Raw genomic sequence first — 129,332 nt, 5'->3', positions numbered from 1 at the left:
TTCATAACATACAGAGGGAACCACAACATCTCCCATTTTCTGTCTAAATAAAAAGGAAGGTTTTACCTTTAACATAGTAAAATTACATATAACAAAACAGGTATCAAGCAAGAATTACATTTACATTATTTAGTCTATTTGAATCTGGAAAGTTTCATATCTAATTTATCTTTTATCATAACTAATGAAAATTATAACTATCTTCAGCTCTTCAAAGACCCCAGAAAGATATATTGTCTAAGTAAACAGAAAGTGCATTGTAAACAACTTCCAAAGTTCTAGAATTGACAGAGACATCTTGCTGCCTGTACAGTCACCTAAAGTTCTTCTGTAACATTGGGATACCCATCTTCAACCTACAGGCCCATAGTATCCGGCAGACTTTTTCATGAAGCAGGAAATTTGAAGCTCTGTTCTGCCTTGTAATGGCAAAGTTCATCAGTTGCTTTCATCTATGTTCTGCAAAATGTCTGACAGTTTCTTCTGTGAAGCAGGAACCCTGAAGGACCATCCTGTCTTTTGGAAAGTTCAGCAGTCACTTTTCTGTGGGTCCTGCATGTCCAGTTCATACAGCATACCAAAAAGCAGTCCACACAAGAGCAGTTTCTTGCCCAAATGGCTAGCCTTGCCACATTGAAGGCAAATTCCGTAACAAGTTTTACAATGACCATCAACCTTTCTGAAGTAATTGGTGATGCCAGAAGCAGATATGTCTCACTGTGAAAAAAAAGTCTAAGTTCTTAAAACATTTTGAATGCCATATTCCATAAGTCTTTGAAGTGTTGAAGATATCTATCTAACTGAAATATATCTTTGTATATCTAGAAGACTTAACATAATTAAAAGTTTAAATATTATAGATGACTATTAATCTATATTTCTTAACTATATATTACATTTTTTAATGAGCTGCACAAACAATACCTTAAACAAGAGCAGAAATACATATACACAGTGTAACAAAATTGACCTTATATTATGTCAATAGACCAAGATCCATACCATTGCAAAGTATTCATCTCTATATCGTATCTCCCACCCCTTTTTAAGAAAGAGATTTACTGTGACCATTTAACCATTTATAATTAACCCTCTTTAAAAAAAACAAACATTTATAAACAATTATTTTGGGAATTTGGGCATAGTTTTCTCTAAACTACTTAGAATTTTTTTTTTAAAAAAAGGGGTGCTCCTAGTCAGAAAATAATTACAGATATGCAATAAAGACAGATTCAGACAGAAATAAACTTCTGAATGTGCCATAGTATATTTTAAAAATGTACATAGTCTTGGGAGAGAGAACAAAGAGAGTATAGACAGTTATAATATAAATGAGTACAGACAGTTGGTCATAGATTAAAGTAGTAAAGAGTAAAAAATAAGCCACGCAAAGATGGAAAGGGGTTCCCTTTTCCAAAGTAACATATCCTTAGACTCAAATTTTGAAGTCAAGATACCTTTAAATTATGTGTTAGTTTTGCTTAGTGGCCCATACAACAAAATGTCTCTCTGTACTTAGCTCATTCATAGCCAAAAAATTCAAAGAAAACACAATAATATGCATAATCCAAATTCTTTGTGTATTTTCCATCTTTGCTTTTGCTGCTAATGCTGAATTAGGAAGCCTTCTCTGAAAGGAGCTGCACCTCTGCTCACCACCAGCAAACAGTGCCTATCTGAAAAAAATGTGACTACCAGAAACTCCAATTGACTCCCAATTTTGTGGGTCTAGAAGTGCTTTTTGTTCCTTAAGCTTTTTTTTAAGGTCTTATGTGGATCCATGCCCCAGCTGGTGGGCACTATTTTGTAAGCCACCCATTTCCTGGCCACCCAGACCCAAATAATCACACAGAAACTATATTAATTACAACACTATTTGACCTATTAGCTCAGGATTCTTACTAACTAACTCTTAAGTCTTAAATCAACCAATTTCTATTAATCTATGCATCACCATGAGACTGTGGCCTACTGATAAGGTTCTGGTATTCTGGCATTTTTCTCTTTCAGCAGCTATATGGCATCTCCCTGACTCTGCCTACTCTCTATATATATCTCTGTTCAGATTTCTGCCTGGCTTTATTCTGCTAAGTCATTGGTCAAAGCAACTTCTTTATTAACTAATGGTAATAAAATATATTCACAGCATATAGAGGGGAATCCCACATCACCAATGTAAAATATTCTGAGACTAATAGATGATTTTGGATTAAAGTAGACTCAATAATCTATCCTTTTATCTATATCCCCTTTTTTTCTTTTTATAATTAGATCCCTGAATCTAATCTCCTGTGTTCAGCTTTTTTCCTGACCATTACCAAAACCAGCTTGTAACCAACCCCTCTAAACAATGACAGACATTTATAACCAGAATTTTGGGAATGTGGGTTTAGTTCTCTAGACTACTTTCTGTTGATTAAGGGTGTTAGTAATCCTTGTGGGATCCTAAATAAACTCAGGATTATGGTTAAGTCCTGGCTAGAGAATTCTGTGAAGCTGGATCATCTCAGCCAGCAGCCTAAAAGCTGTGCTGGATGTAGAACCCAGAGGAAGCTATAACAAAGGCATTCTGAGCTGTTAGATCATCTGGCCCACTTCTCTTCACTGATGCATGGTCTCCTTGTTCTGAAAAGACATAAACATTTAAACATTGATGTTGGGGAATATTATTTTCAGGTGTGTGACTTTTGTTTAAGCTTCATTTGTTAATTCTATGAAGCCATGTTACTGTGCCTGTCTAAAATACCTGATGGTCCTAATAAAGAGATGACCACCCAGTAGCGAGGCAGGAGCAGGGATAGGCGGGGCTGGAGACAGAGAGAATAAACAGGAGAAACAAAGACGAGAGAGCAACGAGAGAACTAGGAGAGGAGGGTGTCAGGGGCCAGTCCCCCAGCTACACAGCAAGCCACAGAAAAAGAAGGAAAGAAAGGTATACAGAAATAGCGGAAGATAAAAGCCCAGAGGCAAAAGGTGGTTGGGATAACATAAGAAAAGTTGGCTAGAAACAAGCCAAGCTAAGGCCGGGCATTCATAACTAAGAATAAGCCTCCGTGAGTGATTTATTTGGGATCTGAGTGGAGAGGCCCCCCAAAAGTAAAAAGAATAAATATCATATAACATTTTGGCATTCCAACGTGAGGCTCAAATAACCATCTAGAGCTTGAGAAAGCTGGCGGGGGGGGGGGGGGGAGTATATGGCTCCTTTTAGAGGCAGTGCTCAATGGAAACTAGAAACCACAAGTTCAGTAAAAACCGCTTGTGGCAGTGCAAGTGCCAGCTTCCACAGCTAGAAATGTTTAACGCAGTTCTCAGTCATGAGCCTCTGACAGGCTGCAAGCGTTGGACCTGGCTTTTACCAAACAACCCGAGTGGGCAGAACCAGCTGCTGGAGAAGGCGGAGGAGTCAGGTGTCTCTTAACAGGCTAGTGTTGGCTTGTGCAGTCAAAAAAGGCTAAAAGATATGCAGTAAAAGACGTCCAGATGGAATAAAAACCTCTAAACAGGTTCCAGAGTGCTTTATAATGTGCATAGGCTTAAGAAAGAAAGAAAATGAGGTGGGTGTTGGTGGCGCACGCCTTTAATCCCAGCACTCGGGAGGCAGAGGCAGGCGGATCTCTTTGAGTTCGAGACCAGCCTGGTCTACAAGAGCTAGTTCCAGGACAGGCTCCAAAGCTACAGAGAAACCCTGTCTCGAAAAACCAAAAATACAAAAACAAGAAAGAAAGAAAGAAAGAAAGAAAGAAAGAAAGGAAGGAAGGAAGGAAGGAAGGAAGGAAGGAAGGAAGGAAGGAAGGAAGGAAGGAAGGAAGGAAGGAAGGAAGGAAGGAAGGAAGACAATATAGGAAGTCATAGAAAGAAAGAAATAGATTAAAAAATTAAAGTCTTTACAGAGACACTAAAAGTAACATAAAAGAAAAAAATCCACGTAAAGGTGGGAAACACACAGAGTCTGGATCCTGTACAGTATTGTGTTGATTCTAAATATTTTGATTGCTGATGAACAAAGGACAGCTGCTAAGTGGCCCGGAATTGATACAGGGACTATTGAAATAAACCAACATAGATACTTTAAGAATGTCTTAACTTTAAAAAAGTAAAAAAAAAAATGTACTTGTCAAATGGAAATTAAAAATGCTTTAGAGAAGTGGTTTTCTTTTGTTTCCAGAGGAAACAAGAGGCTGTGGATTCATTCCAGGTTGATTTGGATCTGGTATGATCAGGGGGGACCTCCTGAAACTTGACAGGTGATATCTATCCACAAAGGTTATAACTGGTCTTCCCAGGACTTGGCCATTATCTCAAATTTTCTCTCCGGGACTTTAAAAATACTTCACCTACATTCAGCAGGAAGCAGTCTAGAGAAAACAATGTCCACATTCCCAAGAATGGGTTATGGGTGACTTTTGGTTATTTTGTTGGTCATAAATGTTTGTTATAATTTAGAGGAATATAGGATAAAAAGACAACTATTAATCTCAGATATTTAGCATTAACACATGGATTTTCGTATATGGGTACAAATTCAAAGTCACTTATGCTACACTGTATATATGTTTTCACTCTTGTTTAAAGGATTTTTGTATATTGATACAAATTTAAGGTAATTTTTGTTACAACACACTGTATATATGTTTCTTTTCTTGTTTAAATGATTTTGTATTATTGATACCAATTTAAGGTTATTTTTGTTACAACATATTCTATATATGTTTTTGCTCTTGTTTAATGTATTGTACCTATGCAGTTCATTTTAAAATGTAAAGTAAAATTCTAGTTTTGAAAGCTATTATTATAAACTATATAGGGCAATCAAGAAACACAGGCCAGAAGTTAGTCTTCTATAACAATCAAATTTGTAGATATGCTAGGTATGTTTTCCATATCATATGGAGATATATTTTAGATAGATAGATAGTATTTAAACCATTTAAAGACCAACAGAATATGATATTTAAAATGTTTTGCTAATTGAGGGGTTTTTATGACAGTGAGACACATCTGCTCCTGGCAGCACCAATTTACTTCAGAGGTAAAGGGCATTGAGTCTTTCTATGTTAAAGTTAAAACTTTTCACTTTTGTTTAAAAAAGAGAATGTTGGGAAATATTATTTTCAGGTGTGTGACTTTGTTTACGCTGCATTTGTTTAACTCTGTGAAGCTGTCTTACTGTGCCTGTCTAAACACCTGATGGTCTAATAAAGAGATGAATAGCCAATAGCAAGACAGGAGCAAGGATAGGCGGGACTAGCAGGCAGAGAATATAAATAGAAAGAGAAATGAGGAAAAGAGAGGACCCAGAGAACAAGGAAAGGAGGACATCAGGGGCCACCCAGCTACACAGCAAGCCCCAGAGAAAGAAGGAAAGAAAGGTGTACAGAAATAAAGAGAAAAGCCCAGAGGCTAAAGATAGTTGGGATAATTTAAGATAAGGAAAGCTGTCAAGAAATTAGCCAAGCTAAGGTCAGGCATTCCTAACTAAGAATAAACCTCCATGTGTGATTTATTTGGGATCTGGGTGGCAAGCCCCCCAAAAGTCAAAAGAGTAAAACATCACACAATACATTGGGCACCATATGTAGACAATATTTTCCTTGTCCTGCTGCTGCTTCCAAATAACCACTCTGAGGTTTATAGTAATTATAAATGTTCAGCCAATAGCTCACATTTATTACTAATGCACTCATATTTTGAGTTAACCCATATTCCTTATTTACATTCTGCCATGTGAAAGTACCATTATTAGCATAGCACGTTCATCCCCTTGTGTCTGGCTTGTGACCCCTGACTCTGCCCTTCTCCTTCCCATCATCCTTAGTTTGTTCTTCCCTTCTATGCTTCCTTCCTGGCTACTGGCCAATAAGTGTCTCGTTAAACCAATTCAAATAATAAGTTGTTACGGTATACAAGAAGATTATTTCACAGCACCTCCCCTTGCCACCCTCTGGACAGTACACAGGAGGGACCTCACAGCTCTGCTCCATTCCACCCATCCTAGAAATACTCAGCTGGCATCCGAGCCAGCTGCTAAACAAGCCTTTGAGGCCAACACCAGTCATCTCGGGGATCTGGCAGGCAATGGGGTGTACATCTAGAACAAAAGACAAAGGGTCGGAGAGGAGTTTGAGGGCTGCCTTGCAAGAACTGTCCAACCTAGATCCTAAGAGGGTCCCACCTCCCAGTGTGGAAGGTCATAAGTGAGCATGGGTCCCAGACTCCCTGGAGAGGTCTTAATAACAATGGCATCTCTGGGGTGCCTACCTTTCACCTTCTCCTTTCTCCTGCTGCCCTCAAATTCACCAAGTCTCCTACCCAGTCTCCTCTCACATTCTGTCTCTACCCAAGTCCACCCTTTCCCGACTGATTCTTCACGCCCTCTGAGCTCTGCCCATCCAAGCCTGTATGTTCCTCTTTCACTCTCTAGCCATAGAAGACCATGCCTGCTTGGGCTTCTGACACACAGTGTGTTCTTGGCGTTGTTGTTTAAATTTCATGGGTCTTAGTTTCTCTAAAAGATGGAAAGATTTAATGTCACAGTAGGTGTGAAAATACTAAGCACAAAGTAGGTGCTCAATTAGTACTACATCTTCCCTAAGGGCTAAGACGTTGAGAGGAGATTTTCTGACCTTTGCTTTCTCTCTTCAGCCTTCAAAAGAACCAGCCAATGGCACCTGGAGTCCCAGAACTTGTCAGGCAGAGACAGGTCAACCAGAGCTATACCCTACAACAAAAAAAAGAAAGGAAGGAAGGAAGGAAGGAAAGAAAGAAAGAAAGAAAGAAAGAAAGAAAGAAAGAAAGAAAGAAAGAAAGAAAGAAAAACAAAAAATCCTCCTACAGGGATTCACCCAAACAGAATTCCCACAGGAGGGGAAAGTGTCTTAGATCTCCTATCAGATGCAGCGGTCTTAGCTGAGAGGTGCCTAAACTACCCCAGGGAGAGGGAAGATTGTTCAGTTGCTAGGAGCACTCTGCTTTTCTAGAGGGCTAACCCTTGGTTTGAAACCCATGTCAGGTGGTTCCCAACCACCTGTAATTCAAGCTCCTGGGAATCTGATGCACTCTTTTGGCCTCCACAGGCACCTGTATGCATGTACACAAACATACACTCATAAATAAATAAAAATATATCTTTTAAAAATCACCTGTGCATTTGCATTTTGTTACACATTCACACATACAATGCAGGCATTCATAAGATCCCTATTCCCCACTTCCTATACTAAGACATAAACAACAGCCGCGAGCTTCATTGTCAGTAGAAGTGTTGAGTGATTAAAAACCGGAGAAACACTGAGATGGATCACATACAAGCCAAAGCCTCTAGATTCACAGCTTGGCTTCAGTCTCCGTTGGGGACATCCCTGCTTAGGTGCCCTCTCTGTCACTGTACACCTTCATGGCTTACAATCACCTGGATCCAGGTCCCTCCTTACTCTTTTAACTTTCTTTTCAATCCAAGCCAATCTCATTTAACTCATTTCAGCCCATCTCAGCCTCCTGTTATGATTTATGGCGTGGGTGACCCTGTCAGGTCCCATGGCAGGTGGGAGACAGAAAGATATGCTATGCAGAGAGAGCTTGGGTATGAAGAGTTTATTTTGTGGGTATTGGGAGGGTATAGAAGGGTAGGGGGTATGGGGGAGGAGAGAGAGAGAGAGGGAAGAGGAAGGGAGGAGGAGGCAGAGGCTGCCTCTTGAGAAGAAGAAAGGAAGAGAGAATGCAGATCAGCTTGCCTCTCAGAGCAGGGAGAGTGGGAGTTAGCAGAATCTGTCTCTTAAAGGGACAGGGTACCCAGGCGATAGTGCAGGCCAGCACAGTTATAACACTAACTCCATCTCAAGTCCATCTGTTCAAGTTTATTTCCACCTAATCACTGTAGTTGGATGTTCTTTTGAGACCACCGGCTGCCAAATAATGACACAGAGACTTCTTATTAATTATTAAATCTTGGCCTTTAGCTTAGGCTAGAAGTGTGCATGAGCTAATAAGACAAGCAGTGTTTTAATTGATATAGTTTCTGTGTGGTTACTTTGGGTCTGCGAGGCTGGGAAACGAACAAGTGGCCTCTGCCTGTAGGGGAATATGGTGCAGTAATTGTTCTGGGATATATGGACTGATGGGAAGCCAGGATATACTTAGAGCGCAATAGGACAGCTGGGGGCCGGGGGTAGAGCCACAATAGGACGGCTCTGGGGCTGGAGCTGGGAGGGGAGCCAGGCTACCTGAAGCTGGGGTACAGTGGGGGTTGGTGTCCCTGCAAGATATAGGGATCCTGCTCCCCTCCTGGAGAGCCGCTACAGCTGAATTCTGCTCTGTACCCAACGTCCTAGCAGAGCTATCTGCTTCTTCTCCAGCCTAAGATGTTTCTTCTGCTAACACTCTGCTAGAGGAAGCCCCTGCAGAGATGTAACAATCTCCTCTGAAGGGGTGGAGAGGCTTATATAGGGCTTCCTAGGGGCGGAGTTTTCCCAGGGAGAAGGGGGATTGGTTAGTTTTTGCCTGCTCAGGAATTGGTCAGTTTAGCTGGTCAGGGGCAGAGATGACTCTGACCTCATGGTCAAATTGTGTGTCTTTTACTGGTTCTTTTTAGCTTTTAGACTCTAATCTCAGGACCAGGGCACATTTCTTCCATTGATTCTGATTCTAGGGGCAAAGTGTGTTTCTTTGACGCTAGTTTCGGAGCCAGGGCACACGTCTTTAGTCCTGAGTTCAGGGATAAAGATGTTTCTTTCCTGACCCAGGTCTCAAATACAGGGTGTGTTTCACTGGCTCTGGGTTCAGAGACAGGGTGCTCAGTGATTGTTGGTTTTCTGCTCCAGTTGTCCCTTTTACCCTACACCGCCAACATTTATGTATATGTGAATAGGTGGATATGAATGGATGTATGAATCTATATATGCCCATGTGTTTGCGTATGTGGCTGTTTCTGTGTACACATGTGTATGTGAATGTGCACTTTTATGTGTATGCAAGTATATACACAAGCTTTTGAAGGTACATATGTGAATAGGCCCATGCACAAAACATGTGTGTATGTGGGGGGTTGCATATATACATATATGTGTGATTATATATACATGTGTGTATGAGTATTTGTGCATATATATGTATATGCTTGCCTATATGCATGTTACTGTGTGAATTTATTCTTGTGTATATGTACCCAATTATGTGTACATACATTTGTGGGTTTTGCACATGTGTAGGTGAATGTATACACATGTACACAAATATATATTCATATCTTTGTGTGTGATCTGTGTGCATATGTATGTTTATGTCTGTACAAGGTGTTGTGTGTATGTTTCAGGTTTGTGTGTGGACATGCATAAGTGTGTCCAAACATGTGCAGATCCATATATGTTTATGTACGTATCTGCTTACATGTGTGTGTTCATGTGTATTTGTATGTTCTCTGTGTATATGTGCTGGGTATGTGCTCATGTCTATTTACATTTAGTATGTCCCCATGTGTATGTAGGTGAGCATGTATTCACAAATGTGTGCACATGCCAATTTGCACACACCCACAAGTGTGAGCCTATATGTGTGCTTATGCATTTGCATTTGTAAGCACACATGAATTTATCTGTGTGCCTGTGTGTTTGTGTGCTCATGCGTGTTTTTAGGTATTTATATGTGTGTCCATGTGACTTTACCTGTGTGCACATGTGTTATTCTATCTGTATGCATGTGCATGTGTGATGTGGGACTCCCCTCTGTATGCTGTGAATATCGTTGGTTAATGAATAAAGCTACATTGGGCCTATTGCAGCCCTAAGGCAAGGCAGGAATTCCAAGCAGATAGAGGAGGAGAGAGTAGGTGGAGCCAGAGAGAAGCCATGTAGCCGCAGCAGGAGATAGATGCTGAACTCTGGACAGAACCTTACCAGTAGCCCACAACCATGTGGCAATACACAGATTAATAGAAATGGATTAATTTAAAATCTAAGAGCTAGTTAGCAATACGCTTAAGCTATTGGTCAAACAGTATTGCAAATAATCTAGTTTCTGTGTAATTATTTCGGATCTGTGTGGCCGGGAACAAAAGAGCAGCCTCCACCAACACCTGTGTGTGCAAACATGTGTCCCCATGTGTACACATGTGAGTATGTGCATGTGTATATGTGAGCTGCACAAATCCTGGCAGGAGTGTTTTCAGTTCATATGCCACCTAAGAATTCAGGTCTGGAATCTTCACTGCTCCTTAGAGGAATTCTATTGGGGCAAATCACTGGCTAGGGAGAGTGACAGCAAAGGCCAGAGAAGATGGGGTCATTCCTCCCCAAGGAGGCCTCCTGGAGAGCAGAGGGAAACAGCCCAGTCCTGGAACCTTGCAGGGCATAGTCTGCCTCCAACCGCCCGCCCGAGTCACCTGCTCTGTCCCTGTCTTGTTGGCCACACGCACGCACGCGCACGCACCTTGTTCCCCATCCCGTCCCTCTTCCCCCTTTTCTTGCCATTCTCTCCACTCTGTGCTCTCCCTCCCTCCCTCTACCTGTGGGTAGGCCTACCTCTGCACCTCTGCCCTGGACCCTTCCTCCTTGCTGTCTCTGTGTTCTCTCGTGTTCCGTGTCTTCCGCTCCTGCCTGTGTCTGTTTATGGCAGGAGTTGTTCCATGTTGCCCACTTCCCTGGGAAGTATTCTGAGCAGAGAATACTTCAACCCCCTCCCCGCTCCACCTCGCCACCTCCTCCCCTTCAGCATTCCCCTGCCAGAGAACCAGTCTGAGAAGTCCTTAGAGGCTGCTGCCCTACGCATGAAGTGTACTGAACCCTGGAGCTAAAGCTTCGCCCCTGGCCAGGTGACCAGCACACACAGCGCTGGGAGAGACTAGGAGGGGCTGCCCGCTGCCTTCCGCAGTCAGTGCAATGAGAAGGAAGAAGCATGGTGTTGAAGACCTCAGACCTGAGGAAGGAGACGTGGGAGCCGGAGAAGAAGCATAGTGGTCACCCCAAAAGCCACGGCAGAGCGTACAGAGATTGTGAGTCCCGCTGTGGCTTTCAGAGCGATTCTGCTCTACTCTCTCTAATGCCTTCCCTGGACAGTGGGAGGTGAGGACACAGGAAAGAAGACCTGTACCCTGAGGCAGAGAAGAAAGTCAAGCTGAGGACTTTCCCCAGGCTAGGGCAGAGTTTAGCGTGGTGAATTTCAGAGTCCTTAGTCAAGGCTCCCGTCCAGTCCAGCCAGGTACAAGGCCGTTCCAGGCAGAGCAAGCTTCTGGCTGAGGGCCAGAGCTGCATTCCTTCTGCCCCACCCACAGCCAGCCTCTCACGCCAGCCAGGTTCCAACAAGAAACTTTATTCCCCAGGACAAGGACAAGGACGGGGCCAGGACAGGGAAATGACCCTTTGTGCTTCCCCCTCCAGAGGCATTTGGGCCTAACCTCCCTGTTGTCTTCCTGAGCCCAGGCCACTCCGCACATGGCACCACACCACTGCTCTGGAGAAGCCTCCACAGCAACTGAGTTCTGGGTTTCCCCGCCAGCCTGTGCCTTCCTCAGAGCTCTAGGATATCTGAAAATAGAAAAGGAGAAGACAAAGATATGGTCTGTGAAGAGAAGTTGGGTGGGGGTGGGGTGAGCAAGGCCCAAGTCTGTGGACAGAGGCTGGAGGGACCCATTCAATTTGCCCTCCAGGCTCCTCCCCACCTGCTCTGCACCCCCTGAGTGTGCAGAAACGGCCTCCAGTTACCCACCTACACTTCTAGTCAACATATTAGGAGACTGAGAGTGTGCAAGCATACACACACACACACACACACACACACACACATACACACACACACACACACACACACACACACACACACACACGAGGAGTTAGCCCGGACACATTGCAGAGCTAAGCCCAGAATTTCTAGTCCCCAGAACTTTTCCTGCAGGCTCTCAGAATGGAGTCTGTTTGAGGCCTTGATTTCTGCTCCACCTGTCCTGGGGACCAAATTCAGGGCCCACTCCGGACCCTGGAGAGCCTTTTATCTCAGAGCCAGAGATCAGCCTGTGCCTGGTAACCCTGAGCCATGGCTCCTTCCCAGGGGCTCTCTCACTCCTCCCTCTGCTCTCAAGATGACCTCTACCCAGGGTGATCTTCCTTCCCCTTTTCCAAGCCCTCTCTTCCCACACAACGCTGGGTCCCAGCTCCAGCCTCCCTAACTGCAATGCCTGAACCTCAAAACACCCTAGGTCCCTACCCTGGGCAGATGGGTGGGGTTACTCTGTGGTAACCCCTCAGCACAAGCGTCTATCTTAGGAAGGCCGTGGGTTACATGAAACTAGAGTCTAATTTTCTAATCTTCAGAACCCACGGACCATCACTTCCTCTGCCCCACAGCCCGTTAGAGACAGGCAGGCTGCCACCAAGTTCCTTTCAAGAGGCCATAAGTCGGGTGTGGTGGTACAAGTCTTTAACCCCAGTACAAGAGAGGCAGAAGGACCTCTGTGAGTTCAAGGCCAGCCTTGACACCCCCCCACACACACCCTGCACTCAGCTACTCGCTGAGTTTCTGTACTTTTATAAGTAACAGGCTCTGTATTAGACTCATGCCTCCTGCATTCAGATCCTTTCTCCGGGTCTCATTTGATTTTTAAGAATGGTGGAGAATTTAAAAATTAATGTAATAACTGGCTGCCTAACGCTTACTCTGTGCAGAGTACCTGGGATAGGAAAGACCAGGACAAATGCCCTCTTGCCCCAGGGGAGATGGGCACAGACAACTGACAAGACCATAGCAATGGCACAATAAGCAAAAACAAAACAAAAACATATACACCAAGGGCACCTACCTCAACCCTAATGCTGCTTCCTGAGAGACTAGCACGCACAAAGGCCCAGAGGCAGGGGGACCTATGAGAAGCAGAGGGTAACTGCGTAACAATGGGAAAGCAGACACACCTGTGTACTTAGGAAGCTGACCTCACCCTGGGGCAAACTGGATATTCTCACAGGTGTGCTGTAGGGTGGGATGACCATACTTGCATTGTCTTGGGGTGGGGCTGGCCATGAAACCAGACAGACTGAATGAGGGCCAGCTGTGCCTTATTATGTCAGCTTGAACATGGAGGCACAACTGAACTTGACGTCCTGGCCACACTGCGTTAACAATGCCAAAGCCATGCTGAGGAATACCACATCCAGACAGACGGCTCCCCTCCCCGAGCTCCGTCTTTTCCTATGGCCAACTTCACATGCATACTCCCTGGAGCCAACCATAACCTGAGTACATCAGCTCCAAGGGGAGTTCTGTGAGTCTTTCTAGAAAAGTCTCAAACCTGAGAATGGCTGGAGGAGCCCCCCAGCTTACAGCTGGGGTGTCATGTGAAGTTGGTCTTGCTTAGCACAGTGCCTCCAATCTTGTAGACAGCCCCAACTCAGCACAACTTCTTATATAGCATCTTTAATTTTTTTATATGGCACCCTAAAAATAGCCCCCTGAAGAAGGCACAATTTTCATTTCCAGCTTGCTTTCCAGTTTGGGACACTGTCAAGCAACCTGACTGAGGTCACAAGGATGTCCAAAGACTAAAGTAAGCTCTGAAAGTAGGAACCAAGCAGTGGAATACAGCATGAGCCATTGTGGGGCGCTGCCCGGCCAGGGCTGGCTGCAAGGAGCAGGGAGAAGTGGGGGTGGAGCTGAGCTGGCCTTGAGATGGACTGCAAGGGACACATTCTGTATCTGTCTAATGGGTCTGGGGTACCAAGAAAACAGTCACACAATCCAGAGTAAGCAAGTTCGACTCTGCAGAGGGTGCGCAGCCTCATCTAACCGACTCTGCAGAGGGTGCGCAGCCTCATCTAACCGTCTCTGCAGAGGGTGCGCAGCCTCATCTAACTGACTCTGCAAAGGGTACACAGCCTCATCTAACCGACTCTGCAGAGACTGCGCAGCCTCATCTAACCGACTCTGCAGAGACTGCGCAGCCTCATCTAACCGACTCTGCAGAGACTGCGCAGCCTCATCTAACCGACTCTGCAGAGACTGCGCAGCCTCATCTAACCAAGCGGAGACCACCTGTTATGTGGTTTGGGCTGGGTTTTCATTCCCAGTACAGAGGGTGGAGAATATGAGCTCCGCCTCATATTCTTCCGTGACTGGCTAATTTAAAGTGCCACCGTTAATAATCAGAAAGCAACTGTGAGCACCGGTGCACTTTGATAGGACCCAGATTTGACTTCCAGAACCCACATAGTGAGGCACAACCACCTCCAATTCTAAGGAATCCGACGCCCTCTTTTGGTCTGTCTGGGCACTGGAAGCACTGCTCTACAGGCAACACACACTCACTAACAAACAAAAATTCAAATCGAGAAAAGAAATGCTGACCTTGAAGGAATTTGAGTTTCTGCCTAGCAGCTTCTTTACATTTTTTTAAAATGAAATTTGTCTTGTTTAACCCTTGGATAGAAAAGATACTGTGTTTCTTTTACATTTCCCACAGGGACAGCCTGGATTTGCGATGCAGAGAGAGGGAGGAATCAAGAATAAACTCTATGCTGCTGCATAGACAGTCAGGGTGCCCTGTACCCAGGCTTAGGAAACGCAGAAAGCAAACCACGTGACAAGATCCTTCCGCAGTAAAGGTCTCCAGAGTCTCTAAGGGCAGGACTGCGCAAAATCCCCTGCACAGAACATTGCTCAGGAGTGACCACCAGGTGGCAGCATAGGCCACCTTTTTTAGGTATGCTCGCTCAAGGCAAGCTGGAGAAGGGCTTCCTAGGGGCCAAGCTTTGGGCGGTCTGTCTATTCCGACCACAGAGGAACTAGGATGGGACCTCCACCAGCTCCCCTCGGGAGGCACAGGGTCCAAAGGACCCGGTGGAGAAGGCAGGCGACTTAGGGGCTCCTTACTGTCTACACAGTAGGTGTTCTACTCTGTGAAGCTCCTTAGGGAATTTACGTGTTCATCTCCAAGAGCTGTGGCCTCGAAACAGATTTTGAGGCAAAGTTTTTGTTTTAAACAAAGTAGCCAATACCCCAACTCGAGCCACAGTGTAAAGCTGAGACCAGATTTACGCTGACCTACTATTGTTGGATCGGAATCCTCTTGAGAAGCTTGAAAACCCCTCACCTGCCATTGAGACCTCTCACGGGTAGCTCGGGCCCACTCACTCCATCACCACGGGGTCATCTGTGTACAGCCTTAATGTTACCGTGGGAAACCCCACCAGCAGCAGCAGCAGCGTCCTCGGGAAGGCTTCCCCAAAAGCCTCTGAGGAAAGTGGCACCCCTTCCCACATTGTCACTCACACCTTGGCCCTCCAACAGATGCCAAGCACTTGGAGCAAGCAGATCCCGAGCGTGTCTAGGGTGAGGGATTATGCTTGCCTGCCTGGTAGCAGCATGCCAGGCCTCCCCCACGTGGAAAGGTAGCGGGGCGCTCACAGAGACCTGAGCAAACGGAATGTACGCTTTCTGTGCAGGGATCGCTGTCAGTGCTGATGTGGTGGCTGAGGACTGTTAAACTCATCACAGGTCAGATGCAGGAAACTGCCCTGACTGTCACTGAGCAGTTACTAGCCACAGGACACAGTTCCAGGGCCTGGGATCAGCAGTGAGGAAGATGTGGGGGTGGGGGCCAAATTCCAGACAACACGCATCCAGGAACAAGGCTTTAGCGGCCAGAAAGACGTCCCTTTTTCAGTGGAGGACCCTTTCTCTTCACAGGAGCCGCAGCGAGGCAGAGCTCTGTGCTCTCACTGGGGGACACAGGCACATGAAGTGCTCCGCTGCCAGGCACCCTGCCTGTACCCCTGCAGCTTGCCAGGCTGCTAGCAGATGGAGAGGAGAAGCTAGAGGCCAGGGATTAGCACCAAGACCAGTCCACACACTCAGAAAAGGCCTTGCAGCAACATTGCCCAAAACAACAGTGAGAAAGACAAGGGCTGGTGAGGTGGATCGGCCTGTAGAGGTGTTTGCTGCCAAGCCTGACACTTGAGTTCAATCCTCCAGACCCACATAGTGGAAGGAGAAAAGCTACTCCTGCAAACTGTTCTCTTCTCTCTCTCTCTCTCTTCTCTCTCTCTCTCTCTCTCTCTCTCTCTCTCTCTCTCTCTCTCTCTCTCTCTCTCTCTCACACACACACACACACACACACACACGGGTGGGGGTAAATTATTTTGAAAAAAAAAAACGGAATGTACGCTTTCAACAAGGAATTGGGTTTTCAAGCTATGTCCTTCAAAGCTAGGGATCTGCAGGGGTGTCCTGGGGGCAGCAGGAGGGGACAAGGCAGGAGGGGACAAGGCAGGTGACAATCATACACATGACTGGGAGCCTGGAGCTCCCCAGTGGGACCAGCGAAAGTGGACAGCTGGTACAACAGGAAGCCACAGAGACTGGAGTTTAGAACCAAAAAAGGGTGGAGTTGTGCTGAGCTGGGGTCCGGAGGTCAGAAATGGAGCTTCAAGGTCATGTTCGTCTATCAGAGGTCAGAGTCACTCTTGCAGAGGCCCCATCATTTAGTTGGTGTTTGCTGGGCACCCACTATGTGTGGGCACAGCACTAGGACCCCTGATTGTGAGCAAAGCAAAGCTCCTGCCCACCCTTAAGGTAAACACAGCCCGCATAGTTGAATAAAGGACTGCCCGTAGGTGGGCTGGTTCCTAGGGGGTGGTCAGGGAGGGCCTCCCTGTGGAGGTGACATTTGAGCCTGTCTGACTGAACTTGGGCCAGCTGCTCAGCTCCTACCCCGAGAGCTTGCAGATCCACTCTGGAAAGAGAGGCTGCCAGAGGGGCAGGAAGTCTGGCCCCCTGTAACAGTATCCCCAGGAAGCAGGAAGCCTGGACGGCGCTTTCAGCAACCCTATTCATCAGGGCCCAGCTCTAACCCCAGGCAGTACCCGAGGCTCCGCCTGGGGAGGGGAGGGGGGTAGAAAGAGGGAGGGAGGGGGAGGGCAGCAGGGAGAGAGACCTGGATTCCCTTGCAGACAATAAATGCTTCCAGGTTCCCGGGAGCATTCCTCGGGTCACAACCACATCTGATCTCAATTACCCCCGGTGTAGGGTTGCCGGGTGGGGGCAGGGGTGGAAAGGAGGTAGTTCCTCCATAATCAGAATCTCTAGGCCCAGCCAGCCAAGGAGCTTCAGGGCAGGTCCCCAACATCTCAATAGGCAGGAGGAAGGATGTATCCAGAAAGGACGTCCAGGTACAAAGGCACGAGTGGAGGTCAGGGCCTTACTTCACAACCTTTTGGCTGTGATTCACTTGACCTCTCTGGGCCTCGGACTCTCCGGGCCTCACAGCGGAAGGTATTCAGGGAGTTGCGGTGTGCAGCGGGCTCACACTCACGGGGCTAGTGTTAATTCGACCCACTACAACCTGCAACGACAAAGGTGCCTGTCCAGGGCACACATACCAAGAGAGAAGGTCCCTAGGGTTGTCAAACTTTTCAGCTAGCAAGACTTTGTGGTAGGCGACTTAAAGCCAGTATTGTCTTCCCCAGGCCTCAGTTTCCCCATCTCAAGCAAAATCCTACCCAGACGAGGCTCTTTTAGGCTCCAGTGTGAGAAGCCTCTTTTGCACCAAGAGACCTCAATAGATCTGTGTTACTGCTAGTTTCTCTCCGACTGCTAAAATTCCACTTAGCGAGTGGGCTGAGGAACAAGTGGGCTGGAGGAAGCTTGCAACCGGCCGCTGGAGTTAAGGGCATCACAGGGGAAATTAAGGGAAACTTCAGACAGGGATTCGAACCTAGACCCCCTGGTTTCGGGGCAGAAAGTGAGCCAGGGTCAGCGGGATGCAGGTCGCAGCGGGCACAGCTTTTACCCTTTCTGTGTGCGGCCGGGAACTCCCCTCTGGCCTCGGCCAGGGAACAATGCACAGCTTCCTGCCTGCCCCGCGGCCGCCGGGAAACGCGCAGGCCACGGGTCCCCGCGCGGGTACACGAGGTCGCGTCCTTGGAGACCGCGGGGAGGAGGCTCCACTGACCGCCAGGCAGCGCGCAGGAGTGACCCCCCCTCCCCCGCTGCTACGCTGCGCCTGTCACGTGAGCTTGCCGCACCCGCCCTATGCCTGGCGCGGGAAGAGGTCTGCTGTGCAGCACCCGAAGCCCCTGCTGCTGCTTCAGCAAACACAGTTCGGGCTTCTGCAGCAAGCCCAGGCCCTTTGCAAGACACTGGGAACCGAGGCTAGTGAGGAAGAGAGTAAACCGCTGTGCAATGGCGAGGGTCTTACTTCGAATCCCCAGCATCTACATAGTGTCATCTAGGTGCCTGGGCCTCTGCAACTTGGGTTGGAAAACAGAGACAGGCAGCTCCTAGAAGTTCACCAAACGTGTTCCCCTCTGACCTCTACACAGCTGCGTGGTCACACATCACTGCACCATAAAAACATATACAATACACTCAGAACGAATGATGCCTCACATTAAATTATGTTATATTTTATAGAACCCAATAAGGAGGGGATTGGCATGGAGATGGGGCTGTCTTAGATACAGAGGTTGTTAACAATTTACCTTCGAGGTGACATGTGGCTATGAAGAACAGAGCATGAATCACTAATAAACAGATGCATCTCAAAAGTAGATACAACATGCCAACATATCCAGACACTGTGCCATTGTATGTATGCATACAGCCACATACATGTAAGCACTACACATGTACATGTGTGCCAACTCTGACTACAGCAGCCAGGACCATGCCTGCTCCTTGGGTGACCTGCGAAGGTTCATCTGTGTCATAGATGTTGAATATGTGTTTGTCCATGACAGACATCTCGGGACATCATTCTACATGAATTTGCACATCTTGTAATCTTCCTGTGAAATGTATGTGCATATATTATGGATCATAAGCGCTTTAAAAACATAATCGACACACATTTCTGTGTTGAGCATAGATGAGCTTTCTGCCTGTTTTTCACACATTCTCAAAGCTGCTTGGTCCACCCATGTGCACATATCACATACCCATGACTTTTACTGGGTTCTGGCTGTGTAGTGAACTGGGAACTTAGGATGCATCTGCATCGTAGGTGCAATGTGGAGCCTGGCGGTGCAACACTGCGCTGCCTGCAGTCGGAACGCTGGGTTTGCCTGCTTCACTGTTACCTAGGCAGCCCAGGGCTTCTGTCCCCCACCTGTGACATGTAATGAGCACACGGCACAACACGTAACTGAGAGATTCTAGCTCGGAGTGGTGGAGTGGCACACCTACCCTGCTGGCTGATGTTGTTGATTTGATGCTGTCTAGAATTACCATGGAGACCAGTCTCTGGGCTTGTCTGTGAGGAGCTGGTGGATGGGGTTAACTGAGGTGGGTTAGTTGGGAAGGACTGTGGAAAAGCAGCAACGGCATCACTCCCTGCTTCCTGACTGGAGACCACGCCTGTTGACCATGGTTGACTGTTCCTCCAAACTGTGAGATAAAATAATATAAAACAATAACAAGCAAAAGAAGAGGAAAGGGGTATTTTTACATTTATCTGTATATATGAGGGGGAGCATGCAATATGTCCATGGGGATCAGAGGCCAGCCCATGGGCTCTGCTCTAGCTACCTACCATGCTGGTTCCAGGGATCAGATCCAAGTCAGCACGGAGCTACCTCACTGGTCGCAACCCTTCTGCTAAGTTACTTCTATCAAGTGTCTTAGTCAGAAACAGTGAAAGTAAAAATACACCAGTGCTCCAGAACCAGTCAGTGATGATCCCAAATCTGCATCACAGGACAGGGCAGGCTTCTGAAGTACGCCAGGTACTGATGCACAGTTCATGATCCTGATGACACAGTAGGAGAGCACACACTCACACCACCACACTCATACATGCACACATTTTCTCTCACACGCACCCACTCTCTCTCTCACACACACACACACACTCACACACTCACACTCCAGGAAGTCTATGCTCACAGCTTTGACATGCACCACAGAGCTCTCAGGTGCCTTTTATATAAACTCATCCAGCAGCTATAGCTTCCACCTCCAGGCACCCCACTGGAGCAGAGGTATTTGACCCATGTTTCACGGCATTTAAAGCCCAGCACATTGCACTGTGAACACACACCTCGTATAACCTATGTACACATGGCTCATATATGTACTATATCTGATATCCAGACAACACGAATATTGTGCACAAGTTTGTGACCCCCTCCACATGGGCCGAATGGATGGATTAGCTACACACAGCTCACCAGAAAACGTCTGTGTCACTTACAGCTACCTCACACCTGCGTTCCATGTGCCCCACATACAGTGTGCATACACAGGCCCTCCACTGTGCCATCGTGGACACTCTGGACACAGTCCTAGCAATCTATAAACCACGGGCTGACAACACACATAGCCGGCACGGGTGATTTGTGTGCCAGTTTCCCTGTCCTTATTGATGCTCAGACCGGTTCTTCTGGGTGGGTCTGGCATGGAAACGGGGCTCAGCAAAGCAGACCCCCATTGCAGGAGAAAGAAGGTGGCCACTGGCTTCACGCCTGATGACCAGGAAATTATAGTCGACACAAAACCAAAGCAGCGTCTTCGCAGTCCAGGTAATCAGGCCTCTCCCAGATTCGGCCTGACAGTTTAAATGTTCTAATTCCGCTGCCAGGACGGACTCCCCCCTCCAGTCTCAGCCTGGCCCTGGCCGGCTGATGTAATTAGACCCACGTTTTCATTACACTGAGATTAGGCAGGTCCCCTCCGGCTGGCCAGAGGACGCCCACAGCTGCGGGGGAACCATCCTTTGCATGCATGCATTTACCTGATTATGGAGTTTACTTTATAGCAATTGCCCCAGAGCCCTGAGGCCTCCTTTGCCCCACTGCAGCCCCCCCAGGCCCTAGAGGCCTCAACCAAACCTGGACTAGTGGATTCTGCTTGACATACCGATACTACAGCACCGATCCTGCAGGCTCTGTGCAGACATGGTCTCCTTTATAAAATGCACTTAAAGAATTCCGGGAGGGAAAAAAAGCATGTCAGGAATCTCGAGGTACACAGGGGGTCTCTAAAGGGGATCCTCCTCCCAAAGCTGTGTTCCAGTTATTCATTCAAGAAACACATACTCAGTTCCTGCATTGAAATATCGTTGCTAGATGAGGGAATCTGTCCCTTGCACACCAGCTGCGTGTCAGGAGAGACTACACACGGGACCACTGCCCTTTGGGAGACCCATCTGAAGGGGAGACTTCCGGGCTTTCACGGCCCTTGCTATGTGTTATGGTAGAGCCATTCAACCTACAGGGTCACATAGAGTTAGGAGGGATGGGGTGGGGAGGTCCACTCCAGATGGAAGACACAACCATTGTAGTAGTCTGCAGAAAAAAGACCCCATGTGTAGGAGGAATAGTAAGATGATTGAAGATAGACTTTGGGGTGCCAGGACAAAGTGACACCTAAGACAGGGCCCAGGCCCTGGCAGTGCTTTATCCTGAGGACACTGGAGCCAACGGAGAGTCTTAAACAAGCAAAGGACTCACCCACTGTGTGCCAGGCCTGGGTCCAAACACCCTGCTATAGTGACTCAGCTGTCCCTCACATCAGCCCCACAAGCCCATCTCCTCCACAGTGTTGACACTCAGAAGCCTCAGTGGTCTTCATGCATCTGTTAAAACTGACCCAGCGTGAGGGGGCTGTTGGAATATTTCCTCTTGCGACCTGGTGCACGTGTTTGTGTTTAGTGTGAGCTTGCTCAGAGAGCCGCCCAAGCCCCAGAGGGTTTGGGAGCTGGTCTATTTGACTGAAAACCAGGATCTCAGGTAGCACAGACTGGCCCTGAACTTGCTGTGTAGCCAGGAAAGACCTTGGACCGCTGGTTTTCTCCTTCCTCCTCCCAAGTGCTGGGGATTACAGATGTGGGCCACTGTACCCAGTTTTATTAGTGCTGGGAATCAAACCCAGGGCCTCATATGTGCTGTGTAAGCACTCTCCCAAGTGAGCCCTTCCCAGGCCTCTCCTAGACTACCTGCTGAAGGATTCAAAGGGAGGCATTGTAAATGGGCAATCCTCGTCTAGAGCTGAGGAGCCATCACAGGCTAGATTCAATGAGGGAACACAGGAACAGAGACAGCAGTTTTTCCTTTCAATATTCTGATATGGACTCTGGGCCTGGTCCAGGGGTGCAGCTCCTCTGCCCAGCGCCTGCTCTGTGCCCCACCTCACAGCGGAAGCACACAGGGGTCAGAACATGCTACAGTCTACTTGGTCAACGTCCTCCAGCAAAGGGCAGAAGCACTGAGGCAGGCAGTGTGATGTCACTGGGACTTTTCTGGGGGACCAAGATAGAGGCATTAACTACACCAAATAGGGAGGGAAAATGGACCTCCTTAAACACAGGTCAGGGTCAGAAGCCCCAGAGCCAGCATAGCCACTCTCCTCAGGCCCTGGTGACGGTCCACCCATCACCCTATCAGATTCCTTCAAGCCAGGCTCCCTCCGGTCTATTCATCCAGAGCTTCCGGTGAGGCCCTCTTTACTCCCCTCACTCCGTGCCTACAGCTTCTCCTCCCTAGAGATGCAGGGCCCTATCTTCGGACGACAGTGTCATAAGAGCACCCAGTTCTGAAGCCAGCTAAACTAGGGTTTGGATCCCAGATACGACACTGCCCAGCTGTGTGGCCCGTGACAGGTCCTCCCTTTCTGGGCCTCAGTTCGCCCTTCTGAAAGCAGAGCTAATGGGCCAGTGTGAGCGACAGGTAAGGCCTCTACCTGGGGCAGCTGGTCTGCTGTGGGCACTGCCTGGAGTACTATTGACACCCAGTAAGGTCCTCGATCATTCCCTGACACAGAGTGCCCAACTTAAAACAAGCCCAGCCCTCCAGCCTGCTCCCCATACTGCAAGATGCAGCCGGTGCCATCTGCTATCTGACTTCCTTGGGATCCCTGGCTGCAGCTGCACTGGGCATTTATGCCCCTGTTTCAGGGCTTCCTTTGTCCACACACTGTCTCTCATGCCCCTCCTGACGTTCACCCCTCTCCATGCCCAGGTCCACATGCTTAGGTTCCACAACTCACTACTGAGTGGGCCACTTATTCCTAGCAAGTGCTTTATTGAATGCCTACTCTGTGCTCAGGTCGGGACCACGTACTGTCACAGCTAATCGGATGACAACCGCAAGGAAGAACTGCTACCTGCATCTTACAGAGGAAGAGATGGGCTCAGAGAAGTTGCTGGCCTGTGGCAGACCGCTAGCTGTACCAGACAGAGTCCTTCCTTGTCAGGCTGTCACAGGGTTAGTTGTAAAGGTACTCACATATACCACAGTTCAAGGGGTGGGGGGAGGGTGCAGCGCAGTAGCACAGTTCAAGGTGGGGGTGTGTGCAGAGTTCAAGGTGGGGGAGTGTGCAGCGGGTGGGGGGGAGGGACGAGGTGCAGCGCAGCACAGTTCAAGGTGGGGGGAGGGTGCAGCGGGTGCAGCGCAGCACAGTTCAAGGTGGGGGGAGGGAGGAGGTGCAGCGCAGCACAGTTCAAGGTGGGGGGGAGGGAGGAGGTGCAGCGCAGCACAGTTCAAGGTGGGGGGAGGGAGGAGGTGCAGCGCAGCACAGTTCAAGGTGGGGGGGAGTGTGCAGCGGGTGGGGGGAGGAGGTGCTGCGCAGTACAGTTCAAGGTGGGGGGAGGGAGGAGGTGCAGCTCAGTACAGTTCAAGGTGGGGGGAGGGTGCAGCGCAGCACAGTTCAAGGTGGGGGGAAGGAGGAGGTGCAGCTCAGTACAGTTCAAGGTGGGGGGAGGGAGGAGGTGCAGCTCAGTACAGTTCAAGGTGGGGGGAGGGTGCGGCCCCTCTGCGCTGGAGTTGGAGTGCGTGTGTATCAGAAGTTGGCAAAGCTGCTCAGACCTGAAGGTGGAGAGACACCATCACCCTAATCCGAGTGCTGAGTGGTGGGGGCCTTGAGCTCTCCTAGCCCCACCCTTCGGACAAGAGAGCAGTCAGCCATGGTTCTGGCCTCTTTATGTGCCCTAGCGGGTTCCTTCGTGATCATGTCGCCGATGAATACAGGACAGCTTGAATGTCCACATGGCTCTTTTTGGGTCTCAGACTCTTCCTCCATCACAAAAGGACTGAAGAAATCCAGGAAGAGTCGCTGAGCACAACTATGAGACAGCTTCCAAACTCTGCCTATGCCTTAGGCTGGCTTTTTCCATTTGCTGATTGCTTTCAGAAGCACAGCATAAGCTGCCCACAGAAATGATGCTATAATAACAACATCACCGTGGGCTCTTATCTGGTCAGAGACACCATGTAGCAGGAATGTACCGGGCAACCCATCAGCTAGTTAGGACACTAAAACACGTGTTGTTAAAGAGCCTCCACCGAGTCACCTCCAGCATCGCGCCTCGAGCCCAGGTGCGGAGGTCAAGTGCTCCACTGTCCATTTGGGGCCCAGGCAGAGAATCTCCACTCTGAGCATGCCTGTGCCTCAGGTCACTTGGAGAACTTCGTGCAGACTGGGAGTCCTGTACCAGCGAAAGGCTAGCTACAAGCCTCCAACCACCCTCCTGCTCCTCGAAACCCCTTTCCCTAAGCCTGAGCAATCAAGACTGCTGCCTTGCGGGCTAGAGCTAGTGCCCGCCTCCTCTCAGCCCCTCCCCTCGGCTGCAAACCCAGCTCATTTGCATGTGGATCGCGCCTGCCACCATGGGTGCTGGGGTCAATTGAAACTCAAGAAAAGAGAAGAAATTTATGCAAAACTGTTGATTGCATTTGTATGTAATGAAATCATCCAATATTCATCTGACTATAGAATCTAATCTGAGAAGAGAACTGAAGGACATGAGTGTCACTGCAAAAGCGTAATGAGCCACTGTAGTGATTAAAAAAGCTCTTGAGCCTTCTGAAAAATCCAGGCAGAAATAGCGTCTAATCAACTCTGAATATAGGAGGCGAGATTGGGCTGGCGCGCTGCGCACGGCCCGCCCCGGTGCTGGGGGTGCGTGGTAAACCCTGGCGGTCGTGGTCTGTGGGTGCCAAGCGCCGGCCACAATCAGCTGAGGCCTCGGTGCACAAAGCAACCGACTCTCGCCACGCAGAAAGAACCCAATCACAGCTGTTGCGAAGAGCAGCTTGAGCTGCACCCACGGCACAGAGGCCCCCTCCTGAGTCTTTGCTCCAGAGGGAAGGGCTGGAGAATCTGGGTCTGCTACACCTGGCTGCCCCTTGGTCCAGCCATCCCCGAGCAGGGGAGAGCGGTGTCTCTCAGAAGCCCGGACTCATCCCACTGAGACGCCACCTCAGAAAGATGTTCCCTGACAAAAATCTCTCTATTTTCCAGCTCCAGGCTTTGTCTTCCTGTCCTTGTTATTGTCTTATGACTACTTAGTGAATGTCGGTCTCCTCCATCAGACTGTGAGGTCAGCAACCTTGTGGTGACTGGTTCACCTCTGGAACCTGTGGAAGCCGCCTCCAAAGATCCTCACCAAGCACGGACAAAACGCTGAAGAGTCTGCTGAATGGATAAGCTGATCCCATCCAGCAGCCAAATGTGTTAAATCCGTTTGTTCATTCATTGATCCCTGACGAATGGACAGTGTGCATGAGGCTTGGTTCCTGGCACAGTGCAGGCTGGGCAGGTTAAAAAGGATCCTGCCCTCTCAGCGCTCAAAGTCGGAGCAGAAGGGTTAAAGACTACACACAATCAGATCAGTCATGGGGGTTGGGGAGCAGTAGAACAGAGCTGCCAATGGCACTGAGGTGTCAGGCTGGGACCTGAGTCTGTAGATGAGGCACCGGGGTTCCCAGGTTCGGTGCCTCCTTACAATGAACTGTAAAGGAGACACACGGATGACAGGAGCGGAAATGGAGGGGATGGGGATCAGAGGGGAGACTCGGAGGGAGTTGTCGCTGGACCTTTCCTCCCCGGTGGTCTGACTCCAAGGAGGCAAGAAAGGAGAGCAGTGAAGCTGGTCCTCAGATATGAGTCATTCACGTAGGACCCGCCTCTCCCGATCAGGCGACCTGGGCTTTCCAGGGTCTGCTCTGGGCTGATGGTGCTCAGGTAACTTCCGGCTCCCAGTAGACCCCGCGCGCCTTTGTGTGCCCATCTCTGGAATTTTCTCCTTTATTCTCTATCTTCCTGCCCCACTAACTCTTCTAGGGGAATCACTGATGGTTACTCCGAGCAGATGTGGTCGCTTAAGTCTGCCGCTTTCTGGGCAGAAGGAAGAGAATGTGCAGTCTCTGTATGGCAGGGAGGGCAGAGCAAGGGGGACCCAGCTGGAAGGAGGAGAGCCCAGTTTACCTATCCTTCCTGCTCAGTCCCTGGGGCCAAATTTCTTATTCTCGGGGAGTCGTAGAATCTCTGCCAGGGAGGACATGGTTTGCATTTTGAAGAATTGGTCAAATAGAGAAAGACCAACTAGTGGTGCTTAGGTTCTGCTGGAATGGAGATGGGCCGAGTCACTGGAGACTTTGAAGAGGGCCACCTCACCTCAAAGGCTATCCCAGGAGGGTTGACCAGATGGTAAGGGAGTGGAAGGAAAGAAAGCAGGTCAGAGGCAGGGCCGCTGCAGCCACCCACAGTTCAGTATTGCATCCCCGTGGGAAGCTGCCCTTTTTCTCACACTAACGTATGCCCAAGGCACCAAGTTGCTTATTATAAGTTGGAATCTATTGGTTCTGAGAATCCAAGAGAAATTATGATGAAACTACCTTTTTTTTATTAACCCCAAGCAGGGAACCCCAATTTTTTATTAACCCCAAGCAGGGAACCCCAAATCAAAGGGTCTTTGTGAGTCACTTGCGTATTTCAAGCCTTAAATTCACTAAAAACAGGGAGTCTAAGGATGACTTTGGGAACATTCCGTTTCCCATCCCCTGTGATTTTAATGCCTGACGAAGACATAAGGGACATCTCTGAACTCAGGGCCTTAAAAGTCCCCATGTGGCATCTGACAGACTGAGGATGAGACTACCAGGGTGTGGGGACAGGGAGCAGTCTCAAAATGTGGGCTCAAGTCTCAGTTCTGCCACTCACTTTTGCTTTTGATGGACAACTCACCCATGTGTACACACACACACACACACACACACACACACACACACCTATGCCTCACCATCACCTTCGGTACACCAGGGGAGGTCCTAGAAGTGGTGAGAGGTAAGTGCTCAGTTCCCAAACCTACCCTCACACAGTCCCATGAGTTACTGTCAGCTACGGCTTTATATGAGGCAGCCAGCCAGCCTTTCTGTCTCACCTGGCTAGCTTTTGGCCAGCATGCTCTGGCTGAGGTGGGGGAGGGTAGGGTAGGGGAGGCAAGACTCATTTCTTCTCCCCCCACCTCCACAGATGCCTCAGTCAGCAGCTGTGATTCTCTGGGAGCTGGTAGAGTCTGGAGGTTGAAGACCACAGATCTTTGGTTGTGTGGTTTGGTTTGGTTTGGTTTGGTTTGGCTTTTTTCAAGACAAGGTTTCTCTGTGTAGCCCTGGCTGTCCTGGAACTTACTCTATAGACCAGGCTGTCCTCAAACTCATAGAGATTTGCCTGCTTCTGCCTCTAAGTGCTGGGATTAAAGGCGTGTGTCACCACCAGCTGACAAGACTGAAGGTCTTAAGAAACATTCCAAGTGTGTGTGTACATGTGTGAATGCATGCACAGTACAGCACATGCAGTGCACAGCACAGCACATGCAGTGCACAGCATAGCACATGCAGAGATCAGTTCTCTCCTTCCACCATATGGATTCAGGGGGTGGAACTCAGTCTCCAGGCCTGGTGGTACATGCTTTTACTCACTAAGCTCTTTCAATATGCCCCAACGCTGTAGGTCTTGCTAGCAATATTGCTACAACCAACAAGCTAAAATACAATGGTACAGTACCCTGGACATTGTGTCCAGTACTTTCTTATTCCTCCCAACATCGTTACAGCAGCTGCCCCTGACCCCACTCCCATTCTAGAAACACTGTTTGGGACTACAGGAGTCTACACCCCCACCTCCCCACCCCCAGCTGATTGTGTGTTGGACCTGAGATATGATGAGAGCTTTGCTGGTAACGTCACAGGAGGAAGAGGCTGCCTTAGGGGGAGACACGGGGGAAAGTTCTTAAAGCCCTCAGAGCTGCAAAGGGAGACCACAGGGAATCATGGGAATGAGGATTTCCTGCATGTGGAGCCATTTCGGTTGGACCTAAAGGAGAGTGAGGTGATCTCTCTCTCTCTCTCTCTCTCTCTCTCTCTCTCTCTCTCTCTCTCTCCTTTCCTCCCTCCTTTTTCTTTTCTGAGAAAAAAATTTCGAAGTCTAGCTTGACAGAAAGAGTGATGGCTCAGCACATGACTGTTGCCAAGCCTGACACCCTGAGCTCCCTGCCCAAGACCCGCGTGGGGGGAGGAGAGAATGAACCTGCAGAGGTTGTTTCATGGCTTCCACACATGCACAAGACATGTGCACACATGCACACAATAAACAGAAGAACAAATAAACAAAACATTAAAAAAGATGGGAAAAAATAAAACTGGAACTGATGCTGCCTGGACTACAGAGGGGGTCTATCTCAAAACAAACAGAATTCCTTGGGACCAGGCATGGTGGCATACACCTCTTATCCCACCACTCAGGAAGCAAAGGCAGACAGATCTCTGTGAGTTCAAGGTCAGCATGTCTACATAGTGAGTCCCAGGGTAGCCAGGATTACACAGAAAAACCCTGTCTTGAAAAATAAGTGACACCCTGACTCAAAAATAAGACAAGAAAAGCCAGAACTGCAGCTGAGGAGAGACATGGCTCATCCATTAAGAGTACTGGGTGCTCTGCCTGGAGACCTAGGTTCGATTCCCAGCACCTACAAGGAGGCTTTTGCCCTCTGTAAATCTAGTCCAAGGGGATCTGATGCCCTCTGCTGGCCTCCATGGACACTGCTCATACACGGTACACCAGCATATATGCAGCCAAAATGCCCACTAAACAATAAATAGATAAACAAATAAGTAAAGTAACACGAGAAAACAAAGCCCAGGATATATAGTAACAACCATTCCTGTCTTTGCAGCATGTATACGCACACACAAATGTTGACAGAGGTTTCTGTCCCACCCTGTCCTTCAGTGGTTCAGTCCCAAAGGAATCACACAGAGGTCTACATTAGTTATAAGCTGATTGGCCTAGTGTCTCAGGATTCTTATCAATTAATTCTTACATCTTAAATTGGTCCGTTAGTCTTGTCTATGTTAGCCATGTGGCCAACATAGACAAGAATTATGGGTTAATATAAGTTTAAAGAATTAGTTAATAAGAAGAGCCTGAGGTACTGGGCCAATCGGTTTAGTTCTTTGGGACTGAATGACTGTAGGACCGGGCAGGACAGAAACCTCAGACAACACACAACTATGTACACATGAATATGCGATGTCAGGGTGCCACTACCTCAGTGACAATCACCATTATAATTTAGTAAGTATCCTTCACAACCCACTCTCCTTTTAAATTTTCTAATGTAAAAAAAAAAATCAGGAGGAGTTGCTATGTGAGACTGGTTTGTGTGTGATGCTGTGTTTATGACAAGGGCTTGCTTTCTCTACTGCCTCTCCTGCTTAGAAGCTCCACTGTAGCTAAAACCCACCACCCTGGCTACCTACAGATACACCATATTTATTCATTCCTACAAAGGGTAATCACTACCAACCTTCCGGGTAGAGGGAGGACCACAGAAAAACTGGGGGACTTGAACCCCAGGCCAGGAACATTCCGTGGTACATTGGGCCGGTGGGAGTGTGGGGACAGGCCCTCAATAATCCCGCTTCTTTGCTCTCCCTGGGGACGCCTCTGCTGCTCTTTGTATTCATTGTCTCTTTAATGACCTGCTGAAGTCAAGTACCCATTGTTCTCTGGACAGGGGCAGCTTCCCAGGCTTTCCTTCCCTGCCTTCCTTTGGCAGGCAGCCTTATCTAGTCCTGCAGCCTGCTAGCCCCAGCTGAGGCAGCTTCCTCCACCCACATCCCTCCTGAGGCGGCTGCTGCACAAGGTCCCAAGGCCTCCACCCACCCTCTCCCCCACTTTTCTATTTAAGAAGCTGACTCCTCCTCTCTGTCACCTCTCCTCTATCTCCACGTGTCTCAGTCTGTGGCTATGTAAGTGCCTCCCATGGTAACACACGATGTCTCTGTCTCCATCTTGCTGCCTGTCTCTACCTGGAAACATCTGAGCTGGCATGTGTGCAAGCCTGTGCCTGCACATCTCCATGACTGCCTCTGCCCCCTTCCTGTGTGCAGCACTCCTTTCTATCCCCGCTCCTGACTCACCTCCTCGCTGGCCCCAGCTAAACCTCCTGATTGACTATTATCCTGTTGCCAACCCCAGCCTCACTACTGCTGCGCATTCACCCACGGGGTCCCTGGCACACCACATGGGTCAGCCCGCCTCCATCTGCGCCTTTTCTCCCTAGTTACGGCTCCAGCGCCCCTTGGATGTCAGCCTCAGAGACATTAGCACCAGGAGTGGGTGTGAGGTCCCATAGCGCCCAGACTCTGAGATTCGGGCATCTGCAGAGTTAAAAATAGACAAACAAATGGGAACCAGCAAAAGTTAAAAAGAAATAAATAAAGGCCAGAGAGATGGCTCAGCAGGCAAAGGCACCCGCAGATCCCACAAAGCAGAGGAGAGATGGACTCCTGAAAGTTGTCCTCCAACCTTCACATGTGTGCCATGCATGTACACATAAAACAATGCAATTCAACATAAATAATAAGAAAGCATCAACTTATTGCACAATAGAATGCTTACTATCAAAAACAAGAGAAGGAGAAGAATCCGGAATATACAACCATCATTAATTAAATTTTTAAACTAAATTTAGACCAAGTCCACGAATGTAATTTTATGGGATTGTTTGCTGTATTGCCTTTATTTTACTTATTTTACCTTAGTCAGGATCCCTGACACCCACAAAAAAAAGCAGTGATCTTTATTAATAGTAGAAAGTGCAAACTGGACCAGGTCCTAGAAGCTCTTGTTGGCCACTCAGCACCTCACAGGACCATTTCCAGTTGCACTGGTCTCTCAATTAACTGGGGGGGGGGGCAGGTGCCTAGCTGAGAGTCAGGCACCAGACTGCCTGGGGTCCTTGTGCCCTGTATCCTCGGCCCTGTGCATTGTGCTGGAATGAGCTTCTAGCCTCGTTCACATACTAACCTAGCCTCCAGGTTGCCAGGTTATCTGCCACTCTTATCTGGAAGGAAGGAGAGGTGGGCAGCTATTTTCATTAAGACCAGAGCCTGGAAAGAAGACATCTTTGACCAGCACTGCCAGTGGGCAATCAGGGAGCCCCACAACAGAGAATGAGTCAGTTTGGAGAGGTGCTAGTATACTGGAAAACTTAGACAGGGGCTTGGGATCCCACCCAGGATGCCTTGAAATGCAGAGGTCAAGAGGCAGGCACAGGATTAGGGCAAAGATATCTCTAGCACATTGTACCCCAAGCCTAGGAACTAGTACTCTTGTCAGGGACGAGGGCACTCCCAGGGGGAGCAAAGTGAAGCCTGCCAATGGGCATTGCAGCGACAGTGGCCAGACACCGAAGCCGGCACAGGGAGCACTGTGGTAGATGCCAGCATTGGGATCCACACAGTGGTTCACCACACAGTGCCTTTCAGAGCAGCTTAGAAACCCTTGTGGCAGGCTTAGCCAAGGAGACCGAAGGCCTTGGATGAACAAGTTCAAAGGCTTATTAGAGACTAGGTGATTGAAGGAAATGGGACTTATTTGTCTCCAAGGCCTAGCAGATTCTTGGAAGCAGACAGATGTTTCCTCCAGACCTGCTCTGCACCAAACACAGTACTGGGCAGCTATGCAAACCCTAAAAGAAACACAGAGATTTCTTGTAAGACACTTGCATGAGGCTTCCTCAGGGTTAGGCACAACTGCCTCACAGGTGGAGCCAAGAGCTCAGAGCCCCTGTGGAGGCCTGCTTGGGACTTCTGACAGACCTTGCCCTGGTAAGAACCTCCCAAGGATATGCCCTGAATGGAGAATCACTTTGAAGAGAGAAGCGACAGGAGGTGACTTACTGGATAGAGAATAGAGGGTGTTAAAAATGGTTCAAAATGGAGGGTGTGGCACCTGGGTGAGGGTGGTACCTGTTGTTAGGTGAGGATACACAGAGGTGGGGTCTGCTGAGTGTGAGGTGTAAGATGCTGAAGAGGCAGCTCCAAGTTGGGAAAGCAGAGGAAGAAGATAAATGAATGGACGCACTGTGCTGGAAGGAATGTGGGCCAAAGAGGGTCACGAGGTCTAGGTAAGGCTTGCCCGTTAGCTGGGGCAGGTATTAAGGTAGCTAGGCAGAGAAAATGAGCAGCTGAAGGCCAGGCTGACAAGGTCACGTGAGCAGCGGTTGTACCAGAGTGGTTGTGAGTCTCACCCTAGAGAGACCCACAGCCAGAAGCCAATAGGCACAAGGCAGAAGATTGTAGAACTTGCTAGGTGGTGGGGTGGGGACATATTAAAAGGGTCTGGGGAAATTTGGGCCCTTTCCTCGGTTTGATTTTACTTAACAGCACAGGAGGACCTAAGTGGCCCAGAGACAATGGCCATGACTTTTTGCTCAGTCAGTCAGCGCTCACCTTTTTCGGAGCAGAAGACTTAACACTCAGTAGTAATATTACAGAGCAAACGGGTTCTCTGAACACATCAGGGTTACCAACCAAAGCAAAATAATTGTAAAGAGTTTTGTAAATACCGGAGTATAACTTGTAAAAGAATACTTTTTTAGTTTGTTTTTTGAGACAGGATTTCTCTGTGTAACAGTCCTAGATGTCCTGGAACTAGTTCTTGTAGACCAGGCTGGCCTAGAACTCACAAGTGCCTCTGCTTCCCAAGTGCTGGGATTAGAGGTGTGTACCACTACTGCCCTGCAGAAGAATATTCTTTATTCTTGAAAATGAAAAATTCTGACACATGATGTAATATGGATATTAAGGACCCTAACCCAAGTGAAGTAAACCAGTCACAGACAGGTTCTGTGTCCGTCTCTGTAGGAGGAGCCCAGAGAGTTCCAACTCAGAAAAGGGACAGTAGTGGCCCCAGGGGCTGGGAAGGGGGAATGGGAATGTTTATTTGGTGGGTGTAGGGTTTTGGTTTTTTGAGGTGAGGAGTCCCAGAGATCAGTTAGAAAATAATGCAAATATACTCAACACCACTGTGCACTTAGAAATAGCTGAGAGGCTAACACTGTGAGCTTCTCGTCACAACTCAAAAGAAAGGGGAAGGTGCAAGCTTCAGGATGGCTCAGGATAAGGAAAGAGCAGCGCTAAAAGGAAGCACATTGCAAACTGGGACTCTGAAATGCTTTCTAAAAATGGAAAAACAGAGAGTGAAAGCACTACAAAGTACAGCAAAACAAAGAAACAAACCAAAGCACATACTCCACGGGGGTGACCCAAAACATGAAGTGATGTTGGCCTGGACGCCAGCTCAGCCTCAGCACCAGACAGAGCAGCTGCAATGGAGACAAAGAAATGCTGTTAACAAGGCTGACAGACCACTCCGGTCTAAGACTCACTAAAAGGCCAAAAATTCAGACTCCAGAAATAAACACCATTTCTTCTTCTCTTTTCGCCAAGACAGTTTCTCTGTGTAGTATGCTCTGCAGACCAGGCTGGTCTCAAACTCAGAGAGATCTGCCTGCCTTTGCCTCCTGAGTGATGGGATTAAAGGCGTGTGCCTCCACACTCAGCTTAAAAACACCATTTCTAAACTCCATTTCCTGTGTGTAAATCAATGTTGTCTTCAATGTGGAGTCTGCTCCTAAGCTGTGCACCATGGAAGCTAAGCTCCAATAGAGCAGAGAGAGCATTAGATGGGGCTTCAGGAGCATGAGCCTTCATGGCAAGTCTCTTTCCTAAGAGCAGAGCGGGGCTTCATGGCTCGCAGAGGGTAAAGATGCAATGCAGATACACTCTGCAAACCAAATGGCTCCCTGCGAGCCTGGCACCTGCTGCCGCCACTACTACTATACTGCTATTGACTGTGTGCTTGTCATCTTGCTCACCCCAGGTTCTCCAAATGTTCTAGAGAAGATGCCAACATATGGGGTGTAGATTTGAGATCCTACCATTTTCTTGGGTGTTGCCTACAGATGCTATCTTAGATGGTCTTTCATCAGGGTTGACTAGCTGCTTTATTCAGCAAGGTGCTTCTTCCCATCAGTCTATGCCAATGGTAGCACCTCACACATTGGGAATAATTGTCCATGAGGCACATGGATTAAAGACCTGCTTCGGAGTTTTATCTGGGACTGACACTTCACTCCAGCCCTTGCTGGGCTGTATGACCGTGGGTGGTCTCTCCTCTCTCTCTCTCTCTCTCTCTCTCTCTCTCTCTCACACACACACACACACACACACACACACACACACACACACACACAGAACAGCAGAGCCTACATCAACAAGGGTCAGTGGAATGATGCAGGCTAAGGTCTATCATGTTGCCTAGTTCACAGTGGACATTCAACAAACATATCAGTAGCTACAAGATAAGGAGCAAAATGTACCAGTTCATCTGAGGATAGGGGTCCTTTTTTAAAACAAAAGTTTAATACTTCTTTACTGTGTGCATCAAGGCATACATACGGAGGTCAGAGAACAAGCAGAGGGAGTCCGTTCTCTGCTTCCACTGTGTAGGTCCCTAGGATCAGACTCAGGGCTTTTACTTGCTGAGCCATTGCACCCACTCTTTCTAAAAGATGGGACTGTAGACCAGGCTGGCCTGAAATCCAAGGTGATCTTCTTGTCTCAGCCTCTCGAGAGTCAGGTTACACTCATAAGCCTTCAAATCTGGTGAATAGTGATCTTTAATCAACAAAAAGGAAAAAAAAACTTTAAGTAAAAACCTCCAATGTACTGGATAATTAAAAAATATATCATGGGTTAATAGCCAAATAAATAACAGTAGTGCAGGGGGGAAGGGGCTGTCGGTATGCCCACACTGACAGATGCCTGCGGCAGTCTTAGGGTTAAGAAGAGTGAACTGCAGAAAATGAACACAACAGAACACAACAGCTCTTTTCACACTTCCCTTCAAGTGGAGCTAAGACCGGAGAGTTGTGAGAAGTTATTTTTAAAATGTCTGTATGTGGTGGTGGTGGGTGCACGCAGACAAGTGTGCACACGCACAAGGCAGAACAGGGTGTCCAGAGTCACCCCATCTCTTGTCTGATTCTCCCGGGACAGGTTGTCTCACTATTTTGGCTTTAGTGGCGCTGGAGTGAGAGCCTGGAGCCACCTATCTCTCTGGGGTCCACCTGCCTGTCCACCCAATGCACAGACTTCCATAACTGGCCTTTTCTGTGGGTGCTGAGGAGTCAGAGCAAAGCTCTCTTACCGCCAAACCATCTCCCCAGTCCTGAGAAATGCCATTTTCAAATTTTTATGCTTCTTTTATGAATTTTATGTATTTGTGTGCACACACATACACCAAACGGGAGATTTTTTAAAAAATATTTATTTGTTTATTATGTATACAGTATTCTTTCTGCAGGCCTCATTACAGATGGTTGTGAGCCACCATGTGGTTGCTGGGAATTGAACTCAGGACCTTTGGAAGAGCAGGCAATGCTCTTAACTGCTGAGCCATCTCTCCAGCCCCCAAATGGGAGATTTTTAAGCAGATTAAAACCAAGCCTTTCATGGGACTTTGGGAGTCACCAAACTGAACATAGAAGGTGGCTAATTCTGCTAGCATGAGAATTTCCATGCCCAGTTGGCTCTTGAGGTAGACTGTCACAGGAGAAGGGGACAAGTTACCAGCTCCTACATGCTGGTATCTCAGCATACCCAATCAGGTCCTTGCCACCAACACATTCCTAACACACAGGACAGCAGAGCTTCTTTGATAAATGTCAACTGAAATAGAGCAATCAGCTGAAAGCCATTTGCTGAGCTGTCTCACCGCCCTGGGCTCAGGCTTTCCTTTATTCATTTATCATGATATATGGCTTTGGCCAACATACACACAGGAGAGAAATTGTTGACATGTGGAACCCAAGTACTGAAAATCTTTCATCCCCCCTACCCCCGTCTGTTCACCAAATAAGTTTTGTTTATTTAAAGACTACAGAGGATTTGGCTGTTAAGAACCAAATGCCTTTGGAGTGGAGTTACAACATAATTTATCATTTCCTCTGTTTATTAAAAAATCCTGCATCTTTGAGCAGCACATTTGCAGTGAGAACTCTGCCATTAACGGAGCTAGAGCTCTGCAAGCTGCAGCCTCTGCATGGCCTGCCCTGCTCCCCTGGCTAACTTCCCACTCATCTCTGGCTTTGAGTAGGGAGGCCAGGTAGGAGGCCACGTTGGCTCCTTCCATCCTTGGCCCAATCCTAACCTTAAATTCTCACCGGCTGTTTCACAGCAGGTCCCACCAATGTGGGCAGAGGCAGCAGCAGGAAGCTCATTACTAGCATAGGCTGTTATGATTTTTGCTGCTGGTCTCGAGCAGCGGGTCCCAAAAGCTGCCAGTCCCGGGCAGGGCCCAGCCATGCTGCGGAGGGCTGGTCCCGCTGAGCCTGGCCATGTGAGCAGGCAGTGGGTAGGAGGCACGGACACACTATACAGAATAGAATTGGATATTTATTAGTTGAGTTATGGAATGGGAAGGAAAAAGGGGAGAAGGCGGGGGAAGAGAGGAGAGAGAGAGAAAGGGAAGACAGAAAAGAGGACAGAGAGAGGGGGAAGAAGAAGAGGGCAGAGAGACAGAGAAGGGGGGAGCAGAGAAGTGGGGAGAGAGGCAGAAGCAAAGCTGCCTCTCCGAGAGGAAGATGGAAAAGAGAGCGAGCTCAGGCTGGAAGCTGAAGATCAGCCTGCCTCAGCGGATGGGGGAGGGAGTGGGTGCGGCTTGTCTCCCAAAGTGACAAACAATCATAACATAGGCCAGTCTGGCCAGGTCACAACCACCTAGAACTAAAACAAACCTTCCTGCTTGAGGCACAGTGAGAGCAACCAGCTCAGCACAGCTGTACCCAACAAACTGCCGGTGCCCACTAGACCCTTACGAGACGGCCGGTGCCCACTAGACCCTTACGAGACGGCCGGTGCCCACTAGACCCTTACGAGACGGCCGGTGCCCACTAGACCCTTACGAGACGGCCGGTGCCCACTAGACCCTTACAAGACGGCCGGTGCCCACTAGACCCTTACAAGACAGCCGGTGGCAGTGGAGTCACACTTGGCAGCATCTTGCCCCATCCTCCTCACCTGTACCCTTCATAGCATGCTTTCAAAGAAGACAGTAAACCACAACATCCCGGCTCACTACCCAGATCACAGAAGGGGCTGGGAGCTAGGTTCATGTGGTCCCAACTTGTGACTATCACCAGGAATGGGGCTTTTTCTGGGCTGAGTGCAGAACCTGTCTACAGTAGTCACATCTCAGAACTGAGTCAGTACAAGACACCTGGTTGGTATGTGGGGAAAGCTGCACACGTGTTACAGGAGTGTTCATGACGAGCATGTGAGGACAGCAGGAAAATGGTAAGGTTTTACCTGACATCACTGGTGGGAATAGACTTTGGAATCAGAGAAGAAACTTTTTATCCGTGCTTTGTTGCTTGCTACCTGTGTGACACTGCTTGAGAAACTTTACAACTTGTGGAATGAGGCTGATAATGAAAATGAAAAAGCTCCTTAGCCAAACGTAGAGGCCCGTGTCTTTAATCCAAGCACTTGGGAGGCAAAGGCAGGAGGATATCTGTGAGTTGGGAATAAAAAGGAGAAGAGGGGAAGGGAGGGAGGAAAGGGAGGAGAGGGGAGGGGAGGGGAGAGGAGAGAAAAAGAAAAAGCCCCACTACTTCCTACGCCACTGTCTGGGGGGATTCCTTACCTTAACATAGGCATGTTTGCTTCTCTATCTGTAAGTGTAGGTGGTACATATATGTTTCATTTCCTTGGAAGAATGCCTTAAAATAGCTTAGCTCATGGTGGCCTTATTATAACTGAATAAATAAAAACTGGTTGTAGGCGAGGAAAAAGAGACTAACTTGACCCTCAAAGCCATGCTAAGGGGAGCTAGCTTAGTAGAAAAGTCATCTGGTGCCAAGCCTGAGAGTCTGAGTTCTAGTCTTAGGTCCCACAAGGTGAAAGGAGAACTGACTCATGGGAGCTGTCTGACCTCTACATGAGCACTATGGCATGTGCCTTTATGTGTGCACATGTGTGCACGTATGCATGTGTATGTGTACAGAAACACAAAAAAGAGGTGGGTCACAGCAAAGCACCTGTCTATCAGGAAGACAGGCCCTGGCCAAACGGAGCTCATTACCAAAGAAATGTTGGCAGAGGGAGTGGAATGACAGAAAGAAAAGCAAAGCATTGGGTGGGCAGCTACCAGTTTACTCACAACATAAATACACGGACAACTTCAAGCGTTATTCTGTGTCATTCTCTTCAGTAAATTTGTCATTACAGACGGTTTATATGTGAGGAGCCCGTGAGCTCAAAATGGGGCCGAGAGCAGGGGCAGGGATACTGCCCAAGGGTGGGACCGATGCCACACTGAACTCAGTCCTCGTGGAGCGGCAGTGGGACGACAACCCAGAGGCAAACACACTGCTCTTTCCTCTGTGGCTGTTATTTTCCCAATTTATTTAGTTTTGCTCATTAGCAGTCAGAGTGAGGCCCACATAGTCCAAAGGAGTTGGAAATGAGGGCAGGGTCTGATTCCCGTCTGGAAGGAAACGGTCCTGTGGTGACCTCAGAGCCAAGGTTCCAAGGAAACAAGAGATTCGGTGAGTCTGAGCCCCCGTGGTGGAACAGCAGTGACAGCCTCCTATGGATGAGCAGGAGAGTGACAGGTGTCAGCTTGTCACCTAAGGGGTGACCAGATTCATCCAAGGAGTTCTTTGGTCTTTGCTGCCAGGTGCCTGTCCAGCTCTGCGACTGTGTCGTCGGCCATCTGGCTGATCTGCGAGAACAAAAGCAAAGTCTGGTGACTGAAACATGCAAACTTCACTGAGAAATAATGATGGACACAAAGTTCCTATGAACTGAGTGCCACCCGGACACTAAGAAATGTGTTCTCAACAACAGTCAGGCAAGGGAGACGAGACTATTCCCTTTTCAGATAAGAAAAACAAGGCAGACCATTTATTCAGGGTGCACAGTCAGAAAGCCGTAATATCAAACTTTAATACATAGTAACCTGATGCTAAGCCAACATTTAGAACTGTTATACAATACAGAAAAGTCAGCCAAGCTGTGGCCTAATAAACCCCTAGGGCAGTGGTTCTGACACTTCCCAGCGCTGCTCCTCATGTGACTGTGACCCCCAACCATAAAGTTATTTCGTTGCTAAGTCGTAACTGTAACTTTGCTATAGTAGGAGTTGTGATACAAGTATCTGCTATGTGACCCCGTGAGAGAGTTGCTGAAGTCCCTGTGTGCCACAGCCCAAAGGTTGAGAACCTCTGCTCTAGAATGCCTTACACTTCAGCTACTCCATTTCAGAAAGTCTTAGATGAACTGATAGAAAGAATGTAAGACCCAGAGCTAGAAAATCCAATAGACACAAAAATGCAAATTACAAGCTACACCTTCAGCTGTTATTGTTAACAAAACTTGCTGCTCTAGTTGCTAATTACAACATTCAGAAACTGCACGCCACAGTGAATGAATGAGCTCCCATATCACGGGTAGAATTCAAATTGATGCAAATGCTCATACTATGTAACCCCCAAATATCTCAACTGGGAAAATACCCAGCGAACATGACCCAATCATAAAATTCTTCTCTTATTCTAATTATTTATGTATGCGTGCTCAGGCTATGTGTACGTTTGTGCACCATGTGTGTAACTGGTGCCTGAGAGGCCAGAAGAGCATGTAAAATCCTCACCATGTGAGGGCTGGGAATCTAACCTGGGTCCTCTGCAAGAACACTCAATACTCTTAACCACATAGCCATTTCTTTAGCCCCAAGTTGTTGTTTTTAAGTTTTTTATTTTATTTATATGAATGTCTGTCTACATGTATGTGCCTGATACCTGGTTGTCAGATTCCCTGAAACTAGAGTAGGAACCGCCCTGAACATGAACCACCATGTGGGAGCTAGGAACCAGACCTGGGGAGAACAATGAGTGCTCTTCATCAATGGACAACTTTCCAGCTCCTAGCCTCCAAGTTCTTAAGTTCTAGGTATAAAGATGTCTATATGGGCTTAAACACTTTTTTTCTAATTATGTGTATATGTGTGTGCCTGCATGAATTTATGTGCACTGCATCGTAAGTGTAGGTACTGAGGAGGTGATAAAGCTGGTCAGATTAAGAACTGGAGTTACAGGGGTGACGAGCTGCCTGAAGTGGGTGATGGGAACTGAACCTGGGTCCTCTGTAAGAGCAGAAAGCACTCTGAATTGTGGGACGAACTCTCCAGGGCCCCCTCCGTGCCAACTTAATTTTGAATAATGAAAACAAGGAGAAAATCTAAAGTTTCAGTATGGGGGAGCAAATGAACACATACAGGCATCACAATGGTTGTGTCAAATTCTAGGAAGAGAAAAAACATTTGATTAAGACCCTAGCATGGGTTACATTTGTAATAATAAAAGGCATGGTTTTTGTTTTTTTGTTGTTGTTGTTTTGGATTTTCGAGACAGGGTTTCTCTGTGGTTTTGGAGCATGTCCTGGAACTAGCTCTTGTAGACCAGGCTGGCCTCGAGCTCACAGAGATCCACCTGCCTCTGCCTCCCGAGTGCTGGGATTAAAGGCGTGCGCCACCACCACCCGGCTAAAAAGCATGTTTGAATAATGCTTCAAGATATTCTTACATCTTGGAGACATGTTCATGCTATCTTTCAATTAAAAAAATAATTCAATATAGAAACTTCATATATATATACATATGTATGTATATATATATATGAACTAATCTATAAAACATCTAAACAAAAATTACAGACTTTAAAAAACTAAGCTGGGCATGGTGGCACACGCCTTTAATCTCATCACTTGGGAGCCAGAGGCAGGTGGATCTCTGTGAGTTCAACGCCAGCCTGGTCTATCTACAAAGAGAGTTCCAGGACAGCCAGGGATATACAGAGAAATCCTGTCTCAAAACAAAACAAGCAAACAAAAACGCCACTACCAAGAAACTAAGACACTTGCCATTTTATTAACTTTTATTAAACATTTTTCATAATATCTTCCTTCCCCTACCCACCAAACTTCATGTTCTTTCTCTCTCCCTTTACCACTCTCTCAAAAAGGAAAAAACAAAAAAATCAAAACAAACTAAAAAAAGACAGAGAAGAATAAAAAGAAAAGAAAACCAATAAGACAAAAAACAAAAAGAAAAAGTGCACCCCTCCACTCCAATTTCGTGCTGCCTGGCCAATCACTCCTGGACATGGGGCATCCCCTACAGTGTGGCTGATATACCCAGTGATACTCCATTGGAGAAAACAATTTTCCCTTATCAATTGCTTCTTGGTGGTGGTGGTGGTGGTGGGGGCTCTGTGCTCACTCCCTCTTCTTGGCACTGGACTCTGTGTGGTTTGGCCCTGTGCAGGTCTCATGCATGCTGTCAGTCTCTGTGACTCACATGCCTGCTGTGCTCCTTGGAGTCACTCACCACCTCTGTCTCTTAGTCTTTCTGCCCTCCTCGTCTGATAAAGACAACCCTCCAAGGACTGAGCGCCCACTCTCTGCACTAACCAGTGTGGCTCTCTGCGGTAACTATCATCTACTGCAAGACACTTCTTAGATGGGGGCTGAGCAATGCTCTGTTCTGTGGGTATTGCAAGCAAATATGTCAGTAGGAGCAATTTTACTGCTAGGATCCTTTAGCAGAATAGTAACAGTAGGTTTCACCCAGGCCCATGGCCTATCTAGTCTCAGTTTCTCGGCCACTTTATCAGTGTCACGGATGAGTTTTCAGCACATGAAATGGGCCTTGAATCAAAAGCAAACAAAAACCAAACAAGGGGAATAGTTTAGTTACTCCTTCAGTGTGGTCACTACGGCATGAGTAATTCTTGCAGGCAGCCTCTGCTGTAGGTCACAGGGTTTGTAGTTTGATGAAAGTGATAATTTTTCTCTTCAGGGACAATGCAAAGTACTTTCCTGCACCATGGAGACTAGTGGCAGGGGTGAAGCTTCTAGCTGGACACCACCTCAATTTACATCAGGGTATAGAGAGTAATCAACAGTCTGAACAATAACCTGTGAATTTTTTTGGGGGGTGGGGATGGGAGACTGGTCTATGGGACCTTTTTGGCCAATGACTCAACAAGATGTAACCCACTCCTGACCGGCATAAAATGTCTTTTACTTGGTGGCATATGATGTCTAGTTGGAGCACTGTCTCCCTCATTATACGGTGATTTCATTTAAATTTCTTTCATATATATATTTCATATATATCATGCCAAAAATCTTAATATTCTTTTAGTGATGGGAAGATAAAAGGTTATTTAGGTTTGTACTGGTCATATCCCACCTAAGACACAGCACATATCAAGTTGTCAGGAAGTATTTATTAACGGAAAAATTATTAAAGGTCTTTGAATTTTTCTGCAGCAAGTATGCATGCCTTCCTAAGAATAAAAAGATGATTTAGTAGGTGCTGCAGTCTCCCTTCTAAGTCTAAATGAGGTTGAGATGAAGGCAGGCAGCACTGGCAGGCAGCTCTGAGGGGAGCAGTGTGCAGATCTGTGTGCTCAGCAGCATGGCAGCTGCTGGACATCTTTATTCGCCGACCACAGGCCTTAGCCAGGAATTAGGAACTAAATACATGGCTTGAAAGAGCAGGAACTAAACAGGGCTTGCAGCAATTGGTCCCAGGCAGGAAAGCTCTCACCATAGCAAAAACTACACATTTTTTAAGCTGGAAAAGCACAACTCCTGGGACAGCTGGATATTCTACAAGAATGGCAGTTGCTCCCTCTTCTGTAGTCAGTCACAAATGTCTGAGACGCTTCTGGTCCCTGGAGCTGCCCTTCATAGGCCAGTAGTAGTGGTCAGCAAACACCAGCACAGCCAAGGGTGAAGGTTATCAGGGTAGAAGGACTGAGAAACGGAGGGGAATACCCAGGCTCACAATCTGATAACATGGGAGAATATGAGCCAGGGGCATTTCATCTCTAAGTCTCTTTCCTCACCCATCAAGGTGCTAGAGAGGTGCTGGTCCCTTCCTCGACTAACAGTTAAGTAAAAACAGGGCTATACAAGCTTGCCATAAGCATATTATTTTATGCAAATGCTGGCTATGTTACTGTGGCTTTTATCACCACTTTCTGACTTCAAGCTAATCCATCAACGAAAGTATTTACTAGCGTTCTAGCAGCTGGTGAGTACAAAAGGCCCTGGCACAGGTCACCTACAGGCTCACCATGTTCATCTTTATCAGGCTCTAGAACACTGATGATTAATGGTACCACCAGCAGCAGCAGCAACTCCTGCTGTTGAGTACTCACCACATACAGACACTGGTTAACGATCCACATGGCACATGAAATGCTGCTGTCTCCTTTAGCATGTTTTCACCTAGCAGCTACACAGGAGTTTCTACTGTATAAAATCTTTCTGTTTCTGTTAACTCATTATTGAAATTCGACCATCCCACAGAACCCCTATAAAGTGGACAGTTATTGTACCCATTCTACAGAAAACTAAACCAAGGTAATCTTGGGCAAGATTTCTCAGCCCAGTCTGCTCTACCCACTAACTTACTAACTTCTTATGTGATGTGGTCTCCTGGCTGAGAGTCCCACTCCACAGCACCTGGCCTATTCCTTCCTCACCCTAGCCATGGTGTGCTAGGGTCACTGAGAGGGTTAATTCCATTTCCTTTACAATCACAAGGCCAGGCACCACAGTGCACAAACCGAGTGAAGGTTATCAAGGACCATCAACATTGTTCATGTTTAAGCACATGTGTCTTCTGATCCTCCGATCACTCTTGTGAGATGGGCACGGACCATTCCACTTCACAGATGAGCAAAGAGACTCACAGGCGGGTGAAGCCTGTGCTCACTTTCGCAGCTGACTCCAAAGCAAGAAGCATTTCCACTCTTACACCGCACCTTATAAAATTATACACTATCACCAACAACACCAGGACCTCCGCCACCACTGTGTTTCCTGGTTACCAGTTAAGGAGCAGCATGGGGTGACAGGAGCACGCCTGCACAAGTCATCCTTCATGAAGACCAACTCAGCCAGTGTAGCCCCCAGCCTGCCGCCTGCCCGAAGGAGCCCTCCCCTCCCTGAGCTCCACTCATTCCAGAGAGAGCTGCTTCTCAGAGAAAGACGGCAGTGAAAGGATCTTGGCCAGAGCCACTGGCAGCTTCTGCCAAACGCTTTAATGTTCAGCACGCCCATTTATGGCAAACTAAAATGAAGGTACCACAGCAGGCTGGCAGATGTCAGGAGTCCTGAGCAGGAACATCCCTAGTCCTGCATCAGAGCTGGCCTGGGTTAGGGGCTGAGGGAGTCAGGGATCAGATTCAATGACTGAGACAGAATCTATAGCTCAATCATTTCAATCTTACACACCAAAGATGAAAGAAATATTGTTATAAAAATATTTCAAAAGATTCTGACCACCAAAGAATTTTGAAAATGATTTTATAAGAAAAGGTTAATTCCATACAATTAAAAGGCTGTTCACAATCCTATCACTGAAATAACTTCTGATATTTTGATAACTACAAGCTACCCATCTTTGTATGCCTGTGTATCTTCAAAACTTCTTTATTAGACTTACTCAATTTATGTGTGCATGGTTTTCTGTTGTTCGTTTTTTTTTTTCAGACAAGGTTTCTTTATGTAATAGCTTCAGTTGTCCTGGAAATCACTATGTAGATCAGGCTTGCCCAAACTCATTGTCCCAAGTACTGGGATTAAAGGCAGGCACCACCACTGCTCAGCATGTGTATGTGTTTATATGCATGTATGTATGTACACCACATATATGCTTGGTGCCCACAGAGGTCAGGACCCCTGGAACTGGAGTTACAGATGGTTGGGAGCCACCATATGAGTGCTAGGAAATGAATCTGGGTCCTCTGTAAGAGCAATCAGTATCTTAACCACTGAGCCCTCTCTCTAGCTACAGCTTGTCTTTATAAAAATGTAACTGTAATACTGCTGTATAGTACACTATTTTAAAAAATAATACATTTACCAGTGTAGTGGCACACACCTTTAATCCCAGAACTTGGGAAGCAGAAGCAGGTGGATCTGAGTTCTTGGTCTACAGAGTGAGTTCCAGAACAGTCAGGGCTACAGAGAAACCCCGTTTTAAAAAAAGTAAATTAATTCTAAAAAAATTTTCATGTCAATGAAATCTTTTCATAACTCTAATATAGATTCCAATAACTGGAATTCCAATGGACACAAACAATGACTTTCAGGAACTTGGTTCCTAGTTTTCTATCATTAGACATAACACACCAATGACACATACAGCCCCGTAGATCAAGGCTGACAATTTCTCTTAGATATGTTCCTAAGTTATAAATCAGAAATAAATGGTTGGGGCATCTGTCGTACTATCATTTAGGAAGGCTATAAAGATTTATAAGAACAAACAAACTATGAAAGAGGATATAAAGCTAATGGTTTTTCTAGTTATAATCTCTCATGGCGGTCAATAAATGCATAAAAACAAATTCAACAGTAAAAATGTAAAATACAACATAAAGGTGTGGATGGCCTTAGAAAAAAACAAAACAAAAACAACTGCAGGTGTTTTGTCTGTATGTTTGTGCACACGTGTGTGCTCGGTACCCAGGGAGGCCAGAAGCAAAAGCAAAACTAATAGCAGAAACTCCTTTGGTGCCATCCAAATAGAGACGGGAACACACTGCAGAGTGCACAGGGCCGCTTCCATTGCTTCCCCACCCAAACTTCAACCACACAACTGTAAGGGAAGGTAACAAGAGGGTAAGAATAACACGGAAATGATATCTCTTCAGCCAGACCCTGACACTGGAGAGACAGCGGTACAGTGCACAACCTCAGGAGCCCACGGAGACACTGGTCACTGTACAATTCACTGTATTGCCAGTGAATGTCTCCATTCTGTCCCACGGTAATCAGACATCAGTTCGATATCAAAGAATAAAGAATTTCAGTTAGAAAGAATAATCGAGTAGGAAGCAGTGGAAAGAAGGTAGAATCTGAAAAGGGTGGGAAGCCAGTGGTTGAGGGAAAACTTCTGTCAAGTTCTCCGTCAAGTGTGATTGAACAAGAGCACTGATTCTCTGCTTGTTCTTCCTCTTCAAGGAGCAAGGTCTCTGCACTGAATGAGGAGTCTGATAGCTTGACAAGTTCACAGCCAGGATGCAGCACAAGGGCCAATGTCCACTGCAGAGATGGAATCCCCTAGGATACGGAGGAGGATCAGGCTCTGAGTCCTGGTCGGTGCTCAGAGGACAGCTTGATCAGTGACTGTCCCTCTGAGCCAACACAGGAGGGCAGGAAGAAAACGAGAGGAGATATTGGGGATTAAAATGCGAGGCATCCTAATGGCACCTTCTAGCATTGTAGGAGCCCTTTCGAGGGAGAAATTTACCAAACTCCTTTTACAGAAAAAACAGACCCCAAGGGTCAAGTAATTTCTCCAAGGTCAGAGAACATTTGCTGCAGAATGACTTTTCCCTTTGGATTGCAAGCTTCTGGTTCTTCCCAGGATGCTGTTGTAGAATTAGCAGAGAAACACTTTAAAATACATGTTTCAAAGCTGGAGAGGTGACTTAGTAGTTAAGAGCACTTACTGCTCTTTCAGAGGATTCAAGCTCAATTCCCAACACCCACATAAGTTGCTTTAGCTACCTGTAACTCCACTCCAGGGAATCTATATCTTCTGGATTTTATGGGCACTTGCACTCACTTGTATATCCCCCACAAAAACACACATATACATAATATAAAAAAATCTTTTAAAAACACCATTTCTAGGAAATACACTAAATCAGAAGATGTAGGAAAGATGCCCAGGAACCAAAATTCCCCTAGGTGATTGCTGGCTGACCTACAACCAGAATGCTAACTGCTGGTTCAAAATGAGGAGAGTGATTCACTCCACACCTCCCCCAGGCCCCTAACAGTGCTTCTGCTCTGCTTGCATCTTCTTTATGCCCCAGTCATACCCCATCTTTTTCCAGCTTTCCTAGAATGATGCTTTCATTGTGAACACAGCAGCTCTGAGGCCTATCAAACACTTTGTATGGCATTACTCATTTCCTTTCCTAAGTCCTGATAAATTCCCCGTCTTGCCTCTGATATTGCCTCTTGCAGTATTCTCTACCTGGCCACCATGGTTACTTTTCCTAGGTACACATGTGATCTCATTGTTTGAAAAATGAGACCTTTCAAGAAAGTTACTGGATAAGAGCTGCCTGGGAAGCACTAAAAAATTCCCGGCACCACTCCAGATTCACCAACTTAGTATCTGGGAGCAGGCCTCAGATACTTGCCTGGGGGTGGGGACAAGTGCACATGTATGTGCTCAAGTGTAAAAACCATGTTCTCATCAGTCACTCCCCACCTTGGGTTTTGGGTCAGGGTCTCTCACTAAACCTAGAGCTCACCTTCAGCTATGATGTCTGGCCAGTGAGCCCCAGAGTTCCTCCATCTCCACGCTCCCACCCCTCTGCTGGGATTACAGGCAAGCACCTCCATGATCAGTTCTGCATGTGGGTTCAGAGGGAGCTAACTCAAGTCCTTGTTCTTGCATAGCAAACGTGTCACCGGCTGAGTCATCTCCCTAATTCCTAGACCTCTTCATTTTTCCTAAGGATAAAATATTATTCATCAAATGTTCATATACACCCTTCACACTCTAGGAAGTGGGGAGATACTTCTCAGCAGCAATACTATCTGGCTTAGCCAATGGGAAGGGACTAGAGCAGTCCCTGAAATGAACTTAGGTGGTTGGATTTATAGTCCTGGCACCTACTGTTGCCAAGAAAGGATGTTCTGGGCACTTGTTGACACTGGAAGCTTGTGATATATAAAGCAAACTTGAGCCCTATCTGTGGTCTGAAGCTGAGCTCACAAGTCCAACCTAGAACTATCTGGCCCCAGCTGGCCCACAGAAAGGAGAGTAAGAAATGAAATCATCCAGTTTTAGGTAGCTGGTTATGCATCATTATTGTGGCTCCTGGTTACTGACACAGCATAGCCAATGTGGAAATGCTCTCGACATTGTTCACATTCAAATTCCTCACCTGGTATATAAGACCTTTTAGGATGTGGTCACTCTGTTTTCTTACTCATTGCCTTGACTAGGATTAAGCCCTGCTTGTCCAAGTGGAAAATGTTCTTTTCCATCACCACACTCTGCTCTTGCTGGTCTACATGGGGCCCTGACCTTTTACTACTGCACTCCAGGGCACAAAGAGAACACAGCAACTCACTCCTCCACACTCAGAAAGCTAGACAGCAAGGCAGGCAGCCCTAGGTCTGGATCCCATCTCTACCACTATCAGCAAGAGCTTGAACAAGTTCCCAAACTTCCCCAACCAGGTCTCCTCACTCTCCTCTTACAATCCTGCTGCTGTTTCAGCGGTGGGGACTGAATGCAAGGCCTTGTAGATGCTAGGCACTTGGCTGTTCTTCCAGCCTCTAACTCGGTTTTGTAGTGATGGGGGAAATGAAGTAAAGTGTCCAGCACAGAGCCTAGCACACATCCTAGGATCAACAGCCTCTTCTCCTCTCCTGTGGATCCTTCCGGGGTCTACAAGGCTAGACTTAGAACAGGGACTTAGTGTTGATCGTGTAAATGAAATGACCAGAGGCATTCTGTTTTGTTGTCCCTGCCTCAGATAGGAGTACACAGATTCCCTGGGTCAGACACAGAAACACTACATCTGTTGGCAACAGTACCTGTTTCTCTACGAGCCTGATGGTGTCCTCCGAGGCTTTGTCCTTTGATTTCTTCAGCTTATTCATTGCATTAGTGCGAACCTTCCGTAAATTTTCTTTGGCCTTGTTGGTGCTCTGTTTGGCCAGTTTTACCAGCATTTCTCTGTGTTCTCTGGTTACTCTGAAAAAAAGTACACACACACAAAAATTGAACAAAACTATTTTTTCTGTAAGATGCTGACCACCAGTTAAGAATTTAACACCATTCTGTTCACTAGCTCAACAGTCTACAGCTTTGATCTGTTAGCTGACAATCTTCACACTCCTGACAGATGCCAATGCACATGCTTAGTTCCCATTGAGTTATCTGGTAAATCCAAGTAAGAGACATTACGGAACCAGACAGGTGAGGTGGACCCAGAGTCAACACTCAGCCAAGCTACTTACAAGATGCAGACATGTCTTCTCAAAACCTCAGCTGTCTACCAGGAACCCAACAGGTGGGATGGATTAAATGAGCATTTACCATTGACCCTGACACATTTGAAATGTTCAATAAAAGGAACCAATTAGCCACAATTAGCTTTCCCTTCCTCTAAAATGTTCTTTTCCATTCCACAGCAATGCAAATGAGGGACACTAAAGAAATAATGCTATTGCTAAACCTCTACATCACTCAACTTTCAGCTCCTGATTAATATAACACTCAGGAATCACCTCAAAACTAACCTTTACCATCCTGATTACTATGACTAAATAGTTAAGAATCACCTCAAACCCAAGATAGAGCATGAGTCTCCTGAAACACATAACAACCACAGCACCAGTTGACTCAAGAAACACCTTTGAAAGTATTCAGCAACCTATCAGGGCTTGGTGAATGCTATCAGTCTGGTTTTGTTTTGCTTGCGTGTGCTTGCATGCGTGGTTCTGGCTGCCACTGCATCCTGAGTCCACCTGCCACTGCGTCCGGAGCGCTGGGATTAAAGGCGTGCACCATTCAGATAAATGTCGGTTTTTATTGTCAGCATCTTCATCATCACAACAATGAGCGTGAACCATTAAGAAAGGCATTTTACCACACACAGTCATTACTATTTCACATTTAATCATCATAACAACCTAGCAACACAGCCCAGCATTAATGTCCTGTCTTCCTTTCTCCATCTTGTAAACACTGAGTGCTAAGAACGGAAATAATGAATTTGGAAGAAGCTATTGCTCTTCATCCCACTCCTACAGAATTTAGCTAAAGAGAAAGGCAAGAAGACATTGATCAGAGTGTGAGAAGTGCTGTCGTGATCAAAGTAAAAAAGAAAGGGGAGCACAGAGGAGCAGCTCAACAGACCTGGCCTAGAGAAATGACATCTAAATAAATGTGTCAGGTCACTAGGTCAACTCACCACTGCTCTGGGTGTCTTGCTCATAGGCACAAGCAGGAATGCATGTTCCAACCCTAAAATTACACTACACAACTTGCATGATTTAAGAAAATGTGTGTAAAAATGTTGGGCATCAGCTCAGGGCAGAAGCTTCCAGGTCACATTTGTTTCTCTGTACAAGCTGAGATAGAGTGTCCATCAGTCCAAGATGATTATAAAGAAGAGTACCTAATATGTAGTTTGAGAAATACATGTCTATTGTTATCATCCATGGTGAAGTGTTCTAAACCATAGAGATAGGAGACTGCTTGTCACTGCAGCATAATTTACACTATCCTAACTAGATCTGAAGATTAAGTTCAAGTTTCTAGTGCTGGCAGGGCAAACAGGATTTCCAAGAAAAAGCATGTGTAAAAGCTTTGAGGTGTTTCATTTGAGGAACCAGAAGAGCAGATAACAATAAAAGGAGTAACAAGAGATGAAGGCTTGAAAGCTATATCCTGGATGGTCTTACTAGATCATGAACCTGTCCTAGTGAGGTTACTATTGCTGTGATGAAACACCACAACCAAAAGTAACTTGGGAGGAAAGGGCTTATTTGGCTTATACTTCATCATCACTATTCATCACTGAAGGAAGTCAGGACAGGAACTCAAACCATAGGAACCTGTAGGCAGGAGCTAATAAAGACACTATGGAGGGGTGCTGCTTACTGGCTTCCTCAGCCTGCCTTCTTATGGAACCCAGGACCACAAGTTCAAGGATAGAGCCATCCCCAATGGGCTGGGCCCTCCTCTATCAATGTCCCAGGCTTGCCTATAGTCTGATCTTCCGGAGGCATTTTTTCAATTGAGGCTCTCTCCTCTCTGATGATTCTGTGTCAAGTCAAATAACACTAGCCACCACAAACCCCATTTTTATAGGTGAAGAAAATCAGGTCCAACCAAATGTGGCATCTTTGTTGCTATTTGGAGATCTTTGAGACAGGGTGTCACTATGTCGCCCACAATCTCCCGAGTGCTACGATTACAGACATATGCTGCCAGGCCCAGCCTAAATTTGGAATATTATTTGAAGTCAAACCCAGAATGGCCTGTCTCAAAAGTCATTGACTGATTTTATAACAAACTCCTCTGCCCCTGAGATCAACAATCCTGGATGAGCTGAGCAAGCACAGTCCCAAGTTCGAGGCACGGTAGTACTGATTCAATGGCAGAACCCTCCCAAGTTCTGGGTACATGCTCAGTGTGCTGGCGAGGGAGGACACATGGTAAATATTTCGTGGCATCTACATATTGTTTTCTTCCATGACCAAAAGAATTTAAATAAAGGCAGTCTCTAAAGACAAAGCAGACAGACAAATTATGTGATCACTAAGCACCTCCAAACCCCTCCTCAAATTAAGAGTCCCATTTTTCCTAAGCAAAAAACTGAGTCTCAGCGATGTTAAGTGACCAGCCCACAGGTTTGAGTGACAAGACTGGGATTCAAACCTAGATTTCTCTGGCCTGTATCCTTGTAATCTATTTCAAATAAATCATGAACTTTTGCTTCCAGGCAGAAAGCTTTCAAAGTCGTAATACGAAGCTTGGGACTGAAAAGGACAAAACCACCATGTCAGGAGTTTAGGGATTTGGATCTGATCTTGTTACTTTTATGGTTTTTAATTCACTGAATGAAAATCATGCTGACATGTTTAGGTCCCTTTTTTGTTTTGCCAAAGCATATGTCAGTATAAAGAAGGAACAGGAAAATTAAAACTTGATCCACTGATTCAAAAAACCTAATCCTGCTGAAATACTAGGAGGAGCAGAAAAGAAATGAAGCTAAGGCTGGAAGAAACCTTTTAAACCTCTCCAAAAAGACCTTCTTAAAGTACTTCAATCTTGTGTTTCATACAGAATTTGCAGTAGGTATCCCACCGTTGAAAAACCTTTAATAAAGAAAGTTAACCAGCTTCTCACTGCTTTGTTTATATTTCAAATGGAAAAAAACCCACACATTTTATAGAAGCATAAATTGGGACTCGAAAAGCCTCAAGAATAAAAGGTTATATAAAAAATGAAATCATTACATGTAAGGTAGCCTTAATACAATGTATTATTTTACATAAATGTTATTACCACAAACAGCAGTTTCTAAGTGTAACAGTGTATAACTATTACTGACATTTTCAAAAAAAAAACATGCTTTAGGATTGACAGTCACAGCCAATTGTCAAAAAATATATTAGGAAAAGAAGAGGGAAATGCAGTAAGAATGGGGAAAGGTGAGAAAAGCTGGATATTGGGCACAGGAAGGGCCAACAGGAAGAAGGGCAGCTGCACTGGTGGATACGGAGTTGTACTGCACAGTAAATACAAGAGCAAACACCTAGGGCAGCAGTACCCTGAAGACAGACATCCATGAGAAAGCTACTTCATCAAAGAGGACAAAAAATGACATCGCAGAGACTGGTTCAGAGAAGCAGATACTACAGAGAGAAAGTACTGAGAGAGACGGCAGCATAAAGTAGCCTCAAATACATGAGAGTGTTTATGGATGTCTTAATCAAACACATTTAATTGCTTCCTCATGAAGCAACAAGAGCACATCTGTTTTAGAAAAGAAACATACCACATTATATTATGGAAATATCTTAATCCCTTTCCAGTCCAGTGATTAATACATCAGATCATCTGCAGCTCACAGTCATGAGGCTCTGGGAGTGGACTCAAGGTTGTGTTCCAGGCGCCTGACTGTCCACTCTACACTGTGCCCATTTGCTTCTCAAGCAACGGCTGACCCCCTTCTGCTGCATGCCACCAGATCCTGTGCTAGCTGACACACACTACAGAGAAGCATGCCTAGTCATTCCCCAGACACTGAAAAATAGGTATTATGACTAGAGTGGAGAGAGCAGGAGGTAAGGACACCCAAAGTGAGGAGGTTGGCAGGGCTGACAGGTGCAAAACCACACAGTGTCATACTAAGTCATATGCAATGGATTGTTAGCCAGCCTTCAAGAGGAATGTAATTCTGATACATGCATACATTGATAAACCCAAGTGAAATAAAATCAGCTCAGACAGACACACACTGCATGACTCCATCTCTATAAGATTCCTAAAAAGTAGTCAGAGGCTGAAAGCAGAATGGTTTCCAGGGATCTCGTGTGTGTGTGTGTGTGTGTGTGTGTGTGTGTGTGTGTGTGTGTAACTCTTTGATATACACAGTTTCAGCTTCATAAGATGAAAAGCATTGACACAAACTGACAATTTTTAATGTGTATTTTATCAATTTGGTTTTTTTTGTTTGTTTGTTTTTCAAGACAGGGTTTCTCTGTGGCTTTGGAGCCTGTCCTGGAACTAGCTCTGTAGACCAGGCTGGTCTCGAACTCACAGAGATCCGCCTGCCTCTGCCTCCCGAGTGCTGGGATTAAAGGCGTGCGCCACCATCGCCCGGCAATTTGTTTGTTTTTTGATTTTGTTTTTGAGACAGGGTTTCTTCGTACAGCCCTGGCTGTCCTGGAACTTGCTCTGTAGACCATGCTGGCCTCGAACTCAGAGATCCACCAGTCTCCATTCCTCTGGGATTAAAGGTGTGTGCCACCACCACTGCTTGGCTCATAATAATTTTTAAGGGAGGAATTCTAGCAAATTATTTTACAATGTGAAACACCACAAAAGAGCTCAAAAGCTAAAGGAGATATGACTGGGCCTGTATTTTGTATAGACAGCAATGTGCACACCATATCTAAGCAGAGGGAGACTATGCGGAAACCCCTGGGCAGAGAGAGGGAAGCTGGAGACCCACCCCGTAGCAGCTTCTTGGCTGGGTGATGAAGACAGCAGTCTTTTCCACTAGGGTCAAACAGCCCTCCCAGCATGATGCAGGAGTTTTGGCTGAGCTGGCAGGGTCATACTTTGTTTGTACAAATTCCGCCAAGCAGGTCTTCCAGTAACATCCTGGATGGGGGCCTTCCTGCAGAATTCCTTGAGCATGTTCCCATGAACAATAAGCAGAGGGCATGCCCTGCTGGTAACCAACACACAGAAAAACCCACTGGCTGAAATGATATTTCTCATTGTTTCTACCAAACAGGACATATGTATAATGCTATACACCAGCCAGGGAAATCCCTGCTAAGTTGGGTCATTACAGCAAAACCCACCATGATGTCTTTGGTTACTTAAAAGGTGGCATTAAACATAGAAAAATGATTTGAGACCAGCCTGGTCTACAAGAGCTAGTTCCAGGACAGGCTCCAAAACCACAGAGAAACCCTGTCTCGGGGGAAAAAAAAAAAAAAACAACCACACACACACAGAAAAATGAGCTCATCCTAGAGCTCTGCCACTTGTTGGCTCTAGAACTCTGCATGTAGACTCAACCTTTCCAAACTTGGTTCTTCATGTTCAGCGTGAGTGTGGCTACTACTAAGAGGAGGATGCGAGGATGGAATGAAGTGATGGGTAGCAAGGCCCGGGCACACTGCCAGCACATATGCACTGCAGGAGCGCTACACGGGGTGGCTACACTAATTATTCTAACCACAGAACCTCCAAGACCTAGGGACAATAGGATGTGAGTGGTGAGGGAAAAAACACTTGAAAAGGATTTGGTTCCTTGAAGCTTTTGTTCACAGAATCAACGGAAAGCAGTGAAGGAAGGTAGGACAGAGGCCAAGCCTGGTGGCATAGCCTATAATCTTGATTCCTTGGGAGGCTAACAGGAGAGGGCTGCCATGTTTAAGATCTTCCTGGACTATACAGAGTAAGTTTAAGGCTTGTCTGGGCAACTTTGTGAGAGCCTGCCTCAAAGCAAAAACTAAGGGCTCAATGGAGGGAAGTCCTAGGTTCAGGACTCAAGTACTACCAAGAAAGGAAATGAACAGAGAGGGCAGCAGCAGGCAACGGGCCATAGAGGCCAGGACTTCTCTCCAATAGCAAGGGGCAGAAAGCGAAGAAGGCGGTTGCATTCCACGGAACAGCACATCAAAACACATCTCTGATAATTCCAGAGAGAAAGCTTGCCACCCCGTCACTGGGCAGCTAGGAGCCTCCCTCACAGTCAGCAGTAGACACATGCCCTGCTTCATTGTTTGCTGCAAGGAGCTGCTCAATGCTTTGGGGCTATGAGACCTGAAGGAAATGTTTTTGTTTATGCAGCCCAGCCAGATTTCCTGTTTCTAAGTATCCCCCCATTAACCTATCTTGCATACATTAATGTCTTATAAAGACAACAGTCTAAAGAGAATCATACATTTGAGAAGGCTTTCTACCACCTATGCTAATTTTTAGTCTTCCTAGGGGCACAACTGGCTACATGCGTTCAAAGGACTGTACACTGACTGAAGTACAGGTAAGCATAACAGAAAGAAAAAGGATGAGTCCTAACTCCAGCTGCCTGCTGCACGGTCTCCATTATATCACCCATTTCCTTCTCACTCAGCTAGAAGGACCAGAACCCAATCCCTGGACTAAGTGGACAGAACCCTTGCTGAGGCTCCCACAAACATGAATGAGTACAGGTTTAGTGGACAAGTGACAGCTGACCTCTAACCTCTGCTCTGCCACCAGTAGTCAGAGTGACCATGGACATTGGCTTTTGCTCTCTGAACTGCAGCTGTCATCTGGAGAAGTACTTGAGGAAGGTCTGAAGACACTGGTGGGATTTGAGGACCAGATCTTCCATGTCTAAGTTTGTCTTGGTTTCCCTGTCTGTCAAACATGTCTAATTGTACTTGAGAGAATTAAGTAAGTCAGTAACTGTGACGGTACACAGTGATGGTTCATAAACATTATTGCTACTACTTTCTCATCTATTGAACACAGAACTAGGAGTGGGTTAGGTTAAAAATGTCGCCTCTTGGTCCATTAAGATGGCTCAGCTGGTAAATGCACTTACTACCAAGCCTGACAACCTGAGTGTGATTCCTAGAACCACATGACAGCAGGAGAGAACCAACTCCTTCACACATGTGCTGTGGCACATACCCCACAAGCAATGAAAAGTAAGTGTCCTTAAAATACTGTCTTCCACAAAGAACAAATGGTAGACGCTGGTTAAGGAAAAGAATATGTAGGTACTAAACTATTTTAAGTTGTCAATAACACAGAAAATAAATAATGGAGGTCTAGGGTATAAATCAGTAGTAAGCACTTGTCAAGCACGTGCAAAGTTCGTTTCCACACCCAGCACCAAAAAGGGGAAAGAAACTAAAAGGGGCCATCATCTACTGAGGAAGATAGCACATCAGCTATAAGCTTAGGCTCTAGGGAAAAGTGACCTTCACTTACTGACTGTGCGATAGTAGGCACAGAGAACCAAAGAATGTCCTTGCTCTATGACAAAACAGGGATAATAACCTAGGACCCCTGCGGCGGACTTCTTGACCGGTGACGGAAGAACGACCACCACACCAGGATTCCACTCAGATCACGCTTTACTGGAGTGCCCTTGATTGATGGGGGCAAGGAACGAGGGGGCAGGAAAACGAGGGACAGGGAGCGAAAGGGCAGGGAGGCCAGGGGAGAGGCAGCAGGAAGCGAAGGGGAGCAGGAAGCGAAGGGAAGGGGGTGCACTTAGGCAGCCGCTTAAATAGGGAATTGGCACACGGGTCGCCCTGTGATTGGCTGCCACCAACAGCTGACACCAGACCGCATCGGGATAGGCCCAAGAATCCACATCCACCGCGCATGCGGGAAGCGGGGACACGCAGCTCTCAGTGAATAGCCAAATATGGAGTTGTTTGTAACAAACAAGACAGGGTGTCGGCGCCATCTTGTAATGGCGATCCTGTCCGGCTCACTACAGTTCCCCCTTATTGTTTGTAAGCAATGAGCGCAGGACTAACTCATCCAATCTGACCCCCACCTCATGATGTGTTGGTCGATCGAGGATGGAAGATATTTTCCATGGACACACCTTCCCCTGTGCAATGGGTATTCGAGGAACCCCGGGGGTGCAAAGGCTGTGTCGCAGGAACCTACAACCACACACCTTCCCAAGTGCAATGGATGGACAGATCCCATGGGGTGCAAAGGCTGTGCAGAAGGAGCCTACATCCGCACACCTACCCAAGTGCAATGGATCAACAGATCCCATGGGGTGCCAAGGCTGTGCAGGATGGAAACCCTAAGCGTCTCTTAGTGCTGACAACCATATCTGGGGGAAGGAGCCACACTCCAGAGTAGCTAATGCCTGAGAGATTATAACTTTATCCCAATATAGCCTTATCCCTATTGGTCTGGGCTCGAAGGCAGCAAACCAACCACAGGCACAACACACGGCCACCCAGGCAGCTTGCCAAAAACATGCCCACGCAACTGAAAGCATAGGGACCCTTTCTCTGTAAAGTTACGTGCTTCTCCTATAAGGTAAAAATCTGGGGAGAACCGTGGCATCATGCCCAACAGGCATCGCCTTTGGGAAGGCTGACAGGATTCCCTTTCAGTGCTCCGCCTTCCACTGGATCCACGTCATCAGGGATGTCTGCAGGAACTTTCTCCAGAGACTCAGCCTCATCCTTAGGAACTTCCTTGATCATGCGTGTCAGCCGGCTCGGAACCCAAAGCGGAGCCTCTTGGCCCTGTGGAAAAACACATACAGCTCCCCTGGATCTTGCCAACACAAGATCCGGTCCATACCATTTGTTATCCAATACATCTTTCCACTTCACATATTCCTTTTGTTTCATAGGGCCTGCTGCATGCTTTTCAGCTGCTGCAGCACCCGACTCATTCAGGTTTAAAAAGTTAAGTGTGAAGAGAGCAAGGGAGATTCTTTCCCTGGGGGAAGCGGATTCAGCTATTCCCCCTTTTTGTTTTTGTAGAATTTTTTTAATATTTCTGTTGGCTCTCTCCACAATACCTTGTCCTTGTGGATTGTATGGAAGACCCGTAATGTGGGTCACTTGGAGCTGTGCACAAAAGGCACGAAATCCATGGGAGGTATATGCCGGGCCATTGTCTGTCTTCAGGCGTAGGGGTTTTCCCCAGGCGGCCCAGGCCTCCAGGCAATGTGTTTTTACATGAGTTACCTTTTCTCCCGCTAGGGGCGTGGCATGAATAATGCCCGAAAAGGTATCCACTGATACATGTAAATATTTTAATTTGCCAAAATCAGGCAGATGGGTAACATCCATTTGCCACAACGCGTTAGGTTGCAGCCCTCTAGGGTTGACCCCAACATTAGGGGGGTATAAAAAAGTCACACATGAAGAACAGGCTTTAACTATTTCTCTGGCTATCTGTCTGGAAATATGAATGGCAGGCACATGCCAAAGCTTATGAAAATCTCGTGCTAATTTTACAGGGTCCGAGACGACCAAAGCTATGGACCGGGTAAGGCAGTCAGCCAAATCATTGGCCTCAGACATGGGTCCTGGAAGCAAAGTATGAGCCCGAATATGTCCAATGAAAAAAGGATTATCTCTTTGTAAAATGTATGCTTGAATTTGACACAAAATATTGGAAACTGTACTTGAATTTCTAACAAAGGCAGCCACCTCCAATGAGGCAACAGCATTCACCACATATTTAGAATCTGAAAATAAATTGAAGGGTTCTGAAAATCTTTTAAAAACTTCCAGCACAGTCATACATTCCGTGACTTGTGGGGAATCAGGTCGAAAGTCAAGTAAAATGGGATCCCTACCTTGAATTACTATGGCACCTTTGCCAGTTTTGGAGCCATCAGTAAAAACAGTCAAGGCCACATTAATGGGCTTTTTAAAGGTAACCTTAGGAAAATACACTAAGTTCCTTTCCACAAAATTTAATAGGGGATGTCTTGGATAATGATTATCAATAAGGTTAGGAAAAGCGCAAACCAAAACAGCCCATTCATTTACTGTAGCTGCCAATGTCTCCACCTGTCCTTTGGTATAGGGAATAATCAATTTATCCGGCATGGTAGCAAAAGATGTTAAACAATGTTTTATCCCCAATACCGCTTGAGAAGCAACCAACTCGGGATAATATTGAATGGTTTTGGTACCTGAAGAATTACCATGGATCCACCATAAGGAGCCATCTTGCCATAGCATCCCAGTAGGGTAATGTGCAGTTTTTAAGATGCATAAGAATATAGGCAAATCAGGATCGACTTGGCACAATTGTGCCTTAGTCATTGCTTTCTCCACCTGTTTTAAAGCCTTTTTAGCCAAGGGGGTCAAAGTTCTGTTCGAATTAACATTTGGATCACCTTCCAAAATAGAAAACAAGGGCAACAACTTTGCCCGGGGGATGTTTAAATACCCCCTAATCCAATTAATATCCCCCAATAATTGTTGAAAATCATTAAGTGTCCTCAAATGATGGGTGCGAATGGAAATCTTTTGAGGGATCACTGTCAAAGGGGATATAACTGCCCCCAGAAATTTTATAGCAGTAGTCTGTTGGATCTTATCTGGTGCCAAGACCAGGCCCCAACATGTAGAAAAATGAAAATAGACCTATATCCATCTTTATGTACAAAACTTAAGTTTAAATGAGCCAAAGGCCTCAGCATATAAAAATTATGTTGAATCTCACAGAGAAAAATTTTTGAAGCACACTTTGCCACATCTCAAACACAGCCTCAGTGGCACAAACATTTGGAGAAACCATAAATTACATCTCCTGAATTGAGAACCTTTTGTATAACAAGGCTATATAGTGGGAAAAGATCTTTACTTATCATAAATCCATTCCAAAAATATATGAAGAACTCAGGAAATTAGTTATTAAAAATTTTAATCTAAAAAATATTTGTTATAGACCTAAACTGAAAACTCTCAACAGACGAGCTAAAAATGACTGAGAGACATTTAAAATATGTTTGAACATAACATCCTTTAGCCATCAGAGAAATGCAAACCAAAACTCCGAGATTTTATCTTATCCTTGTAAAAATGACCAAGATTAAAAATTACTGCTAACAACTTATGCCTAAGAAAATGTAGGTAAAGTAAAAACCTTATTGCTGGAAGTGTAAACCGACACAGTCATCTTTGGATCATACATCGTATTGAAAAACCTGAACAAACCAGACTCTCCCAGCAGGAAGAGAAGAACCAAAAATCCAGGGCTAGCAGCTTCAGCGACCCTGCCCTAGTAACCAGCTGAAGACAAAGCCTGACCTGTAATCCTGACAACAATCCTGAGAAACAGTGAGTTTCCTCCTTGTGATTATCAGCTTGCTGTGTTTTAGGAACTAACAGATTCCGACCTTGGGAGTGGTCCCAAGGCAACCACCTGTGGATTTTTTGGAATTTATGACCCTTTTGGACCACTGGGCTGTGGCCTCCTTTTTTTAAAATTTGTTTTTTCTCGTGGTACTCGGGGTTGAACTCCTCCCCCGCCAACCAAGGCCACATGTGTGACCTCAGCAAGGTTGGTCTCCGGCGAGCCATGGGGGGGGGGAGGCGCGCCATCACAAGACCCGAGTGAGAGTTTCCCCAACATTGGGAGTCTCCCACTATGTCTATTTTTTAAAATTAGGCAAATATCTACCTCAAAACTTAGCAATACCCCTTTTTGGGCCTAAATACAAAGTTGTTTAACCACAAGAACATGTGCTCAGCTGCTCAGCCTTGCTTGGAGGCTTGGCTGAGCAGAGCGGCTGGGCCCGACCGTTTAAGCTGGTGAGCCTTACCACAGTCGGGCTGAGCTTCTATGCCCTGAGGGCCACGCTGGGAGTGGCCTAGCATTCTAGCCTTGTCGGTCCTCAAGGCAGGTCCTGTGTTTGTAGCTTTGCATCTTAGAGGCGCAGCTGTTCATATTCTACAAAATCTGGAGGCCTCGGTAACTCGAACCAGAAGAATATAATTCCCTTCCTTAGCATATCTTGTTTAGCGGCCAGATCTCTACCAAGCCTATCATAGGATGACACATTAAGATTACCAGAGGTGGCTTTCTCCAGCTCTTCCTCCTCCTGAGGGTCTAACTCCTCCTCAGACCGATCCAGGCCCGCAAATTCCTCGAGCGCTGGATAGAGGGGACCTCCCCTCTTCTCATTAGCCTCTCTTTTAGAGAGGATTGTATCAGGATCCTTTTCTTTTACTTTTTTTCTTTCAGGCCTTTCCAAGTTTCCTCCCTTTGAATCTGAAAAACCGTTCTTGTGTTTAATTCGGGCCTTTCGCCCCTCTCTCGGAACGTCCACGTTGTTCCCCGCTCTGAGGTTGTGGCCAGATTTACGGCAGTGAAACCAGAGAAAGCAGGCTAGTACTAACACCACAAACGCCACGAACACGAGACCAAACACCCAAGAACCCACTCCCGCAAACAGCATACTTGGGGAGACTGAAACCAGCATACTGGGAGAAACTTACCGACGTCGCCACTCCGCGTGTTGAGTTCAGAATCCTCTTCGGCCCTTCGCCTGGCGACCGAAGTTCCCGGGATTTCGGCACCAGTTGCGGCGGACTTCTTGACCGGTGACGGAAGAACGACCACCACACCAGGATTCCACTCAGATCACGCTTTACTGGAGTGCCCTTGATTGATGGGGGCAAGGAACGAGGGGGCAGGAAAACGAGGGACAGGGAGCGAAAGGGCAGGGAGGCCAGGGGAGAGGCAGCAGGAAGCGAAGGGGAGCAGGAAGCGAAGGGAAGGGGGTGCACTTAGGCAGCCGCTTAAATAGGGAATTGGCACACGGGTCGCCCTGTGATTGGCTGCCACCAACAGCTGACACCAGACCGCATCGGGATAGGCCCAAGAATCCACATCCACCGCGCATGCGGGAAGCGGGGACACGCAGCTCTCAGTGAATAGCCAAATATGGAGTTGTTTGTAACAAACAAGACAGGGTGTCGGCGCCATCTTGTAATGGCGATCCTGTCCGGCTCACTACAGACCCCAAAGGATTATATGAACATATTAGATGATACACAATAGCACCAGGAAGAGCAGGGTGCATATAGCAGATGCTCATACTCATTTATACCGCAAACACTGGTCCTATATTACATACTTACTACATGCTAAGCCCTGTTCCTGGGGCTAGGGATATATAGATGAATAAAATAGACAAAGTTTTCCCTCTATCTTCCCAAAGCACTCACATTCTAGCAAAGGGAAAACAGACAGTAAATAAATGTACAAGATCGCATAAGTGTATGAAGAAAATAAAGCAAGACGAAGATATATGGAGGACCTTGTTATCCATGGTATAGTGATATGCTGCTCAACTGTATCTACCTTATCATCTGATGCTAACATCTTTTCTGCTTCAGAAATAATAACAGCTTCGGAGCTCCTTCCGAGTGCCAGGCTCTAAGCTGATGCATGCTGTTGTGCATTAACTTGGTGAATGTCACAACACTCCAGTGGCCTTAGTGTTATTACCTGGGTTTTATAGATTATAAAGCAGAGACTCAGACAAATGAAGCAGTAGGCCTGCTAGACCTGGAATCTGAGGCCAATGTGGCCTCGGTCCTGAATTTCAGACCTTGTGCTAAAGCCTCATTGTTGGTTAGTCAAATCCAGCAGCTGGACTTACAAGTGCACTCTACACTATGATATGCTTACATATGTAACAAGAAGAGACGGTTTGCTGAATTTGCCTGAACAATAAATGGTACTACAAGAAATGGTAGCTAGAGGACAATGGCACAAGGGCAGGAGGAGAACCAGCCATTGCTAAAGTACAGTTTGAAGATTACCAGCAATCTATATACATGTGGGCTGTGTAATGAAATGGCTTTACCAGTACTTCCTGGAATGTGCCAATCATGCACACTACCCCATAACAAGATCTATAAAGCAAGGCCAGAACCAAATGGAACAATAGATAATACAGTTAGAACATGGGCTCCGGAAGCAGATGGGTTCAAGTCTGAAAAGCGGCTCTTCCACTTACTAATCTGTGACCTTGGGCAAGTTATTTAAACTTCCCAAGCCCAGTTTCCTCGTTTATACTACAGTTACTTCAAAAGGATATTTCTAGGTAGCTGAAAAAAAACGAGACAACTATGAAAAGATATGTGCAAAAAAAATAAAGCAGCCTGTGGTACTAAAGACATTTCATCCTATTTCCATAAACTAAGGACAAATGTTCCTCGGTTTATGATGGGGACATGTCCTGATGAGCTGATTATAAACTAACAATAACCTAATGAAGCCACTACTTCACACACCTCGTCCTCCAGGCCATCAGGCAGCGGGCAGGGGCTCACTATCCCCATAGGAGCACTGTAAAGCTGCTGTCCACTTCTCATTTATTACATTCTTTCCCTTTCCCCTGCTGTCAGATCTACACTGCAGTCGAGCAGTCCCAGTGACTCCTGCCCTCCTCTCCCCTTCATCCTTCACAGGACCCTCCCAATCATTCTTCACAAGAGTAAATGCTGTTATTATTCCATCTTGTACACAAAGAATGTGGGGCTCAGAGAGTTGGTATATCTTGCCCAAGGATGCAGCATGTTTTTATTGGTTTTCTTAGGGTTGAAATCCAGCTGTGTCATAGCTTTCTCTATACAAAGCAATTTCCCTCCCCACTCAACTCAACTGGGGACCATCCTAATCAACCTATTATTGTGGAAAAATTTCCTGGAGAAATTGTGTATCCATGTATGGGGAAATGTTGAGGTCAGCCTGAGGGAATGATAGCTGAGACTTCTTGTGATCTTGGGAGTTCTCTGGTCTGATTCTATAAGAAATTCTCTTTTGATTACCTCAGAATTTTGGTCTGGGGGAAGAAGACAGCAAGACATCAGCTCCACCATCCAATTTGTACAGAAGAAGAGAGATGGTAAACATGGAACAATGAGCCTTGGTAGAAACAGGCCACTGGCTGAGGAATGTCAAGGATAGCCAGGATCTCTGTCTTTACCAGAAACATAAAGTCAGTCTATACCAGACTGTAATTCATATTCAAAGAATAAACCAAGTGCTTATTAACAATCAAACTACAGTGCTCCAGAACAACTTAAATTCTAAGATAATTACAGCATAATGACTCAACTCCTCCCATCCTTAAAAGTGGAGCAGAAAAAAAAAGTCATGACCATGTGGCTGGGAGACAGGTTAGTTTTGAAGAGGAAAGAAAGTAATAAGGACTAGAATAGAATCCACGAACAACAACAACAACAAAAAAGTAGCCTTGATTTTACTACCAAATAAGTAGAATTTTTAAAAAGGCTGTGTCTAAGAATTATTTAGCCAGGAGAATTAATTCAAACACTGCAAGACAAGGAATTTAAAAGGCCTGTGACAGGTCTTAAGGAAGAAGTCACAGATTTAATATCTGATTACTCTTTAAAAATCATTGACACTTAATCTCATTTTATAGATAAGGAGGCCAAATTCAAAAAGTTAATAATCTCATTTTATAGATAAGGAGGCCAAATTCAAAAAGTTAAACATTTACCTGGGGTCTCCACTGTGGGAGGTACTCATACCAGTATAACTACCCTCCCTAGACTGGCTTTGAGGGGTACAGATTTCCACAGATTCCAGTTCCCAAACTGTCAACCCTCCAGGACATTCAGCTGAGATCATTCCCAAACAGACTCCCTGGTTATTCCCAGGCAATAACCAACCATTTCTGGCACAGGACTGACTAACACAGGCCTCCTCTAGGGGCAACCAGACTAGAAAAATTTTGAGAAGAGGAAAGACATAGAGCAGTCAAAGATGCAGCCAGATGCAAGGAAGCAGGATGAGAATGCCTCACTGATAAAAGGTACAAAGCCACATGGCTAAACACAGACAAGAATTATGGGTTAATTTAAGTTGTAAGAGCTAGTTAATAAGCCTGAGCTAATAGGCCAAACAGTTTCATTATTAATATGAGCCTTTGTGTGTTTCTTTGGGGCTGAATGGCTGTGGGTCTGGGTGGGAGACAGAAACTCCATCTAGAAATTGTGCCCACCATGGGGCAAGAATGTCCACATAAAGCCTGAGAAAGCTTAATTAAAAAAAAAAAAAGGATTCTAGAGAGACAAGAACAGAGTCAAGCACAGCTTCCTGGTAACCATCTTTTTTTCCGGTAGGCTTTGTTTGCTAGAGCCAAGCAGAGGCATGGCTCCTTTTAAGAGAGGCTTTCTGACCCAGCTTTAGCCGCAAAAACCTCACAGCTCTTTTAAGAGGTTCTGCCACCAAACACTTAATGGTGTTTATGAGCGGTCAGTGTCAGCAGCATGCTTCTTGGTGGTGGCAGAGTTGTGGCAATGAACATGGCTCCTGCCAGTACCTCCACCATGAAGCTAGACTATCAGAAAACTAAGGAACAGGGTGGAGTCAGCTACCAAAGCCATATCTTTAATCCTAGCCATGCGGTTTAGCAGATTTAAGACTCATGCGCTCAAAAAAAAAAAAAAGAGATATACAGTAAAGACAGACTGAGATGGAAAACAAAAACAAAAACCTGTAAACAGTTTACAGTGTGTTTAAAAATATAGACTTGGGAGAAAAAAGAAAAAGGGCAGTTAAAGTCTTAAAAAAAAGAAAAAGAGGGCCAGGCAGTGGTGACGCACACCTTTAATCCCAGCACTCGAGAGGCAGAGGCAAGCAATCTCTGTGAGTTCAAGGCCTGGTCTACAGGTTCCAGGTTCCAAAGCTACAGAGAAACCCTATCTCAAAAAACCAAAAGTGAAAAATAAAAATAAAAGGAATAAGGAAAAAAAAACACATAAAGATGGAAAATATACAAAGAGTCTGGATACCTTATATTACTGTGCTGTCTGAATTGTTTGACTGCTGAGGAAGGAGCAACAGTTGCTGCTGGATTAATCCAACCTATTGAATTAATATTTTGAAAATGCCTTGACTTCAAAATTTAAGTCAAAAGACTTTAAAATTTAAGTAAAAAGGTATGTTACTTTGGAGAAGAGGTTTTGCTTTTGTTTCTACAGGAAATGAGAGGCTGTGGATTCATTCCTGGTTAAGAAAAATAAGGCACTAGCCAGCCATCAGGCAAGCTTCCTGCAGGTAGGTTGTTCCAACACATGGCCCCCCTCATCAATCTGACCCTTATAAATTACAAGGCCCATTCCACCACCCATCTCCTGCGACCTCAAGGAACTCTGAACCACAGGCTGCAACAGTACCCAGCAGACCAAGAGTAAGTGATCAGCTAGCCAGCTGAACACCCCACTCTCTAGGCAAAACCCTGGGCCCCTCCCCCACCTGTGACATGTTCTCTACCCAGCCAGAGTGCAGGTAGGCTGCTTCAACACCCCCCCAATCAATGTGACTCTATAAGCTATAAGGACCACTCTGTCCCCAAACCCACCCATCCCCTGCTACCTTAGAGGAACTCTGAACCATAGGCTGCAACTGCACACAGAGGGCTAAGAAGCTGCAACTGCACACAGTGGACCAAGAGATCAGCAGCTCCCTGAGACACAGACAGTGACTGCAAGGATTGGACCAAGAGGCAAAGACAGTGCCAGCACCCACTGGAGGAAGAGATGGACCAATGAAAAAATTCGTTCAACAACCTAAAAAGCAACATGGTAATGTCAGAACCAAGTGATCATACAACAGGAAGACCTGATCATCCTAATCCAGAAAAAGCAGAGAAAGATGATCTTAAATATAACTTTATGAAGATGATAGAGACACTTAAAGAGGAAATAAAAAACTCCCTTAAAGAAATGGAGGAGACTGGCTGCTCTGAAAAGCCATCTTTGCATTGTTTCTGGGTCCTGCTCCACATTCGCCGCCCCCACCCCTACCCATCCTCATCCTCCTCCTCCGACTCCAGCAGCTTTCTCGCCAGAGTCATCGAATTCGATTCCTTTCTCACTCGCGCATCGGATCACCAGCGTGCACCCCCTACCCCATGTCAGATGCTGCCATGGACACCAGCTCTGAGATCACCACCAAGGACGTGAAGGAGAGAAGGAAGTTGTGGAGAAGGCAGACAATGAAAGAGACACACCTGCCAAAGAGAAAGTGGGAAGCAGGAGGCCAACAATGAGGTAGATGAAGAAGAGGAAGAGGATGGAGATGAAGAGGAGGACGCTGAGGCTCCTACGGGCAGCGGGTAGCTGAAGAGGATGAGGAAGATGATACTGACAGCAAGAAGCAGACAACTGCTGAAGATGACTGGACAGCAAAAAAGCTGAACTAAGGCCGCCGTGACCTGTTCACCCTCCACTTCCCGTCGTCTCAGAATTTAAACATGGTCACCTTCGAGTAGAGGAGCAGGCCCCGCTCGCCCACAGTGGGCAATGCCACCCCCAGATGACATGAGCTCTTCATCAACCCACCAAAACCACACCATGAATTTGCAACAGGGGAGGAAAAAACCCAAAACTTCCAAGGCCCTGCTTTTTTTCCTTAAAAATACTTTAAAAGAAATTTTATTTTTTATTTACATTTTATATTTTTGTACATATTGTTAGGGGTCAGCCATTTCTAATGATAATGGGTGACCAGACCAGCCTTCAGAGCGTTCTCTGTCCTACTTCTGACCTTACTTGTGGTGGTACCATGTTCATTATAATCTCAAAGGAGAAAAAAAAAACCTTGTAAAAACAAAAACAAAAACAGAAAAACCCAACCTTATTCCAGTAACTTCTTTTGTGTATGTACCTGGCTCTACTGTAAGTAGTTGCTTTGTATGAGATGGTTAAAAAGACCAAAGATAAGAGGTTTCTTCTTTTTCTTCCTTGTTTTGTCTATGAAGTTGCTGTTTGTTTATCTTTCGGCCTCTTTGATGTATGTGTAAAACAATGTCCAACAATAAACCATAATTTTATTTTGCTGAGTTGTTCTTAAAAAAAGAAAAAAGAAATGGATGAAAAGACAAATAAAAAATTTGAAGAAATCAATAAATCTCTTAAAGAAACTCAAGAAAACCAAGAAAAAGCAAACGGGTAAAGGAAACAGATCAAGATTTGAAAACTGAAATAGAGGCAATAAAGAAAACAAAAACAGGGAATTCAGGAAATCTGGGTAAAATAACAGGAACTACGATGTATGCATGACCAACAGAATACAAGAGATGGAAGAGAGAATTTCAGACATTGAAGATACTATAGAGGAAACAGATTCATCAGTCAAAGAAAACGTTAAATCCAACAAATTTTTAACGCAAAATATTCAGGAAATCTGGCACACCATGAAAAGACCAAACCTAAGAATAATAGGGGTAGAAGGGGGTCAGAAGAACTCCAGCTGAAAGGCACAGAAAATATATTCAACAAAATCATAGAAGAAAACTTTCCCAACCTAAAGAAGGATGTAGCTATGAAGGTACAAGAAGCTTATAGAACACCAAATAGATTGAACAAAAAAAAAAGATCCCCTTGCTATGTAATAATCAAAACACAAAATATAAAGAAAGAAAGACTACTAAGAGCTGTGAAGAAAAAAGGCCAAGTAACATACAAAGGCAGACCTATCAGAATTATACCTGACTTCTCAATGAAAACCAAGAAAGCCAGAAGGTCCTGGACAGACATGCTGTAGACACTAAGAGACCATGGATACAAGCCCAGACTACTATACCCAGCAAAGCTTTTAATCACCATCGGTGGAGAAAACAAGATATTCCATGACAAAATGGGATTCAAATAATACCTATCCACAAATCCAGCATTGCAAAAGTACTAGAAGGAAAACTCCAACCCAAGAAAGCTAACTGCACCACCACCCCCCAAATAACTGCAGGCAATAGAAAACTTTGCACCAGCAAACTCCCAAGAAGGAAAAACACACAAACACTACCACCAGAAAATAACAGGAATTAACAACCACTGGTCATTAATATCTCTTAATATCAATGGATTCAATTCACCTATAAAAAAAAACACAGGCTAACAGAACAGATGTGAAAGCAGGATCCATCCTTCTGCTGTATACAAGAAACCACCTCAATCTCAAAAACAGACATCTTCTCAGAGTAAAGGGTTGGTTAAAGATTTTCCAATCCCAAAATGGACCCAAGAAACAAGCAGGTATAGCTATTCTAATATCTAACAAAACAAACCTCAAACTAAAATCAATCAGAAGAAATGGACACTTCATACTCATCACAGGAAAAAATCATCAAGATGAAGTCTCAATTATGAACATTTATGCCCTAAATACAAGAGCATCCACATATGTAAAAGAAACATTACTAAACCCCACACACTAATAGTAGGAGACTTCAACACCCCACTCTCACCAATGGACAGGTAAATCAGACAGAAACTTAACAGAGATAAGAGAACTAAGAGATGTTATGATTCAAATGGACTTTTCAGACATCTACAAAACATACCATCCATACACAAAAGAATATACCTTCTTGAGTTCCCATTCTTCCTCATTGTCCGCTATGTTCAGCTAGTCCAAATTTATCCCATGCTTTTTCAGACCCAGGCCTTCTTCTCAGCACCTCAAGGAATCTTATCTAAAATTGACCACATTCTTGGTAACAAAGCAAATGTCAACAGATTTTAAAAAAATGGAATAACACCCTGTATCTTATTGGATCACCATGTTTAAACTTAGAATTCAACAACAAGATTAATCGCAGAAAGCCTACAAACTCATGGAAATTGAATCACTCCTGAGTCAAGGAAGAAATAAAGAAAGATATTGAAGACTTCCTATAATTAAATGGAAATGAAAGCCCAACGTACCCAATCCTATGGGACACTATGAAAGCAGTGCTAAGAGGAAAGTTCATAGCACTAAATGCCCACATAAAGAAAATGGAGAAAGCTCACATCAGTGACTTAACAGCACACCTGAAAGCTCTAGAAGAAAAAGAAGTAAACTCACCCAGGAGGAAAAGAGGACAGGAAATAATCAAATTGAGGGCCGAAACCAATAAAATAGAAACAAACAAACAATACAAAGAATCAATAAAACAAAGAGTTGGTTCTTTGAGAAATATCAACAAGACAGACAAACTAATCAAAAGGCAGCGAGAAAACATCCAAATTAACAAAATCAGAAATTAAAAGGGGGATATAACAACAGACACTGAGGAAATCCAGAGACTCATTAGATCATACTACAAAAACTTATACTCCACAATATTGGTAAATGTAAAAGAAATTGATAATTTTCTTGATAGGTACCACAAGCCAAAATTAAATCAAGACCAGGTAAACAATTTAAATAGACCTATAACCTACAAAGAAATAGAAGCTGTCATCAAAAGCCTCCAAACCAAAAAAAGCCCATTGCCGGATAGTTTTAGCACAGAATTCTACCAGAACTTCAAAGAAGAGCTAATATCTATACTCCTCAAATTGTTCCACCTAATAGAAATAGAAGGAACATTGCCAAACTCTTTCTGTGAGGCTACAGTTACCCTGATACCAAAATCACATAAAGACTCAACCAAGAAAGAGAATTACAGACCAATCTCCCTCATGAACATTGATGCAAAAATACTCAATAAAATATTGACAAATCGAATCTAAGAACACATAAAAAAAACATTTATCATGAGCAAGTCAGCTTCATCCTAGACATGCAGGGATGGTTTAACATATGAAAATCTATTGATTGCCAGGCAGTGGTGGCGTATGCCTTTAATCCCAGCACTCAGGAGGCAGAGGCAGGTGGATCTCTGTGAGTTCAAGACCAGTCTGGTCTACAAGAGCTAGTTCCAGGACAGGCTCCAAAGCCACAGAGAAACCCTGTCTTGAAAAACCAAAAAAAAAAAAAAAAAGAAAGAAAGAAAGAAAGAAAATCTATTGATGTAATTCACTACATAAATAAACTGAAAGAAAAAAACATATGATTATCTCATTAGATGCTGAAAAGGCATTCAACAAAAATCTGACATTCCTTCATGATAAAGATCTTGGAAAGATCAGGGATACAAGGTTCATATCTAAACATAATAAAAGCAATATACAGCAAGTCGACAGTCAACATCAAATTAAATGGAGAGAAACTCAAAGTGATTACACTAAAATCATGAACAAGACAAGACTGCCCACTCTCTCCATATCTATTCAACATAGTTCTTGAAGTTCTAGCAAGAGCAGTAAGACAACAAAAGAAGATCAAAGGGATACAAATTGGGTAGGAAGAAGTCAAACTTTCACTATTCTCAGATGATATGACACTATACATAAGTAACCCCAAAAATTCTAACAGGGAACTCCTACAGCTGATAAACACCTTCAATAATGTGGCAGGATACAAGAGCAACTCAAAAAAATCAGTAGCCCACCTATATACAGATGATAAAGAAGCTGAGAAAGAAATCAGAGAACCATCACCATTCACAATAGCCACAAATAACATAAAATATTTTGGGGTAACACTAACCAAACAAGTGAAAGACCTGTACGAAAAGAACTTCAGTATTTTTTAAAAAAAAAAAAAGAAAGAAAGAAAGTGAAGAAGATATCAGAAAATAGAAGGATCTCCCATGCTCTTAGATCAACATAATAATTATGGCAATCCTACCAAGAGCAATCTACAGATTCAATGCAATGCCCATCAAAATCCCAACAATTTTTCACAGACCTCAAAAGAACAACAAAAAAATCAGGATAGCCAAAACAATCCTGTACAATAAAGGAACTTCCGGAGTCATCATCATCCCTGACATCAAGCTGTTTTATAGAGCTACAGTAATGAAAACAGCTTGGTATTTGCATAAAAACAGATAGGATGACCAGTGGAATAAAATCGAAGACCCGGATACTAATCCACACACCTATGAACACCTGATATTTAAGAAAGAAGCTAAAATTATACAATGGAAAAAAGATAGCATCTTCAACAAATGGTGCTGGTTACAGATTCAATGCAATGCCCATCAAAATCCTAGCAAAATTCTTCAGAGACCTCGAAAGAATGGTACTCAACTTCATATGGAAAAGCAAAAAACCCAGGATAGACAAAACAATCCTGTAGAATAAAAGAACTTCTGGAGGCATCACAATCCCTGACTTCAAATTCTTCTCCAGAGCTACAGTACTGAAAACAGCCAGGTACTGGCCTAAGAATAGACAGGAGGACCAAAGGAACAGAATAGAAGACCCGGATATCAATCCACACATCTTCGAACACCTGATCTTTGATAAAGAAGCAAAAAATGTCAAATGCAAAAAAGAAAGTATATTTAACAAGTGGTGCTGGCATAGCTGGATATCAACATGTAGAAGAGTGAAAATAGACCCATATCTATCACCATGCACAAAACTCAAGTCCAAATGGATCAAAGACCTCAACATAAAGCCAGCTACACAGAACCTTATAGAAGAGAAAGTGGGAAGTACACTTGAACACATTGGCACAGGGAACCACTTCCTAAATATAACCCTAGCAGCACAGACACTGAGAGAAACAATTACTAAATGGGACCTCCTGAAACTGAAAAGCTTCTGTAAATCAAAGGACACGGTCAACAAGATAAAACGACAGCCTACAGAATGGGAAAAGATCTTCACTAACCCCACATCAGACAGAGGGCTGATCTCTAAAATACATAATGAACTCAAAAAATGTGGCACCAAAAGAACACATAATCCAATAAAAAAAATGAAGTACAGACCTAAACAGAGAACTCTTAACAGAGGAATCTAAAATGGCTGAAAGACACTTAAGGAAATGTTCAACATCCTTAGTCATCAGGGAAATGCAAATCAAAACAACTCTGAGATTCCACATTACATCTGAAAGAATGGCCAAGATCAAAAACACTAATGACAATTTATGCTGGAGAGGTTGTGGGGAAAGGGGAAACACTTCTGCATTGCTGGTGGGAATGCAAGCTGGTACTGTCCCATTGGATGTCAGTGTGGCCATTTCTCAGAAAATTAGGAAACAACCTTACTCAAGTCCCAGTAATACCACTTTTGGGTATATATCCAAAGGATGCTCAATCGTGCCACAAGGACGTGTGCTCAACTATGTTCATATCAGCCTTGTTTGTCATAGTCAAAACCTGGAAACAACCTAAATGCCCGAAGAATGGATAAGGAAAATGTGGTACATTTACACAACGGAGTACTACACAACAGAAAAAAAATAATGACAGCTTGATTTTTGCAGGAAATGGATGGAGCTAGAAAACATTATTTTGAGTGAGGTAACCCAGACACAGAAAGACAATTATCACATCTACTCACTCATAGCTGGTTTTTAAACATAAAGCAAAGAAGGCCAGTTTACAAACCACAATCCCAGAGAACTCAGACAACAACGCAGACACTAAGAGAGAGTTACATAGATCTAATCTACATGGGAAGTAGAAAGTAGAAAAAGACAAGATCTCCTGAGTAAATTAGGAGCCTCTATTGTCATACAGCCAAAAAGAAGAGCTGGATCCTAATTCAGTACACATGGGGGCAGGGTTAATTTAAGCACTGTGCTCCCCTGCTTCCCTGGTGTATCAGGCACTTGAAAGCTCCCGGCAGAGTGGTGTCCAGTGCATTACCCTTCCTCACTCCTTACCATTCACTGCTTACAGAAGGAACAGTGTACGTTATTTCTTTAAAGAAATCATATTCGTTATTATCTCTCTTAATCACATGAAATCTCTGCCTATCATTGTGTACTTTTTCACCTACTTTACAAATAATCAACTGTAAACAGAGCAATCTGCTAGAGTCATATGGAAGTTATTGCCAAAAACTAATGAAAACTTTGGTACTTTTACTTTAAAATCAACTTTTATCCCCTCACATGACACAGCTTCCATAATAAAGAACAGACTGTTCATTTTTTATCTGGAAAACTACCAAACACATAATTCAGTAAGGGGCCTTATGACCCTACCACCTTGTCAAGGAGAAGAAAGTCTATAAAAAATGAGGTTTGCAGGAGCAGAGGGTTTTGGTCTGTCAACTTTCTCTTGGATTACATCCATTAGCCAAGATAAAATAATGTAAAAAAACCGATGTAACAAATCCTACATCTTTGAAAATACAAGTTAAACACACTGATACTTCAAACTTATGTTCGACACACCAAGGGCAACTGTTAACTCCAGTGGGGTTGCAGAGATGCGTGTTATGTCAATCTGACCTTTCAAATAAAAATGTGAAAAGTGTTTGGGCTGCTTTGAAAAGAACCCAAGCCAAGAGTATACATTAGCAACACAAGTTCGTAGCATTGCAGAATTTGAGGACCATCGAGGGACCTACAGACCCGAGCATAGCCCTTTCATCTGGTCCGTGAGAAAGACAGAGCTCAGAAAAATGAAGTAGCCTACAAGACTACAGACAGAAGTTTAACAACCAGAGGATGAAGATGCTGCCGACAATCTATTTCTCTTGTAATATTTAAAAGTAATTTTTAAAGGTTTCTTTTATATTTATCTGCATATGTGTGTGTATGTCTCTGTGGTCATATGCCAAATATGTGTGGGTACTCAATGTGGCGAGAAGAAGGTGTCGACGGTTGTAAGATGCTAAGAAGGTGCTAGGAACTGAATTTGAGATCTCTGGAAGAACAGAGCACTCCCAACTGTAGAGCTATCTCTCCAGCCCCTCCACTTGTAAATCTTGCTTCTGATATTCATAATTACTTTCAGTACTTTCCAGAATTATTCATTTGATGGAGGAAGGTCATTGGTTAAATAAAAAGAAGCTGCTTGGCTCTCATTGGTTAGGAGATAGGTGGGAGGAGTAAACAGAACAAAACGCTGGGAGGAAGAGGAAGTGAGGGCAGACTCGACAGCTCTCCGCTGGGGAGCAGACGCCTTCAGAGAGACACCATGCTGCCCGCTCCAGGGAAGATGCACGCTATGAAGCTCCGACCCAGGATGGACATAGGCTAGAATCTTCCCGGTAAGCGCACCTAGGGGCGCTACACAGATGATTAGAAATGGGTTAAATTAATATGTGAGAATTAGCCTAGAAGAGGCTAGATAGGAATGGGCCAAAGCAGTGTTTAAATGAATACAGTGTCTGTGTAATTATTTCAGGGCATAAGCTAGCCGGGCAGGCGGCTGGGGTTTTGGGGACGTAGCCCCGCCGCCGCTCCCTATTACAACATTCATTGGAATAGAGAGTAACAGAAAAACTCACAATTCTCAAATCTTGTCTGCCAATACAGGTCATATGATCATGGCAATCTCTATTTCTCGAAGCTTTAGGGCTTTTTGTCTATAAACTGTGTTGTGGGTCACAGTGGAGGTGATGCAAACAAAAAGCCTGACAAATGGTCTATGAGAAAGCATAAGGTCTCTGTGCCCTCAGCAGAGACTGGAATACACACATGCTGAGAAGACACTTCCCAAGCAAACGGGCACAAAACCCAAGATTTTACGGCTGTTAAACACAAGTTATACTAGCCAGTTCACAAGATTTTAGAGCAGAGTGTTAATTCCGTTTTATATAGTATCAAGAACATATGGCCATATGGCAGGAAAAAGTATAGTCAAGAAAGCTGTCAGTTCCCCCAGGGTTATGGCTGTTCTCACAGCTGAGCGTGGTGGTACACAATCTGTACTCACAGCACTCTCAAGGCGGAGGCAGGATGGTCTCACACACCTGGCCACCTAGCAAGACGTCATTGTGACTCTTTGTAGCCAAGGAAACCTGGGCGGCACTAGATTACCTCTTGGAGACTAAACTTTCCTAATTGGAAAAATTACTTTAAAAGGATCATATAACAAATGAAGCAATTTCTACAAAGAAATACAGATGACAGGTGACACAAAAGGAACCCTAGTCATTCTATTTCCCTTTTGCTGTTTGGACGATGTCACAGCTTTAATCATTTAAATATCCCTTCCTTCCTGAATCTTGCTTGCTTCTCTAGAGCCCCCAAATTTCTCTTTCTTAAAAATAATTTTTAAAAAAATTATGTGTGTGAGGGCATGTCTACATGAGTTCATGTGCACCACACATGTGCAAGTGCTCAGAGTGGTGTGGATGGGAATGGCCCTCATTCAGTGCATAACACTCGGTCCCTGGTTGCTGGGACCGTGGAAGGATTTAGAGGTATGGCCTTGTTAGAGGAAGTGTGGGGTTGGCTTTGAAGTTTCAAAAAAGAATCTTGTCAGTCCCACTGTACACTCTGTCTTCTGTTTGTGAGGTCTCAGCTGCGGTTCCAGCGTCATGCCTGCTTGCCTGCCACCATGCTCCTGCCACAATGGTGATAGAGTCTATCTCTCTGGAACTACCAGCCCCAAATAAACTCTCCCATGCATAGGCTGCCCTGGTCAAGGCTTTTTATCACACCAATAGTAACTAAGACAATACCAAAGGGCATATGAAATCTCTTAGAACTGGAGATACAGTTGTAAGCTGCCAGGAACTGAAGCCTGACCCTCTTCAAGAGCAGCAAGTGCTCTTACTCACTGAGCCATCTCAGCAGCCCTCTTCCATCTCTTTGCATGCTGACTCTTCATAGATCTTACCAGACACTATGGAGTTCATTCTATCTGCTCAACTAGCAGGTGAGCTCCGAAGGAACAAGGAGCTTTGTGGTTTGGCTTACTGCTATACCCCAATAACTAGGAAAGGGCCTGGCACAACTGGTCAGTGTGAGGCACTGTAGGAACGGGGGTCTTCTGCTGTGTAATCATGGCTCACGTAGACTGCCGTAATTTTACTGTTCTTTGTATGTCCACTTTGTCCCCAATATTCCACGTTAATCAGCAATGAGAGAGAGACTTGCAAAGTCCCTGTCAGATCAATCCTTTGCTCGCACCCATCAATGGCTTCTCAGTACCATTAGGAGAAATCCCAGTTCCTCCCATGGCCTTTGAAGTCTCCACCGTCAGTACTAACCCAACCCTTGTGCTTCAGACACACCAGCTTTTCTTTCACTCAAACATGCCACCATCTTGTCTGTTCTTTCAGGGAAGGATTTTGTTGTGTAGACCAGGCTGGCCCTGAACTTGTGATCCTCCTGACCCCACTTCCCAAGTATTATCTTTTCTTTTTAAAGCTTTCATTTATTGCTGTGGAAGCAGGAAGTGAGTCTGCTGCGTATTGAGAGTTGCTGTCACAGCCCACATGTGGAGGCCAGAGAAAAACTATGGGAGAGTCAGTTCTTTCTGCCTGTATGAGGGCTTCAGGGATGGAACTCACTGCCAGGCTTCTATGGCAAGGGTTTTATCCACTAAGCCATCTCATCAGCCTTGTCTTCTCTTTTCAAATTCAAGAAGGAAGATCTATTCTTATTCACTTAAAAATCCATGAAGAAGCAAAACAAACAAACAAAAAACCCCACTACTCTGGACTTATGCCTTTAATTCTTCATTTACCAAAGAGTAATGTAAAAATAATCCAACAAGGAACACGGGGTTAGAGTTGACAAGTGTCAAGTTGCTTTCTGAGCTGAGGCCTTTGTGCTTCCTCCGGGCTGAAGACTCCCACTCATCATCTGTTCTCAGCAGAAATGATGACTCCTTAAACGACCCTCCCATGCTAAAACTGCCCTTCCCACTATCACACCTGTCAATCACTCCCTCCTGGATACTAGTAGCTTTCCTTTCCCCCTAGGATTTATTTCATTTAATCTTAATGACTTGGTGTGCTAACTTGTCCTAACTTCCCAGCCAGAAAGTGTAGGGACAAGGTGTTCGCAAGCTTACTGCTATAGCACACACAGATATGTGATAAGCAAATCTGCATCAGCAAACTGACCTCACAGCTTAGCCAGGATGAAGGATGTGGATAATAGGTCATGCCATTGGCCCAAATGTCTCAAGGTACTAGTTCCCATCCAAAGACAACTACTCCGAGTCACTGAAAAACGTGGATTTCAGCCAAACTTACTTGGGGATAGGTACCCGAATTAGTGTCCCTTCCACTTCTGGGTTCAGATTCATTCCACTTTCTCTTATAGCCTTGATAGCTGCAGCTGTACACTGAAAACCAGATCAAAAGGTAAACAGAATTAGTAAATAATTATTACCAGATGCAAGCCCTCTGTCGATAACTGGCAACCCATCTTGGCAGAACATGGAAACATTTAGTTCTGTTACCAGTAAGATCAGGAAGTTACACTGGTGTAGAGTGCTTTGATCAAGCTGAATAGCAAGCCATGTCCACTCCTGGTACCAGTGTATTGCGGAAGGAAAAAAAGAAAGAAGAAAAAAGAAAAAGAAAACAGCTCTGCTTCTTTGAAAAGATTTCAATGGTTTGAGGCAACACAGATCAAAACCACAATAAATCCTCAAGGGAGGAGGGCTGGTCTGTGCAAAGATTGGTGTAAAGACAGATGAAAGATTTCATACGTTAAAAATTCCAGTTGACATTTTACACTCAAAATATACCAGTGCCGGTTTGGAATGAGTAAATAAATTTAACTCATTCACATCTACACTCATACCAAACTCACGCTTTGGAATGAGCAGTAAACCTCCACTGCGTGCAACACAGAAAAAGCAGAGTGACAGAAGAAAAGCATGGGTCTTGGAATCAGAAAAACTTCACTTTAAATCCAGCGTTGGGACCACATACCCTGAGCAATAAATTTGACCATTCATAATCTGAGATGATATGGTACCTACGTATCACAAAAGCAATGAGATGATGCAAGCAACACACCTAACTCAGTGCCTGGCACAGAGTTAATACCCAGTCAAGAGCAGTTATTATATGAACAAACCATATCCGTGTATTGAAAGTGTGTAAAGTCCTCCTAACATCCTTTAGGAACTTCTCTTGCAGAATCAATTCTAAAAACAACAGGAAGTGGGTGGAAGACAATGAACTCACAAGAACAAGGCTCCTGACATGTTCCAGAGCTGATTCATGCCACTTGAACTCAAAGGCCAATCCTGTCCTTGAGCTCCTCCAGCTTTACATTTGAAAGGCATGGAAGGTGGTACACACCTATGTTACTTTTCCAAGTATTTCACTGTTCCTGTTTTAGAGGAGGTGTCTAAAAACTTACCCACTCTATCTTTAAATCACCTTAATTCTACATCTGTATGACATCACGACAACAAACCAGATCATCCATACACATATGTGTAGAACCTAAGAGTGGGCAAAATATAAGTGTCTACAGTAAATTTTTTTAAATGTTGCCTCAAATAATAGGCCTTTGGTGTTGGAAAGGAATCTCTGCTATAACCAAGCACCACCTGTTTATTATGAACAAGGAGCCTACAGGGTAAAGTCACATCCTTTAGAATAGACAGCATCCCTTGACAGCCCAAGAAAGATGCAATAAAAGAGACAACCTATCAAACTTCAGTTACTTTCAGGAGTAGGGAGAGGCTGAGCTGCATTTGGTCTAATGTTGTTACTTTGTCTTTATTCTTTTTACAGATCCTCAAGCTCAGTGTATTCAGTAATTATTACATAAGGAAACAACTATGAACAATATATATAAAAGTGGAACTGCAGAGACAGCTCAGCAGTTAAGAGTGCTTGCTGCTTTTACAGGGCACCCAAGTTTGGTTCACAGCAGCTTATAACCATCTGTAACTCCAATTCCAGGAGACCCAATACCATCTCCTGGCCCCTGTGAATAATGCATGCACACAGTGCACTCATAAGCACTCATATACGTAAAAATAAACAAGTTAACTGGGCAAAAATAAAGAAAATATCTCCTTGCAGAGTACAGTCACCTTTATAAAACCATTTGTAGAGTTAAGAGTAAAGGAAGAGTCCCCACTTTGAAGAGGAAGCTCTAGCTCCCACCTCCTAACCTTCTATAGCTTCTCACCACATAACCCAGAAAACACTGCTATTACACCCTTATGTCTTAGGTAGGGTTTTCATTGTTGTGAAGAGACACCACGACCACAGTAACTCTTTAAAGGAAAACAATTATTTGGGGCTGGCTTACAGTTTCAGAGGTTAGCCCATTATCGTCATGGCAAGAAGCATGAGAGCATGCAGACAGACGTGAGAAGGAGCTGAGAGTTCTACATCCTGATCCACAGGCAGCAGAAGGAGACTAGCTTGAGTATATGAGACCTTAAAGCCTGCCTCCATAGTGACACACTTCCTCCAACAAGGCCACACCTAATAGCTCCACTCCCTATACACCAAGCATCCAAACACATGAGTCTATGGGGGCCATTCCCATTCAAACCACCATACTCTACTACCACCAAGATCCTTTTCAGTCCAAGCAACCTTCCCCTGTAGATGAACGAGTACTCACTCAGACATCAAGCTGGGCAGTGTCTCACTATTTCCACCTGCACAGTGGAAGCTGCAGTGCCAGTGAAGCACAAAAGCTTGCTGAATGAATACTCTTAGTAATTCCATTTAAGTCAACTGGAAAATGCATCTCCTGACTTTACTTCAAAACCTTACTTTATAGTTTTTTTATGTCTTCATATTTAGGGAAAAATGTTAACTGAGATTTCTCATAAAGAAACTTACTGAAAGTTTATCTAGGTACGTATATTTTGGTTTGCCATGGTAGGACTCAGGCCTTAGGAAACTATAGTCATTTCCCTAACAGTATGTTTAAACTATTCATAGGTCAAACAAAAAAGGCATATATGCATATACAATTTCCATTCCTTATCTTTAGCTTTTAATTCTGTCACTGGAGGGGAACACTCCCTGGTATCACAAGGCAGACTGGTTGCTTTGTTCTCCATACTAACCAACTGGCAGTGGATACTGGCATACTGTATATTGAGAAAGATCACTGACCCAATCTAGGGACTGGCAGAGAAGAGTTCTACTATCAATTAATTAGCAATGCCTGTCCTTGCCAATCCACAATAATGGACAAAAGATAGCAAAATGTCTGTATACAGGTAAACAAGGTCTTGAGAATTCAGAGTCAACTCTGTTAGTGCCATATCAATTACTGGCCTTCCATTTCTTTATACCTCAGTGAATCCCTAGAATACAAGGTACTGAAAACAGACCTCTCGTATCTCTAACCACCAATAGTTTCCAGCCCTCCACATAAAACCTACTCACTTGGAGGATGCAAAAGACATCAGCGAGTTAATGCAGGATGGTGAAGAGCACAAGCCTACGTGTCGAGCAGAACGATGTGCCTAACAGTGTGAAGCTAGGGAGGCATTTCCCTTTTCTGAGCCTGTTGCCTCATCTACAAATAATGGAGCCTACTGATGGTGTTACCGTTGTCACTGTTATTTGCTTTTGCTCAGATGATGCTGCTTTCATTCACTTCTCTTCTTTCCCATCATTAACTGTAGCTTCAGGCATGTTTAGGGAAGAGGACAGCTGTGTGCATAATTTATCAAGCGGAATATAGGCTAAACAAATGAAACACAGGTTTACATGTAAATCTGCACTGTGTCACAACAGCATGACACAGAAATGTCCAGGCTTGGAAAGAAAGTCAACTGCACATGAAACAGAAAGAAATTCTATAGACACAAAGAGGATTAGCTGAGCATTTTGAAGCCATGAACCTCAGTACTCTGTGGGCAGATTCTAAAGCCGGGGGAAGGAAGTATTTAGTTAGAGCTGTTGGTTTATGCACCCACCAGATGAGATAAAGAAACTCACACTTCCTCACTGTGCCTATGCCTGCGCCCTCTACTGAGATGCTGGGTAAACTTTTTCCAGAACCCAGGGGATGGCACACTAGAGAAATGGCAAAGATACTTTAGTTGAACTTCCTAAGAAAAAATTAAGCAGTTAATACCTCCTTCTGCCTCGTAAGAGATGCTCTGGTGGCCAATCAGGTGCTACTTCTGTGAATAACATTTGCCATTTAATAACAGAAGTGGTTGGCTCTGAAAAGCAATCTGCCTGATGAGGTCTTCAAGCTGTGTAATTAGGAGGCTAGTCCCTAAATTGGCCTACAGTGCCTATGGGATTAGATGAACAGGGCAGAGACGCCTCAGGGGTTCAGAGGGGGACAACAGGGAACAAGTTGACAGTTCCTTTTCATCTGTTTCTATGCTCCTCAGTAACGCCATGAATGAGTGTTTCCTTTCCACATACCTAATAACACATATCCACCAATGTAAAGACAAGGTATGGAGCAATTCCATGTTATATATGACTCTTCTACTGCAAGCTTACAATCTAGTGAAAAAGTGACATCTACACTGAAATTCAAAACATGAGTGGCAAACAGCCAGCAGAAAATGTTCCAAGTCACAAGAACAGTACCTACAAACACCCTGAGGGTGTAATAGTCATGACTTATTTTAAGGCCAGTCTGAGTACAATGGAGTACCAGGAAGACAATGCAACAGAACTGCAGACTGGATGCAGGCTGAGGCCAGATCACCAAAGCCTTTTTTGTCCACAGTAAACATTTTGAATTTTCACTTCTTAAAGATCATTTGAATTGTGAGAATGATACAATCCAACATATATCTTGAAACGTTAAAGTTCACTGTGGCTGCAGGATGGAGAACGGAGAAGGGCAGTGGTTCAACAAATCCAAAAGTGCGCCTGCTGCCTCAGTCGCAGGACCCTTCTGACTGGAAACGATTTGTTCTACTCCTACTATTAAACTGGTCTGTCAAATCCAATGCACAGCCTGACATGAATACAACTACTGACACCGAGACCAGAACAGGACGGTCAGGCGATGGGGGCAGGAGAGGAAGTAACTTGCTAAAGGAAAAAGCAGAGAAAGGACTGGATTTCACGTTTTCTAGGTTTCTCAACTACAGTTAAAACCATAGAGCCCCAAGGTTAAACGCAATTCATCTTCCAGTCTCTAATGCCAGGCATTGCTTATATTATTCTGTCTAGTCTGAAAGAAGGTGAAGTCCTGGAGGGTCTTCTCCAAATTCTAATACAGAGGTAACAAAATGGCAGCTCTCAGGCCATATTTGGCCCATTAAAATGTTTTATTTAGGCTCAAGGTTTTTTGTTTGTTTTGTGTAGCCTAAGTTATCCTTGAACTCCTGATTATCCCACCTCCACCTCCCAAGACCTAAGATAACAAACACATTCCAGGAGATCTGACACCATCATACAGAGGTACAGGCAGGCAGAACACCAATGTACGTGAAATAAAGATAATCATTTTTTAAAACTTTAGAGATAAGAGACTTACCTTGTCCTATATTTTTTTTAATAAATTCCTTCCCAAACTAAGGGAACATTTCCTTCTGACCTGATCAAACCTCCACTATTCAAAAGACTGAAGACAGATACCTTTCAATAAGGCACCTTACCTCTGGAAAACTGGCCATATTCACCAGAATCAACTGTGGTGACTTCATGGAGATCTGGCCAATGTGATTTAAGGCAAGCTTCCCATCAGCAGTTACCACAGTAATATGATCAAGGGATCCTAAGGAAAAAGCAAGAAGGTTTTAGAATTCTAAAAGACTTTAGAAGCCCATATCTCTTTATCTAATTTATCTAAGTTAGATATCTTTATCTAAAATTCAGCAAACACACAGGAATCCCTTCCCAATGTGACGAGGCTGTTCACAGGAGCATTTTCAGGCAGTGGATAGAGTATGCAATGAACCACGTTGGAATTCCTTACTAGAACCAAGGTAAGTAACCATTCTGGTTTGCCTGGACTTAAAGCCTTTCCTGTGACATAGGACAGATCATCACTGAACGAAGCCAGGACAGGAACTCAAACAGGGCAGGAACTTGGAAGCAAGAGCTGATGCAGAGGTCATGGAGGGGTGCTGATTACTGCCTTAGAGAACCCAGGACCATCAGCACAGGAAAAGTACTGCCCACAATGGCTGAGCCCTCCCCCATCAATTACTAATTAAGAAAATGCCCACAGGCTTGCCTACATCCTCATCTTAGAGAGGCATTTTCTCACATGAGGTTCCCGCCTCTCGGATGATTTTAGTTGTGTGGAGTTGATATAGTAAACTATCTAGCACAAAGCTGAAACTGAAAAGTACTGATCCTCCTGTCAGTAACTCTGCCACTTACCAGCTACAAGACCACTAAGGAATAAATCACTTACCCTCTCTCTAGGTTTCCAACTCAGCATAAAAATAGCTGCTACTTACAGAATTAGTGATGACTCCAGCAATCACTGGAGAAACAGCCAACTACATGACATACCAAAGAACAAGCACTGGAAAGTTAACTCCTCCTGCCCCTCGGTATTATTAATAATAATGCTATTATTATTACCACCACTTTAGAGATGAGAAAATGAAACTTGAGGAAGATAAATGGACCAAGATCAGAGTTATCAAGTGAAAAACGATCAAGAGCCAAGAGTCAAGCTCAAGTGTGCTCCAGTCTGATTTCAGGAAGTCCTTCCCTTCTCTACACAGTTCTGAGCACAGAATCATCAGGGCTTTTGCCCGTACTCTTGCACCCCCAGATATCCTGATTCTGTTGTAATGTTTTAATTCACCACACAATTCTAGCACATAGCCAGTTTAGAACAAGTTCCTCTTGCCACCCTTGCCTTTGGTCCTGAGACCCCCTTCAGAAACAAGTACCATGCACACACACGCATGCACACGTGCATGCACACACACACACACACACACACCATATATATATACTAAATCTTATCTTTTTCCACACCTGATTTCTGTAAATTCCTGGGCAATTTTTTTCTAGTCAAAAAGGATAAATAAACCCACAGCTCTAGATAGGAAATTCTTCAAAGTCCCTGTTTCCTATGCAAATGAAACCCTTACCACTCACAGTAAGAACCACTCGTGGATGGCTCTTTCTGAGACACAAAGAGAATGGGGTTGTGGAGGTGGGTGAGGTATCCTTCAAATAAACTAAAGCTATTCTCAAACACAGTGTAGGATTAATGCAGTAAATACCACACTATGACCCAATGACCTGATTTGGAGTACTCAACCAGATTCAGTGTCATCATGACAGACAGGGGTTGACACCACTGGCTTTAACCTGAAAAAGTATTGGAGTATAAAAATAAAAAGTCACCATGATTCTAAAATCCAAATACCTAAATTCAAATACCAGCTCACTGCTTCCAAATTCTAAGCACCTTTTGGGCCTCCATTTCCTGATCTTTAAATAAGACAAAAACTGTACCTCAAGGGCTTTAATGAGGATTAGACTTAAAACTATATTGAAAAGCATTATAACTAAGACCCAATAATCCTGCTATTATTTTTTGGGAAGTTTTGTATTTTAATCAAACTAATATCCTTGCATGTAATTTTCCTTCTATTAGGAATATACTTCTCCTTTTTTTGAAATTATAAAAGCTATTTAATTCACGATAACTTAAAAACAAGAATAAACTTAACTAAGTATAGATGTCTACTTTAAGTATTACCAAACATCCTAGTGGTGGTGGTACACGCCTTTAATCCCAGCACTTGGAAGGCAGAGGTAGGGCAGATCTGTTAGTTAGAGGCCAGACTGTCCTAGAGTGAGTTCTAGGACAGTCAGAATTACACAAAGAAACCCTATCTTGAAAAACAAAAACAAACAAAAAAATTAAAAAGCAATGGTTAAAGGAATTGAAAGACTCACAAGATTGGAAATATCTACCACATTCATTGACTAGTTAACATTTTTTAACTGACCACATCACCAAAAGTGATCTACAGAATCAGCCATTGATTGACATAAATTAGTTGACTAAATCACTTTATAATTTTTTTAATGTTTTCTCATCTTTTAAAATTAACTATAATCACTGTGCAGTGGTGGCATATGCCTGTAATCACAGCAGTCAGAGAGGCAGAAGAGCAGGCGGATCTCTGACTTTGAGGCCAGCCTGATCTACAGAGCAAGTTCCAGGACAGCCAAGGCTACAAAGCAAAACCCTGTCTCGGAAAACAAAACATGAACAAACAATAACAACAACAAAGTAACTATAATCACTTAGCAATTTTAGTTCCAGGTTTCCATACATCAATAAATCAAGCTGAAGAGAACTGGTATCTTAATAACACTGAATCGCTCAATTCATTGAATTTTAGATTCATTAATCATTTCCTCAGCAGCCCTTGAACAAATCATATCTGAAGCTGGGTCTGCTGACTCACTCTCATGACCCTAATATTCGGTAAGCTGAGTGAGCATGGCTGCTATAAAATTCTAGAATGTGATTTTTTTCCTCAATACTTTTATTTTTTTCCTTTTTTTATATTTATTTATTTATTATGTATACAGCATTCCTTCCATGTGTGCCCACAAGCCAGAAGGGGGCGCCAGGTCTCATTATAGATGACTGTAAGCCACCATGTGGTTGCTGGGAATTGAACTCAGGACCTCTGGAAGAGCAGTCAGTGCTCTTAACCACTGAGCCATCTCTCCAGCCCCTCCTTTTTTTTTTTTAGATCCCAATTTCTGATATATATATTTTAAAAAACAGGTTTTACTATGTAGCTTTGGCTGGCCTGGAGCTCACTATGTAGTCTACTATGTGGGATAGTAGATATCCCAGTCTACTTTACTGCGATAATTCTTGCTCCTTCTCTAAAATCTCGCTGTGGTGGTATCTAATCTCAAGAACCTGTCTGACGGGGCTGGAGAGATGGCTCAGAGGTTAAGAGCATTGCCTGCTCTTCCAAAGTTCCTGAGTTCAATTCCCAGCAACCACATGGTGGCTCACAACCATCTGTAATGGGGTCTGGTGCCTTCTTCTGGCCTTCGAGCATACACACAGACAGAATATTGTCTACATAATAAATAAATAAATATATTTTTAAAAAAAGAACCTGTCTGAGTCTTCAGTTGTATTGCAGACCCTTCTTCTAAGCCCTGACGCATTCTAAGCGTAGTCTTAAGTGACTGAATATGTCCTATAAGCAAAGCTCCAGTGCTAATGCTTTTTAATATTACTTGCTTTCATTATCTTATAAGATGATTATTGCTGCCACCATTTTACAGATGAGGAAACTGAGGTAAACAAAATGACTTGCCAACATCATAACAGCTCTTAATAACAGAGCTTAAATCCAAGTCTAGGCAAGACCACCTCCAAAGCCAGGCCTCCACTGTTTTGCTGTTAGGTCATTTCTATACGCATCAGTTTACTTGTCTGCCCTTTTATCTGAGGTTCTAAATTCCTGGACATTAGGAACCAGATCTTCCCTCTCCATGTCCATATCTATTACAGTAGTTCTCACTACTACTGTGGCAAACACACAGATGAATGAAGGACAAAGGGGAAGCAGTAGGAAAGAAGAGATCAAACCTGCATCTCAGACAAGTGTTGACAGACATCTGCTGTCTCTGAGACAGACACAGGATGGAAGGCAGTGAAGAAGAAAGTGCTGCTGGTCCAGATAACAGCGAGAAATGATATGGAAGAGCCAGTCTAGCAGAGAGCATGGGCTATGTGTAGTTTGTTTTACCCAGCTTCTTCACAGCCTCAAAATTTACACAGAACATTACACAATCTTAGCCCAAGGAAAAGAAGGGGAGATCCAAGGGGAGGTCTGCTGAAGATAGATCTTAGTTCTGCCTCCCTGACTGGCTGTTAAGAGCCTTTGCCACAAAGGCCCCACATGGGCAGTGTGCAGTTATAATGGTGCCTATCCCTCAATCTTTATCAACATAATGCATCAAACCCTTCCCCTCAATCTGTCCCCAGTGGGAATCTCCCTCAAGCTCACTCCTATCCCTCATTTTCTCAGAGGTTAACAGTTAACAAATTACACTCCCACCCTCTTTCCGAGCCCATCATCTTCATAAGTTCAACAAGAGTGGAACTGGCCGGCTCATTTTAAGTATCACATTTCTCCCTGGGCTTCTCTCAAGCTGCTCTCTGGTTTCGGCTGCAGAATGTTAACAGGCAGAAAGCACAGGGGAGACAGAGCACTTTATCAGTTTCATACCTAAAATAATAAGCAAGCTTAAAATAAACAGTTGGGAAAGATTGAATGGCACGCTTTACTGTCAGCAAAGGCAGAAACACTCCAGCACAAAGGTTAACAAATGCCAGGAACTGCCTTCTAGTCTCACACCAGATCGCATCTTTGAACTCAACGTGGTTCTGATCATTTTTATAATGAACTGAGTACTTTTCAGAAACAAGTTCATGAAATGTCTTCTATTTTCCTTACAAACCTCCCCAATCAAAACATGAGTGGGAGAGGCTGAAGTTCCCAAAGACACCTTCAGAGGGGGTCTCAGACTTAACTATAGGATGATGACAACTTGCAAAAGGCCAATTTAACAGCAATTGGATTTTTCCTGCCCGCTTGCACCATTAGCTGACAGCCCACTTCTCTATCACATCTGCAAACAGTTCTCCTAGACAGTTCTGACGTTTCCCACTTAGAAAGGCCACTTTTAGGAAGCTATTAACCTAAACGGAATCTTCCTGGTAAGCTCATGGGCAGAAAGGCCTCAGGTGGGCAAGTCTGCAGAATTTGGTTTACAGTGCTGGATAAGAACTGCCAAATAGCCGGGCGATGGTGGTGCACGCCTTTAATCCCAGCACTAGGGAGGCAGAGGCAGGTGGATCTCTGTGAGTTTGAGACCAGCCTGGTCTACAGAGCTAGTTCCAGGGGCTCCAAAGCCAGAGAAACCCTGTCTCGAAAAACCAAAAAAAAAAAAAAAAAAAAAAAAAAGAACTGCCAAATAGGGCAAACTAGAAAAAGCAGACTAAGGACATAGAACTATGAGGCTAGATACCCACATATGCTTATAGTTCCACAAAAAAACTACTTTGTGAGAGTGTAATTCCACAAGCACTGATCATGACAGGTTTTGCTTACTGTTATGCTGGTTCTACGCGGGCCAAGCACAGTGCTACTCCACGGGCGACAGTCACTTAATGGACACACGCAGCACGGTTCCAGAACCATGATACAGTTAACTCACTTACATTCTACAGCAGGAACTGGACAAGGAAACTCCTCAGTTACAGAAAAGTAACTGCTCATAAACACCAGTTAGTGGTGCCAAAGCTGGGGCGGCACGGTGACACCCCATGCTCTTTCCCACTGTAACACTCCCTGAAACACGGGTTTAACCACTAACCTGGTGCAGTCCTTATGTTGAGAGTCTTATTGAAATTATCCTGGAGTGCTTCCGTCACAGATTTCATTTCTTCATCCACCTCCTCCAAGTTGATTATATCCTCCACCAAGGCTGTGTTAATATTCACCCTGGCCTGGGGCTGTCCTTTCCCTTTAGCTAAAAAGTGAACATACAGTGAGCAGAAGAATAGAAGCATACACAGAAACAACATGCATTGGCTTTTTCTTAAGTGCCTTTGTGTACAGGGCACTATCAAGTGCTAGAAGTTTCTAAGAGCATCTCTGCCCTCCACAAACACTCACATCTACTGAGTGTCAGCTAGCTCCCAGGTCTGTGCTAAAAGCCTTAGCTACTACGAAGGCCATAGGCTTTATAATTAGACACTCGGGACTAACATGCTACAGTGCGTGTGGGCTGTATGACCTTGGGCAAGTTATTCTGTTTGTGAGGATTGGATTCTCCACTTAAGAGGACTAATCTGTATTATAAGGCTGTTACAGGAATAAAAGGAAGCCACTTACATAGCCAAAAGAGTACTCTACATATCCATGGAATCCAGAATTAAATTAACAGCTTATTTTTCAGAAAAATGGAACATCAGAAAGGTAAAGTGATTTGCCTAATGTCACAGGTCAGGAAATGGTCAAGTCAAGATTTGGTCCCAGAGCTGTCTAATTTTAAGCCCATGAACTTTTCATAAGACAATCTCCACAAATCTAATGGAGAGAAAGGAAACATATTAATTCAGTTTCAAATGCATACTAAGACAAGGTTATGCTTAGCACTGTAGGCTGATCTAGACAAAATGGACTGCAGAGACATTAACTCCTACCCATCAGAGCACACTGGCTTGCACAATGCTGGAGATGGATGGATTCTGACTTCACACCTAAACCATCGGGGGTTTTCACAGACATTCTAAAATGTGCACGTGACACAAATACTCTTGTGTTTCTACACGGGTGTGGGAAGGAGAAGAAAGCTGGAAATGGACAGAATCTGAGTAACGAAGACTGTGATGCTCACTCACTAAACATTTAACAAAGCATTATTGAAATCCACTCAGCAATTTTCAGTGTCTATGGCCAGCTTAACTCTGTGTTATCTGTGTTTGACATCCTAATTTGCAATGCAATTTCAAGCATGCTCTTCTGTTTGTATTCAAGATAGATCTGAGGTAGGAAAATGAGAACTTGAGGTACAGGCCATTGAAATATTTTGTCCAAAGTAACCAGCAAACAAGAAGCAAGATAACTTTTCCAGAGGTTTGTTCAAGTCACCATCTTCCTTGAAGCCCCACCACTTTTGAGTAAACAAGCTAAGGGCTTAGAAATTTTGGAACTAATAAAAGATGTCAATTCAGAAAAACGTATTACGAGCAGGACAATAGAAGCAAATCTGTATCTGGACAGATTGTAAATGAAGAAAATCTAAGACATACAGATAATTTTAAAACCTGGAGAGAAAAGACAGATTTATCTACAAGGAATCAAAATTACATGTTGAACAAAGAGGCAAGACACAAAGATATATACTACAGCTAAAGAGCCACATATAAGAACAGTAAAACAGACAAAACCAACCCACGCCACCAGACGTCTGGATAGTAAGTAATTACCTGCAAAGGGCACCAGGAGAGGGTGGCACTCACTAGATGTGGGTGAAAAGGGACTTCTCATGTGCTGAGAATAGTCAACCCCAAGACCTGAGTGTTCTACCACTGAGCTACAATCCCCAGCCTCTAGTTTCTGAGACAATGTCTTGCTATGTATGTATGTCTGCTTCAGCCTCCTGAGCGCTAAGATTACAGGCATGGGTTCTCCCAACACCAGTTCTTGATTGAGGAGTAAGGGGAGTCTTGGTTACACTGGTGATTTCAGTTTGGAAAAGTTAGCAAGTTGTAGTTTATTTCTGTGAAAAGGTTAAAAAAAACAGCCAAAGGTAACTAACTACCCAAGTAAAGACAGATTATACACATAAAGCTTGCAAATCGCAGAGAGGAAAAGGGAATAAAGAACCCTGAACTTAATAGAAAGGAAGAAAAAGTTAGAAAGCCACAAAAAAGAACAAAACAAAATTAAAATGTAAATACTCAACAAATAAGATAAACAGAGATGAATCAAAATGACTAGCTAAAAGTTCAAGGTTCTCAGTAAGACTTTAACTTAATCATATAGAATATACAAGAAACTTTAAAATATGTGAAAAGACAGGTTTAATTGATAGGGAAATTTTATAAACCTGAAAAATATTAATGAAAACAAAGTGAGTTTTATAATAGTAAGTAAAACAATGCATTAAGACAATGCATTATTAGAAATGAGGGCTACTTCAAAATAATATCGGAAGATTTATAACAATTCTGGGCATATATATATATATATATATATATATATATATATATATCCTTAAGGCAATCTCAAAATTAAAAAGGGGAAACTGTTCAATCTACAATTACACTGCGAGATTTTAACATACCTTTCTCAGTAACTGGTAAGCAAAGCAAATAAAAAGTTAAATAAATAGAAAACGTGATTCTAAGTACAGGTTGCCTTTAATCCCATCAGGATTAAAGCTATGATATCTGTAAATTCAAGGCCAGTTTGACCTACACAGTGAGTTCCAGGCCAGCTAGAGCTACATGTTACAACAGACCTTGTCTCAAGAAGGAATAAGTAGAAAACACAATAAATATTATTGTCAACAAAATAAAAAACAAATTAAAAGACTTTTAGCCTGGCGTTTGTAGTAGCCTTTCATTTGTGTTTTAGTAAATAAAGCCTGCCTGAAGATCAGAGAATAAAACAGTCCCACTGGTCAGTCTTACAGACACACCTTTAATCCCAGTAGCCACACTAGTTGCCATAGAAACCTGGCAGTGTGTGCCTTTAATCCCAAAACTAGAGAGGATTGTAAAACAGGAGGAGACTGCTTTTAGTCACAGTCTCATTCTGAGATTCCTGGAGGCAGGATCGCCATTTCAGACTGAGGTAGAGGTAAGAACCAGTGGCTGGCTGCTTTGCTTTTCATATCTTCAGGTTGAACCTCAATATGTGACTCTGAGCTTTTATTAATTGTGCATCAGGTGGTGGTGGTGCACGCCTTTAATCCCAGCACTCAGGAGACAGAGGCAGGCAGATCTCTGTGAGTTCTAAATCAGCCTGGTCTACAGAGTGAGTTTCAGGACAGCCAGGACTACACAGATAAACCCTGTCTCGAAAAACAAACCAAACAAAAAACAAAAAAGAGATTCTTTTTAAAAAGCTTGTAATACTGATAAACTTTGGCAAAATGATGATGATACAAAAGATGCTAAGAAAAAAGAACATAAAAGAGTTATCAAAACAGTAGAAGTTTTAATCTTTTATTTTGTTTTGTTTTTTGAGACAAGGTTTCTCTGTGTAGCCCTGGGATAGTAGAACCTGCTCTGTAGACCAGGCTGGCCTGGTCCCCCTGCCTCTGACTCCCGAGTGCTAAAAATTTTTAATCTTAAGAGGCCATTAGGATAATTTTGACCAACAGCTTTGAAAACAGAAAAAAAAAATCTAAAATATAAGCAGTCTCGTAACTATTAAAGAGACTAAATCTATGATTTCAAGTTTATTTATGTATTCCAGATCCAGATGAATTTACAGGCAGGTTCTACCAAGGAGGTAAGGAACTTTAACCGTCCTATTACGTCCAATTACAAGAGATATGCACTCATCTCACACAATGAGGCTAATGTAAGCAACAAGACCTAACAAGGGCAGGGAAAGAGTTAAGCCCTAGATTATGTGGGGTTATATTCAGCCTAAATTTGCATATGCAAGCACAGACTAAAGAGTCTAATATATATCCTATATACAAACTTGATAAATCCAGAAATGAATACACAATTATGTATCAAACACAATATATATTTAAATTATCAAAACCAAGCAGGGCTCTTATCAAAACTGCAGTGATTTAACATCAGAAAAGCTATGGCTGTTGATTTCCTCCATTAACAGACTAAAGGTAGGGGAGTACTGGAGATCTGGCAGAGTGTAGGACATGCTCAGCACACACCAGGCCCTGACTTCAATTCCCAGTACTGCAAAAATTAAAGGAGAAGGTAGAACCAACTCAATAAACACAGTCTATCATCTGATTAGAAGTTAGTGCCTTTTAGCCATCTTATGTTCCCATGTGTGTGCGTCCTATCTCAGCTGGTTGGCTCGAGACCCCCTGAGCACGAACCCTAGTCCCCCACTCCGACAAGATGAAAGAGACGATCATGAACCAGGAAAACAGCAAACCGCATACACAAGTGTGCACTGGTAGGAAAGGAACTGCTTGCAGAAAGAAGACGATCACGAACCAGGAAAAACTGTAAACTGCAGGCACAAGTGCGCAGAAAGAAGGGGTTCACAGAACGGCCAGAGCAGATGATAAAACTGCAGTTCTCCTTAAAGAAGTTAGGGGTGAACAATATCTCTGGTACTGAAGAGGTGAACATGTTTACAAACCAAGGAACAGTGATCCATTTTAACAACCCCAAAGTTCAGGCGTCTCTGGTAGCAAACACCTTCACCGTTACAGGCCACGCTGAGACCAAACAAATGACAGAAATGCTTCCCAGCATTCTAAACCAGCTTGGGGCAGACAGTCTGACTAGTTTAAGGAGACTGGCTGAAGCTCTGCCCAGACAATCTGTGGTAGAAGAGCACCACTTGCTACTGGAGAGGATGATAATGAAGTCCAGATCTGGTGGAGAATGCTGATGACGCTTCTAGAAATGGGGGAAACTGAGTGGAGGCACCTTCTGAAGAAGTGTGCTACTGTTTTATATCATGGCTGCTTTTTAAAGGTCTTTTGTTTATGGATCTGATCAAATCAAGAGTGCTAATATTTTTTAGGCCCAAATCCCTTATTCACTGCAGCTCTTTTCAGTTTTTGCTTAAACACAATTCATTCTTTGCAGTAAATTAAGCTGAATAAGCCTAAGACTAAAGTTCAGGAAAAGGTTAATAAAATTCTTTGCGTAGTAACAAACAAAAAAGAAGTTGCTAGTACCTTTTTAAAAAGCTCAAGGAGCCGGGCGATGGTGACACACGCCTTTAATCCCAGCACTCGGGAGGCAGAGGCAGGCGGATCTCTGTGAGTTCGAAACCAGCTTGGTCTACAGAGCGAGTTCCAGGACAGGCTCCAAAGCCACAGAGAAACCCTGTCTCGAAAAGCCAAAAATTAAAAAAATACAAATAAAAAAAATAAAAAGCTCAAGGATTAGATATATTTACTTAAAAGGGACGATGAAAAATAGAAAGGAAACATTCTTTACATCAACATATAAGAAGTGTTCTCTAGGGGCTGGAGAGATGGCTCAGAGGTTAAGAGAGAGCACTACATGCTTTTCCAGAAGTCCTGAGTTCAATTCCCAGCAACCACATGGTGGCTCACAACTATCTATAATGAGATCTGGTGCCCTCTTCTAGCTTGCAAGCATACAGCAGGCAGAACACTGTATACATAAATAAATCTTTAAAAAAAATAATTCCCTCTAAAGTCAAGAATAAAAAGGAATGCCCATTATCACCAATCATACTTACTCAGATTAGACTAGAGTGCAGGGAAGGAGAGTACTGGGGTAATGGGATGAATGTGCAGGCATATGCCACAAAGAAAATTAATTCCATGTGAGTTTCTTCCCTGAAGTAGACTGGTGCTGCCAAGAGCAGACAATACCTCATTGTCATAAAAAACAAAAAAAAAGTACCTATGTTATTAAACCATCTTAAATGCCATTTTCTATAGACCTCTAAAGTCTTTGAAGATGACCTGCTTATCTAAAATATACCTTTGTTTGACCTTGAAAACTTATCTAAAGTGACTACGAGTTCAGTTATAAATAGGTGATTAAGTACTAATCTGCATTACCTTATCCTAAACAATTGGTAACAACAAGGACTAGAAATTTGCATTATATTGTTAAATAAGTTGTACAGGTACAATACCTTGAACGGGAGTAGAAATATAGGTACAGTAGTTCTAACAAAATTAACCTCAAACTTATATCAATATACAAAATTTGTATACAATATACAAAAGGCCAATCTAATATAAAACATCTAAAACTATTAGTTGCTTTTAAAAAGTAGACTCAATAATCTCTTTTATCTTACCGTATTTATATATGCTTTTTTTTTCTTTTAAAAGTAGATTCAATAATCTACCCTTTTATTCTCTCATATCTATATACCCCTTTTTTCTTTTCAAAACAAGAACTCTGAATCTAGTCTCTGTTGCCCAATGTGCCTCCTGGCTGTAACCAATAACAACTTGTACCTAATCCCTCTAAACAATGAAAAATAGCTATAACCCACTGAATGACCAAAAACTACCCACCCCACCTCTTGGGAATGTGGCTGTTTTATTCTCAAATTTACTTCTTGTTGTCTGGGGCACATGGCATCATTAGGGGATCCTGAAAGGAAAAATTTGGGTTAATTGTCAAGTCCTGGATGAAGCAGCTACATCATTTGTTGTCTAGTCTCTGCATGCTGGGAAAGTTCAGGGCTTGTCTCAAGTCCTGGCTAGAGTAATCTGTAAGGCTGGATCATCTCAAATAACCACCTTGAAATTGTTCTGAACAATTCCTAATTTTGGGGATATTCTCTTTTGGGAAGTTACATCTGATCAAATGAAAAGCATTTGTTAGTTTTATAGGTTAGTTTAGATTAAATGATCATGCAGTTTGATGAACTATCATCTCTTCTAAGTAAGAGGTGTCTCTTGTTCAACTCAAATCTTTATCAATTTTGATGGTATACATGGCTTTTCTTCTCCTGTGGAAACAAAAGCAAAACCCCTTCACCAACGTGACACATGTCCTGGTTTCCAATCTGAGGTCAGTATATCTTTAAAGTATATCAGTTGATTTAACTCTGTAGATTTTGTCTATTATCCAATGTCTCTCTGCAGCTGTTATTCCTTTCTCATCAGCATTTAGAAACTTCAAAGTTAGTAAAGCAATCTATTTCTGAGGGTATTTATCATCCCTTTCTGTTTATTTAACATATCCTTTAGATATGTTATCTTTCTATAACTGCCTGGCCTGTAGGAGTGTGTTGTGTGCCTGCAATATGCTTTATATTATAAGGAAAACAGTTTCATTTTCACAGAGACATATGCTGGGACATTGTCTGTCTTTATTTGTACAGGTGTACCACATGATGGCCGTAACTTTTAGCAAACGTGTGAGTACCGAAACAATGTTTTCCAAACTCAAAGCAGCTGCCTTCTGAAAACCATAATGGGTATCAATTGTGTGGTGAACATACTTTAGTTTTCCAAATTTTACAAAATGGAGCACATCCATCTACCAGATTTTATTCCTTTGAGTACCCTTTGGGTTATTTCTTGCATGTAGTGGAGTGTGGCTGTATAAGGAGCAAAAAGGACATTTCCTTATAATCTCCTTAACTTGTTGCCATGTGATACAAAAGTCTTTTTTTAACCTTTGCTATTGGCATGATGTTTTTATGAAATTCTGAGGCCTCCAGAACATTTCCAATCAATAACTAACCAATTTCTACATTATCTTGTGCTAGAAGAACTGGCAGACTCGTATGGCATCAGATGTGTGTTATATATATTGGATGATTCCTATTCCTAATTGTTATCTTGTAACTGAATAAATAATAAAGTCAATTCTGTCTCATCTGGTATAAATTCAGCAGTTTCAATATGCAAAGCAACTCTTCCTACATATTGCAAATCTATAATTATGTTGAGGGGTTCTTTGAAATCCCTTAGTAGCATGAGAATAGCATATAGTTCTGACTTTTGGACAGAATCATAAGGGTTTTGATCCACTTTACTTAAATTTTCTGATTTTAACCTGCCTTTCCTGATTTGTATCAGTAAAGAATATACGGATTCAGTTATTGGTGTGTCCCATAAAATGATGAGAAGGATCCAATTAGCTCTCTTTATAAGTCAAATTCTCTCACTTTGGGGATAGTTGCTGTTAATCTCTCCCCCCAAAAAATTACTAAAAGCTCTTTGCCAATGTTCACTTTCTTTCCATTAATGGTTAATACCATCACTATTAAAAGGTATAAATTATAATTTTGCTGGGTCTATTCCTAATTGATAAAAGTCTCAATTTTCTTTTTAGAATTAACTCAGAGACCTTTTCCACATACACTTTTAATTTTTTACTCCAAGTATGTGGTAAAAAGATACACTCTAAGGTAATAACTTCCTTCTGCATTAAAGTTCCTGTAGGGGAATTCTTGGAAAGTAATATGACCAGAATGCAGTTAAGACTCAGATCCATACAATACACTTATTTCTCTTCTACCAAAGTCAATTCTCTCTCAGCTTCAGCTGACAATTTTCTGAACTATTAAAGTCCTTTTCACCACCTAAGGTTTTGTTTAAGTTAATCAGGTCATCAGGACCTATCCCAATAGGAAATATCTCCTAGCAATCTCCTAATTTGTACCTTTTGGTGTCTTAACTTTTTGTAAGCCTATTTTATAGCCTAAATAATTAATAGAATCTCATCTTTGCAATTTGTAATCCCTAACAAGACAAATTTTTCTTTACTTCTTTAAATATTCTTTTAACATATCTACATTTGAATCAGATAGTAAAATGTCATTGATATAATAATGGTAAAGTATAGACTAATGAAATTGCATACATATCATTTCCAATGGCTGCCCTACAAAATATTGGCACAGGATGGGGCTATTTAGCATTCCCTGTAAGAGAACCTTCCATTGTTATCTCTTAGCAGGCTGAGAATTATTATAAGCAGGTACTGTGAAGGCAAATTCTTCTCTGTCCTTTTCTTTTAAAGGTATAATGAAGAAATAACCGTTTAAATCAATAACTATAAGAGGCCATTCTTTAGGCAATAGAGAAGGCAGAGGAATGCCAGACTATAGAGAGCCCATTAACTAAATCACCTTTAATTATTAACAGTTCTTAGATGTTTCCATTCTTCATTTTCCAGATTTCCTTTTAACAACAAATACAGGAGAATCCCAAGGGCTGGTTGATTCCTCAATATGCTGAGCATCTGGTTGCTCCTGTATCCGCTGTTCTAGAGCCTGCAGTTTCTCTAGTGTTAAAAGCCATTGCTTAACCCATACAGGTTTGTCTGTCAACCATTTTAAAGGTAGGGCTGTCGGTGCCTTTGAAATATTAGCAGCTGCTGTGTCCTGTTCTTGTACAACCTGAATGGTTGGTGACTGTTCTCTATAATATTTTGTAATATTTTCCCCAAAAATCATAACATTAATTTTTCATTTGTTTATAACACTAGAGGAATGTTAATCTGAGTATTCCATTGCTGTAACAAATCACATTCCCATAGATTCATTGCTATATTAGCCACATATGGTTTTAATAATCCTATCTGTCCTTCTGGCCCTATACATTTGACCCATCTCACACTCTGCTTTATCTGAGATGAAGTTCTGATCCCTAAAAACTGAACATTTACATCCTGAGGAGGCTAATTTGGATGCTAAGATTTGATGAAATTATTGTTACATCCACACCTGTGTCTACCAGACCTTCAATGGTAACATCACTTATTCATATTTTTAAATTTGGTTTTGTTCACTTATAGAAGTTTGCCAAAATACTCACTTTATGATTCTTCCTAAATTTCTTGTTCTCTCTTCTATAGTTGTTCTATTATACAGAGCAGTATGGTTTCTTACAACAGGCATTAGGTTCTTTAATTGCTCTGAAAAGAAGTTTCCTCTATGATGGAAGAAAACAACTGGACCGGATTTGCTATACAGGCCTGCAAGACGCTCCTCACAGAGTTTCCCTACAGCAAAGGATTACCCTGAATATTCCTCATTGATCTACATTTATTAGTCCAATCCCTGCATTTTCTGCACCTTCTGCATAAATCCAGAAGGGAGGGGCATTCTGAAGGGATTATGCTTAGAAATTCAATTATTATTGGTCTAGCTTCTTAATTTGGCATCTTTCTATTTACTGCTGATGTCAATCTTTGTAAGAAATATATAAAGGCTTCCTTTGGGCCCTATATAACTTTAGTAAATGATTCAATTTTTGTTCCTATTTCTCCAGTTCTGTCGCAAGCATTCAAATCTGCTGTGTGGCATAAATCCAGGGTGTGGTCATCACATACAGCTTGCCTTTCTGTAATAGCATAATCTCCTTCTCCAAGAATTTGATCTTGGGAGGTTTCTTTACTCTGTTGTTCAATAATCTTAGCCTGTTCTCTGAACCAGGTACTCCATTGTACTTGTGGACCAGGCTCTAAGTCTTTAGGGATAATTAATTCTATTACAAACTAGCCACAAATTTAACATTTGCTTCACAAAAGGTGAATGCATGCCATATGACTATTGCTTCCCTGAATCTCCTTAAATCTAACATTGACAGAGGAGTCCACTTAACTGTAACAGAGCCTCTGCCATTTGGTAATTCATGTAAGGTTACTGGATATATTTAAGTTGGTTGTTTGAAAACCAGGCTGTTCCTCTCTATTCTTTTTTTTTTTTTTTTGGTTTTTTTCGAGACAGGGTTTCTCTGTGGCTTTGGAGCCTGTCCTGGAACTAGCTCTGTAGACCAGGCTGGTCTCGAACTCACAGAGATCCGCCTGCCTCTGCCTCCCGAGTGCTGGGATTAAAGGCGTGCGCCACCACCGCCCGGCCATTCCTCTTCTATTCCTATAATGCAATGCTAAAATTGGTTCTTCATTAAATTCTGTCTGGATTTAAATCTGTGATCTGTTTTATTAAGTTTTTCTGGGGCCTGTATCAGATTAACCAACTTTCTTAGTGATATGACAAAAATGATAAAGCTGACAATGTTTACAATTGGCATTACATAAATCCCATCTAAATTAGATATCCTTTCATTTAATTGTTCCATTTTCAAACTGTCCAGCATATTATTATACAGAGACCCAAATCCCTCCAGAAAAACCCTGTCTCAACAAACCAAAAAAAAAAAAAAAAAGATTCCTGATTGTCTTATACTATCTACCTATGATATTGGGGAAGATGTGAGACTGACTGTTCCTGCGTAGAGCAGTAAAAGCCTGACTGGATTCCAAAGCAGCTACCTAGTTTGGCAGTAGCCCAAGAAGGGGGTTCAAGAAGAGCCAGCAACCCACAGCAGAGAGAGGGAGGGGGCTGTCTAAAAAACACACAGGATTGTTCGGAAAAAGCACGTGTGGTGGGGGGCCACCTGAAGGCAGAACTAGGCAGTCTAGGGTGGGTGTGTCCTGTGGCCTTTGGAGCCCAGGAGCTCCTGGAGTTTGGGTGGCAGCTGGAAACTGTTTCAGAGAGGCTACAACAGGAAAATCCCAAACTTACTCATGGGCTTGGGGAAAAAAGAAAAGAAAGCCCATTTGGGTGGAGCTAGAGAACCACAGGCAGCTAAAAAGTTATAGGCAAACAGCTTTTTTTGTGAATCTGTACCCCAAACGTTAGGCACCAAATGTAGTGCGAATAATAAAAACCCAGAGACAGATATTGCTGTTCAACCGAGATCAGAAAAGCAAAGCAGCCACGTCACTAGAGAGCTCTTACCTCTATGAAATCTTCAGACTGAAAAGTGGTGCGAAAGAATTGTCTGTATTCTGTCAATCATGTTTATTTTAAATAAACACTGATTGGCCAGGCAGGAAGTATAGGCAGGTCAACCAAACAGGAAGTAGAGGCAGGGCAATGAGAACAGGAGAATGCTAGGAAGGAGGAAGCCCATTCCTCCCATTCCTGCCCAGACCACCGAGAAGCAAGATGTAATCTGCCCAACTGTGAAAGGTACTGAGCCAAGTGGCTAGCATAGATAAGAACAATGGGTTAATATAAGTTACAAGAGTTAACAAAAAGCCTGAGCTAATGGGCCAATCAGTTTTTAACTTATGGAGATCTCTGTGTGATCTTCTTTGGGGCTTGCTGGCTGTGGGGTACCGGGTGGGACAGAAAACCCAACAAGCAGGCCCCTTCATGTTATAGAAAAGAGAACAAATTCCTGTGTCATCCCGCCTTATATTCCTCTCCAGTGCTGGAATTAAAGGCCGCACCACTGCCCAGTCTCTATGGCTAACTAGTGTGGCTGTTGGGATTAAAGGTGTGTGCTACCATTGTCTGACCTGTATGGATAACTAGTGTGGCTGTTTTGTGTTTTGATCTTCAAGCAAGCTTTATTTAGTAAACTACACATGAAATATCACTACAGTATTCTATTGTAGAATGACTCCAAGGAATCTAAGAGAATGAAAACAGTCAACTCTTTGAGGAGCAACCACAAAGAAGAAGCTCCTGCTTGCAGGCCATAGTGAGCATCTAGAAGACTCTGACATCACGGCATCAGAATCCCCAGGTTTCCTCTTCTTCCTCCATCTGGAGGAACAACTATATCCTGACTTCTATATTTTCAACTTGTTAACATGTATATTTATTAGGTAATTGTAAGGATTTCTTCACTGGAAAATTATAATTGTTTTCAGTAGATAATGCTAAGGATTGGATTAGAAAACTTTAAAAATAACATACAAATCCAACATTAACAAGATAAGTCTTCTAAGGGTTAATTTTCTTTCAGCAGTGTGTTAATCTTTCTTTCAATAAAAGCAGATCTGTGTGAAAGCAGAAAAGGAAAGTCCCAGTGGAAACACTCAGCAGCACATTCTAGCACCACCAGGGACAGCAGGACTCCTGACCCACCCCAAACAGCAGGTTTGCCTCATCGTCCTCTGTCATCCATTTCCCCAACCAAGTTTCTGAAAATCTAATTACATCAATATAGCCCTGGAGAGCGCTAAACAACAAAGAGAGAGATGATCATCATGGCAGGCAGCTAACGAACAATAATCAATTTTACAACTGATTAATTAATTACTTCAGTTCTAAGTGTGTCAAGAGTAAAATAATAGTGTACATGACTTCATGGAACAGGGGACCTGACCCAGGCTCAGGCCAAGGAAGGCATCCCGGAGGAAGTGGCATTTAAGCTAAGACCTGCGGAACATCAAAATCTCATTCTTGGATGACATAAGCCATTAAGATCATCCATCTAAACCCGTGGCTTTAATGCCCTGTCACCCAAAACCCTTCTGGATTTAATTATACCCTCAATTCAAATCTTCCTAAAGAATGAGTGTATGCTGATCCCTGCCACAAGCACTCCGGTGGGCTTGATACTTTTACCTCTAGTTTTGTATCTAAATGAAATAAAGTAGGCATTTTATGAGCCTACAAGAAATAAATGAGGTATAATGGTAACAAAACAAGCCCTAGGCTCAACAAATCTCTGAGATCTCTTAAATGCAAAAAAGGGCTGAGAGGGGAGGGAAGTCACCTACCTTTAGCTTTCTTGGTTGCAAACTGGCGAACTGGCATGGCTGGGTAGGCTAAGTATTGCCTTTGGTCATGTTGTCTTCCATGCACAGGCTTCATGGAAATTTCTGAAGCAGGTCTGGTCAAAGTAGTAAGGTAAGTGCAAAAGGCAGGGTGCAGCAGGCGGAGGCACTTTATTCCCAAGGCCATGATGAAAGAGAATCCACAGAAACAGCCACTAAAAGGAATGAGACAAAAGATCTCAATAAAAGAAAACCCATAGCAACTTTCAAAACCAATTCATGCCAACTACCAAGCAAGTCCTCTAACTGAGCCATCAACTCATACATTGCCTCAAAAAGAACTATTATCCTCATCTTACAGGAGGAAGAAACTGGTGTTCAGAGACTTGAGCGACCCACCCAGACTGTGGAGTTCTTTCCGTGCATCTAAATGTCTGTTAAGCAAATGTGCAGCAGCCCAAATCTATGATGATGTTAATTAAGCCCTTATATGAGCAAAAGCACAAACCCTTGATAAAGTTTAAAGAGGAAAGGCAGAGCACTAGAAGGGACTATAAGTAAGAAAAACATTTTAATAGGCATAAAATGACTGGAAAATTTACATGGCAGCATTTAATTAAAATTTTCTTTGGTTCCTTATGCACTGATTACCAATTAGAATTCACTTTAATTTGAGTCTGAAGTATGATTGAGGTTTGAGGTCTTCCACGGTTTAGAACTAGGAAATGCCAACATCCATTGAGTTAACACAAGTTATACACATTTCTGAGGTCTCTGACCATACAAAGAGGCTATTGCTTCTTCTGAGACAGAACACAGTCCTAGTCAACAAATATCACACTAAGAGCTTCTGCCAAGAATCTGGTTATTACTTAGCTAAAAATTAAGAACAATTAGTACCAAGTGTCTGGAAGCACTATCTTTGGAAATCACCTCTCATTAAAAAAAAAAAAACCAAACTGCGAAAGTGTTGACGCAGCATAACGCAATACACAAGAGCAGGCACTCTGCAGCACGAAGACATAAAACCCAATCCCAGCTCCACCGTTTACTAAATAAGAACTGTTGAGTCTTCACTTGCTCTTCTGTAAAATGGGACTGGTACTTATGTCTTCCAGTTGGGAATAATGAGGCTAGGCAGGTAAAACACTTGACATGGTCTCTACTGGGTAATAGGGACATAAAAAAATACTTATTGATTGTTATCAGTTTTCATTTCAAGAGCGTCTGTGCTAGGGTCAGATATGATGAGTACACTTATACATGTCAGAACTTTCAGTCAGATGTGGATGTAAATTTCTCTCTGGGGTAACTCATCCTTTCCCTATCAGTGAGAAAGATAGGCCTCACTTGAAAATGAAACACTGAGTACACATAAAACATCCAGCACGGTACCTGGCACACGTTAACTGCTCAAGGTGTGCAACTATTATTAATTATTTTACCAGCATACTTTTTCTAATGAAAAGAAAATGAGCAACACACAATGCCACATGTGGTGAGGCATGCCTACAATTCTTGCAGTTAGGAGTTCAAGGTCCATCCTCAGTCGAACAGCAAACTGGAGGCTAGCTCAAGCTAGATGAGAGCCTGTCTTTTAAAACATGCAAAAAAAAATGAAATGAATAAAGGAATGGCAAACAATTCCTTCTGATGGGATTTTTAACAAGTTCTGCTGGACAGCAGCAATCAGCATGCCAGGTCTACATAAATGCAGGCCTGGCCTGCTTGTTTTACTCATTCATTTCCTCCTGTCAATAGTGCCACAGATAAACATTATAGTCCCCACTTTGGAGACGCTGAAACTGAGGCTCAGAGAGATGAAGGCCCTGCCCACGACTGTAGAACTAATAATAGTCCAATACCACTTAAGAACCGTTCACAAAAGTTTGGCTCTGAGTGACATTTCTAAAGCTCAGTTTCTACCTAATATAGCAATGCCCAACTCAAATTTATATCCAAATATGGCTGTAAAATAATGTACAGTTTAGGTTTTTGTAATTGACAGGGTCTCAATCTGGCTACAGTGTGTATGACAGGTTTCCTGGAGTTCCTGTTGTGGGTCATAATACCAAGCCACAAAGCAACAGGAAACTAAAATGGGTTAGAAATAAACAACCTTTGGCAGAAAATTCAGCATCAAGAATCAGGCCCAATACATGTGAACCGGAAGACAATTCTATAAATAAACCACATTGCTTTATGCTTGAAGCATTCATTTCAATTGCATAGAAGTCAGGGAATTAATTTCACAGTGGAAGTTCAATAAAGCAATCGGGTAGGTCTCTAACCTTAGGAACATGAACACTCAGGTCAGTATATGAAGCATTAAAACTATAAAGAAGAAACTTCCTATGAGAGAGCTCAAGTATGTTCCAGATACATTAATGCACTCACAAGAGAATCTGTTTCCCCACTACCTGTGTGACCTTGAATAAGTCCATCTTTCTCAGCAACATCTTCTACCACATCTTTTCACTTTAAATAACTAATACTTTTAGCTGGGTGGTTGTGGCACATGCCTTTAATCCCAGCATTCAGGAGGCAGAGGCAGGTGGGTCTCTGTGAGTTCGAGGCCAGCCTGGTCTACAAAGCAAGTTCCAGGACAGCTAGGACTGTTACACAATAAAACAGCATCTAAAGAAAAAAAAAAGACCTAGTATTTTTTAATAATAATTTATTTTTTTATGTGCATTCGTGTTTTGCCTTCATGTATGTCTCTGTTGAGGATGTCAGATCCCCTGGAACTGGAATTACAAACAGTTGTGAGCTGCCATGTGGGTGCTGGGAATTGAACACAGGTCCTGATAGAGCAATCAATGCTCTTGACCACTGAGTCATCTCTCCAGTCCCCCAAATAACTAATAAACTAATATTTTAATATTATGTTTTGTTTACTCTTTAAGAGTTTCACATACTTACAAACCTACATCCTGGCTTGCCCATTGTCCTAGCAATCCTTTCCAACCAGCTGTGTATTGTGCATTGATATGCAACATATATTTCTAATATTTGAACACGTTGATCGTGCTGGTAAGCAGCTGGAAGATCTTGTATATGAAATACTTTTCCCATCTTATTGTATTTGGTTATCACATACATTTTACAAAATAAACTGATCTTTCATTTCCTCATGAGTTTTTTTTCTGTTCCTAAGTTTTCAAATATTCCACTAAGGATGCTGGAGAGATGGCTTGAAGGCTAAGAACACTGGCTATACTAACACAAGATCTGAATTCGATTCTTAGCACCCACATGGTAGCTCACAACCATCTATATAACTTCAGTTCTAGGATATTCAACACCCTCTTCTGGCCTCCACAAGCACTAGGCACATATATACATATAAGCAAAATACCCATAGACATAATTTCTTTCTTTCTTTTCTTTTTCTTTTTTCTTTTTCCTTTTTTTTAGTTTTCCAAGACAGGATTTCTTTGTGTAGCACTGACTGTCCTGGAACTGTCTCTGTAGACCAGGCTGGCCTTGAATTCACAGAGTGCTGAGATTAAAGGTGTGCACCACTACACCACCCTCCATCCTCCCACCCCGCTCAATAAAACATTTTTTAAAAGTCATTAAATAAGCTCAGTATGGTCTCCCCTTATCTCTTTACCATCTGCTTTTCCTTAGATTTCACCTTAACCATCAGTCTGTCAGAGCACAGGGTCAGTGGCCACCTCTTCCAACTAGGTCCTATTTCCTGAAATCCAGTTTTCATACCCATACTCCATCACAGCACTTAGTTTTTAACAATAAAAGTAAATAATTGTGTAATTATTTGATCCTTGCCTAAGTATCTCTATATGGCTGTTGGCACTACGTGGCCTATTCTAGCAGACTAATCTATCTACTAATCTAACGTTCACTACTGCACCCTTTACTTAAGGTTGTACAGGAACACAAACATCATACAAACGTGGTAAGTATGGTAACAGACTTCCAGAAAGATTAAATCCTTGCCCAACATCAAAATGCCGGCATCAGAGTTGGAATCTACCCTTTTGATGGCCCGTCCTGGGATCTACTTCTCAACACTGCCCCCATTAGCCATGGTTTTTCCAGGTCTCTGTTTGGAATAGGGTTGCTCTTTTTCAAATTCAGTATCATGTAAAGAAGGGTATTTGTAATATTTGACTCAGAACAGCACCTGACTGCTCTTGGCACAAGCCAAAGAGGAATGATAAAATTTTCCCAAGCGGACAAAAGGCTTAACCTAAAGATTAGATGACCAGACTTCAATATCCCCACTCCATCCCCATCACATGTATCTTCTGGATTCACAACCAGCCATGTTCAAAAGGCATATATCACAGCTCTTCCATAGAGTGCACTGTAGCAAATTATTTCTCCTAGCTTGGATTTCTTTCCTCAGCCATTCCCCAAAGAACCAGAGGCTTCCAGCCTTTCCAACTACAAGTTCCCCAAAATTCAGAACTACAACAGAATGTGCACTTCCTTCTCTTACAGGGAAGACTGTGTGCTCCAGGCTGAACCCTCGCACACTATAGAAAATGTAAAGGCCAAGATTCAGGATAAGGAGGGAATTCCCCCTGATCCACAGAGGTTGATTATGCCGTTAAACAGCTGGAAGATGGCCATACTTTGTCTGACTAGAACATTCAAAAGGAGACTTTCTTACACCACTCCCAAGAATAATAAGCATAGAGAAAGAAGGTCAAGTTGGCTGTGGCAAAATACTCTAAGGTGGATGGAAATGGCAAAATTAGTCAACTTCGTCAAGTGTCCTTTTGGTGAACATGGTGCTGGGGTTTTCAAGGCTAGCCACTTTGACAGACAACACTGTGGCAAGTGTCTGACTTACCAAACCAGAAGACAAGTACTCGTGTATGAGTTAATAAAAAGTCAGGAACTGAGAGAAAAAAAAAGAAAGAAAAAGGAGGGAAGAAAGAGTACCCAACTCTCAGATGGCCTAGGCAAGAGTCCTGCTTCTAGCACTTTCTAAGTAAGTGTTCTCAATCTCATCAGTAAATTTGCCACAGCAGTGGAAATGTTGAAGCACCATTGAAATGACAATTGTTTGCCCACAGGCCAGCAGCAGAGTGACGATTTTTAAAATCCCAGGCGTTCGACTCAGGCCTGGGTGGCATTTAAACTTGGGAGCCGCGAAACCCTAGTAAAGATAGGGCTGAGTTTTCGTTTCTACATCACTGGGAATAATTATTATCTCTGCGCGTAGGGCTGTTCGGAAGAGGCAATATTCCTGTCGGGTGACGTCCTAAATATCAGGAAGTATTTACCACATTCCCCTGCAAGGCTCTAAAGGAGGGATGAGTGACACGCGCCCCGCCCCCACCCTTGAGAGGGTAGAGGGACCAGAAGTCCCGCCCCTGGCCTTAAGGTCGAGCCGAACTCTGCTGAACCGGTCGCGGGCGGTAGCCTGGCCCCAGAGGTCCCTCCGAGGTTCTTGAAAAGGTGTCACTGGCACCTGACCCCTCCTGCGCCTCAAGACCGCTTCGAGGCCACTCACCAGCTACAGCCTGGATTATACAGAACCACGCGCGACAGAGGCGGCGCGGACGTCGTGACGTCACGGGGAGGCGCGGCGGCGCAGACGTAGCGCGTCACGGGCGGCCGAGAGGCAATCGGGGTTTCAGCTGCCGTGGCCTCGCGTCCCTCTCTCGGACCCCGGCGTCGGAAGCTGCTCTCGGGGCATGAGCTGAGGGCACAGCTCCGAGACTAGCAGGTGAGTACCCGAAGCTCAACGCCAAGCTGGCGGCAGGGACGTTGGTGGAGATTGCCCTCACCTGCCGGCTTCTAGGCCCCGCCCCGGATTGTCCTGTTCCTCGCCCGGAAATAACAATCCTATTAGTGACCTTTCGGAGCCTCGAGTCGGGAAACCCTGGTTCCTGGCCTGACCCCGCTGTTAGCATTTAGGAATAAACGACCCATTTCCCCTCCTGGCTTCTAGTGTTGATACAACTGAACTGGGAGAGATCTGGAGAGCTTTTTATGAACTGGTAATCTAAGGAGTTGTCGCCATTGCAAACCCCCAAAGATCTGATAGTTTCATACTACCTTATTAGACGTCACTGGTTTTCAAAAATCCACGACTGAGCTGTCACATGCATATTCTTATTTAAAATAGCTACGTGATATAGGAATAATTTCCCCCATTTTGGAAGATAACTGTTGATGTTTCCTTCATTCTCTAAGAAAACAGTACCAACTCTAAGCCAGGCAGTGCACTCACTACCTGCTGGTCATAGAACCATGATCAAGGCAGGCAAGGCCCTGCGCTGTACGAGACACAAGCAAAATGTAAATAATACGTTGTATTCACATTATATGGGAAGGGGAGTGGCAGAGACAGAGGAAGTGAGGGAGATACTGTCGCATACTAAAGGCACAGTAATTGGGAAGGTCAATTTTGAATCCAGACCTCTCTAGTTCCGAGTCTTGTATTCTTCCAATTGAAACATGGCATCTTTGGCATTAAGTATCTTTTGATGTTACTGTTGCTTTTAGACCTAAGAACTCAGAAGTTCTAGCTTTTAAATCTAACTCCACTCACTCTAAAGTAGTGCAACCCTAAGTCTCTTGACCCTTCTCACTGTTTACAGTATCTGTCTTTAATTACTTCAATCTTTTGCTTTGTTAAAAATTTAGTTCTGCTCCCCTTTTAAGTATAAGCATTCTGAGGACGGGGACAGTTTCCTGCAGGGCTGAGCTGAGGCACTTCTAGATATAGAAGTCACATGGCTTTTTTCTAGCAAAGAGGTCTGAAGTCTGGTAGATTTATCTACTGTATGTGCATGAGTCTTTTGCCTGCATCTATGTACGCGCACCACATCTATACAGTGACTGCAGAAGTCAGACGAAGGCATCTCATCTTCTGGAAGTGACATTAGAAATGACTGTGAGCCACCAAGTGGGTGCTGGGAACTGAAGTCCTCAGTCTTCTGCAAGAGCAATATGTACTCTTAACTGCTGAGCCATTTCTCCAACCTCTTAAAGTTTATATTAAAACATGAAGAAACTGGGCCAGCAAGATGGCTTAGCTGGTGCGTGAGCTTCCCATAGACGCCTGACAACCTGAGTTCCTTCCCTAGGACCCAAGCAAAAGCGGAGGGAAGGAGAGAACCAACTTTTGAAAGTTGTCTTCTGACCTCTACCTATGCTAAATGATATGTGCATGCCCACCCCCACCCCAGGATAATAGGGTAAATAATTAGAACGAGAAAACTGAGGCACCCAGAAAAATAACGTCAGTGGAAATGGAACAGTTTAAGGTCGGGTCTTCTGGCACCAGGCTCTCTGTTCTTTCCATCACTGCCTCTGTCACAGCTGTCATTCTCCTGCTCTGTGAGATGGGACACTTCAAGAATTAAGACAATAATTATTGGTCTTGAATACTTCTTGGAATTGTGGTTCTAAAATCCTTGGGAGTATCACTTGGCAGAGCTACATTCCTTTATGAGTTACTGTCCTTACAAAGGGACTAAGGCAAAGAGTAGTTAAGTGACCTGCTGGAAGTGCAGTGAACTGTCTGTCATCTGTAATAACTAAGGAGATTGTCTCTTGTTTCTACCAAAGCAGTAAACTTTGTGATCAATAGCTAACATATATTGACTACTTACAATTGTTAAGCGCATTGTTTGGTGATTTTTTTTTAATGATGTAATCTTACAACAACCCTATAAAGTGAAAACTATTGCCTCTAACTTTACATTTGAGGAAATTGAGGCCTATAAAATTCCGAGAAGTAAGTAAGTCACACAGCCTGCTTTCATGTCCAGCCCTAACTCCAGGACTTGTGCTCACATTTCCTGTGCCTCCTCCGCCTTTGGCAAAACTGCTCCAAGAGGAACAGGAACATAAGCTGTTCTTCCCTCTCCATTCCCTCCAACACCATCAAGACTGTCTACTTGGTACTTGCCTCTTTTCTCTTCTGGAGTATCATCTAGTGATAGAGCCTCAGGAAACCTCAAGACTCTCCACACAACCATAACTTGTTATTCTGCATGGCAGTTCTGGCTGCCAGAAAGGCTGTCCCAAGGGAGCTGGTCCAAGTCCTCAGTTGGGAACAGCAGGCCTTTGAGAACTGCCCAGAGTTCGCCATCCTTGGAGAAATTGCATGTGATGTCTGATGTTCACACAGGATGACTCCACTTTTCTCCCTGAGTGCTCACATTGCCTTTAGTATTTCGTAGAGATTGATGGAAGCAGAAACCAAAACCCTTCCCCTGGAGAACGCGTCCATCCTTTCAGAGGGCTCTCTACAGGAAGGACACCGATTATGGATCGGCAACCTGGACCCCAAAATCACAGAGTAAGTCCAGATCACTTAGTTGGTGATGTGCAGAGGTGCAGTGTCTGCTGCAGATGCTCGGGAGACTTTTCGGAGCAGTGCTGTGCACGACCCCTTCATTTGCTTTTAGATTTTGATAGGGACATTATGCTGCCTTTAGACTGTTCCATTTTTCATACATTTGCACTCCACAACTGTAAGGACATAACTTTGGTTTTCTTCACGTGTAAGCCTCTTTCTTTTAACTCTGCAAAGAATAGGATTCTTTTCCAACTGTTTGACTATGTACCCAGTGGTTAAGAGGAATTGTTCTAGATCAACCTGAGGCATATTTTGTCTCCCAGAATGAAGGAACAAGAAGTAGTTTGGGGATCTTTGCAAATAGGCAGTTGGGCCCCCTTTGACTGACTGCTGTAAGCAACCACAGAAAGCAAGAGTGGGAAGGGATCTTAGAGATCACCCTCACCCCTTTGGTGTTCACTCATTCATTTAATGAATGGAGTGCCTGTTGTGTGCACAGCACTGTGCTGAGCGGCTTAAACAAAATCTGAAAGAAGCCATGTGTGAAATAAGACTCCAGAGCTGTTTTCACCAAGAAGGGAAAAGAGGCACTCAAAGCCTTTTGACAACCTCCACTCTTCTTTTGGCAATCCCTATGTGAGCTCCCTGGGTTGAGATCACTTGGGGACCTCTGATAACATCTCTCTTTCCTTACAATAAAGGTGATGAGGGTCTAAGAGGCAGAATTACTTTGCCCAAGATCACATTACTAATTGAATACAATAGTCCTGACTCCCAGTCTTTCCATCAGAGCCATTATAGTAAAAAGGAATATCTTGGCAGGAACTAATAGGTTTTTCTTTCCATCACTTGTTTTGCTGGTTGGGTAAGTAGGCTGACTTGAAGCAAGCATGAAGTAAATCAGCAGTCCTGGAATGACTCCGAGAGTGGGACTAAACAGAGTACGGCGAGAGGGAACCCGCTGATTGAGTCTGGGGTGAGGTGTTTAAGGAGGGGAGTAGGAAAGAGGGAGAGATGTGATTTTATATCACAACACCAAGGCTAGCTCCTAAACCTATGAAAACTCAGATCATATAGGTGCAAATATCATTGTGTCCATATAAGTTACAGAGATATTAAAGATACGTCACGTTCTTGTGGTCATGGGAACCCTGGAATGTGGGTTGTATTTAACATCCTCTCTTATGACATTGGGGACGGATGTGTGAATCAGCACAAGTTCTCAATTAATGTCTTTAATTAATTAATTAAATGTTCATTAATTAATGTTCATCTAAATCTTTCCGTCATCTAAAACCCAGGCTCTGAGGGTGCCCTCCAGAGTGGTTACCATTCCTACCTCTCCGTGTCTGAATGGAAATCTACAGTGCGGAAACAGTGCTGGTTGTGTTGGCTGTAGTTGCAGGTGATGAGGTTCTGGTGCTGATTGTGTTCTACTGTCCATCAGAGGGTTCACAAGGGCACCTGCCCCTGGGTCAGTGGCATAGTAAGTGTGTGAATGTAGTCCTGAGTTACATCTTTAAGAGGAACACTGGATTAAGACCTTCCCACTGATACTTCAGTCAAAGGTGAACATTAGAAGCCAAGTGTAGGTCAGGCCTTGATGGCTAGAAATGTTGTGTTCTACCTGTAGTATTCACATTTCTGTATTGCCAAACCATTTTCTCTGTTTCCTTCTATGACTTCCTTACCTTGATGATTTGTCTTAAACAAACTGATTTGTTATATAATTTATTTTTAAAAACATAGCTGTCCATCAAAGCTTATGGTTCACACAAAAGCTTAGAGTTGCTTTGCTAAATTTCATGGATCTCATGGAAACATTATTTCCTTCAAGTTGCTCAAATGCATGGACTTTTAGGTTCTGCTTCTCAAAGGGTAGAAAACAGTGAACCTAGCTAAATAATTAATGTATATTCACTCCCTGGCTTTGAAGGAATATGAACACGTGGTACTTGTGTTGTCAGTTGAATCCAAATCTCTAACCTTCTAACGACTCACAAGGGAGTTTGCAGGATGTCTTCCGGTTTTCCTAATTAAGCTTTCCCAACCAAAAGCTGCTGCCACTTCCTGCTGTTTCCTCTACACCAGACCCTTAATGCTCTTCTCTGTGCCTGTATCCCAGCTCCTTAACACTTCTTTCCTAATCCCTTCCAGAAGATGATTTGAATGTCTCTCCTTAAATGGTCTCTTACTTCGTTTTAGGAAACAAAGCATGTATTTACTGTCAGGAATAGTTACAGGTTATCTTATCCAGTGGTAGGGTTACTTTTTCGTTCTTACTATTTTATACATACAGTGTTTAGCTGCACTTATGTCTGATGCCTAGTACCTGCAGAGACCAGAAGAGCATGATACTCCTGGAGGAACTGGAGTTACAGATGTTTGTGAGCCACCATGTGGATGCTGGACATAGCATCCTGGTCCTCTGGAAGAGCATCCCATGTTTTTAACCACTGGGCCATCTTTCCAGCCCCAGTGGTAGTTTTTTAAAAGCTGTTTGCATAATGCATTCTGTCATTCATTTTACCCACATTTATTTTGTGATTAGTTCTAGTTCTGTTTTTAATCTGTGTTTTTTTTTTGTTATTAATCTGAATTATTACTAAGCTATACTAGGACATCCATCAGTCTCTTTCAAGAATGTGACAGTGTGGTGCTCATGCTTTGCAGATACATAAACTCTTGGATCCTGCTCTACCTGGAGGTAGATATGATGAACCTACATGAATAATTAAAATACAGTCACTCCCAAATATTGCTGTATTTTGTGAATATAGAGTGTTGTCAAACTTAACTGTTTTAGGACTGTGCTGCATGCCAGAAGCATTCCTGTGACTAAGTAGATCTTGGAGACTTGAGGGAGTGATGGGCACTTGTTCTTAGAGAGGTGGTCAGACCTGAATACATGTTATTCCACTGCGTTCTAGTTCCTCAGCTTCATTGTACCTCATGTTTCCATAAAATGAGAATGTTCAACTAAATAACAGAAACATTTCTTCCAAATCTAATATTGTGTGAAGTCCTCTTATTTTACCTCATAACAGCTTGGGTGAGGGGAACAAATCTGTCCTTCTCTACAGGAAAAGGAAAGTTACATGTGTTGGCTCAGTTGACAAAGTAGTTTATGATAGCTCTAGTTTCTCCTCCCTAACTCAGTGCACCTTTGCTCAGATAGTCTCACACTCAGAGTCACTGAATAAACGTAACCTAGAGCGTCCTGTTTTGAATTCAAACATGTGGAAACTTATAAATTGCTGTGAGACCCGGACTGTAAGCTTAGAACAGTACCTCTAAATATTACCAGTCCTTTCAGCATGGAAGCCAAAAAGTTAGTGTCTTCACATGTTGGTTTGCCGTGCTGTACTTAGTACTGGCTTCCTTATTCAGATATTAAATGAGCTCTGTAAAATAAGTCATAACCTCTGCATCATATGAAAGTGTGAACTGGACCGTCAGTAGAAATTATAATAGTGCCTTCTAAGCAGAGGGGAATCAAGACTGAAAGGACCCAAGTCAGGGTAAGAAAGATGGCTCCATATAAGCAGATCCAAAAGGACCTTTGGTTTAAGGCAAGCATGCGTACTAATTGGTAATGAAGAGGGCCGTTAGGTGGAATACTGTCAAGTAAAGATGGGCTCTTCACATTGTGTTCAGACAAGTTGAATTTCCTGTAAAAGAATGTCATTGTGGGTGTTAACAAGAACATGATACCAAGATGGGAATGTTTTAGTGGGGCCTCATCTGCACATGTGCAGGGTGACTTGGAAGGGGCAAGACTAAGGATGTGGGCCCAATAGGAGATACTCACTGTTACTGCTGCCACGTGGCTAGGGATAGTGAACTTGGAGCTTCTGGGTGAGTCTGAGATGTGAAAAACAAGAACTGAAGAAGAGTGAAGAGTAGAGATGATTCTGAAGGGTGTTCTAGTTTTGTTTTGTAACACTGGGGCTCAAACCCATGGTCTGTGCCCCAGGGGTCTTGCCTGGGGAATGAGTGTAAACGAGTCCCCACTGGCCATGGAGTAGTTTGAGTAAACTTAAAAGCCAAGAGGTGGATGTGTCCTTCAGATGCTGACTTTCTCTGACTGGGTAAACCAGAATTCACTGGGAGTAGATGTGTGAGCCTGTGACAGCAGGAAGTCTGCCTTGTCTCTCTCAGCCCGCTTCATACTCTTTCTTCATGGTCTGTGACGTGAGTGAATGGCATTTATTGTTTGCTTACTTAAATCTGAGACAATAAAGCATTTAGTAAGATATATGGCACAGCACAAGAAGATTCTCTTCAGAGTAATGTTTATAAACATAGAGAAAATTTTTATATACTTTATATACTAAAAATAGAAAAAAATCCTAAGGGTCATTTCATTGGCTCTCTGCTTCCTAAGTTCCTTGAATACACACCCATTACGGCCTGTCCCTACTGAATACACGCCCATTACGGCCTGTCCCTACTGAATACACGTCCATTACGGCCTGTCCTACTCTCTACTCTCATTCACTACATCAAACATCACCTTTCTCTTCGCATGGTGTTCACTCACACTGAAGTTGCATTCGGATCCCCTGTATCAAGCTCTCCTACTCTTCCCTTTGTGTGTGTACACGTGCAGGCACACGTGCGTGCTCTTTATGAAAATGTGCACTGCTCACAGTTGTGTATGCGTTGGTCTCCTATAACCAGCATTGAGGACCTGGAAGGCACTTTTATTCATCTAGAGGTCCCGATGCCTAATTGGTCCTTGGCACATAGTAGGTATTTGTTTAACATTTGCATAGGTGATTGCTTCTGTGCCACAAGGCAGGATGGCTATTTTAATGACTCACTAGAAGAAGAAAGCGCTGATTGGGTGACAGAAGAATGTGTGGGATGCCTATACTTATTTCTCTCCTGAAGGCAGCAGGGTGTACATTTCATTAAGGGAAGCAAGCCGCTGATGAGGGCTTAACTCTGTACTCCAGCAACAGATAAAAGTACTTGCAGATGTGAAAGCAAGAGACTTCAGGCTTTTTTCACTATCAGAGCCTGCAGTCCCCATCTCCAGGAAGCAAAATAGTAAACATTTCAGTCCTTTTGTTTCAGTGTTCCGATAATTTCAAGAAATTATCAAACAAGAAAAGAAATCCTAGCGAAGTTGAAAGACACAGACCTCAGCAGATGTTCCTGGAATCTTAAGGTCACACTTCTCAGGCAGCACGTGTTTGTTAGCTTTACAATGTATAATCTGTTGGCATTTTCTTCTGAGTAAATTAAAATCCATTTCCTAGGAAATGCCAATTGCGTTACCTTCCTGCTATTTAGAAAAGATAGCTTGCCATAGTAGCCTTCAGTTTTGTTTTGTTGTAAATGGGTTTGACCCACCATTGGCATTGGCATGGTGTGAAGGTTTGAATGGGTGTAGTAAGAGCAGGTGTGGCTATGAATTAAAGCCTTTGGAGAAGACTCAGCCTTGTTGTAGCCTGTTCAAATAATCAAGAACAAAGGTTTATACTAGAGGTGTCTCCCAGTTGCCCCCAGGGAGTCCTGCATTCTCACTGGGTGATTAAGGTCTCCTAATGGGAGATCATAATGAAGTACAGAGTTGTGGTTGTTTTCTTTTTCAAAAACCAGTCCAAGGACCAGATTATTGTCCTCAGTGGGGCTTGGTAGCCTTTCATCCTATCCCAGTACTAGACCTGTATTGTATCTTTCTACAGTGGTAACAGACTCCTGATTAACTGTAATGGATTGGCTTATTGATACACAATAGTGTCCGATTTAGTGCAGTATTTTCTGTCTTTGCTTCCCAAAGGAGATCTTGCTCAAAAATCAAATCTTGGTGACTTTCTCCTAGCAAACAGCATAAATATAAATGTGCCCAAAAGGACTTTACTGACTCCCTGTGGGGTAGAATTCCGAGTAGTAACAGATTTAGCATGTGGGCTGATACCTTTTTAGTATCAAGGGGACAGCATTGTTTAGAGAAAGCCTTGACTCTATTTGAATAGCTTAGAAGGTGCCAGGAGGAAGGCCAGAGGAAAAGGAAATGGGAGAGCTGTTGGTTTGTCTCACCCTTATATTGGATGACAGGAAGTCAGAATGGAGGTCGGCCACGGCAACCTGCTAAGGTTTGAACATCTGTTTGAACAACTCAAAAGTCTGATAGGAACCAAGTGAGTTGTAAGAACAGGGAATACAAGAAAGGGGTAAGCAGGACGGCGAGTGATGGTTTGGTAAACCTCTGCCAGGAATAAATTCCTTCCTTGACTCTGTTTTTTATTTGACCATACCCCAGAGTAGGTAGATACCGTGTTACGGAAACTGAGGTTTGCTGATTCACAGAGCTGGCCAGTGTCTCCTGCATGGTGAGACCAGCCTCAGTCATATTTGGCTTCCACATTGTCCTCATTTCCAGTCACATCTAAAACCTTGTGGAAGGGCCACTAACTGTGTTTGAGTCCTAGCAGAATCACTACAATGTCTATTAAGAGAGGTGCTTTGGGGCTGGGTTTTGTTTGTGTGAATTTGGATGGTTTTGCAACTTTGTTTATTTTTAATACAGGCTAGATTTAAGTTATGTGTGTGTTGTGTTTGCATGTGTGTTTCTGATGAAGTTACAGATACTCACAAATGCTATTTCATTGCCAAGAAATTTAAAAATAAATAAGTCGATGCTATTTTTGAGCTTTTCTCCAAAAGAGAAACAAACGGTGCTTGTGGACAAACGGCTGTTTTGTTGGGTGTGGTTTTCTTCGTTTGGCATTTTGTGTTGGACAGACGCATAGGCATGACAATTCTAGTTCCCAAGTGGATGCAAACAATTTTGTTTCCCAAATAAAATAATGTAGCAGTTTGCAGGAAAGCAAGGGCAGTGACCAGAGAATTTTTTTTGCGTGAGATGAACTGTCTCCCTCTTTTATCTACATTTGAGGCTGAGCAGCCAGCAGCATTCCAGAAGTGGACTCATGGGCTCTTCTGTCTCCACAGATACCACCTCCTCAAGCTCCTCCAGAAGTTTGGCAAGGTGAAGCAATTTGACTTCCTCTTCCACAAGTCGGGGGCTTTGGAGGGCCAGCCCCGAGGGTACTGTTTTGTTAACTTTGAAACTAAGCAGGTAATTGAGCTCTCTCTCCCTCTCTCAGTCTGCATTCTGTCATAATCATATTTATATCTCTTGACCACCAGACCTCATGGGCAGGAATCTTGTCTGGTTATTCTCTGTGCCTCACAGTGAATTCAAGTAGTACGGCTTGCACAAGCTTCCTCTCTCTGTGCTCAAGCTGTAAGGTGACTGGCCAATAGCACACATTGATCTGCAGTGATCTGTATCTAAACCTTGTACTCGTTTGGTTGTTTGCTTGGTTTGGTTTTTCTTTTTCTGTTTTTTCTAAAAGATCTATTTATTTGTCACACAGTTCTCTTGCCTGCATATGTGCCGGCATCTCATTACTGACAGCTGGGAGCTGCCATGTGGGTGGGTACTGGGAACTGAACTCAGGACCTCTGGAAGAGCAGCCAGTGATCCTAACTGCTGAGCCATTTATTCCAGCCCTGATTTGCTTTTTCCAGACAGGGTTTCTCTGTATAGTTCTGCCTGTCCTGGAACTCACTTTGTAGACCATGCTGGCCTTGAACTCATCAATATCCACCTGCCTCTGCCTCCTGAGTGCTAGGATTAAAGGCGTGCGCCACCACTGCCTGGCTATGAAGTTAGTACATTTTACATGTAACTAAGAGTGCAATGAAAAAGTAATCATCAGAGGCTGGGTGTGATGGTGCACACCTGAAAGGCAGGCACAAGTGGGTGTCTCTTAAGTTTGAAGCCAGCCTGGTCTATATAGTAAGTTCCAGCCCAGTCATGGCTGTATACCGAGACTCTGTCTTAGAACAAACAAAGTCATAATTTCTGGTGATTACATAGTAATTTATATGGATTTATGCTACATGATCCCCAGTTATTAGTTTATGAGTCACCACCAGTGACTGGCTAGGTAAATATTATGGTGTGGGTGTCTTTATAGCTGTAACTATGTACATTCACTGCATTTAGGGAAACGCGATGAATGGCATCATCAAAAGGCATGGTGATGCGCACCTTTAGTCCCAGCACTTAGGAGCAGGCACAGGCAGGTGAATCTCTGATTTGGAGGCCAGTCTGGTCTATAGAGTGAGTTCCAGGACAGCTAAGGCTACGCAGAGAAGTTCTGTCTCAAAAAAAAGGCTTAATTTTTCTTAACGTACTTGCCACAACTGGGCCTAGTTGTACATGCCTGTAATTCTAGCAGTTGGGAGACTGAAGTGAGAAAATTGAGAGCTGACAGGCTGTTACATAGTAAGAAAAAAAAAAACACAGTTGCCAGAATGCCTACCAGTGTGAGGCACGGGAGAGCTAAGACTGCACAAGAGCATCATCTGTCCTCTCCAGTGCTGAGTATTTATGTCCTCTAAGTTTTGAAGGTATTGAAGGCAACAAATGATACATTGTTAGTCTAATTGTCCACTCCCTTTTATAAGCAATTAACAGATGCTCATATGATAACCATTGTTAAATGCTTTTCCTTAATGATAGAGTGATGAGGATTCTTGCAGACTATTAAAATCAGAAGTCATATTAGGGACACGTGTTCATGTTAAAGCCCTGGACTAGTAGTCACAAAGCACACTTTATATTCCTGTAGCTTCTATTATTAACTTTGAGCATGTCTCTTTTGGCCTCAATTTTCATCTAAAAATATGGGGTAAACAAAAAGGTTCTCTTACAAAGTTGGGAGGCTGTGAGCATATGTAAGTATACATAGGACAGTACGATTGGCATTTAGTATTAAATTTGTAAACGTCGAAACAAAGTACAGAGATGGCAATTGTCCTTTAGAATACTTAACTCTTATTAGCCTCTACTGCTGCTGATACTTCAGAACTGATAAGGTACTGCGGATACTGTAAGCCACCAAGTGAAACAAAAGAACATGTTTCTTGTCTAGCACTCTGTATGCTATAGTGGAGCATTGCTATGGCCAGTGAATAGCCAATGCCTGTTACACAGTGGGGAGCGAATAACACGATAGTGTGCTGCTGAGTGCTGGAGACTTCCTGGAGATGCCAGCTTGGCATGCTCACGTATGTGCACCCTGCTGTTGGGGTCTTCCTTAAGGGCCTCTTCACCCCTACTAGGGGTGGGTTACCCTTGGTTGAATGCCTGATGGATACCCAAGGGGCAGAGAAGTTTGATCAGGATGGGGAAGTAGCCAGGTTTGCTGGAAGTGACCTAGAGTGACTTTATGACTTTCTGCAGCTTTGAGAATTCATTTTAACTTTATTACAGCTGTATCTGATCAGGAAAGGGTCAGGGGAGTTTGTGCTCTGGAAACTAGGTGTATGGATTGTCTCCCACAGGGACCTTGCTCAGTTTCTTGGGACTGGCCCCTGCTTTCTCCACACTGATTTCTTTCATACCCATATCTGTGAGGCTGTAGTCCAGGATATGGCTCCAGAGCTCCCAAAAGGAGCACAGGTCCTTGATGTAGTGTTGAAAAATATTATTTTCAGGCATGTGACTTTAATTTACAGTGCGTTTGTTTAATGTGAAGCTGTGTTACTGTGCCTGTTTAAAACGCCTGGTGGTCCTAATAAAGAGATGAGCTGCCAGTCGCAAAGCAGGAGCAAGGACAGGCCGGGGCTGGCAGGCAGAGGGTATAAATAGAAGGAGAGTCAAGAGCGAAGAGGAGCAACAAGAGAACAAGGGGAGGAGGACACCAGGGGCCAAACACCCAGCTACACAGTAAGCCATAGAGAAAGGAGCCAAGGAAAGTATACAGAAATAGAGAAAAACAAAAGCTCAGAGGCAAAAGGTAGTTGGGTTAATTTGGGTTAAAAGCTGACAAGAAACAAGCCAAGCTAAGACTGGGCACTCATAAATAAGAATAAGCCTCTGTGTGTGATTTATTTGGAAGCTGGATGGTTGGCTCCCAAAAAGCCAAAAGAATAAAATGTCACAACAACCTTTTGGTGCCCCACATGGGGCGCCAATTGTTGTCCTCTTTTGTAATTGTCTGCCTTTACACTGTAGCTATCCTAGTTAGCAACTGCAGTTCTGCTGCCAGCAGCAGCAGCAGCAGCAGCAGCAGCAGCAGCAGCGAGGCCACAGAGCCGCAGCCTGAAGGAATTCTGTTCCCTCAGGCACTGACTCTTTCAAAGCTACTAAGAGAACTCATCTAAATCTCTGCCCTGCTAAGGAACTCCAGATTCAAAGGTTGAGGTAGAATCCTGCTTCCCAGAGAGCTGAAGAGCAAGCAGCTCAGCTAGCTCTCCTCCTGGCGTCTCCCAAGAGTCCTCACCCCTTTCCTGGCCCCTTCTTATAAACCCTTCCCCACCTGGCTCCTCCCTACTACTTCCTGTCATCTAGTTGCTGACGCAGCCTCCGGACCACAGGTGAATTTTATTTAATCAAACACATCTTTGCATCATTAAACAAATGTTCCAGTGCATAAACAAAAGTAACATAACTTTAAAATTAATTTCTACAGCAATGTAGTCTGTTGTATGCCAGTTAAAGCATGTGTGTAGAAAGATTGACCTGCTGGGCAGTGCTGTCAGCTAACACTCGAAGGTTCCTGCTCTGTGTGCCCTACTCATGCTGTCTGAGTACTCACACCACCCCTGTGGAACAAGGAGTGACCGTATCTTACAACTGACAGATGCCAACACATGACAGAGGATTTGAACCATTGTTTCAATTTTTAAAAATTCGTATGCTGTTGTTGTTTTGCCACTAAAAATTTTAAGCCATTTGCTAAGTACCAAAAGCAATTTGGTTAGAAACCCAGCCACTACAACTTACCAAAGCCTGGTGAGAATATAGATAACTAAAGATAATAGGCATTCGAGTTTCTGACTATTGTTCCTATCTTGGACAGGAAGCAGAACAAGCCATCCAGTGTCTTAATGGCAAGCTGGCACTGTCAAAGAAGCTGGTGGTACGATGGGCCCACGCTCAAGTCAAGGTAGGTCTAAGGGAGACAGACAGCATCCTACCGCATCCTAACCAAGTCTCTGAAGAACAACTCCCGCCTCTCCATTCACATCAGAAACGTCGTCGTCTGGAGCAGCTATGCTTTGCTCTCCTGCTGTGGTGTCTTGTACGATTTTCTTTGGAAAACCTCAGGAAGGGAGCAGATTCCTTCATTGTCTGCACATGGCCACAGATCCTGATTTTTGATTGATTTTTGTATGTGGCTGATATGTACACTCAAACCTGTTTTTTTTTTTTAATGGGGATTGATTGTTCTGTGGACAGGAAGAAAATTATTTATTTTTTTTAAATTAGTTGCTGTGGACATTAATAGCCTCTTCCCAGCTTCACCTCTCTAAGGAGAGTTTGAATATGTTTATTGGTCTAAATGCTTGAGAAATGGGTAGTTTCTCTCTGTGCTTAAAGCATGGCAGTCTCCCTGCTGCAGAGGTCTGGAGAGTTACTGTAGTGTGGGTTTGTGGGACTCTGCAGGGTGTCTCTAGGCCTTGAGAAATGGCACACTTCCCTGACCATCTTAGAGTTTGTCTCTTGGGGGAAAAGTTCTAGAAAAGCTGTGTCCACTTTTTTCTTTTTTAAAAGGCGGGTACTCTCTTCCAGCTGGCACAGAGGTCGTGGTGAATATGTGGACTAGAGCAGTCCCAAGACAACTCCACTGCAGTAGATCTGGATGGACCTGCCAGCAGACAGATTCGCAGCTGTCAGAGCTGCAGCCTCTGCTCTTAGCTAGATGAACGTGAGGCACGCTGCCCTTCCCAGCACTCTTCCCATAAGGACTCAGTAAACCAACATTTGAATGGAAATTCTCTGCTGAAAAGCAGATCCTAAATCTGTGAGGCCTGCGAGCATCTCAGGTCATGATGGGGCACACTTGGTATCTAAGACAGAATTACCAGTGCTTTTACTCAGAATAAAACCAAGTCTTATCTGCCAAACTGGCTGGTGTGTTCTCATCCTGCATCTCATTGAAAAGGCAAGCAGGAAAAATCACTCTTCACCCTGCCTCTCATGTGAGAGCTCTACCTCATGGCTCCTTGTTGGCCAGAGGCTCCTGATTGCTTACTTTTACAAGGATGTAATTATCTGACATCAAATTAAACTCCTCTACTATGGAATGTTTTCTGTATCCGCCACTGAACACTGTTACTACTTCTCCACTCAGGCCTATTAAGAGTTGAATATTATGCTTAATACTTTACAAAATCTACCAGAATTTTAAAGTGTTTTGAATAAAACAAATATTGTAAGAGGCAGTATATTGGCAGTTTCAGAGTGTAGGAGGGTAGGCCTGCTTTGCATTTGTGCCGTCTGTGAATTTAAACAGTGAAGTCCTAGCTGGGAACTTCTTCCTCTCCCAGTAAAGAGGACAAAAGCTTTTTCTCAACTTCTTTTTTTAAACTGCTTTTAGGCCAACACTATGAGGATTTTTGCATTAAAATTAAATATAAAACAAGCCTAAGATTGTCTGGAACTATGCTGAGATAAACTGAGTAGGATTGGCATGTTATAACCATGCACTAGAGTCTGGAATGCTTTCTGCCCAGGTGAAGTCATTTTACCCTTTTTCTCATTTTCAGAGATATGATCATAACAAGAATGATAAGATCCTTCCCATCAGCCTTGAGCCATCCTCAAGCACTGAACCCACTCAGTCTAACCTCAGGTAAGATGACATCTGTAGGACTGTCACTCAGCAAGTCAACCATTTCCTTCTTCCATACTGTCATTTACAGCCTAATGGCTCTTATTCTAGAATAGAATTGCTGGTGTGTTGTGTTGGGAGATGTGTTCGGTACATATTTCCTCTTTTCCCACCCCCTCCCCATGATTATGTGCCACCACTTATAGGATTCATTCCCTCATAAAAGAACAGGTTTAATTGTCATGTACCACGCCTTGAACATGGTGCTGGGGTTACAGAGATACCTCGGACACAGTGCTTACCCTGAAAACACTCATTCTTACAGACCTCAGTCTCTGGCGTTTCTATCATATACTAATTCCTCCCTGTCCATGGTTTCCCTTATGCTCGCAGCGTTTAATTCTATGTATCCTCACAGCAACTTTAATAGTTTTGTCCCGGCTTGTATGAATTGTCAGTTGCTTCTTTGGAGTTAATTCAAAACAGAGACACTAAGAGTTGAGTAGAAAAAGGGAAATTAAGTGGGTGGTTGAGCAGAAGCAGTGTGTGTATGTGTGTGTGTGGTGGTGGTGGTGGTGGTTGGGGGTTTTGTTGTTTTTGTTTTGTTTTTCTTTTGCGCTGTAGCTTAGGGGAAAATTTTAACAATAACAGTAACAATACCCAAGATCTATTGAGCTTCTGTAAGCAGGAGCTTATAAGTACTTTATTATATCCTTTATTTAGCATATATCCTTTAATGCCATAAAAAGCACTTTACATATGAGAAAACTAAAGCTTAGAAAAGCAAAATATCATGACTGAGACCATGCTGGTAGTGACAGAATCAGAATTACTACTTCAAAATGGTCCCAGGTTAACACTGTGAAGATATGTCCTAAAACCTGTTGAGGAGAAAGGAAGAAGGTATCTGAAGCAATACCCAGGGATCAGAAATCAACAGTTACCCTCCGTCTGTTGTAAGAGTATACAATCCGTGATACCTGTTTGGACAAAACACTGGACTAGAAGGAAACGTGCCCTCCTTATATGTGATATACCCTGAGCCATATAGTCTTAAAAGCATCTCACTAAACTGTAAGAGGAGGAGATGGACTTGAATTGAAATTAATTACATAGAAAATAAACATGATTTCTTTACTGTCATTGAGCATGCATACTCATATGCCATCTACCCCTAAATTATGATCTCCATGGAAATGTTTATAGTTCTGCTGTACTGATCTTTGAATTTATGCTTGGTGGTCTCCATGTTACAGTGAACATGGCTTTAACGTCTCAGCCTCTGCACTTGCAGCTTGTTTACCAGCCTGGTGTAGTAACACATTAGGATTTTATTGCAATATATTGCTAATTCTACTGATGCAAAGACCACGTTATTAGTGGGTTCACGTGATGTTTGAACAACTGCATGCAGAGAAGTTTACCTCACACATTTGTTCTCTTCTTGTTGACTTAGCTTTTTAATTTGTACCCCTGAAAATGTGTGAGAATGTTCAACCACTGTATGCCGTTTGAGGGTCTCTAGAAGACCGTGTGGACACACTTTACAAATTTTTCTTACTAGCTGGAGACCGTTGACAGAATCAAGAATGAAAATGGGGAACCTATGAGGCAGCATGTTACTGAGTGCTTTGCACTTTACCCCAGTCAGAACTGAACACCTCACAGCTCGTCAGTGCCCCTCACTTCATCTTTGCACTTTACCCCAGTGATTTCAGTGACCCCAGTCAGAACTGAACACCACAGCTTGTACAGTACCCCTCACTTCATCTTCTCTTGTCTGTAGAGTTGTGCAGCTCCCTCTTTGGTGGAGAAGAAAAAGCAAAGGCTTATAGGTGGAGTCCTAGCCCCGCAGTTTGTTAGCCTTGTTACTCCTGGGCACGTTTATGTCCCTCTGAATTCATCCCATAAAGTCCTGAGTGTAACCTTTCTTGGGTTTCTATAAAGATTAGAAGCAGTAAAGTCCAGAGCATGGTGGGTATCTGGCTCGCTGTAACATGTTTGTTAATATAAAGAAACTCGGGGCTGTAGACGTGGCTCAGAGGATAAGAGCACTGACTGTACTTTCCAGAAGACCTGGGTTCAATTCCTAGCACCAACATGGTGGCTCACAGCCATCTGTAACTCCAGTTCTATGGAATTTTCTAGACTTTGGGGGTGCCAGACAAAACACAGAGAGAGAGAGACAGAGAGAGACAGAGACAAAAAGATTTGATAATATTCCTAGAATTTTTCTTTCTGCTACTACTTGGTGGTGGAAAGGTATGGTAATTAGTGTGTTAGTTAGGGACATGGGGTTCTGAGTCAGTTTGTATACAAATCTCAACTCTCACTCGTTAGCCGTGTAGCATCAGCAAAATAAGAACTATAACCTACCTTCTCACATCATTGTTGATCCTATCTTTGTCTACTTTCTGACAAGTACTGAGATGCCACCTGGTGTCTGTGTCTGAGGACTAAGTGTAAAAGGCCATGTGAAGTATGCAAAACTATGCCTAGGCTTATATTATTTTTTAAAAAATTGGTTTTCAGGCTTTATTGTTTTTTGTAATCGGAGATTTATCTCCTGCCTGCCAGTTCAGAGGCTTAATACAATATTACTTATAACTGCTTGGCTGGTAACTTAGATGTATTATTAATTAGCTCTTACATTTAAATTAACCCATATCGTTTAATCTGTGCTTTGCCACATGGTTCATGGCTTGTTAACCTCATTTTCTACACGTCTTCCTTCCTCGGTGGCTGGCTAGTGTCTCCCAGACTCCACCCTTCTGCTTGGATTTCCTGCTTGTATCTATCCTGCTTTGCATTAGGCTAAAGCAATTATTTATCAGCCAATGAGAGCAACACATATTCACAGTGTACAGAAAGACATTCCACAGCACTTTTTCTTGGTTCATGTTCATAGTTTAATGTTGTATGGCTTCCTAATACACATCAGTATAAGGAGAAGATGAGAGGATTTTCTGAATGTACCCAAGTGTATTCTGATCTCTCTTCCTTTTTCCAGTGTCACTGCAAAGATAAAAGCCATTGAAGCGAAGCTGAAAATGATGGCAGAGAATCCTGATGCAGAGTACCCAGCAGCACCTGTTTATTCGTACTTTAAACCACCAGACAAGAAAAGGACTACTCCTTACTGCAGAACAGCCTGGAAGTCTCGGAGATGATGGCGACTTTCCAGAGCAGCAAAAGCAAATGGGCTCCACATTTGAAGTCCTCCTCCATTGTACTTGTAGATGTGAATGGTACTGCCAACAGCACAGTCACATGTTAGAGCTGCTCACATAGCGTGTTCGGTATTCATATGGATGTGTCTTCCCTGAACTGTGTGGAACTGAGCATCATCCAGAATAAATAGGAATGTGTCCAAACTGATTTGAACACTGAGATGCTCCAGTTGGCTGCTTTGTTTGGATTTGTAATTCCAGAAACACAGTGTGCCAGAGAGAAAAATAAGCATACAAAGTTGTTACTTAAATCAGGAAACTAATTGATTAATATCCACCAAAAACTTTTGGCATTTTTATGTATAAAGGTCTGTTCAACATAAACAAAAAATGAGGGTGAGGGTGGGAAGTGAGAGGCATTTTCAGTCATTTTCAGAACTGTTTGAGAACTTACTGTGGAAATCCTTCAGTTGGACTAAAAAGAGAATTCTTGGCAAAAAAAGGCAGCTGATCCCTTGAGTGAATGTTACAGCAATCTATTTAAGAATTATGCTTATTATTTCCAAATCTCAATTAGGAAAATGTGGTGTATGTCTTAAAATTGTTTATGTCAACACAATATAGAGTCAAATTTAGCATTTTATACCACAACAGTATTTGGAAATCCAGCTTTTATTCTTTGGCAATCATGGTTTTAAATCTGAATCACCTTGCCTTCTATAATACCGAATGTTATTACTAGCCTGGATTTTAATACACTCACTACATGAGACTGTTTTATATCATGAGGTTGTCCCAGTAAGAATCATGTCATAACCAATCTAAGTAGAAAAGAAACATTTCTTTGAAAACCTAAAGTTTACTATATTGGTCACTCTCCAACATTACTATCTAATAGTCCGGTGGGGTTGTGGAAAGCGGCTGAGTGACCTTGTGCAGCTAAGGAGGGCAGGTCAGTGAGCATTAGGAGACAGAGCAGCCGTGCTTGGGCACCAAGACCATAACAACCACATGTGTTCTGTCATTTTGGAAGACTGCATGGCTTTAAAATGAGCCTTATTCTGACAGCATGCTTCTCCCCAGATACCTTTGTCTCTTTGGACATCCTGAATCTGGTAGTATAGAAACATACATAAATGGACAGCCTTGGGTGCGTGTTTCTTCAGCTCGGTGGTGGTGTTTCGGTGCCAGACCTGACAGACCGTTTCATTAGCTGCACCATTCTTCACTGGGCAAATCACTGTCACTCACCGCAGGTGCCACCAGGATGACTTGATTGTAGAAACTCAAGTCTCCCTGAGGTTAAGACACTTGACTTGACCTCGAAGGTTTCAGAGTCCACAGAATTGCTTCAGAGGAATTCTTACCACTTTTCCCAAGGCCAGTCTTTTTAGCTATCTTTAGATATTGAATGTTTCCTGAACTTATTAGTTGTGTGTATCTATGATGCAAGAAACTCTCCTTCCACTTAGGAGCTCATTCAGGGAAGTGGGAACTCCGACTCCTATTTGTCCGGCTGCTCGTTAGAGTGTAGAATTCACCATAGCATCTGTAAGTTCTCAAAGGGTTGTGGTGGAGTAGAACTTGATGCTAGTAGCCTTCTATTTTTAATAGGAACCTAGAACATACTTAGGATTATCTAGAGTTGTTTCTTTAGAAACTAGAACTATTTATTTGTATTTAAGCAATGTCTATAATTTGTACCAATTCTTACCCCTCTGTGTGAATAAACGCAAGACGGTATCCATGTGGTTGTATCATCCTTTGTCTGTGTACTGGGTCACAGCTCTCTGGTAGACTATATCCACTCACATTGGCCAGCAGATCCAGGTGATGTGCTACTTTCAAATGCCTTCTCTCCAGAAGGTTCCACGGGCCCAGTCATTTCATCCTTTTGCCTGCGTAGCTCTGCCGTTAGAGATGAAGAAGGGGACCAGGTGGTCTCAGGACACAGGTGATTGGAAGGAAAAAGGTTGGAGTCCCTGCGTGTATACTCCTCTCTCTAAGTAGAAGTTTTAAAAGAATGAATGTATAAATTGTAAATATGCTGAAAGGGGTCTAATGAGAGGCTTCTAATACAAGTGTTGACCTGAGTCCTATGAAGAGGTTATCTGGGCCAGGTGGTGGTGGTGTTGAGGTGCACACCTTTAATCCCAGGACTCAGAAGGTAGAGGCAGCCAGAGCTTTGAGTTTGATGCCAGCCTGGTCTACAGAGTGAGTTCCAAGACAGCTGGTGCTAGAGAAACCCTGACTTGGGGAGGAGGGGAGAGGTTGTCTGAAATTATTCTCTGGTTTGCTATTTTGTCAAAACCATCTCGTTTGTAGTTTTGATGTGTTTGATGGAAATACCAAGGTGGGAGGTGTGAAGCGTGGCCCCTCAGCTCCTGTCTCAGATACACAGATCACCCTGACCTATTGGCTCTCTGTTCTTAGGGGAAGGATCCTCTGAGGAGAGGCTTCTCAGAGCAGCTTGTAAATAGATAAAACCAAGAAGTCTACAACTCTGTCTCTGTTTGTGAAGATGAGCAGCTAACTTCCAAATCTGGACATTCACCTCTGGTTTTTATACTAATGTCTAAAAGGGCAAGATATTCTTGCCTTGTAAATTAAGACTTAAACATTCCTGTGTGCAATCATTGTGTTCCTGAAATAATTGAGCACAGCAAATTTATCTTTGATTTCTTCTTCTTCTTCTTGCTCCTATTTGGTCCATCTTCGAAACATCTTGAACCTGACTACTACTCACCCAGTCCTCCTGTTCTTGGTCAAGTCACAGCTATTGCAATGCCTCGCTAATCATCTCCTGCTTCTAAAGTTACTCCCATAGAGAGGGTTTGTACTAAAAGTATTAAACACAGGAATTTGCATGCGCTAGATAAGTGTTCTCTTTTTGAGCTACATACCCAGCCCTTTTAGTGTTTTTTTCATTTTGAAAAAGGGTCTTACTCTGTAACCCAGGCAGTCCTTGAACTTATGTCTCAGGCCTTAAGCAACTGAGCTAACTGATCTTGATACCGGATCCAAGAAGCCTCTGTTAAAATTTCTTTTGAAATTTCATTCTCACGCTATATACAGTAGCATGTATCTGTAGTCTCAATTGCTTGAAAG

The 129,332-nt window shown here is 43.8% G+C and overlaps 2 protein-coding genes and 1 pseudogene across 4 annotated transcripts; 2 read left to right on the top strand and 1 right to left on the bottom strand.

Moving 5' to 3' along the window:
* Window positions 1-38,487: 38,487 nt before the first annotated feature.
* Window positions 38,488-107,728, bottom strand: Mrrf (mitochondrial ribosome recycling factor). Of its 2 annotated transcripts, XM_075986037.1 has the most exons (7): window positions 107,606-107,716; window positions 102,118-102,329; window positions 88,785-88,940; window positions 83,045-83,163; window positions 77,724-77,815; window positions 48,750-48,909; window positions 38,488-38,823 (listed from the first exon to the last, which is right to left on the bottom strand). In XM_075986037.1, exons 2-7 carry the CDS (start codon window positions 102,299-102,301, stop codon window positions 38,746-38,748), a joined length of 789 nt encoding a protein of 262 aa, XP_075842152.1. In that variant the 5' UTR covers window positions 102,302-102,329; window positions 107,606-107,716; the 3' UTR covers window positions 38,488-38,745. The 2 variants fall into 2 exon arrangements, with proteins under 2 accessions (XP_075842152.1, XP_075842151.1); XM_075986036.1 differs by lacking the exon at window positions 102,118-102,329 and having other exon boundaries at window positions 38,626-38,823; window positions 107,606-107,728.
* LOC142856823 (transcription factor BTF3 pseudogene) lies at window positions 93,028-93,698 on the top strand (annotated as a pseudogene).
* Rbm18 (RNA binding motif protein 18) lies at window positions 107,694-127,971 on the top strand. 2 transcript variants are annotated; one of them, XM_075986034.1, is made up of 6 exons: window positions 107,694-107,821; window positions 110,289-110,407; window positions 117,374-117,500; window positions 121,300-121,386; window positions 122,990-123,075; window positions 126,065-127,971. In XM_075986034.1, the coding sequence occupies exons 2-6, from the start codon at window positions 110,295-110,297 to the stop codon at window positions 126,222-126,224; spliced, it is 573 nt and encodes a 190-aa protein (XP_075842149.1). In that variant the 5' UTR covers window positions 107,694-107,821; window positions 110,289-110,294; the 3' UTR covers window positions 126,225-127,971. The 2 variants fall into 2 exon arrangements, with proteins under 2 accessions (XP_075842149.1, XP_075842148.1); XM_075986033.1 differs by having other exon boundaries at window positions 107,697-107,821; window positions 110,279-110,407.
* The last annotated feature ends 1,361 nt before the right edge of the window (window positions 127,972-129,332 follow it).

This window comes from Microtus pennsylvanicus, chromosome 9, assembly GCF_037038515.1.
Source record: "Microtus pennsylvanicus isolate mMicPen1 chromosome 9, mMicPen1.hap1, whole genome shotgun sequence".
In the NCBI taxonomy this organism is placed as follows: Eukaryota; Metazoa; Chordata; class Mammalia; order Rodentia; family Cricetidae; genus Microtus; species Microtus pennsylvanicus.
Note: the sequence above shows the minus strand (reverse complement) of the source record. Positions and strands in the feature narration are given on the sequence as shown.

Coding starts and splice junctions, on each gene's coding strand:
- Rbm18 (XM_075986034.1), top strand. CDS start 110,295: ATGGAAGCAGAAACCAAAACCCTTCCCCTGGAGAACGCGTCCATCCTT. Junction 117,501..121,299: donor TTAACTTTGAAACTAAGCAG/GTAATTGAGCTC, acceptor TATCTTGGACAG/GAAGCAGAACAAGCCATCCA. Junction 121,387..122,989: donor GGGCCCACGCTCAAGTCAAG/GTAGGTCTAAGG, acceptor TCTCATTTTCAG/AGATATGATCATAACAAGAA.
- Mrrf (XM_075986037.1), bottom strand. CDS start 102,301: ATGGCCTTGGGAATAAAGTGCCTCCGCCTGCTGCACCCTGCCTTTTGC. Junction 48,910..77,723: donor ATTCGGGTACCTATCCCCAA/GTAAGTTTGGCT, acceptor ACTTTTTTTCAG/AGTAACCAGAGAACACAGAG. Junction 38,824..48,749: donor TCAGGCTCGTAGAGAAACAG/GTACTGTTGCCA, acceptor TTGTTCTCGCAG/ATCAGCCAGATGGCCGACGA.